This window comes from Cervus canadensis, chromosome 6, assembly GCF_019320065.1.
Source record: "Cervus canadensis isolate Bull #8, Minnesota chromosome 6, ASM1932006v1, whole genome shotgun sequence".
In the NCBI taxonomy this organism is placed as follows: domain Eukaryota; kingdom Metazoa; phylum Chordata; class Mammalia; order Artiodactyla; family Cervidae; genus Cervus; species Cervus canadensis.
Window position 1 is genome coordinate 64,864,997 of NC_057391.1, and position 144,179 is coordinate 65,009,175.

The window sequence follows — 144,179 nt, forward strand, 5'->3', positions numbered from 1 at the left end:
TTTGGTTAACTAGTAGCCTGCTTCAGACAACTCAGTTATGTAAAACTTCCAAAAGATCCAAAAATATACCTTCAAAATGTGTCTGAAATCCATCAAGTACAATTAATTTGTGCTATATCCATAATTTGTATTCACGCTTTCCACATACTGTTTCTAAGGAGTATTGTTAACCTTATTGAGATAAACATGCAGTCTTTGGGATTACAGTTAATATGATGGCTGAGAACTGTTACAGATCTGAAGGGTCTTCCCAGAAGACACTTGATATCCCCCAGGTTAAAGATTAAAATTCTGGTTCAGAATTGGGAAGTTGGTCCTGAATATTCATTGGAAGGACTGATGCTAAAGCTGAAACTCCAATACTTTGGCCACCTGATGTGAAGAACCGACTCATTGGAAAAGACCCTGATGCTGGGAAAGATTGAAGGCAGGAGGAGAAGGGGATGACAGAGGATGAGATGGTTGGATGGCATCACCGACTCGATGGACATGAGTTTGAATAGGCTCCAGGGGTTGGTTATGGACAGGGAAGCCTGGGGTGCTGCAGTCCATGGGGTCACAAGAGTCAGACACGACAGTGACTGAACTGAACTTGCAGTCCAACTATAGGAAGTCATACTTCCCAACTTAAATTTTCGAGGACTGGTATCATTTGAGTCTACCAATTATATCCATATACTAAAATGCTGTGAAGTTTTTATTTTTAAAAGAACAAAAATTCAACAGCTATACATTTATCAAATATTATTCAAATTTAAAAATCATTCCTCTGTGTTTCAAAGCCATAAAAAAATAGATGTTTTCTTTTGCCACAATAATTTCTAGTATTTTTGAAAAAAATGATTAAAAATGCATCCTTTTCTAATGTATATAATGTAAGTCAGTAACGTTAGTCTTCAAGATGTAAGAATCTTGGGATCATTTTGATTCCTTCTTCCTTGCCCTCCATATTCAATAATCAACAATATATGTCCCATTGGTTTAATCTTCCAAGTGTTTCCTGAATCCATTGCTTCCTCTGCATTCCTGTGCTACTCCCCTAGTTCAGGCCTTCACCATCCAGATTAATGCAGTAGCCTAGCTTTAGCTCTCGTCTGCCCCCTCAATCATGTCACATACTCCTATCAGCCATCTTTTCAGTGTTCATGTTCTTCACCTACTTAATTATTACTGGTTGGTTCTTTGTTATTTTTATATAAAGCCCAAACAATTTGCATAGCACTTAAGATTCTTAAGAAACTAACCTTGATCCAAATATTCCAGCTTTACTTGCTTTTTTGATAGACCACACACCCTAAGATCTGCTCATAGTGAACACACCAGGGACTCATGTACCACACTTTTGCAAGTGTGAGTCACCTCTACATGCAATGCCCTCTACCTGTTCCATTTTCTTAAATACTCTGCCTTTTAAAAGCCTAGCTGAAATCTAACCTCCTTTTGTGAAATCTTTTTGGAGGTAGAGGTAATAGAACAAAGTGGTTAAAGCACTGGCTCTGGCAACCCATGGTTATAGTTTGAATTCTGACTCTGTTACTTTCTAGAAATGTAACCTCAGTCAAGTTAGCTATCTTCGCTGTGCCTCATTTACTTCATTTGTAAAATGGGGGTAACAACAGTACTTAGCCTCCATTATATTAAGTGCAATAACAAATGAATTATTCGTAAGGTGTCTGATATGTAACAGTGAGTCACTCAGTCGTGTCCGACTCTGTGACTCCGTGTACTGTAGACCGCCAGATCCTCTGTCCATGGAATTCTCCAGACCAGAATATTGGAGTGGGTAGCCGTTTCCTTCTGCAGGGAATCTTCCCAACCCAGAGATCAAACCCAGGTCTCCTGGATTACAGGCAGATTCCTTACCATCTGAGCCACCAGGGAAGTCTGGCTGACACACAATAGGTGTTTAATAAAAGGCATTCTGTTAAGAGCCTATAGTGACATCAGAAATAGATTAGCTTAAGACATCATGTCTGAACCCAAATAAGGATATCTGAGAGCTAGATCCTCTTACAATACTACCAGCTTGCAGTGACCATATACCACTTTAAGAGCTAAGGCTTTTAAATCAGCCCAAGGACAGATGTGCATTGTGACTTTGTCACTATGTGACCTTTTCCAAGTGTTACAAAGTGCAGAGAAAAGATACTTGTGATTGTTTTTCATCATCTCTTCTGTCAGTTTTTTAAAGGTATTTCTAGTCCTATGTGGGATCATCTCATTCACTTATTTTTCATGTAACAAACATTTATTGAAATGCTGTCCTTTGTTCAGTACAGTGTTAGAAGTTAGGGATATTAAGTAAAAAGATCCTGCCCTCAAAAGTCTAGCCTACTGAGAAAGTTAAAGTATGCAGCCAATAATAGGCCAGTTTTAAGTGTTATAATGGCAGCATGAAACTAAGTGCTGTAGAAGTCCACAGCAAGCTGTTATTACATTTGTTAGCTGGTGGGGATGGTATGTAATTAAAACTATTAAAGTTACCTTTTATTAAATGCCTGAAATAGGTCACAAGTGTCTTTTCTCCACACTTTATAACATGTGCACAAGATCACATAATTAGTAAGTGCAAGGTCACGATGCACATCTCCCATTGGGCTGATTTAAAAGCCTTAGCTCTTAATCAAAGTGGTATATGGTCACTGCAAGCAGTAGTATTGTAGGAGGATCTAGTTCTCAGATATCCTCATTTGGTTCAGACATGACTTCTTCAGCTAATCTATTTCTGATATCACTATAGGCTCTTAACAGTATGCCTGCATTTGGAATTATAGAATTTTAGCTTGCTATAGCAGTGATCACAGAGCACTAACAAGGAAGCTCAGGGTTGAACAATTTGCCCAGATATAGACTCCTATTTCAAATGAAATTTAACATGTAGCAAATCCAGTCTAGATACAGACTTTCTCATATAAAACTGATCTTACTTAAATGTATTTTTATTTATCAGCTTCCACAATAATTTTATGATCATTTTCTTTTGAATTTTTTAGTAAAAATATCCTATTGGTAATTAGTCCTTAATGGTCAGATTTCTATTCTCAGAATTGGTTTCTCTGATGTACTTTATCATTAATTAACAACTACTCACAATAACAAGGACATGTATTACAGAAAAACATATGACATGATTTCAAGTTCAATTCCTTCAAAATAAATACAAGTCTCATGTTTTTGGCATAAACACTTTACCCTTCTCAATTCAGTGTTTCTAATTTGATCACTACAATAAAAGAAAATACACCAAAAATTTGTTGTTTCTGAATAAAGCAATTATGAGTAATTTTTATTTAGAATTTTTAAATCTTTACATGTTTTCTGTAATGACTGTTTTCATTCCCCCTACCTTGTTCTATGGCCAAAGCCTCAGAGGCTGAGTGAAGTGAGGAAGGCCCCCTTCTTGCATGGGGGAGGAAACACAGTATGGGTACTGGAGCTCAAATGAGGTAAAAAGGGTATCACGTAGGAGAGTGTATGTGTATGTAAATTTAAAACATGCGTGTATACACACACACAGCCCCACAGCACCATCCATTGAGGAGTGATGGCACAGACATCTCAATTATAAGCACATCTCATGTACAAATTGTAGTTTCTAAATACCAATTTCCACTAAAAAGATGAAGAAACAGCTGGTTCAAACTATGGGGCTGGCAAATACAAGATGAGTTTGGAGAAAGCTGTGTGCCCAATCTAAGAAAGTACTTAAAAATGATGACAACATGTCAAAAGGACACAGGAGCCAACTTGATGGGGAAGCCATTGACCAAATGTGAGACAATTTGAGATTCAAAATAAGCAACAGGTTATAATCCTTTGACCAGAAAACCATTAATTCAAACTGAAATTTTGATTAGGAGCAGGATATATACATAGTTTCGAACTACCTTCTCACAAAATTATTACAAAGGGAAAAAGTAACTTTACAGTAGAGAACCCTGATAGGTAGGTAGCAATGTAAGCAAGTGATTAAAATGAGTATTATCAAAAATGGTGCACTGAGATGGTGCACTACCTCACAGGCTGCAATGAGAACAGAGACTTGCTTTTGTAATATCTCTGCCAAAAAAGCACAACTGGAATCTGTTCACGAGGAAATAAATTCAAATTTAGGAACATTTTACATAACTGGCTTATAATCTACAAACGTGTCAACAGTAGCAAAAGTCAAGGAAAGACTAAGAAACCATTCCAGGGTAGAAGAAAGTAGAGACATTACAACCTAAAACACCACATGATTTTAAAGTGGATCCTTATAAATCATTATTGGGACAATCAGTGAAACTTGAAAGGGGTCTTAGGATTAGATGGGAGTAATATATCAATGTTAATTTCCTGATTTTGATAATTGTATTATGACTATATAGGAGAATTTCTTCTTGTTGTAAATACAAAAGTATTACAGGGTAATGGGGCATCATGACAGCAACTTACTCTCAAAGTGGAAAAATTTTATTTGTACAGTATTTAAAACCTTTCTGTAAGTTAGAGATTGTTTCAAAATTTTTTCCTTAAAAACCAAAAAACTAACCAATAGATTCCTATTAAAGAGTTGATAAAGGAATTCTATGAGATACGTAACCCTAAAAAACAATTTTAATTATGATGAACTCTTCTGTCCGGCTCCTGGGTCCACTGTGAACATACATGTTCTTCAAAACTGTTTTAGTTTTATGTCATTAATTCACCCAGATAATTCTTTTCACATAGGATTTTCAGAATCTTGAAGACACACACATATTCACACCCTCTTCCTGTTAGGATAGTGACATGTTCATAGGTGCTGTGAGAGAGAGAAGCTATGTGGGTTCTATTTTTTAATGGAACAAAATGTTTGTATTACTAGAAAAATAACTCCTCCCCCTTGTGGCAAAAACTGAAAATACATTCTACTGAAGAATCCTAATATAGAGGCACTTAGTATTATTCCTTATAAAGTATTTTCACATATTTTTATGTGAATCCTCTAAATAGCACACAGCATTTGCAAACAATATACTTAAGAGGTAGTGTCACAGTTTTCTTTAGTTCAGCACTGTCCAGATTCTATTTGGATAATTACTCTATAGCAAAAAGCTGAAGGTTTGATAGATTGCCACACAAAATGCCCGCGTTCAAAGAAACCAAATTTTTGTCCACAGTATAAAGGTTAAAATGACACGTAGGTCAAAGGGGTGGCCCCATTCCAAGACACCTGTCTATTTAAGACTACAGGGGAATCAAGAACGCTTCCTACCTCTCAAAATTTAATCTAAAAAATCTGAAAGTCTACTCATGAAGATTAATTCCTTGGGGTTGGTTCCATCCAATCTTCAGACTTAGTTTATTAATGTGAAGATACTCTGGGAAAAAGACATTTTCCTTCATTTAAGATTGCCAATGGTGAAAACAAAAGGAGGTAACTCATCTGAGCTATAAATAAAATTTAACTTATTTCAGATTCTTATCCCTACTCTTAATTATCTATATTTCTTCCTATTAAGTGACCAGTCACTGATAATTCTATGTTTTATTGACCTTCCAGTAATTATAAAGCAATTTAAGTGGTTTTTGAAAGTAAACTTAATTCCAGTTTCAGACTTTTAAATTAAAAGTGGCTCAGTTGGATACTGTCTCTTCAACACAGTAATATAAATATTAGTATCTCGGCTAAAATGAATTATTGACAATTTTAATACATGTTGCACAGTACATATTAATATAGAAAAATACATGTTATCAGCAGCATAATGTTGACCATGTTCTAATCCATTCCACCTGCTCAAATATTAGTGAAAATAATTATATATTTGTAATGCATCACTGCTGTCTAGCACAAATCTATGCCTTCTGAATAAATGACTTTCCTCTGAGCCTGTTTGCTGTTTGGAGTATGACTGTGATATATTCATATTTCAATTGGCTTTGTACGTACAGTGAGGCAGATAGCAACCTTCTAAACCACTTAGGAAATGAGCAAGCATGGTTAATTACTTGTCTCTCCCCTACAAAAGTGCTATTAATTATAAGAACTGAAGTTTAGCATTACCTCCCAGGTAACAATGTTCAAGTATACAGAGAAAAAAGTGTTCATTGCTTAGTCGTGTCCGACTCTTTGAGACCCCATCGACTACAACCTGTCAGGGCCCTCTGTCCATGGGATTCTCTAGGCAAGAATACTGGAGTGGGTTACCGTTTCCTTCTCCAGGGGATTTTCCCAAACCAGGGATCAAACCCAGATCTTCTACATTACAGGCAGTTTCTTCACTGTCTGAGCCACCAGGGTAAGTCCAAAAGTATACAGTGAAAGTGAAAGTTGCTCAGTCAAGTCCAACTCTTTGCAACACCACGGACTACACAGTCCATGGAATTCTCCAGGCCAGAATACTGGAGTGGGTAGTCTTTCCCTTCTCCAGGGGATATTCCCAACCCAGGGATCGAACCCAGGTCTCCCGCATTGCAGGCAGATTCTTTACCAGATGAGCCACAAAGGAAGCCCCGAAAGTATACAGGGCCTCGTTTAAAAATGTCAGTCTTGTTAAGCCCAGGGTTATCAACCTAGCTGCTTCAAATCACCAGTTAAAATTCTTATTTTCTAATGTGTCAGATTTCTCTTCTACATACACTTGAGGGTTGTTTATCCCCTTAAATTAGGAAAGAGTAAGACTGATCAGTAGTGAAAATAAAAGTTAAGAGTTAAGGCAATTTTAAAAAGATTAAATATGCAATATTTGATTGCATGAAAATGATAGCCTATTGCTAATACACTGAGTACAATTTTCTCTTATGTTTTCACTCCAGTATTAGCTATTCTAAAACTATCAATGCACTAAATGATCAACAGAACTGGCAAACTTATGACATTAAAATAGTTTGTTTCTGAAGGCAGAAATATTGATTTCTTCATATCTTTATAAAGGTGGAATTGCCATTCACTCCTATGTTACAAAATACAGCACAAAATATCTGAATTCTTTCTATTGCAAAACTTATAACTCAAGTAGCACTATGATTACACAAAATAATACTAAAGAACTTTCTGAAAGATTTCTAGTAGGCACAAACTTAATATTCAATTAAATTGCATGACCACTTATAAAATTTTAAAACCAAATTTAAAAAGTATGACCACACACTGGACACATTAAAAAAAAGTCTAACAGTAAATTAGTTATTAGCTCTGTATCTCAACTTCATAATCTAAACACTACAATGAGAACCAAATATTGGATGAAAGGAAAGATTAAGCAAAACTATTAAGCCCATCAAACTAAAGGACCTATTTAATGTTACATAAGGATAAAAGTATATAAAGCACAAAGAGAGAGAATGACTCGGGTTTCAATCTGAGCCTTTTACTTAGCTGCAGACCTTGAGCAGATCTACTTAAAACTTTTTGGGCAATGGGTATCTTCAAATGGAGATAACAGTACTCTGCTCTTAGGGCTGCTCTGAAACTAAATGAAATAACGTATACAAAGGGCTTAGCACAGAGCACAGGACTTAAGTCAATAAATGTAGCTATAATTATCTTTATTATGCATCAAAAATATTTAAAGGCTGTTTTTACTTTATGTTGAATTACTTAAAGTAACAATATGGACTGGTTCTTTTCCTCCAAAGTACACAATGTATTTCAGGACAGACTTGCTCAAGCAAAGAGAAGTACCAGAGAACTGAATACAGCTAAACTAATCAGATGAAAGCACACAATGCTTTGTATGTCAAATTCTCCACTAGAAATTATGCTTCTAGAAAATATCTCACACTTCTGAATCAATGGGCAAATAAGGGTAATACACAGAATATCTCTGCATTAAAAAAAAAAAAAAAAAAGCTAAACTCCAAAATGTGAGTTTTTGAAGTCACTAACAAATTACACACCCAGGGAACCTGACTCTCACATGCAGTTCAAGTATGCCTTAGGCAATATATAAACATGACCATCTTAACAGGTTTTCTGGCACTTCAGGAACAAAAATCTGTTTATCTAACTAGATGTATTAAATATTCATCATCATAGATGACCAAAAGGCATTTTTAAGGAAGCAGCAAATTCTCCACTTTGAATCTATCTACTAGGTGATAATTATTTTATGATGTGAAATATTTCAAGTGAAAGAGAAAAGAGATAGTCTAAACTATACCATAAATTAACTTACTTAGAAGCTCTCTTTAAAACAAGAAAGATGCTAGGGATTTGCAACAATGGTGGTACTCAAAATGAGGCTACTAATAATTGTCTTAAAATAGTCAGATAGCCAACTGTCTAAGGATGCAGCATAAGAAGTATTCATCTACTTTGGTTAGCTGTCATTTTCAATATCACCTGCATTCTGTATTTCACTTTCTGTATCATTTTATGAAAACATAATACACTCAAGATTTTTCTTGAGTATTTCTGCATATTCTAAAAATGCAGTGTTTAAGAGCATATTTTTAACTTCAAAATATTATCTAAACATTGCATGTTAGCTCATGCGAAACTGGAAAAATTATGAAGATTCTCCTCATTCAAATGTTGGCTAAAGTTACAAACCTCCATTATCACTACCTAAAATTTTACCATATGCATATGAAGACATTTTACTTATCTATCATCTCTTTTGAGTCATATACATTTTGGGCAAAATTTCATATTGTCCACTAATATGAAAACTACTTTAAAAATAAAATATAACGAATCCAAAGAATGCACTGTTTTATACAATAAATTTTTTTCTTAGAGAAATTTTTTGTTCCTAATTTTGATTATATAGTCAAGTATTTTTCTGCTTAAAAAGGAAGTGAGAAGACATATGCCATGAGAAATAAGGAACATCTTAAAAATTTAATAAAAATAATTTATAAAATTCAGTATGATGTCTTCAAAATGTAAAAATGGAGTGAAATAAAAAAACAACTGCAGGGAATTTGTTTATTGAGCAATAATGTTAACACTTCTAAATTAAGAATTCACTTATGAGTTTTCTTTGTTAGTGTCCTGTCAATGATCATAATGGAAAATATTGCACAGAACTCAAATATAAAAATAAAAATTAACAAAACAGCTAAGCAACAAATATATGCTTTATATTTTAAAAATTAATCCAAACAAAATAATTTGAAACACTTCTCTGATGTAGAAGTCTTATAATGTTCTCTCATGTTTTATTTGATATTGTTTCCCTTTTTTTTTTAAAAACAAATTGACACTGTGTACAAAGAGTTCAAATGGCCAGTAAAACTACTGCTTTAAAATTGTTGGCTTTAAGTAACAGAGGTATAATTTGAATTCACATCAGAGCTTTCTAAAATGGCAATAGTACAAGCAAGCATATGACTTTCTCTAATACCCAAAACTTGTTCTGGCTTTCCTTTGGCTAAGGAATAGAAAACTAGACAGCCTTCCAAAGCTGCCACAATTTCCTAAAATGCTTTGATAAATGTTGGCATACTTTATTTCTCTTGCTTACCTTGATAACACTGGGCTAAACAGAAAATGAAGAAAATTCAGTTAAAAGTAACTTCAACAGTAGCTAGCTCACTCTGGACCTGGAAGTTTTGGTAAAGTTGAACATTCAGAAACATATTCTTAAATGTAGTTTTCCAAAATTAGGCCAAAAAGCCTACATTAGAGGAAAAAGAAAAGCCAAAAATGAGTTAAACATTGAAGTTTATCTGTTCCTGGAAGACTAAGAACAATATAAGAGAAGTCGAACCACTACATACAGCTAAGAATGTATTCTTGCAGAGAAAATTTATAGCTAATAATTTTTTAATATTTCCACTTGATAATTAAAATTTTATAAGTGATTTATTATGTCACCATATTAAGCCAATTCAATTAACTACACTCAGTAGGAATCACGTCAGAAATGCCTTGAAAAAGATAATGACAGACACTATATATTTAAAAACTACTAGTCCTTACAAAGTTCATCTCTGGACTAGAATATAATGCTGACTATCAATTCCCAATTCCTCTTAAAATAGAAGACTACCTGCATGTTTAGCCATTCCATCTTATTCCAGTTTAGCGTTAAGGATAAAAATCTTAAAGGATTGCATTGCTACTAAACACTGGCAATAATTCTCATATGCACCATTTAGACTATACCTCACTTTCTTACTCCCCTTATAATATTAAAATAACGAATAAATATGGTTCTTTAGTTAAGATCCTCTATTTTATCTTAAGTGAAATATAAAATAAGGTAGCTTTATTAATTTCTTGCTAGGATTGGCTTAAAATCTGTTTACCAAATAAGAAATTGTAAACTTTTTTTTCCTTTTACCCAGAAAGCAGATGTATTTTGATCCACTGCTAATACCTACATAAAATGTATTTCATTTTAGTTTTCTTTATAACATTTTTTTTGGAATAGCATTACTGCTGTACCTCAGGAAAAAATTCAATCAACCAACTACAGAAATTATGCCCAATTTTTAACCTTTGAAATAGGCAAAAAATTCTCCAGGAAAACTTAAAAATAATCTAATTAACAATTACCAGTGCTAAAAGGTCACTGAAAATTGATAAATAATAAATGAATCTTGCTGTATTTTACCCATCATTAGTGCAAAACAGGATGCTGAAATTTCCCGATGGACTATGTTAAAGAACATGAACTGGAATACTTGTAACAATCTCATTTACCTTCTGACACCAACATTTTCCAGGATGAAAACAATGACATATAGCTTCACAGAGTTTGAAATTTATCTAAGTTCAGAAATGGAATTAAAATTCAACTTAAGGAAAAAAGCAAAATATTCTTGGTATTGTCCAAATTTCAAATAAATCCTCAAGGGTAAGTATGGCTGCTGTTTTTCCAAACAGTCATTTTTCAATAAAATGTTGGCTGTGTCATAAGAAACCTTCTGTGCTTTCTATCAACCAAGGCTTGCTGGAGTACAACACATTTCCCTTGTAAATTCAACCTCAGCTGAAATGTCGAGCAAGGCGGGCAGATCTATAGTCAGCACGAAGTTGTACGAAGGAGTGAAGAATGTTCTTGTCCAGATTAGCAAGTTGTTCTCCTGAGCAGACTTGCTTTAAATTATCTGGGTTTACTACCAGAAGATTGCAAAGTGCATGCAGAGTATCAAAAAGCTGTAATACCAGAGGAATCTGAGTTGAGATAAGAGAAGGAAAAAAATATTTTTAGTTTTATAATCAGTTTGTAAATTGTTCTCACTTATGTACTGTCAGGACTTAACCAGTGTTAAAGAGTTCAATGTTAGCATTTTTAAAAGCTACCAAAGTGTTAAAAACTAAAATCTTTTTGAAAAGATTCATATTGTGCCAATTTATTCAAACAGTAATAATCATTTATACTTTTGTGAAGTAGAACTAGTTATCAATAATTTACAGCTTTTTAAAATAATTTAAACATTGGATGGAAACTGATTTCCAAGAGATATACATGAAGAAAGAACATATTTTCTTGATATATGATATACAGCATTAGTTATGGGCATTAATAAGGTCATCTGGACTATGGAACTAAAATATGGCATTTTCTAAAAGCTCAAAGCAAAAATGTGTTAATACTGGAATTATGATTGGAATAACACTTTTTCATTTAGGAAATGTCAGATCTGTCTCATTACAGTATCAACTAAAGTTATAAACTTCCCACTAATGATTATGCCAGTACACATTTTTATGATCTGACTGATGTTCCTGAACTTGTTTACCAGGTTACTACTTGTGAACACATACCTTGAAGTCTTTGGCACACTTCCTATACTCAGCTACATCACAGATTGCTAACATGCCGCCCATACAGCTGTAGGAATATTGCTGAAGATGTTCATAAATAAGTCGATGAAAACGTACTCCAAGTTCCATCAAAACTGTATCCACATTCTTCCCATCCATGGAATTTTTAATCTTCTCCACTTGTTTCCTTACGTAAGCACAGACTTTAACACAGGCCTGTAAAATTTTTTCTACACTTATTACACAGTAATATGTATCAGCTTAGCTAAGAAGAAAATACATATAATTTCTCACTAATCTCTAAGTATTAAAAAAAAAAACTTGGAACATAATAAGATACATCAATGAAATGTTAATAAGAGTACGAATAAAGCAGATATTCTTACTAACATATTAAATCATTTTACTCACATTAGTATACTGAATCAAAACATTGTTTTCATCTTCTGGCTTAAAATCTGTTTTCTTTTGTTCTGCAGCCAAGATATGCTTCATTTGTCCAATCATACAATTTAACGTCCTAGAGAATTGAGAATACCATGTATTTGATCCATTTAATTTACTTTAATTTATATTATTTATACTAAATTAAAGTTATTTAATTTCATGTCACCATAAAACTATTTTACTATTGGTATACTTCAGATTTTAAAACAAGTAAATTCTAGATCTTGATAGCAAAGAGGTCTTAGTTTTACTAGCTTCCTGCTCAAAACACAGGGCAAAGACTCATTTGTCTATTACTTGATTTAAGAAAATCTTAAAGATCTTAGAAGACTGTCACTAATTCATTTCCTTCACCAAGTATATTTGGAGAATGCTTAGGAAGGGAGTAAGATAGAAGAACTTATAAGGAATAGCCAAAGTTTGGAAGAACAGGTAAAAAGAACCTGAATTTCATAGTCTAAGGATAAGCAGGAGGCTGAATAAGTGGTACTGAAGGCCCAGTTGAGAAATGAAGTATGAGTTTGTAACAGCATGAACAATGTCTGAGTTTTGTGACATTCTCCAATAGCAATGAGCCATCCAGTTATCAGAATAACAGAATCTGCATTAATCCAGAGTTTAGGATCTGTAAGATAGTTATGATCAAAGGAAATAAATTTTAGGGTAATTACGAGGGAGTAATTAAAGATATGGAACAAGCAATCTAAGCGTTAACAGTGAATAAAACAAAGATGGGAAAGGACAGATTGGTAAAAGGCAAAGATATTTAGAGCCAGAGTTCCTATAAGTAACTTATATTCATATATGTCTTCTTGAACGGAAGAGAAAGGAGAATTAAAGTAAAAATATGCCCAAACCTGGTAGCATGGGCTCTAGAATTTTAGTTCCAGTTCTACCAGCATTAACTGTATGATCTCTAGAAAACTACTTCATTTCTTTAAGCTTTCACTTCCTCATCTGTAAAATGGAAATGGTATTTCTTACTTAAATGAAATTATACAGGTAAAGATCCTTGTACTGTGCCAGTGAAAGAAAGTGAAAGTGATAATCACCAGTCATGTCCAACTCTGCGAACCATGGACTGCAGCTCTCCAGGCTCCTCTGTCCATGGGATTTCTCAGGCAAGAATACTGGAGTGGTTTGCCATTTCCTTCTCCAGGGGATCTTCCTAACCCAGGGATCAAACCTGGGTTTCCTGCATTGCAGGTGAATGAAATTATACAGGTAAAGATCCTTGTATTGTGCCAAGCATACAGCAAACGCCTGATAAAAGCTTGATAAATAGATGATTATCATCATCAACACATGCTCACTATCATCTCAAAAGACAGAATCCACCACTCCATACTATGAACAGGTAACTAACTAAAATAAACATCAAAAAATTTTTCAAATGTAGTTTTCACTCACTTAAAGTTACTTTTAGAAAATTGGTATATTAATTTAATGCATTTCAGATATAAGCCTGAAATCTTCCAGGTTACATACCATTTTTAAGGAGTCCAAAGAGAGGAAGAGGAAGAGGGAAAGGGAAGGGAGGAAGGCAGGGAGAGAGGGGAGAGAGAGGGAGGAGTGGGGACAGAGAGAGACAGAGTGTCTATAGGAGGCAGCATTTACCAAAAAAAAAGAAAGATTTTCAAACAGAATTGGTCTAAAGTTAATCTAAACCTGCTGACTTCCATAAATAATTAATCTGGAATCCAAGAAAATAAATTATTAGGATGAAATAAATATGTAAAAATAAAATCGAACATTATAGCAGGATAGTGGAATTCAAGTAGACTTTTTTCTTGTCTGAAAATAGTTTTCATGTTGTTATAATGGTGTTTTACAAATAAAAAAATGCAAGAGAAATAGTTAAAACTAAAAACTTGCCTATCAATGCCGGTATCCAATTTCATCTCCATCTGTTCAATTATTTCTTTTTTTTTCTGAAGGCATTCAGATAACTTAGGAGAAGAGCTATTGAATGTTTAAAGGGGGAATAAAAATCATATTAGTAACCTTAGAATTCTAAAAGATTTCGTAATTCCTGCTTATTGTTACATACCTAGATACACATACACACACATACATTATTTTAATTTGCTTCCAAATCCAAGAAGCATTATAAACAGTAATTATTTAGTATTCACTACGCTCAATTCATTACAACAGTCATGCTAGGAAAAATTTATCAGTTAAAAGAGGAGGATTTAGATTTATTATTTTCATCTCTGAGGAGATATCCCTTTAGAATATAAACATGATTTTGGAATTATTTGGTTTCCTTTTTAATTAAATTTCTGGTGTAATAGTAAGAAAAATAACAGCATCTTGAAACTATAGTAAATTCTATTAATGAAAATTTGTAGACTAACACTCAATCCAGTTGTATTTAGCTTTCCTATCTTAAAAAACAAAAACCAACAACTTGGTAGTCTTATTGCCTTCTGAATATTACTTAAATGTCAAATAACATCCAAAATACTAAAGAATATGCAACCTTAATAGTTATATGTGAATTCTTCACTATGTGGCATTCGGTTCAGTTCAGTCGCTCAGGCGTGTCCGACTCTGGCGCAGCACACTAGGCCTCCCTGTCCATCACCAACTCCTGGAGTTTACTCAAACTCATGCCCATCGAGTTTTTTTCATGGGGTTCTCAAGGCAAGAATACTGAAGTGGTTTGTCATTCCCTTCTCCAGTGGACCACATTCTGTCAGACCTCTCCACCATGACCCGACCGTCTTGGGAGGCCCCACACAGCATGGCTTAGTTACAACTCATTAAAAAGTAAATTTCCTCTCAAAATGTGATTCAGAGATCACAAGTAATCTATATCTTTGAGGTCATTTCTAGACTAATAATTTCTTGGTATGTCAATGTTTATAAAAAATGTCTAGAATTTTATCTTTTATATGAATTTTTTTCCTCTTTAATGATAGTACTACACATACAATTTTATAAAGCATGTTCACATACACACTACTTTACTTAATTCTCATAGGCTTCAAAAGTTCACATAAATTGACAGGAAGATATAAACCAAATCTTATTTAATATCTCATCAAAACTTGTCCTGCTGCTGCTGCTGCTAAGTCACTTCAGCCATGTCCGACTCCGTGTGATCCCACAGACGGCAGCCCACCAGGCTCCCCCGTCCCTGGGATTCCCCAGGCAAGAACACTGGAGTGGGTTGCCATTTCCTTCTCTGATGTGTGAAAGTGAAAAGTGAAAGTGAAGTTGCTCAGTCGTGTCCGACTCTTAGCGACCCCATGGACCGCAGCCTACCAGGCTCCTCCATCCATGGGATTTTTCCAGGCAAGAGTACTGGAGTGGGGTGCCATTGCCTTCTCCAAAAATTTGTCCTACTGATGGCATAAAATTTTTACTGTACACCTTTTCACTATAACAAGTGGGAACAAGCTAGAAGTCACCTTTCATACAGATTTAGGATCATGACACAGTGTTTTCAAATAAAACAAAATTAATACCACAGAAGGAAGAGAATACAGGAAGGCAAGGAAGAAGAGTTTATGTTACTTTTTAAAAATTTTCTTTAAACTTCACATCTTTGAGATAGATACTATTATTTCAATACCAGTTACCACACTACATTATTTGCAAATGGTAAATGCTAAATACTTGATGTCAAATTTCTGCTGTGAGACAGGAAGGGGAGGGAAGAAGCAGGTTACAAATGCTTATACACATCCTGAGAGCAACTAGGTGGCTTCTTATTTCACACCCTCCTGTCCTGTTAGATGTTTCAATGAACAGCTATTACTTTTAAAATTTAACATAAAGTAGAATATTATAATATTCTTTGAAATACCAATGAAAATCAGACAACTTGACTAACCTTATTAGTGGCATAAGGTGATCATTAAACTGCTTGTCAAAAAGATGAAAAATAGTATTGGCTTGGTGCACAACATCCAAAAAATAGAGATTTGCATTCTTAGAATCTGAAGAAGGAATTCCTAAAGTTGGAAGGCATGCATATGTTAGAATCATATTAAAGAAATTCATCTAGGCAACAGAAAAAAGAATGTGTTTTATATATATATATATAAAACATGCATAAAAAGAACTGCTGTTTCAATAAGTCAGCAATAATTTTTGTGGACAAAAAGAGTAAAATTAAGCTCGTTAATAACAAAGTTTTAATGCCAAAATTTTCACCATATACTCAAGTCTTCATTGTTTGCTGAGATAAATCAAAAACTAAACTTGTAAGCGAATCATCTTGAACTATACCTTCTCCTTCCCCACCCTTCTGTGCCTAAAGATTCACATGAACCATGAACACACTTCTATTAATACCATTTTTCTTATAACCAGGCCTCAGTAACTCTGATAACAGTTAAAATAACTTTCTTATTAGTTCAAATCTCCTTATTTTTTTATGCTATATCTTGTTGCCAGAGTAAGGTACTTAACATATTTCACCATGTTCTCTATCTACCATTTCCTAGAAAATATTCAAAGACTCCTCACTGTCAACAAAATAAATTCCTGATTTTCAGCATCGTATTCAAGCCACTTCACATTCTGACCACAAAACAGACAGCTAACCTCTTCAGATTTCAGTTTCCTCTTTAGCAAAAGAGGAATTCCATGATGCCTACTAACCACAGACATTTATGTTTCTAGCTAAAATTAAAAGGCATAAAGGGCCAGGAGAAATACTCAGAGAAAATGAGAAATTAAAAGTTTAATACCTAGAGTTCATTACAGAAGGATGATTTTTTTCCCCAAAGTTTTAAAACAAGGTGTTTTATTTTCCCACAAATGACAAAATCACCAACTGGCAAGAAAACTAAAGCCTCCAACACAAACTTACAAGAGAAAAAAGTAGTCAATACACCTGTACATATGAAATACTAATCCCGGCTACTGATGAAAGACATGAAAGACAATAGTTATGTATGTCTTTAAATTACTAAATTATTAAAGTTCTTAGAGAAAACTCAGTAAGTGTAGAAAAATGGGTATAAGCACACATGCCAGTAGCAGTATAGATTAGTGGGGAAAAAAATCCTTAGGAAAAGTTTATATGCACAGAAATTTAAAAAATTTGCAACACACTGATCTGGTAATTTTAGTTCCAGAATTTTATCCAGAGTAAATAATTCAGAAGAAGGAAAACACTTTGTAAGTTCTACAAAGTTCACTACAGCCGCATAGAAAATGCGTAGGAATAGAAGGCACATTCTCATCCTACCAGAAAATTTCCTAAGCCCTTCCAAATTATCAACACTGCTATTAAAATGAAGATGCTAGACTTCCATACTAAAGAACAAATCCTTACTACCATATGGAATCAAATTTGTTACTTTTTTATTATCTTCATATCTTTGAGGTAGATATTATCTCAATATAAATGACCAAATTAGGTTATTTGCAAATTGTTAATGTTAAATACTTGATGTCAAGTTTCTGCTATAAGGGGAAGGGTAGGCAAGCAGGCTACAAATGTTCATGCACATCCTGAGAGCAACTAGGTTAAAATAATAATAATAAAAAAAGCAGGGGAGGGGGAGAATAAACCACAAGGTTATTGAATTATGGGTAATTTCGCTTCAACCTTAGAAACTTTAAAGAAAGACGCTATACACAAACATTTTCCAGCATGTGCTATGTGCTTTCTAGTAGCTTCAGTTCAATTCAGTTCAGTTGCCCAGTCATGTCCAACTCTTTGTGATCCCATTGACTGCAGCCCACCAGGCTCCCCTGTCCATCACCAACTCCCGGAGCTTGCTCAAACTCGTGTCCATCAAGTCAGTGTTGCCATCCAACCATCTCATCCTCTGTCGTCCCCTTCTCCTCCTGGCTTCAATCTTTCCCACCATCACGGACATTTTCGATGAGTCAGTTCTTTGCATCTTGTGGCCAAGTATTGGAGTTTCAGCTTCAACATCAGTCCCTCCAATGAATATTCAGAGCTGATTTCTTTTAGGATTGACTGGTTGGATCTCCTTGCAGTCCAAGGGACTCTCAAGAGTCTTCTCCAACACCACGGTTCAAAAGCATCAATTCTTCAGTGCTCAGCTTTCTTTATAGTCCAACTCTCACACTGATATATGACTACTGAAAAAACCATGGTTTTGACTAGATGGATCTTTGTCGGTAAAGCAATATCTCTGCTTTTTAATATGATGTCTAGGTTGGTCATAGCTTTTCTTCCAAGGAACAAGTGTCCTTTAATTTCATGACTGCAGTCACCATCTGCAATGATTTTGGAGCCCAAGAAAATAAAGTCTGTCACTGTTTCCATTGTTCCCCCATGTATGTGCCATGAAGTGATGGGACCAGATGCCATGATCTTAGTTTTTTGAATGTTGAGTTTTAAGCCAGCTTTTTCACTTTCATCATGAGGCTCTTTAGTTTCTCTTCGTTTTCTGCCATAAGGATGGTGTCATTTGTATATCTGAGTTTATTGAGTTTTCTCTTTGCAATCCTGATTTCAGCTTCTGTTTCATCCAGCCCATCATTTCACATAATGTACTCTATATGTAAGTTGAACCAGCAAGGTGACAATATACAGCGTTGACACACTCCTTTCCCAATTTTGAACCAGTCCATTGTTTCATGTCCAGTTCTAACTGTTGCTTCTTAACCTGCATACAGATTCCTCAGGAGGCAGGTAAGGTGGTCTGGTATTCTGATCTCTTTAAGAATTTTCCAGTTTGTTGTGATCCATACAGTCAAAGGCTTTAGTGTAGTCAATGAAGCAGATGTTTTTCTGGAATTCTCTTGCTTTTTCTATGATCCAACAGATGTTGGCAATTTGATCTCTGGTTCCTCTGCCTTTTCTAAATCCAGCTTGTACATCTGGAAGTTCTCAGTTCACGTACTGTTAACGCCTTGCTTGGAGAATTTTGAGCATTACTTTGCTAGCATGTGAGATGAGTGCAACTGTGTAGTAGTTTACATTCTTTGGCATTGCCTTTCTTTGGGATTGGGATGAAAATTGACCTTTTCCAGTCCTGTGGCCTGAATTTTCCAAATTTGCTGGCATATTGAGTACAGCACTTTAACAGCATCATCTTTTAGGATCTGAACTAGCTCAGCTGGAAATCCATCATCTCCACTAGCTTTCTAGGTGCTAGACTATAATGCAATTAAGACAAATAAGATTCCTATCTACATGAACTCATATGCTATTCTCTCTGCCTAAAATACTTTCTCCAAATATTCAATTTATTCCTTCACTTCATTCAGCTGATTCATGTCTCCTCAGGGAGGCCTTCTCTGACCATCCTTTCTAAAAAAGTCCTCTTCGCCCTGAATTCCCCATTCTACCTCCCATTACTATTCTCTATTTCTTACTCAATTTTATTTTTATCCACTGTACTTACTAGTCATTTGTCAATCTTTTCCATAAGAATGTAAGTTCCTAAGAGTAAGCACTTAAGTATATGTTCAATGAGTGAGGCAAATACAAATGGATGAAAATTTTATTGTAACAAGTGCTATGAAAAAAGTTAATTCAATGATGAAATAATGAGTAAGTAGGCTGGGAGAAGTGGGTCACTTTAGCTAGGTTCATCAGCAAAAGACTCTCTAAAAATGTGGCACCTTAGTGAAGATCAGAAGGCTGAAAAGCCAGGCATAAGAAGAGCTGAAGAAAAAGAAATGGGGGTCAGGAGGCGGGGGACACCAAGTGCAAAGAACCTGAGTGAGGAAAAAGAATAAAGGCCAGAGTGGCTAGGGTAGTGAAGGGAAATGCAGATAAGATGAGGATGAATATATAAGAGGAGAGCAGATCAAAACTATGCTTTTGTAAAGAGTTTGTTGCTGTTTTCTGCCTACGTGTAATAGGAAACCACTAAAAGGTCTTAAACAAAAAAAATTTAAGACTCTTAAATTTATAACATGACTGCTACATGGAGTCAGTTATTTGGAAAGGTAAGAGACCAGTTAGGAGCAGATGGAGATCATGATGTTTAAGTCAGGTTGGCATCGATGGAGATGGAGAAAAGTAGGCGAATTTGAGTTATGTTGGACAGTATATAGACAGGATTTGCTGACAGACTGGTGTTCAGGCTTGATGAAAAGAAGAATTATGGCAACTCCTGGGTTTGGGGCTTGAGCAAATAGTAAACAGCAATGCCTTTTAGAGACATGAGAAATAATGGGAAAGGAAGAAGTGTAGATGGAAGACAGAGAGTTTCATTTTGGATACATTAAATTTGAGATGCACACAGAACAGATGAGAGAAGTCAAGGAGGCAACTGAACTAATGGGACTAGAATTTAGGGAAGAGGTCATTATTATCTTATTAATATCAGTAAATCCAAAAGGCCAAAAACAAAAGAAAAAATATCATATGAATATATTCCTTTCCAGGCTTATTGATAAGACTCATTTTCCTTTCCAAACTTTACATTACTCAACTGTCTCAAGAAGAATTGCTGTCATTTCCATTTCTGCCCCCTTGGCATTTAGTAACTTACAGCATTGTATTACACTCTGCCATACACTGCTGTGACTTCTGTAGCTTATCCTGCCCTGCTCAATGTAAGCAAAATGAGAACTGTGTCTTTGTATAGCTTTTAGCATCTGACAAATCCTTGCACTACAGGAAGTTCAAAAAGCATTTTGCTGCATTGACTGAGATGAATATATATAAAACAACAGTATGCATACAGTTTAACCAAACAGGGTCAAAGGAATTTAAGATGAAGTATAATACAAATATATATACTTACCAGCAAGTCCTGTTTCCAAGGCATAATCAATATGTTCAATACATAAAAATTCCACAAGAATGGTAAAAATTCTAAAGGCATTCCTTGGTAAATCAGAAGGATCAGAGAGCTTTAAAAAGAAAAACCAAATACATCACTCCTCAGGTTTACCTGTAAAAAAAGGCAACTTTTTTTTTTCTTTAAAGCAATCTACTTTGTATAAGACATATTGTTCTGTTTTCAAATCGTGACTTAAATCTCTTCCACCCACCCAAAATGCATTTCTCATATACATATAGTTGCAGTGCTCCATATTTGTCTACAATTCTCCCGGCTGAAATAAGATTACTGTTTTCTGACCTGGATTGCAATCCATGTTAAACGTGACAGGAAAGAAAGAAGAGGAGAGAGATCAAATAGAAAATAAAATCTAAAGTACACATTAAAGCCAAGTATGTTTTAAAGAAATACACACAAACATAACATACACATAAGTACATATAATAAATGTACTCAACTGCCATGTAAAATGCCTTTCTTAATGTCATAGTAAAAGAAGTCTGAGAGTCACCTACTGAATAAAAGCTATTCTAGTAAAACTCAGAACCAGAAAGGATTCTTCATTTTATTGGAGGGTGGGGACAGGGAAATCAATAATAGACACTATAAAATAGGTCAGGCTCAACCTCATCTTCATCACTCCCCATTGAGTGAACCCTTGAGATGTTATTTAACCCCACCAAATCTCAATTTCTTCATCTGTAAGGTAGGAATAGTAGTAATGGTAGTAATGGTACTCATATCCTAGCGCTGAGATGAAAATACATGTAAAGTGTTTTTAGCTTAGCGTCTGGCACATAAGTTCACAATAAATGTTCATTTTGATGTTGATGTTGCTGCTGCTGATTAATTACTTAGTAAATGAATCATTAGTAGTTATGCTGAGAAAATTAAATCCCTCTTAAAATGTTGGAAAATAACCTCTCAACTTCTTGTAACTGCTGCCTACATTATTAATCAATTGATTGTTGCCTATTTGTCATCTCTATTCATGCTCCCTCTGACAGTAATGCTTGTTATCTGATATATACAGCTGGGTGTTAAAAAGCGCATAACCCACTTTAAATTCTCTAAATCTCTACTGCTTATAATAATTAATTTGGTATTACTTGATTCCCTTGCTGGTCTTAATACCACCCCGACCTTTCCCCTTCTCTACCACAACTCTCACCTCCCTTCTTTGCTCAATGATGCTTTACAAATGCCATTAGCAAGCCATTTTCCACATTCCTCCTCTCTACATCCATATATTCATGTATAACTGAAAGAAGCAGCAGACTGAAAACTTTGTAAGGATATACAAGATAAAAATAACTGTTAACCAATTGGACCTAAATGACATTCATAACAACATTAGGATATATATTTTCTTTAAGTATTCATAAAATATTTACCAAGATGGATCATATTCTGGGCTAAAAAACAAGTCTCAATAAATTTAAAATGGATTCACATCACACAAAATACATCCTAACCACAACAGATTCAAACTGAAATCATTAACAGAAAGATATCTAAAAAATTCTCTAATATCTGGAAATGATATAACATACTTCTAAGCTACTCTTCGGCCAACAGAAATCAAAAGGGAAATTTAAAAATATTTTGAACTGAATGAAAATAAGCACAAGAAATAAAAATCTGTTGTATGAAGCTAAAGCAGTATCTTAAAGGGAAAGTTATAAGATTAAATCCTTATATCAGAAAATAAGAAGGGTCTCTAATCAATGATCTCAACTTTCACCTTAAAAAACTAGATAAAGAAGGTCAAATGAAGCCCAGGTAAGCAGAAGGAAAAGAAATAATAAAGAGTGGACATCCATGAAATACAAACAGGAAAATCAATGATACTGAAGCTGATTCTCCAGGGAAACCAATAAACTGATAAACCTATATCACACACAGAAGACACAAATCATCAGAAATAAATAGGTGGCATCATTATAGATTCAACAGGTTTTAAAAAGATAATAAGCTACTATATATGTAATAAATAACAAAGTCATAGTGTAAAGTACAGCAAACTATATTCAATACCTTATAATGACCTATAATGAAAAAGAATATACATATTATATATAATATTATATATATAACTGGATCACTTCGCTATACACCAGAAATTTTTTTTTATACACCAGAAATTAACACAAAACTTTAGACAATCTTTTTCAATTTAAAACACACACACACACACAAATCAACTGACCATTAAAAAAAGGATAAGGCAATAACATGAACAACTTAATCCCAATAAATTCAACAATCTGTACGAAATATACAAATCTTAAAGGACACAAACTACCAAAGCTCACTTTAAAAGAAATAGGTAACTAAAACAGTTTCATATCTACTAAAGAAGTTGAATTTGTAGTTAAAAATACTCACAAATTAAAAAAAAAAAAACCTCACAAATTTTAAAACTACAGGCACAAAAGACTTCACTAAGTTCTTCCAAATATTTAAGGAAGATATAACATTAATTTTACACAAATTCTTCTAGAAAATGAAAGAGGAAGGAATATTTTCCAACTCATTCTATGAGGCTAACATTACCTTGATACCAAAGCTACAAAGACATTAAGAGAAAAAAATATGTATAAATCAATATCCTTTGTGAACAAAAACACAAAACTTCTTAACAAAAGTTTAGTAAACCTAATCCAACAATACATAAATAGGATAATACATGATGACCAAGGCGGGGTTTACTAAAACAATGCAAGGTTAACATTTGGAAATCAACGTAATTCACAACATTAACAGAATAACAACAACAAAAAAGCATTTGACAAAGCCTAATATCATCCTTATAAAAATACCCAGAAAATTATGAATAAAAGAATTACCTTAATCTGATAAAGAGCATCTATGAAAAACAAATGGGTCTTAATCAAACAGGGTTTCTCTAGTGGCTAAGTGGTAAAGAATCTGCCTGCAATGCAAAACACGCAGGTTCCATCTCTGGTCAGGAAGACCCCCTGGAGTAGGAAATGGCAACCCACTCCAATATTCTTGCCTGGAAAATTCCATGGACAGAGAAGCCTGGTAGGCTACAGTCCATGGGACTGCAAAGAATCGGACACAACTAAGCACACGCACACACACATACGTATATGAGTGTGTCTATGTGTATATGTATGTGTGTGTACCTAGAGGTTATCATACTAAGTGAAGTAAGTCAGACAAAGACAAATATCATACAATACAGCTTATCTGTAGAATCTAAAAGAAAAAGAAGACACAAATGAACTTATTTTCAAAACAGAAAGAGACTCACAGACACAGAAAACAAACTTATGGTTACCAAAGGGAAAAAGGGGATGGGGGAGGGATAAACTATGAGGCTGGGATTAACATGTACATACAACTATGTATAAAACAGGCAACCAACAATGACCTACTGTATAGCACAGGGGGGAACTATACTCAATATTATGTAACAATCCATAAGGAAAAAATATATATACACACATAAATATATGTGCAGCTGAACTGCTATGCTGTACACCTAAAACCGAGGCTTCTCTGGTGGCTCAGACAGTAAAGCCTACCTGCAATGCAGGGGACCTGGGTTCAATCCCTGGATTGGGAAGATACCCAAGAGAAGGGAATGGCTAGCCACTCCACTATTTGTGCCTGGAAAATCCCATGGACAGAGGAGTCTGGTGGACGACAGTCCATGGGGTTACAAAGAGTCAGACGTGACAGAGCTACTAACACATACACACAGACACACACACATTCTGAAACTTACATATTATAAATCAACTATATGTCAATAAAAAAAATTTTTTAAAAAGGAAAAATCTACAGTTGGAATCATATTAATGATAAAAGGCAACACTTGAACGCAAGTTGCATGCTCTTGCCACTTATATTCAGCATTGTAGTAGAGGTTCTGACCAGTGCAACAAAGCAAGAAAACAAAATATTGAAAGGAATAAGTTAAAATTGACTTTATTGGCAGACAACATGATACTCTACACAGAAAATCCTATGGAATCTACAAGAAACATTATTAGAGTAAGTGAGTTAGGTCAGGTTGAAGGTATAAAATCCACATAATAAAAATCAACTGTATCTGAAAACTCAGTTTTGCTAAAATGTCACTTCTCCAAAAACAGAACTATAGATTCAAAGTAACTTCAGTCAAAATACCAAACTTCTTTCCCCGCAGAAACTGACAAATTGATCATGTGAATTATATGAAAACGCCTCCTATGGAAATGTTAGAGGATTTTCACTACCTGATTCAAGATTTATAGTATTAAATTCACAGAAGAAAACAGAGGCAGTATGCTCTTTGACATAAGTCTTAGCAATATTTTTCAGATCTGTCTCCTAAAGCAAAAGAGAAACAAAAGCAAAAATAAAATGGCAACAATCAAACTTAAAAGTTTAGCATAGCAAACGAAGCCATCAGCAAAACAAAAAGGCAACATACTGAATGGGAGAAGATATTTGCAAATGATACGCAAGGTAAGAGGTTATTAATATCCAGAAATATTAAAAAGTCATATAACTCAAGATTTTTTTAAAAAGATGATTAAAACTTGGGCAGAGAACCTGAACAGACATTTTTCCAAAGGTGACAGATGGCCAACAGGCAGATGAAAAGATCCTCAACATCACTAATCATCAGAGAAATGCAAATCAAAACACACACCTCATACAGAATGGCTATCAAGTCTACAAATAACAAGTGTAGACTAGGATGTAGAGAAAAGGGAACCCTAGCAAAATGTTAGTAGGAATGTAAATTGATGCAGCCACTATGAAAAACAGTATGGAGGTTCCTCAAACAACTGACAGTAGAATTATCATAAGACCCAACAATTCCATACCTGGGTACATAGCAAAAAAACAAAAACACTAATCCAAAAAGATACATTCATCCCAATGTTCACAGCAGCATTATTTACAATTGCCAAGATAGGGAAGCAACCTAAGTGCCATTAACAGATGAATGGGTAAGAATATGTGGTGTATATATACAGAATGGAGTACTACTCAGCCATAAAAAATTGAAATTTTGCCATTTGCAGCAACATGGAAGGACCTGCACAGCACTATGCTAAGTGAAATAAATCAGAGAAAGAGAAATAGTGTATGATATCACATATGTGGAACCTAAAAAATACAACAAACTAATGAATATAACAAAAAAGCAGCAGACTCATAGATACAGAGAACAAACTAGTGGTTACCACTGTGGGGGGATATGTGGATATGGTGTAGGAGACACAAACTATTGGGCTGGCTCAAGGTATTGTACAATGTGGAGAATATAGCCAATATTTTGTAGTAATTGTAAACAGAGCGTAACCTTTCAAAATCATATTAAAATTTTATGTTTTTTTTTAAAAAGAAAAAAAACTTAAAGGAAACAAATACAATAAAAGAAAATATAAAAGGAAATCTTTATGACCTTAGGTTAGGCAAGGATTCCTTATATATGATACCAAAAATACCTCCCATAACAGAAAAGTGTCAAAATTAATAACTTCTTTTCTTTGAAATACTGTTTAGATATGAAAAAGACAAACCACAGACTGAAAAAAAAATCTGCAGATTAGGTATCTGATAAATGAGTTTTTCCCTGGTGGCTCAGATGGTAAAGCATCTGCCTGCAGTGCGGGAGACCCGGGTTCGACCCCTGGGTTGGGAAGATCCCCTGGAGAAGGAAATGGCCAACCACTCCAGTACTCTTGCCTGGAAAATTCCATGGATGGAAAAGCCTGGTAGGCTATATAGTCCATGGGGTCACAAAGAGTCGGACACAACTGAGCGACGTCACTTTAAAAAAAAAACTATATATACAACTGTCAAGAAATAAGAACCCAATTTTTAAAAATGTTACTAAGGAGAAATGAAAGCATATGTCTGCATAAAGATATATACAAGAATGTTCAAAGCAGCTTCATTTTTAACAGTCAAACACTGGAGCCAATCTAAACTGCCATCAATAGGTAAGTGGATAAGCAAAACTGTGAAGAATCTGCCTTTAATCAGGAGACCACGGTTCAATCCCTGGGTCGGGAAGATCCCCAAAAGAAGAAAATGGCTACCCACTCCAGTATTCTTGCCTGGAGAATTCCATGGACAGAGAAGTCCATGGGTCACAAAGAATCGGACATGACTGAGCAACTAACACTTTCACTTCTTTTCCATGCAATAAAATACTATTCAGCAATAAAAGAACATACTAATACACACAACATGAATGAATTTCAAAACATTTATGCTGAGTTAAAGAATCCAGAAACACATGTATATACCATATTATAATCCCATTTATTAAAAATTCTAGAAAATTAATCAACTTCTTGAAAAATCCTATTTAGTTTTCAAGACTCAGTCCTGAGTCTTGACAACTTCTTTTTGACAGCTAATCTACAGTGAAGGAGGTCACAGTTGCCTGAGGACAGAAACAGAGGGAGGAGAAAAGGAAACTTTGCAGGTGACGATCTGTTCATTACTTTGATTGCACTATAGCTTCATAAATGTACACATAATTTACCGAAGTTATCAAATTGTACAGTTCAAATATATGCAGTCTACTGAATGTCAATTATATCTCGAAATTACTGTTTTTTTAAGAAAGAAAAATACACCCAAACTTCTCATTACACTACCCTGTTTTATATTCTTTAATATTTCCATCAACATCTAACAAGGTCAAGTCCAAATTTCTAAGTATGGTATACAAAGAGTTTTTGTCTACATTTTCAAATTCCTGTCTCATTACTCTCCCATATCCTTTTTCAGTTCAAGCATTTCATGCTGCATGACTGTTCTCTGTATATGTCTTTGTGCATGTAATATTCTCTTTTCCTGAAACCACCTGCCAGAATCATCCTCTTGAAGATACCCTATTTATCTTTCAAGACCCAGACCTCAAATGTCCTCTCCTTTTTGAAATCTTCCCTGAAAAATACTCATCCTCGATTCCTTAATCAGTTAGAACTGGCTGCTTCCTCTTTAGGTCTCAACAGTGTATATCTGTTGTGCTGTTCAGTCACCCAGTCCTGTTTGACTCTTTGCAACCCCATGGATTGCAGCACGCCAGGCCTCCCTGTGCCTCACCATCTCCCAAAGTTTGCCCAAGTTCATGTCCATCACATCGGTGATGCCATCCAGCCATTTCATCTCTGATGCCCTCTTTTCCTTCTGCCCTCAATCTTTTCCAGTAACAGGGACTTTTCCAATGAGTCAGCTATTCACATCAGATGATCAAAATACTGGAGCTTCAGCTTTAGCATCATTCCTTCCAACAAGTATTCAGGGTTGATTTCCCTTAAGATTGACTGGTTTGATCTCCTTACTGTCCAAGGTATTCTCAGGAGTCTTCTCCAGCACCACAGTTCGAAGGCATCAAATCTTGGTGCTCTGCCTTCTTTACAGTGCAGCTCTCCCAACGGTACATGACCACTGGGAAGACCATAGCCTTGACTATACGGACCTTTGTCAGCAGAGTATATACTGGTTGGGTCTGTCACAGCTTTCCTGCCAAGCAGCAATTGTCTTCTGATTTCATGGCTGCGGTCACCATCCACAGGGATTTCAGAGCCCAAGAAGAGGAGCTCTGCCACTGTATACACAGTGAATGGTACCTGCACTAATTCTTTATACATCTACCTCTTTTCTCACTATGCAAAAGTAATGTGTATGTTTTGTACTTAGAACCCTAATACCCAACATGGCAGGTAGTACAAAATAAACACAAAATAATGTTTGTTAAATCAGACTGCAAAGAATTAAACTGATTTTCAATTTTGTCATTATTCAGACAGAAGGTCATGATTTAGATCTAGTTACTGAGTGTGACTCAAGGGCTTCCCAGGTGGTGTCAGTGGTAAAGAACTTTCCTGCCAATACCAGAGATACAAGAGACCTAGCTTCAATCCCTGGGTTGGGAAGATCCCCTGGAGAAGGGCATGGCAACCCACTCCAGTATTCTTGCCTAGAGAATCCCTTGGACAGAGGAGCCTGGCGGGCTGCACCCCACAGGGCTGCACAGAGTTGGACACGACTAAAGTGACTAAGCACACACTGTGACTCAAACCAAGGAACATGCTGACAGCTTCAGGTCTGATGATGTGACGGTGCAGAAACATTTTAACATATTTCCAGAATTCAGGAGAGTAGAGCTATTACTGTATCAAATATAGCCATCACATACCCTGAGGTGTCATGTCTTAACATTTTTCCAAATGTACTTCAGATTTTTTTTCTTCCGTGGTGGCAGAGGCAGTCCAACATTATAAAGTGCCTTAGGTATTCCTCCCAAGACAACCACTACTCTGAAACTGTTTATCACACCCATGTTGTGTATGCTCCTGAACAAAATATTTTTACTTTTTAAAACTTTATATTGTGGTATAATGAATATATCTTTCCCCATCTTGCTCTTTCCACTAAACATTATATTTTTGAGATTTACTCATGCTGATACTTGTAACTCTAGTTTAGTCATTTAAATTGGTATATTAGCTTTTTAGTATATGAACACTGTCACTTTATCAATTCTTTCTACAGCACACTTAGTTTCTAATTTTTCACCATGACAAACAATGTAGCTTATGATGTTAGACATGTCCTGTGAACCTACAAATTCTCTAAGAAATTAACAAATTACCCTCCAACGTATACTGATTACTACTTCCATTGGCAATGTATAAGAACTTCTATTACTCCACATCCTTACCAACAGTATCAACAAAATTTTTGCCAACCTATCGAGAATTAGTATTTTCCCTGCCTTAAGTTTCATTTCCCACCAGTGAGACTAAATATCTTATTGATAACTCACATTTTCTGTATTTATGTATAGCCTTTGACTTGTTTCCTATCGATTTATATTTATATATACAGTCTATATTGATCCATCAATATAAATATATAGACCACATACATCATACAAATAAAAAATTAAGACTACCTCAACTCTCAATTTCATACTTAAGAAATATGTAGCTCAGTTTCTTCCTCTGTAGAACAGATATAACAACCTCACAGAAATGTTACAATGACTAAATGAGTTAATGCATACCTAAAGTGCTTGGAATAGTGCCTGGAACATAGTATGTGCTGTACAATTACTAACAAGTATTATTTGTTTTATAAATCTTCTGCTAGTAAAACTGGTTAAAGCCTTCTTTTCACACTCTGGCTTAATTGTTTACTTTGTTAAAGTGTGTTTGTTGAAGACATTCTAAATTTTTAATGGAGACAATTTTTCCTTTCCTTTGATCTGTTCTTAAAACATCCTTCTCTCCCTAATGCTAATGTATTTCTTTATGATCTGGTTCTAACCCTCACTTTCATATCTTGATTTAATATCTCATTGAAGAAAATTTGGTATGCTCATTTAAAATCATATTAAAACATACGTCTAAACAATTTAAAAATAATTATGTTCCCTAAACAAAAATCCTATTTTTTTATTATAATACACAGGTGTTCATAACCAGAGGGCAGAGCTACATCTTAGTATAAACAAGCAAAACTTAAAATACACAGCTATATATAAATTAAATAAATGTACAATTCTTACCCTATGACATCTTTCGAAGGCTTGTTTGGTTTCTTGCAAAAGATTAACCACCACTTCCTGGGACAGGAAAGTCTCTCCATGAGTATCGATACTTGGCCCCAGTGGTAAGTTGGTACGCTGTCTAATTCTCTCTTTCAGATCTTGAATACTAGTGCATAATAGAAACAAATGAAAAAAGAAGACTACTATACATAGATTTCAATTTCAAGTACTCTCAAACTTAGTATACATGAACTAATAAAAAGAAGAAAAATGGACCAATAGCAGGAGACCTAAAACTTTTGATTTCAATTAGTAGTTCTGTCAAGTGATGCAAGCATTAATCTCTAAATAGAAGACTGTCATATGACAAGTGAGGAGATCTGCAGTTATTATCTCTAAAGTCTCTTTTAGCTCTACAATTCTGACTCGATAGTTAGCTCTACAGTTCTGATTCAATAGCCAAAAACTCTTTGTTTGGTTTCCTTAGGAAGTAGGCTATTCGAAGTAGGTTAATATTTCAGATAATTAAATGGCCCCGCTTAAAACAAATTTTAAAATTTTAAAGCTTTTTAAATATACTAACTACCTAAGCATATTGTACATTTATTACTATTAAACATAATTTAGCTTTTCTAAATGACTAAGGGTTATTAAGAACATTTATTATAATATAGAAGGCTAGATTACTTTTGTTCCTATTAATAGAATATATAGCTCCAGACTATGAACTTTCAAAAAAAATTCTTATGGCTGTTTTTTAGCTTTTTCTTTTACTTGCTACTGCCTTTCAGATGTCACTTCTTATTCCTAATTATAATCTCCCATGATAATTATTTAATATATAACAAGCTGGGAAATAAGAAGCTGATTTAGCTGAATACATATTATATGAACCATCAACTACGATGGTTCACAAAAGTCATTTTGATTCATCCTAGAATCAACTAAATTCCATACAGGTAAGATCTAGATTACTGAGCTGCCACCAATTCTTATAGCAAATCATTTTATTTTCTTCTAGGATATGAGTAAATTCAGGTTTTAATGTATTACTTAAACAAGTTCATGTCCAAGTCCTTTAAAAAGCTCAGGGTATCAATTTGCAGGGGTTCTTGTTCTTTTTAACCATACCTGCAACAGCAGCAATAAAATAATTTACTTCCTATAATGACCTGGAATAATTAACTCAGTCTGAAAAAAGGAAAGGAGGGAGGATGGGAGGAACTCTTTATGGTACTGGTATTATGTTTCACATTTTAATAATGTTATATTAGAATATTTCAACATGTGGCTCAAAAGACAGGATTTGATGAATGGTATAAAAAAACTTAATTAAAAGAATTCTTCACAGAAAATTCTAATGACTATTAATATTTTACAAATTATTAATATCTTTAGTTTTAACTGTAACATTTAACAAAAACACTTACCCTCCTGTGCCAATGGATCTCTTTTGATGGTTTTTTGACTCATAATAGCGCTGTAGGATCATACCACTTCTGTTTTTCAAATAGCCAGTCTCTATTTCAATGTAGCTCTCCAAATAGGAAATGAAAATGGACTTGATAAGCTTAGACAAGAAAGTCTGTTTATCAGTACCTAAGTTAAACTCCATCAACTTGCTGGAAAGATTTGTGGTTCTTTTCATGGAAAAGAGGGGAAAAAGATAAATGTATATTTTAGGTATAGTAATAATATTAAGAAATACATATTTTTACAATGTGACTTTTGAAAAACTTACATTAAACCACCATTTCTTAAACCCTGGGAAGTTACTCAGGATGCAGAGAGCAACTGTATAAGGTTATATACATATTTTAAGTAGAATGTATATTACAAATAATATCATGGTTTTGAAAACTGCCATAAACTCCTAGAGACAACTGAACAAGAGAAAACAAAGGCAACCAACCAGTCTAGAAATGGCAATGATGGCAGAATGGCTTCAAGTATGCCATTCATGACATGGTACCAAGTCAAAACACTTCCTCTGTTCATTCTCTTCTCTAGACTTGCCTCTCATTTTCTGTTTCTCACCGCTGAAGACAGACTCACAATAGTGCTGCTGTTGAAACAGACTTCCTGATTATAGTTACTTTTGAAAACCCTCTTCTCAAAATGACAATGAAGAAAAGCAACAGGATTGGAAAAAAAACTCCACATAAAGCTTCTACAAAGTATAACACTGCCATTTACAAAAACACAAGACAAATTTTCACATCAGACTTAAGCCTGAAACTGTCATTTGTTAAGAATTTGTCACTCCTTTTCTCAACTTCTAAAGCTTTAACTGGAAATAAATGTAATTATTACTTGTTCTTAAAAAAAAAATTAAAGAATAATGAACTAGTTTACAATTAAGACAAAAAATATAATTCTCAAGTCTTAGTTTAAACAAGGTTTTATACTTCATTAAAGTATATTAACATAAAGCATAATATCTAATAGTTAACATGCTAAGAAAGATACTCTTATACAACACTAGTCTATACAGCCAAGTAGTTAATGCTAAAAGCTATATTGCTATCTGATAAACTGTTATTTAAAAACACCTGAATACTTCCCAATTTTCTATCTGAAGGAAAGAAAATGTGAGATATTACTATTTTCTAATAATTAAAAATATACCTTGTGTATAAATCATAGAGACTTTTGAGATACTGCTCTGCATCAGACTTCCAATATTCTTGTAACTGGTCTTTCACAAAGCTCTAAAAAGAAAAGTCAACATTCTGTTAATTAAGTAAATATTAAATTATATAGTCAATATTTTTTTCCTCTAGAGTTACTCTACATTCTTGAACTGTTCTGACTTAAAATCCAGTGGAAAAGGCAATGCAAAAGAAATAGACCAATATAAAAAAAATTAGAAAATAGTTTTTTAGTTTACTGCTTCTCATATTTACTTGTACATTTATATCAGCATTGGGATTAAGCATTAAGAATCTCAAATATCTTGTCTTTTGAAAAAAATTCCAAAAAACACTTGAAGCTATATCAATATGGTCAATTCTTTAAAGTAGCATTTCCCAAACTGTAGTCTAAGTAACACTAGTGTCTTTTGAGACACTATGAGACATTACTATAAAACTGGGAAAGGCAGTACATTACATTTCCACTTCTAGAGGATCACAGTACATATTAGTACCTTTAAAGGATATTAAAAGTCGTGTTTTTAAAACAACATTTATTTAACACTGCTGAATCCACTGGTAAACAGTTTAGGAAATGTTGCCTTAAAGTGCAGAGCTATGGAAGTAAAGGCTGTAAACAAAACGTTCAGAGTTTTTTCTTTTCATGTCAATGCCATATGATAAATTCTAGAGATCTCGTAATTCTTGTTCACATTTACTTTACTAAGGTAAAATAAGGTAAGCAATGTCAATGCTAAGTATCATTCTTAGCATTTCAAAAATGCTATCAATTGGTCGAGGTGAGAGCCCAGTGAATATTAAATTGAGGCTAATCTATCACACCTGTTACTACTACTACTGATACACACGTAATTTCAAACACATGCTCTGAAGACCGAGAGTGGCACCTTTTAATATTTTGTCTTAAAGCTTGACACTGTCACTCCTTTCCCCTATACTTAATAAGTGAATTCCTGTTCCTAAGAATACTACACAAATAAACTCAATTTTTAAAAACTTTTAAAACAGAGGGTAAAAAACACATATTGTCTTAAGAACTACTTAGTCACTGTTTAAAATTACCTGTAGTTTGATTTCAAATACATTTTGAATAAGTTTAGCCAGTACTGTTTCTGGATTGCTAAAGATATCTCCAACTTGTTTGTTCACCCGTTGACAGAGTATTGCTGCATCTTCAAATATATCGTTTCTCAAGTAAGCACCCTAAAGAGTACAGGAATTTTATATAATGAATATATAATTTAAAATGCTTTTTAAAATACAAATTAGGATAAAATAAAATCAAATGAAGTGTACTGTTACGTTACCTCCTGGCACTGCTTTATATAAACATCAACACAATGAGAATAACCCTATGAAGAAGAGAGAAATACACATCACTGTTTTGGTTAAGTTATAACAACAATAACAATGTCAATAAAAGAGGTCTTATATATAACAAAGCTATCTCTATGCCTCAATAAATGGCCAGCAGTAACAGCTACTCTCTGGTTTCTGTATTCCAACGGACACTTAAGGGCAAGCCTTCTCGCTTTTGAATTATTTCATAAAATGTTTGACTAAAAAAAACAATAAATAGAAGGGAGACAAAACGATTTTCTACATCAAACTATATAAAAATTCAGTGATAGTTTTATTATTAATAGTACTAATATTAATAATAAAAAGTATTAATAGTACTAAATATAAGATCCTAAAGACCTAGGATTTAATATCATTTCTGCAGAAACATAAAACATATACATTCAAATTATTCCAAACAATGAAAATTAACACTGTGATACACTAAAACAACAGGGCAAAATCACAGACTGTAATACACCCTGGTGGCTCAGTGGTAAAAATCTGCCTGCCAATGCAGGAGACATGGGTTCAATCCCTGGGTGGGGAAGATCCTCCAGAGAAAGAACAGCAACCCACTCTAATATTCTTGGCCTGGGAAATTCCATGGACAGAGGAGCCTGGCGGGTTATAGTCCATGGGGTCACAAAGAATCACAACTTAGTGACAAAACAACAACATACAGAATTCACATCATCTCTACATTCTTTAAGACTAATCTGCACTTTAAACTTTTTCTATGTACCTTAAAATGAAGTAAAACAGCTGCTACTTCTCTCATTCTGGAGATTTCACCTCTTCTTTGAGCACCAGTAAACTCCTGAATCAACTGGCATTCTAAATCATGGTATTTACCTAAAAACAGAAAGTCATTCAGCTACAATGAGACAAAGTACACAGGTTATTTGTAAGTATATGGTTTCTTTATAAATATAATGACTATGAATCTAGCTTTTTTTTAAAAAGAATTGTAAAAACCATGAGATTACAGGTAGTGGAGCGAAACCCTAAGGTATATAAATCTATGTTTTCAACACACACAAAAAATCTTCCCAACTGGCAAAACAGATCAGCTCTTATAGTCTGACTTCCATTTACAACTATGTGAAAAAACAGCTGGCTGGGAAAAACCTCCTGGATGTCATTTCTGAAAGCAAGAGACAGGAAGAGTAAAGAGACTTTAGAGAAAGAGTAAACATCAAACTCTTTAGATACTAGAGTTAAAATGACTTTACCGTGAACAAAGGCAGATTCAAAACCAAATTACACCTTAAGACAACATATGGTATTTGATTTACTACATTCTTGGGGCTATTACGGTACACTTTTGGCAAAACAGGTGATTTTTGAACTTCAATGAGTTCCTGAGTAGTGACTTAGAGCCTACAAATATAGTGGCTACTCAAGAAATCTGGAATGATCTGCCTGAAATACAATCTACAGAACAAGATTCAAGCTACCATGTAAGGTACTGAAGTGGTACTGAAGTGGTCATATTAGCTTTTTTTTTTTTTTTTAAAAACAGACTGGTATGTATGGATACAAAAACAATGTCTAAGATATGTTGTTAAAAACATAAGGTATCAAGCTATTTGTATAAGATGCCACCAATTTTAAAATACATGGGGACCACAGAAAAAAATTCTACATGTTATATACATGATTTATGTCCTATGCTTATATCAAGATATCCATAGAATACTATGGAAGAATACACAAGAAACAGATAATATTTAATAGCTGTTTCAAGCAAGAGGAATCAAATTCACGGATGGGATGGGAGGATGACATTGTTCCCACTCTCTTCTTTTACGATTTTCTTTCTTTTATAAAAGTAGTTTGCTCACCTATTCAAAACAGTTAAATAAATAGAACCCCACTTACTTGCAATTTTAGATTTAACTTCTGAAAATCTGCAAGATAAAAACCAATGATGAAGTTCATTATTTGTGACAAATATACCATAGTAATGTAAGATATTAATAAAAGGGAGAATGAGGATACATAGGAACTCTCCATACTAAATGTCTTCATAAAGGAAGGGAGGGAGGGGAGGGAGGAAGGGAGGTGAGAGGGAGGGTGTGACCAAGGAAGGAGGGCAAAGACAAGGCCAGAGGGGAGAGAGTACTGACAGGAAGCATGCCATTTAACAAAACTGAAACTGGGCAATTCAGATGGAGTATCTAGTTTTCACTGAGGAAATTCACACTGAATAACCAACTCCCTTTTAAAGAGGGAGGAATTCTGAACAAGACATTAATTAACTGAGCCAATCCCAACAACTGAGTTATTGTCCCTACTCATATTCATTGCCATTTTAAATTCACTTGATATTTGTCTCTTTTCCCTTCTGTTGGGATTTTTTCACATGAAGTTTCATTATTGTCACTTAAAAGAAAATAAACAATAAGTATATAAAATAAGCTATTTTAAACCTGGAAAAATAAAATAGAAGCCATAAAAAGGACCCTGCGTGTTAGGCGCCTAGCATTCAACCTCTGCAAATTCAGAAATTAAAATACCAGTTAAAATATACTAGAACTTTTTCAAATCATAAATATCAAGGGGGAATCACAACATGGAAAATTAACACTGAAAGATCTCATGTAATTAGTTTAAAGTGATAGGTGAGGGGATGGCAAAAAAGATGCCAAAGATAGATAAAGAGGATAATAATTCAAACAGCTATACAAAATTGATACGGGCTTCCCAGGTGGCTCAGTGGTAAAGAATCTGCCTGTCAAGCAGGAGATGTGGGTTTGAATGAACCCTGGGTTGGTAAAATCCCCTGGAGATGAAAATGGTAACTCGCTCCAGTATTTGTGCCTGGGAAATCCCATGGACAGAGGAGCGAGCCTGGCGGGCTATAGTCCTCAGGATCACAGAGAGCCAAACACAACTTAGCAACTGAGCACACAGACAACAAAACTGATATATCAAAGTAATGGTGGATCACAGAGTACAGAATACATGTTAGGTTATATTGATCTCTGTGAGAAAATTAAATTTGATTAGGATGTAAATTCAATTCTAAGGCTTGGGAGACAGGTTAAAACAAAACTATAAGAGAAGTATGTAACTGAGAAGTGGGAGAAGATGAGTATATGTCTGATGTTTGTATGGGTGGGAGAAAACTACCATGTACCCATTGTGAGCCATACATTTTATCCATTTAGGTAAATGGTTTAACTCTGAAATAAAAGCTTTTTTGTGGGTGACATTAAAAATCATTGCTTATGTTGGACAAGCATGAGAGTATCAATAATAGCTAAATGATTATTACTGCTAACTCTTTATGATGACACAAAGTTCAAAGTAAAATAAAATATATTTACGGGTAGGGAATTCACTTTCACTCTATGTTTGGGACATAATGGGCAAACTTTAAGTATAGTAATACATTTACATTCCACCTGTACCTAAGGATCTTCAAGTACCACAAAAGGAATAAGATACATTATCTGTTTTAAGAGAAGATATGTTTTTCCAGATATTTAAATGGGAGAACCACTATTAATAATATTTAATTAAAGAGTCTGACATTCCATGGACTAAAGGAAATCATGAAAGAATTTTCTTCTCACTGAAGTTTCTTTAAGGATGAGACTATTAATACCTGACTTAGCAACGGTCCTAAGGCCTGGCATATAAAACAGGACTTTGTAACCTTAAGGTCCCTAGGAAGGAGCCTTCAGATAGGTTAAATGGTCTAAAAGCCCAATAAATTGTATACAACAGTCTGTTTATCTGAACTTTTTAAAGGCAATTTCACAGCTTTTACCAGCTTTTCAGAGGTGTCCAAGACTCCCAAAAGCTTAAGAACTCTCATCTAGAGGAAAAAGCAACTCAAGAAACCATGTTTAATTTTTCTCCGCCCTTCTACACTGTTATCAAAGTCCAAAAAAAAAGAAAACTCAAAATGTCACTTGTCAATTTCAAAATTCTCCATCAATTTTTTTCCAAAAGAAAAAGGACTGAGATTATTTCAACATATATCATTAAATTTAGTTGCTAAGAGACCACATTTTTTCAATCAACTATTGCATATTGTATCTTTTAAATGCAGTCCTCAGTAAGTTCTTGTTGAATTAATGAGTAAAATAATACAGGTAAAAGTACAATTTTATTCCATACATTACACACCATATAACCAAATTAACTCTTGAGAAATAAACTTGCCTATCAAAAGGTAACTCTTGGGCGATTAGGTGCAACTTCTGAATGATGTCTGCTGCCTCCTTTATCTATTAAAAAATAAAAGCAATAATTTAAAAAAAAACCTTTATATGTATCAAAAATAATTTTGTATTTAAAAATAGTAATATTCTCCTATGTATGTCCACAGACCCTCACCCAAACCATTTTCTTTTAAGATACACAACAAAATCTTGTGAGCAACAGGAATACATCTGGGGTATCACCAATAACGAGTCATTGAAATATAAGCATTTGTCATTATGGTATTTAAATCTTGTGATTTTATAATTTTAAATTTTATAATTTTAAAATTATAATTTTATAATTTTAAATTTTATAATTTTACAATTTTACAGTCCCTTCTCAATGAAGCCTGCAGTTCAAGTCTACTCTGAAAAAATTCAAATAACTGACTGCCGAAAGCGAGTTTAAGTATCTTCTGAGTTTACGAACAGAGAGACAAGATTTATGAAAATAATTTAGACCATACTGGTGCAAACACCCCACTTCAGGCGAACAAAATAACAAGATGCTTGTCATTTAATGAACATATCAAGTTTTAAAACGTGTTAAGATGAAGTCTTCTGAACAGAATACAATACAAAAATGTTTGTACTTATTCAAGCTGTGTAACTAAAGGATTTAGACAAGGGGTCTAAAATTTTTTAAATGCAGAAATTTGTGCTTATTCATACTAATGTATAGAGAGTTATATATGCTAACTTTTGAAAACAAATTTCAAATAAGCATTGAGTTTAATTTTGGCACACCTTTAGTAACTGATTTTATCATTCACTTTCTTTAACACTAAGGAAAAAAAGAAAAAAAGACAGAGACTCCCACAAACGTTGACAGAAGAGCTGAGAACCTTCAAACAGACCTTTCTAAAGTGAGTACTCATGGGAAGTCTGGCAAACAACAGTGGAAAACAAGAGCAGGGCCAAATGATACTGCTGATGCCAAACAAGAGTGAATATAGGTAGCATTTCTGCTTCAGCTACTTCTCTCCTAGTCAGCATGTCACTCCAGACGCTCACTCTAATTCTGCTGCACATGAGCACAGATTAACACTGCAAGATCACTTTTCAACATGCCATTTAGTGGTACTAGCAAGGTCCGCCATTTTCTCCTCACCAATCTCCCTTCAGAAGGAACCTGCCAGGTACATGCTTTATGTTTCCATCAGGAGTTTGTTCTTGTTAAAAGATGGAAGTCCCCATTATGCAGTGTTTGCAAACTTCACTTAATATAGGAAGAAGTACAGCAGAGTAAATAACATATGATTTTATGGAATTACCAAATTATTTTACAAAAACTATTTCACACACAAGTAGTCCTTAAAGTCATCCGTCAGTTAAAATATACTCTAGGCACAGTTTTCAAAACCACAATCTAATAATTGCATATATCTGCTACTGATGTCAGCGTGAGGTGAGAGACCACCCAATGCTAACATATTAAAGATAATCAGAGCCACCAGACATTATCTACATGGAGAACATTAAGCTGTGATTCTAAAAAGAAAAACAACCAACATACTTTGTAAAGATGGAGGTAAAAGGAAATACATACTATGGACATAAAATGTTTTTTTCCCCCCAGAGAAGAAAATTAGAAGATTCTGAAAAGCAAAGATTAAAAAAAAAAAAAAAAACCAGCAAAAATGACTATGGAGCAGGAAGAAAAAGGACTAAGATGTGTTATCTTTTCCCATTCTAATTCCTCCCACAATCACACACCGACATGGGTGATTTTCCTTTTCTTTCCACTAGGAAGGTAGCTGGTACACAGTGCAGAAACTGAAACAGTCAGAAGTTTACCTAATAATTAGCAATCTAGTACCATATATGAGGTTCCTAAGTGTACTTAACTGTGACAGTACCAGGCCAAAAATAATGACTCAACAGTAACCCAAAATCTATGGGAGACATGAGAGAAAAAGAAGACAACTGTGAAAAGAGGACTAAAGTATAAGAAAAAAAGAAACAAGATGAAAGAAAATGAGATATGGGAGAGAGTGAAGCAAAGGAAAGAAAATAAGAGGAATTAGCTTAAACATTGTTAAGTCTGTACTTATTCCTCAAAAATTAGACAGCTAGTGACCAAGTGAATGAAGTAGCAAGGATATGAAGATTTGTTCATCTTTCAATAAGAATCTTAAAAATTAAGAGACAATAGTAACACCATGAACTACACAATTACTTGAGGATAACTAAAATGTTTAAAGTGTAAAGAAGATAATTTCATCATATAAAACATTATAAGCAATACAAATTGGGTTAAAATATGTGTGCAATCACTATCAACATCATCACTATTATATCAAGTTTTAGGGATCTACTCATTTGTAACCTAATATATATACATAACAAGCCTTTCATAACATGTCATAACATGTCATAACATGTCTTGTTATGTCTAGAAAGACATAACAAGATGTCTTTCTAGAATGCCACAATATTCATCATTGAATTCAGTTGAAAGTAAACTTCTTGAAAACCAGGGCCAATGTTATTTGATTCTGCATAGTTTTGGTGGCTCAGACAATAAAGAATCTGTCTGCAATGCACAAGACCTGAGTTCAATCCCTGGGCGGGGAAGATCCCCTGGAGAAGGGAATGGCTGCCCAGTTCAGTATTCTTGCCGGGAAAATTCATGGACAGAGGAGCCTGGTGGGCTACCGTGTATGGGATCACAAAGAGTTGGACATGACTGAGCGATTAACCCTTAGCATGATATGGAGAGTACTAAATACTCAGTGATGTTATTTAGAAATGAAAAAAATAAAAACAGATGGATGTGTGATTGATTGAAACATTCTATACTTAACTACTTTCAACTTGTGCCCCACAAGATCTTCCACACAAAGAAACAATACTTTGCAATAAATAGTAAAATCATTCTTTTTCATTAAAAAAAATATATGTGGCACTAGTGGTAAAGAATCTGCCTGCCCATGCAGGAAATGCAAGAGATGCAGATTTGATTCTTGGGGTGGGAAGATTCCCTGGAGAAGGAAAAGGAAACCCATTTTAGCAGTCTTATCTGGGAAATCCTGTGGACAGAGAAGTCTGGTGGGCTACAGTCCACAGGATAGCAGAAGAGCAGGATACAACTGAGAGCACACACACACACACACACACACACGTGTAATCAGTCAATTTTAAAATATTTACTTTTCTCTAGATTCTAAATGGCTGCCTTGAGCTGCATGAAATAAACAGACCAACTCGCACCAGGTAAAATATCTGCATTTTGTTTATAACAAAGCATAAATATACTCTACAATCCAACAGGTATAATCCAAGGTAACCCAAGGTATAAGACTTGAATTACACACAATTTTATATATATATAAAACAATTTTTAAAATACATATAAGTATCAATATATACTTTTATAATACATTAGAAATATGTATGTTTCATGTAGGAAACAAAACAAAAACATTCAAACAAAACAAAACTGCACCCTGAAAAAGAGTTTGGTGTTCAAGCCCTGTGTGTTTGTGTGTGTGTGAGAACCACATGAATGTATAAAAGTTAGATATTGCCAGTGTTTTACAAGTGTTTAGGTATGATTATGTTCTTGATGTTAATCTTATCAGCTCTACTTTACATTATAAATATAATTCCTGGAACTCATTATTTAAAATACTGTCTTTTCTATAGAGGAATTTTCTCTACACATAAGCATTTCTTTCAAAGATCTCTAAAAATTATAAACTCTATAAACCTATGTATTTCCTACTCACAAAACAATGTGTTTTTTAATTCAAAGTGAACTTCAATACAACTTAGCTTTTAACATTCCACTACCTGAGATGTCCCATGGAGTAAACTTGGAAAATATTCTGGAAGATTGTATTCAACATATTAATAGACAATGTTAATACTATGTCCATATACTATCCATAAGAATGTCTATTTTTTCATGCACTTTTAAATTTTTTCCCCCTTAGGGGAAGAAAAGGAGCTGAATAACCTTCTCCCAAGATTGTAGAGTAACCAATACTATACAACCTTAGACCAGGATTAAGTGACTAGTGCTATGAAAAAGATTAACATGAATAATTAATTCAGATTTTTCAATTCTTTTTGATCTGAACTATGCTTTCATTTTTATAAAAGAACTTTATTCAAGTAACAAAAACTAGAAGCTCTGAATTCCTTGCACAGAAATATACTTCAGTTTGTAGATGATTTAGAGTTATACCACCCCCTCACCCAGGGGAATATGACTATTAAATTCTGTTAATATTAAAAGTCAATTATGAAAAAAAATACTTATTAACATAGTTAACTCAATATTTCTAAACCATACACATCTCATAAACAAAATGCCAGGCAATCCAACTAAAAATCTGAATATAAATTTTGTTGGCAAGTGTATTTTTCAGAATAAAGACTTTTAATAAGTCAACTACTCAGTGATTTGAAGTCTGACTCTGGAAAGCAGCAATTGTTGTTCGTAATTAGAGCATTGTTAGTAATGTTATTATATGCTTTTATCCTTCTGACAGTGCTCACCTTTTCAGAATTTGTAAAAACATCAGATTTCAGTTCTCCATCTAGAAACTCATTGAAGTATTTCATCAGCTTCTGAGCCTCTACTGCCCGTTGTCTGGGTGTGTTTACCCCCTCCAACTGGTCTCCAAGGTGACAGACTTTGGTTGCTACATAGCTGATGTGCTCATCAAGTTCTTGGAAATGTTGGAAGGCAACCTAGGAGAAACATGCATAAGCATAAAATACAATCAGAGAACCCAGATTAACTATTAATACTATTATTATTACCAAGGGAATTTGCATTAGAAGTATTTTGAATCTATTACTTTAACTACTTAAAAATACATTATCTTATGTAAATTACTGAGTTTATTAAATATTTTATAAATATTTAAAGTCTATATATTCTAAAATCTATAAATATTTTTTATACAGGCTTAAGGGAAGGAATCTAAACATATGAAAACTGAGTAGAAATCAGCTTGCTAATCCCTAATACTAAAGAACAAACAACCCCTACAAGGCAGCAATGCTAAACAAGCTCTTCTAACTAGACTTATAAAGGTCAATTAAGTCCCACATCAGGCCCAGAATGTGAAAGAGGTTCAGAGATTCCTGATTAAGTCTAGGGCCTAAGAAGTAAGAATGGCTAAGAAGTTTGGCCTGTGTACCCCAGAATCAGCCTAATGGTCCAGTTTTACTCCAAAATGGATTGAGGAAGAGTTCTGCATCTGCTTTTCCCAGTTACACCGGCATTCTCATTAGGGTATCTGCCTCACGACTTCTGTGAAACTTCCCAGATCAGGTTTCCTCTAGGGAAAAATCTGATCCCGGCAATAGCTGGTCTGGTATTATTATTTCGCTTTATGATTAAATGAGAATGCAAATAGATACCCAAATATCCAAGCTAATCATGACTCCCTAAAAATACTGGTCTGCTGAGGTATCATTCTTAAAAATTTGCGTTGTTAAGAGAGGAAGCAAGGACCACACTGTACTGAATACCATCCCATCCTAAGAAGGGAGTACTCTGACCCCAAACCATCACTCAGTAGCAAACAAGTGCACCAAGAGTGCCTGGTAACAATCCATTAACATTTTATGACATGAGATGGGAGCAGTATAAAGAAACCTCAACAATTACTACTTGACTAAGTTGCCTCAGTTGTGTCCGACTCTGTGCGACCCCATAGACGGCAGCCTACCAGGCTCCTCCATCCATGGGATTTTCCAGGCAAGAATACTGGAGTGGGGTGCCATTGCCTTCTCCGACTATTTGACTAGACTTTTTTAAAAAAAACTTAAAACTGAAAGGATATAAATATATTAAAGTCTGTATATTCATTATTTAATTAATGGTTTACCTGATTGCTTTTCTGGAGTTCTTGTACCTTCCTGGCAAATTCCTTAGCTTCTTTCTGACACTGTTGCTCTAGTTTCTCTACTTTCCTTTGAATCCTTTCATCCATTATCTGGAGCTCCTGAATATGATTTACAAATTCTTCTAATAATCTAACAAAAGAAAATTAGAATATGTATCAATCCATCTATAATTGATCACTCGGAACTGATCAGTTCACTTATAATTGTAAATAAAGCATTAGTGAACATTCCTTGAGGTAGGGATGAACATGTTAATTTTCTCTCTAGCATCATGTTAAAGATTATCTCTGAAAGAAATGAAAGCCTCATAGGGAATCTCCAGATTAACCCCCAGAAATGAAACCAACTTTATAGAAATAGACAAAAGGGTAAAATGTACTATATAAACATAATACTGTGCATTCCGGGGTATGGTGCATTTTTGTTCCCCCCATTTACAACAATACTTAAAACAGCATACTCAACATGTTTTATTGTAGAGGTATAACCAATAATCTCTAATTTATTATTAATTGGAGAAAATATTAAATTCTCATAATGCAATAAAATCCCTTCCCCCATATCACTTAAAAGTCCTTCTCTAAAATAAAAGAAACATAAAAGGAAAAAAAAAAATCTCAAGCTTCTAATGTTTCTTCCTTTTATTGGCCAGTTGTTAACTCCCTTTTCATGAATATTGAAAGGAATTCCAACAGTCGCCTCTATTCCAGTCACAAACTTGTACTAGATTGGGTCTATGAAAAAAAAATTTTACTTCACCTTTTAGGATCAAAAGCTTCAGGTCCCCCTCTAGAGCCTCCTCCCGGGGTTCTCCATACAAGACGTTCAATATACTCATCTGCCACAAAAGGCTCCTAGTTTACAAAATAAATGTTCTTTTAAAAGTTTCACATGTCATAACTTACTACTATTTACAAAAATGAAATAGGTTATACTATGTGAGAACTGAAATTAAACTACTAATTAAATATATCTAATTATTAAAATGTACAGGCTTTTTCTATTCAAAAAGTCTTTAATAAACAAATCATTTAATGAAAATTAGGATATTAAAGAGTTTGATAAGCAGGAACAAACTAATGGAAAAGTGAGCAAAGGAAACAATTTATAGAAGAAATAAAAATGGCCAAGAACTGATTCAAACGAATTCTTTTTAATGGCTGAGTAATATAGCCCATTATACAGAGTGAAGTAAGCCAGAAAGATAAAGACCAATACAGTATACTAACACATATATATGGAATTTAGAAAGATGGTAACGATAACCCTATATGCAAAACAGAAAAAGAGGCACAGATGTACAGAACAGACTTTTGGACTCTGTGGGAGAAGGCAAGGGTGGGATGTTTCGAGAGAACAGCATCAAAACATGTATATTATCTAGGATGAAACAGATCACCAGCCCAGGTTGGATGCATGAGACAAGTGCTCGGGCCTGGTGCACTGGGAAGACCCAGAGGGATCGGGTAGAGAGGGAGGTAGGAGGGGGGATCGGGATGGGGAATACATGTAAATCCATGGCTGATTCATGTCAATGTATGACAAAAACCACTACAATATTGTAAAGTAATTAGCCTCCAACTAATAAAAAATAAATGGGAAAAACAATGGCCAAGAAACATGAAACATAAAGCTTCAATAGTAATCAAATGAGGTCAAGTTATTACTTTTTTTTTTTTTTTGGCCTCACACTGGCAACGTTTTTTCTTTTTCCTTAATTACAATATTTAAATACAATATTTCCTTAATTACAATATGCAATGCAGGAGCAGGTAAGCTGAAATTCACACTCTCACTATTGTTAGAAAAGTTAAAATGTACAATATTTTTGGAGGGCAAGAAGCAACATTTTGGTAACATCAACAGGTCCAGAAATGCTCACACCTGTTTAACCCAGTAATTCTATTTTTAAAATTCTAAGGGAAAAAGAAGATATGAACGCAAAATTTCTGTATTATGTATAATGCTGAAAAGTTACTTACATAAATATAAACAGAATCATTGAAAAGTTATAGTCAATTTATAGGATAAAAATTATGTTCCTATTAAAATCATGTAAAAAAATTTAATGAAATGAGAAAAAATGCTCACATATAATATCTAATATTAAAATAGCAAAACAAAATTTTCTAAACTTTATAGAAAAAAAGAATTAAAAAAAAAGAATATCAGAATAGAAGTCCCAATTAAGAAAATTATCATTCAAATGTTCACCATCAGCTGATAATGTGTTTTTTAGACACATAATATTAACACATGAATTTACATATTTTCCATATTACCCTATTTCATATAAATAGGTATCATATATATTGCCTCACATTTAGCATATAACTTAAACTGATAGCATTTGTTGGTGATTTCAGTTTGAATTCTTGTATCTGTAAAACTTTCCATTCTTAATCATACTTTAAAAACATATTTTCACTGATGAACATTCACTGAACAGTAAAATTTCCACGGCCAAGCAGTCTGTTAGGCTTTGGAATAAAAAGATGTATATAACACAAATGGCACCCTTCAGAAACTTACAGCATGAACAGGGAAAAAGTATAAAGAATACAGTAATAGTATGTGACAAGTAAAATTTAAAATTTGTGCACAAGCTTCAGTACTAACATTGCTGAGGGAGTTGTTAACTCAATAGGTAGTTGAGTGATGGAAACAGGATATTTCTTAATTCAGCAAACGTTTAGTAAACAACTACTCTTGTGTTGAGCACTGTGGCAGGTACTAAGAATACAGATGTGAATTCAATACAGAAGTCTCTGCAAGTTCTCACAGAAATGATCTTCTACTAAGGATATAAACCTTAAACAGTAATTACAGAAATAACTAATCACAATTGTGATAAATGTGGGGGAAAGAAATTCCTGAATGCTCTAAAAACAGCAACAGAGATGAAGGGAAGATGGAAATGAAAGAATACTGGTAAAAAGTGAGTATTGCCAACAGTCTTACTTTCTGAGAGCATGACACTTTAGCTGAGTACAGAGGAAAGAAGAAAAGTCAGCCAGAAAACAATGGAAGTTTTCCAGACCATTAGGGAAAGAGAAGATAGAGCTTAACCCATCAGAGGAAAATGGACTAGATCACAAATACCACATATGGAAGGATGTAGAGAGAAATGACAATTAAAACCCATAGATGATAACCTGTCCTTTTATCATCATCATCATCACATTAGAATTTGAGAGAATGGCTGACGAGTCTGATGTGAGAGGAGGACTGAGAGAATAAGCTTCAGTCAGAACAATAACCATCGGAAAAAGAGGAGGAACACCAACAAGAACAGCTCACATAATCATTTAACATTCACTGTGTGCAGTTAAGACCAGAGGTCCTATTTTATCCCCAGTTTATAATGAAGAAGCTGAGATTTAGAGAGGATACTTACTTGCCCAAGATAACACAAGCTGTATATGGCAGAGCTGAGATTTAAACTGCTGTTTCCACTGCTATATAACACTTAATAGTAACTTTGGGAAACTACAAATAGCTCCTTGTGCCTGAAGTTTAGGTGGTGAGAATAAGAGGTGAAGCTAAAAAGGTGAAAACATGCACATCACTGGTTCCGTCTTTTAAAATTTCTCCTTATATTCATATGGCATCAAAAATACAAGCCAATAATTTTATCAAACAATTGATAAACTGTCGCATGCCTTGTGTACATAAAATCCATGATCAACTTTCAAAATGTACATATTTTAGAAGAAAACCGTATCATTTTTTTATTGTTAATATCAGCTATTGCTAAAAAATAAACATCAAGTAGCAACAACACATAACAATATAAATAGGTTTTTAAAAAAATTTAAAGACTCTTTTTAAAAGATTCTTTTATAGTGGTCAAAATAACTGAAAAATAGCAGCCATCATAATACAGCTCTAGGAAATATAAACATCCAATATGATCAAGGCATGAAAAGCAAACAAGACAGCTAGCTACTTTTAAGAAATTCAGTTCAAACCAGATTTAAAAATGGGCAGAAGAAATGAACAGACATTTTTCCAAAGAAGACATATAGATGGCCAAAAGGCACATGAAAAGATGCTCAACATGGCTAATTTATCATCAAAAAGAACACAAGTAACAAATGATGGCCAGGATGTGAGAAAGGGAACCCTTGTACACTGTTGGTGGGAATAAAAATTGGTGCAGCCACTGTGGAAAACAGTATGGAGATCTCCCAAAAAACAAAAAATAGAACTACCATGTATGTTAGTTGCTCAGTCATGTCCAACTCTTTGCCATCCCATGGACTGTAGCCCACCAGGCTCCCCTGTCCATGGAATTCTCCAGGCAAGAATACTGGAGTGGGTTGCCTTTTCCTTCTCCAGGGGAACTTCCTGACCCAGGGATCGAACCCAGGTCTCCTGCACTGCAGGTAGATTCTTTACCATCTGAGCCACCAGGGAAGCCCAGGACTACCATATGACCTAGAAATTCCATACCTGGGTATATATCTGAAAAAACAACAACAGTAATTTGTGAAGATACATGCACCTCAATGTTGATAGTAGCATTATTTACAATTGCCAAGATATGAAAGCAACATAAGTGTCCATCAAGAGGTGAATTGATAAAGAAGGTGAAGTATATAGATACAATGAAACACTACTGAGCACATAAGAAAGGATGAAATTTTGCCATTTGCAGCCACACAGATGGACTTGAAGGGCATTATGCTGAAAGTGAAATATATCAGACAGAGAAAGACAAATACTGTACAAAATCATTTATAATGGGAATCTAAAAAATACAACAAATTAGTGAATATAACAGAAAAGCAGCAGACTCACAGGTATAGAGAACAAACTAGTCGTTACCAATGGTAGGGAAGAGGACAGTATCAGGGTGGGGTAACGGGAAGTACAAACTATTGGATGTAAAATATGCTACAAGAATGTATTAAACAACATGGGGGATATGCCAATATTTTGGAATAACTGCAAATAAGTAAATAAATTCAGTTTACCCAGGTGCTGACATGATTGATGATTAAATCATAAGGATGAGTTAGATAGTCTGCAAAGTAAATATTCTGACCCTCTAAAATACAATTTACTCATTTAGCAAACATATTTATATAATCATACCTGAGACTACCTCACTTAAGGCAAGAGTTGACATGTGTAACAAATCTTAATTTAAAAGCACAAACTGAGAAACAATGACTCAAAGGAATTTATGCTTAGAGCTACAGAGAACTTTAGAAAGTCTGACAAACACATGAAAGACTTCTAAATAAGACGGTAATGACAGCTAGTTTTTAAAAGTGTTTACTACGTGCCAAATATGTGCCTAGCACTTACAATCTTATTTAATACATACTTAACAAGTCTATGAGGTAGGTTCTATTAATATAGACTAGTTGTATGCCTGAGAAATTGTGATACATGGGGTATATTTAACCCAAGGCCACACTGGTGAGCTACAATCCATGGGGTCACAAGATTTCGTTGGAGGTCTGGGTTCCAACAGACTCAACAAATCATGATGTCAAGCAGATCCAAGAACTATTTATCGTAAGATGGAAGTAGTAACCCCAGGATCAAACATGAACAGAATCAGAAAGCAAACTGCATAAGCAGGTAGCCCATGTTTTTCACTACTATTGCACTAGCATGCTTCCCTTAATTCATATGTATGGCCTTATAGGAATCACTTAAAACCAGATGATAGAAAAGGAAAAAGCATAAGCTTGCTTCATGAAGAGGTGGCTAAGCATGTTGGTGTCAAATAAAAATGAACAGCAACTGCAATCCCAACTTCCCTCAGCAGTGGCCTTAAAACTCGGTGACAGGAAAAATATCCTCCCAAAAGGCAAAGAATGGTCATCCTCATGAGTGGTCAGAAAACTGACCTAGTTAGAATATACATGGACTCATGGATAGTGGCCAAGGACCTAGCTATCAGAGGAAAAAGGACTGGAAAAAAAGACAACAGGGAAATTTGGGGTTGACGCACATGAATGGACACATGAGACTGGGCATGAAGTATGAAGATCTTAGTATCACATGTTAACATCCACAGGGAGACATTTACTATGGAAGAAGAATAAATAGGTAGACAAGATGACTCTGCCACTCATCCCACTTCTGATTTTCCTCCAGGGTAAGAATCCTAAATGGAGTGCTAGAGGAGCTACCTGCCTCCTCCCCCCGCCAATGTATATGAAAACATGGAGCTCAGTGGCACAGGAGTGTTCTGCAGTGAACACAGATGTGTAGTCCAGATATCCCGTCAAGAAGGGTCTTGCTCTAGCCGCTAGCAGTGCTGTCAGCAGAGCATTCACCTGGCAGTATTTTCAGGGATCCTTCAGCTGCACAGAGCTGCTTCACTCAATGTCATACTTTTCCCAATGTTGTCTGTGTGTGCTCAGTTGTGTCCAACTCTTTGTGACCCCATGGACTGTCTCCTCTGTCCAAGGAATTTCCCAGGCAAGAATACTGGGACAGATTGTCATTTCCCACTCCAGGGGATCTTTCCAACAAAGGGATCATACACGGGTCTCTTGTGTCTCCTGCAGTGGCAGGCAGATTCTTTACCACTGTACCACCTGGGAAAGCCAATGTGGTCTCTATCTAATTACTAATTAAGATGGGGATATAAACGCCTGACCACTTCAGCAAATATCAGCGCAACTCTTGAGAGGTAATTTTAGTTTCAGAACTTCCCATAGCAACCATCACCACTGTCGCTGGGTCAGCACTGTACTGCTATTTCTCCTAAGACCCACTTTTGCTTATCTACCCTGTCCTTTCACATATACTCACCCCAAGGGTGGACACAGAACAACAGACGGGTTCCAAATAGGAAAAGGAGTAAGTCAAGGCTATATATTGTCACCCTGCTTTATTAACTTATATGCAGAATACATCATGAGAAACGCTGGGCTGGAAGAAGCACAAGCTCGAATCAAGATTGCCGGGAGAAATATCAATAACCTCAGATAGGCAGATGACACCACCCTTATGGCAGAAAGTGAAGAGGAACTAAAAAGCCTCTTGATAAAAGTGAAAGAGGAGAGTGAAAAAGTTGGCTTAAAGCTCAACATTCAGAAAACTAAGATCATGGCATCTGGTCCTATCACTTCATGGCAAAAAGATGGGGAAACAGTGGAAACAGTGTCAGACTTTATTTTTGGGGGCTCCAAAACCACTGCAGATAGTGACTGCAGCCATGTAATTAAAAGATGCTTACTCCTTGGAAGGAAAGTTATGAACAACCCAGACAGCATATTAAAAAGCAGAGACATTCCTCTGCCAACAAAGGTCTGTCTACTTCAAGGCTGTGGTTTTTCCAGTGGTCATGTATGGATGTGAGAGTTGGACTACGAAGAAAGCTGAGAGCCAAAAAATTGATGCTTTTGAACTGTGGTGTTGGAGAAGCATCGAGAGTCCCTTGGACTGCAAGGAGATCCAACCAGTCCATCCTAAAGGAGATCAGTCCTGGGTGTTCATTGGAAGGACTGACGCTGAAGCTGAAACTCCAATACTTTGGCCACCTCATGCGAAGAGTTGACTCATTGGAAAAGACCCTGATGCTGGGAGGGATTGGGGGCAGGAGAAGAAGGGGATGACAGAGGATGAGATGGCTGGATGGCATCACTGACTCGATGCACATGAGTCTGAGCAAAGTCCGGGAGTTGGTGATAGACAGGGAGGCCTGGTGTGCTGCGATTCATGGGGTTGCAAAGAGTCGGACACGACTGAGCAACTGAACTGAACTGAAGAGTACTTTCTAATAAATATTCTGCACACTAAACTGTCTTAAAGTCAGCTTCTCTGAGAAAACCTGCAACACTGCAGTAGTCTAGTCAAGAGATGCTAATGACTCAAATCAAAGTAGCAATGTAAGGGATACTGTCATATTGCCAGGTTCATGACCTTTTAAAGGATCTGTTCATATGGATGTGACAGTTGGACTATAAAGAAAGCTGAGCACCAAAGAATTGATGCTTTTGAACTGTGGTATTGGAGAAGACTCTTGAGAGTTCCTTGGACTGCAAGGAGATCAAACCAGTCTATCCTACAGCAAATCAGTCCTGAATATTCACTGGAAGGACTGATTCTGAAGCTGAAACTCCAACACTTTGGCCACCTGATGCGAATAACTAACTCAGTGGAAAAGACCCTGATGCTGGGAAAGATGGAAGGCAGGAGGAGAAGGGGACAACAGAGGATGAGATGGTTAGACGGCATCACCGACTCGACGGATGTGAGTTTGAGCAAGCTCCAGGAGTTGGTGACGGACAGGGAAGCCTGGTGTGCTGCAGTCCATGGGGTTGCAAAGAGTCGACCACAACTGAGTGACTGAACTGAACCGATACAGTGAGTGAACTGAATGCTAATAAACTGGCTGTGGGAAGAAATTTTAAAAGGGAATCATGATGACTCATAGAGGTTGCAACCAGAACAACTGTATGAACAGTGAGTGGTACCATTTACTGAGACTGGGAAGGAGATGGAAAAGGGAGTGGGGAAATAAGAGCTCTATTCTGCATATTATATGCTGAAGATGCCAATGTGAAATACAAATGAAAATGTAAAGCACATAGTCAGAAAAATAAGCTGTATTACAGGGAAGAAACTGGTGCTAGATATAATTTTAAAATTATTTAAAACCTCAGAACTGGATTAGGTCACCCAGGAAGAAGGGCATGCCAACATGTGGAAATAGGAAGAGGAAAGGAAACCATCAAGAGACAAAATAAGAGGGACCAGTAAAGGAGAAGGAACTATTAGAAGAGAACAGTATCCTTGAAGTGAAGTACAGGTTTTATCTTCAAAGGCAAATTATCACAAGAGTTAAAGATAAATCAGTTGCTGATTTCAAAAAAAAATGGAAGTTTTGGGGAAAAAAAAATCTTTTCTGCTTATAAAACTAAATAAATCCCAGTAACTTATTAATACTTAGCACTGCAAAGGCATTTACAATGAGAAAAAGACAGGCAAATTAACAAATTCCTCAAGACCTCTAAATGACCAACTCCTCCTAAGAGGATTCTCAAAGATACCTGTAAACAATTCCCCCCAAAATCTTCTAGAATATCATGAATCTAACAAAGGTATATCTTAATCTCTATTTTTCTATAGTAATTAAAAGCAAAATCAGCCAAAACGATCTAAGTATGTACTACAAAGCTACTATCATGTCAAATTCAACTTTGCATGCATGCTCAGTCACTTAAATTGTGACTGATTCTTTACTACCCTATACATTGTAGCTCCCCAGGCTCCTGTCCATGGGATTTCCCAGGGAAGAAAAAAGGAGTGGGTTGCCATTTCCTCTCCACAGGACCTTCAGATCCAGGGATCAAACCAGCATTTCCTGCACTGGCAGGTGGGTTCTTTACCACTAAGCCACCAGGGAAGACAAACTTTACATAATTTATTACTGTGTTTATCTGTTAAACTGATTTCATATCCTTGTAAGTTTCATATTCTTTATTACCAATTGTAATAAAAACATGGAGTTTGTGGTCATTTCTATTAAAAATTAAGACCTCAAGCCCTTGAACAGGAACATAAACTTCCTAGTTTAACACTTTCCCCTTGAGAAAATCCAACTAAATTGTCTCAAAAAGATTCAATAAAATATGTTACAGCCACCTACATACTCAAAGAACCTATAATATTTTCACTTACCTAGGTAAAAAAAAAATAAGGCTCAGAGGATTTCAGGAAGAAGTATTTCTGGGTCCTATTAAAGCAACTAACAAGTAGCTTCAGGTACTTCCTGTAGAAAGTACTTTTCTTAAATTCACTATCAAATGTGAGTCTATTAGTAGACCTGTCAAACTAATCTTTAAAACACTATTCACTTTTAGTCAGAAACTTCCCTATGCAATTTCAAAACTATGATGTTCACCCTCTTAAATCTACCCTTTTAAGTTCTTATTTTACACTACCTAACCAAATTTATTTGTACCCCAAAATGAACAGGCACACTACCACGAGCATACACTAGTCTTCTCTTCAAACTCATGTTACTTCTGCTTCCTTACCTGTGACCAAGTTACTCAATCCACAAAGATACTTGTGGGGAAAGGGTTCTTTCCCTAGATTATCTCAACTGATTTCTTCACTCTTAAACAATCCCCATGAAGCTGAAAGGGCTCCCCTTGTGGCCCACTTTGTAAAGAATCTGCCTGCAATGCAGGCGACCAGGGTTCAATTCCTGGGTCAGGAAGATCTCCTGTAGAAGGAAATGGCAATGCACTCCAGTATTCTTGCCTGGAAACTCCCATGGACCAAAGAGCCTGGCAGGGTACAGTCCATGGGGTTGCAAAGAGTTGGATCTAAGCACACAACACACGTGCACATGAGGCTTAAAAATTCAAATCCCCACACAGAATAATATTTAATGCCAGTTAACACTTCCATTTTGTCATTTGTTACTTTATACTAACATCTGTGGGAGAAGGCAATGGCAACCCACTCCAGCACTCTTGCCTGGAAAATCCCATGGATGGAGGAGCCTGGTAGGCTGCAGTCCATGGGGTTGCAAAGAGTCAGACACAACTGAGCGACTTCACTTTCACTTTCCACTTTCACGCGTTGGAGAGGAAATGGCAACCCACTCCAGTGTTCTTGCCTGGAGAATCCCAGGGATAGGGGAGCCCGGTGGGCTGCCATGTGTTGGGTTGCAGAGTCGGACACGACTGAAGCGACTTAGCAGCAGCAGCAGCAGTAACATCTCTAAGTTTCTCTCTTCTTACACTTAAGTTGAAAGCAAGGGCAGGTTTTGTCATCCATTTCTCTTACTTTCCAGCTGTGGTCAACAGAACAATGTTGAGCACATCACAAATGCACAATAAATCAAAACACTTGCTTGCCCATAGCCAAATCCCCTGCTGTTGCTAAGTTGCTTCAGTGGTGTCCAACTCTGTGTGACCCCACAGGTGGAAGCCCACCAGGCTCCCCCGTCCCTGGGATTCTCCAGGCAAGAACACTGGAGTGGGTTGCCATTTCCTTCTCCAGTGCATGAAAGTGAAAAGTGAAAGTGAAGTCGCTCAGTAGTGTGTGACTCTTAGCGACTCCTTGGACTGAAGCCTACCAGGCTCTTCCATCCATGGGATTTTCCAGGCAAGAGTACTGGAGTGGGTTGCCATTGCCTTCTCCGAATCCCCTGCTGAGGACCTTGAGAATCAAGATTTGCCCCTTATATCCAAAACCAAAAAAGGCAGGAGCACCATGCTCCACTCCAGAAATAAAAAATAGGCATTCTACGGTGCTGTAAATCTAAGACTCTACTAGAAATCAAACATGAGCTTTATGCAATTCCAGCACTGAAACTAAATGAATTTTACCCATTAGGCTTCTCCTTTTAACCACATTTGATTTTATTTTCATGAGACTACGTGTTTTGTGGTGGATTTAAATGAATTACATTTATTGAACACTGATTCTTTTGAAAAGCACTACAAATGTTTTGTTTCAGGTTAGCAAAATGGGATTCATCCTATTCAAGGAAAGGCGGAAAGAAAGCACACACAAGACAACGAAGAGGCTAAGTGATAAGCGTGCCAGGAGAGCTTTTGTTCCAGTGGTCTTTGATCCTGGTTCCTGACACAGCCCTCCTAAAATCTCGTAATCTGCTGAGTGATGAAGTTGATAGGAGTGGTTCACACAGAACTCCTAAATCTCTTGAAATCTCCTGGGAGCACCTTTGGCTCTACTGAAGCAACTCTTGGTGGGTTCCTGGGTGGGGGCTGGTCACCAGAAAAATAAAGCATGACTAGAAGCCCAGAACTTTCAGCCTCATCCTCTATACTCTGTGAAGAGGAGAAGGGTTAGAGATTGAATGAATAATTGATTCTCTACATGATGAAATCTCCATAAAAATCCCTGAAGTGTGGGGTCCAGAGAAATTCCTGGTTGTGGAGCACATCAAGTTGCTAGAAGGGTGGTACACCCAAGGAGAGAATGACAGTGCAGTACTCCTCCATATTCTGCCTCATGCACCTCTTCCCTCTGGTTGTTCCTGAGCTTTTTAATAAACCAGTAATCTAGTTACTAAATTGTTCTCCTGAGTTCTGTGAGCCGTTCTAGCAAACTACTGAACCCAAAGAGGAGGTCATGAGAACCTCCAATTTATGGCTGGTCAATCAGAAATAGAGATGACAACACTGGTATCTAAAGTGGGGGCATTTTTGTGAGACTGAGCCCTTAACTTCCAGCCCTCTGTGGGACTTAAGCTAACTCCAGGTAAACAGTATCAGAATTAGAATGAATTGCAGAAAACCCAGTCAGTGTCTGTTGCAAAACTGAATTGTGGGAAAAAAATCCCCATCCCCATACATCTGGTGTCAGAAGTGAAGCAATATTGAGAGTACTGGTAAAGTGTTGAGAGAAGAAAGGTGGTGTTTTTGTTTTTTTTTTTTTTCTTTCACTCCCTCAACTAGATTTTTAACTCAAACCATTTTTTAATTCCAGTACCTGGAAGGATTTCTGGCCTAGGGGTAGGTAAGGTAAGGAAAGCTAAATGTTTACTGAATGAATCCATTTTCTCACATACATGATACTATAATCGGTGGCCAAGTTCCATAAATATGTATTTAATAGCTAATATGGCTAAAACAAGTAGCATATCAACATCTTGAAAGTAAAGGAGTGGTCCTTACTTGTATATTTCATGTTCATTACTAACTAGTTAACTGAACAACAGAATAAGTCTTTTTGAATAAGTCTTCAGTCTGTGTAACTTAATTTGTAAATCTAAGAGACATAAATATGTTTTTATACAAATGTGTTCTTCACTATTCAAATTCTAATCTGGAAGTCAAAGAGCCATTGTCACCACAGTCAAATTACCTGACTTCAAACACTATCATTAACACATCCACATTTACAAAAAAGAAAAAAAAAATCAAATTCCTAATCCTGGTATTTAGAACCTCGACAATTAAAAGCTCCAATTACCTTACATACCACTCCTCTTCATGCATACTATACTTCATCAACTAAGATGATCTCTTCCCTTGTTTTGGGGGTCTACACTTATATGGTCTGCTTTATTGGAATGTCCTTCCACCCAGTTCCACAAACTCAAATTTAATTTATCCTTTGTATTTCATTCAAATGCCACCTTCTAATCCTTTCCCACTTCTAGAGGTAATCTTCCTATCCTTTCAACTTCTATAGCACTTTACCTAGACCTCTGACACCATTTACAACTTTATTTCAAGAGTATGTAGCTATATATCTATCTTCTCTCCCCCTATTTAACATTAAGGGCAAGTTCTATAATAAATTCAACATTTTCCAATGTTCCATGGAATTCACAAAATTAACAGTAGAAAATAAAACATTCTCATAGTCAAAGAAGTTTGGGAAATGAACTTCTTAAAATATTTAACATACCAAGGAATATTGTAAATCTCTAAGGAAACGAAGCATGCCCATATCCAAAACTTCTTCGGGCTCTGAACCAGTTGTGTTTTTTGCTTCACATCTCATAGGATTAATATGTCTATAGCAAATTCTTTGAGACATGAAGCCTCATTAACTTAGTAGGTACTCAACAGACTCTGCTTAACAAAGAATCCTCCCATAAAAGCAACTTGCCCAAGCAGAAGGGAAAACTCCAGAACAATGACAGGAGAGAAAAATACTAAGTGAGAAGGGAGTACAAAGTACTCAGCAGTGCAGTGAAAAGAGGAGAATACTTATGACAACAGAGAAAAAATTTACTATCCCAGCCACTTTTTATGTGTAGAGGACATAACACAAACCACATATGAACTCTTTTTAGAATGTCCATCCTGAGGTGATCATTTAGAAATACTGCAGACAGAACTTTTAAATCATTTCTGTCAACTGAGGAAATATCTTGTAGTTCGCTTTTGTTATATGAAGGTGTTTATGTTAAAAAGGAAGTTTCGCAGGATCAATAAGACTTTAAAAGAAACAGGGTTAACACTTAAGACATTTCACAGATTAAAAGCATAATTTTGCTTTAACTCCTTTTTCAGTGTGAAAAAATTAAGGCACAATTCAATTTACTGGTGCATGAAAGCCAGGATGCATAAAAACTAAATACCCTTGACTACATCCTAACCTGTTTTCCCTAGTTCTCCAGCTGTGACTAAGGAAGGAAAATAAGAGAAAAAAAGGCACTCCCTGACTTGTCCTACAACCTATGTTCTAAAGGCAATAGCAACAGGAAATGGCAGCAATAACTACAGTTTGGTTCTTGTTTTCTTTTTTTCCTTCTCCCTGTAAAGCAAAGAGACCAACTTTTCACTTGGTGGTGAAAACTTATTCAAGGGCAGAATCCACTATAGGGCTGAAAAGATAAATATATTTATCATCCCTATTAACATTTAATTGTAACTATTAATGTAATATGCTTTTAATTTTGATGAAGCAACAAGCTACACATGGTCAGCAAAGAGAAAGTCGCATGTGTTAAGACCCACAAGCATGTTCAATCAACGGCACTCTATAAACCCCGTGGACATAGGACTAGCTGTCTGTATCATCACTGTTAAGTATTACCTGCTCTCATAACTGAAGTCATTGCATTAACTCAGACCCTAATTTAGTTTAACTACCTTACTAAATGGCAAGACATTAGAAAGCAAAATAAACTACACATATTTCTCTACTTCCTCTCCTTCCCCCATGTGGAACAAAAATCTAATACATTTTCAAGGAAGTATATGTGGACTCATACAATCAAACATTTAAAGAAAAAAAGACAACTAGGAATTCAAAGGTTAATATCTTATGAACGGTATGACAAAGTTAACAGTTTTCTGTATATTAACAGCTAGCTGGTTCCCTATTTCATTAAAGATTTCAACTTCATAAATTAGTATCTGGCTCAGGAACACACAGTAAAAGCTTTTAGCAAAAAGAATGTCTCCCTGCTCTTGTCAATCAATAAACAAATGGCACAATTTTGGAGTTAGAGAAATTAATGCAATAAATATATGTCCCTACACTTAAATCTGAGGAAATATAATTAGTATTTCCCAATTCTTTCTAATAATTATACTCTTTCACGCACAAATTACTATTTTATTACAATTTATTATAACAATAGCATACACTATTCCTCAACAAATGCATTATCTATACAAAAGCTGACAGAAATCCAAAATATAGTTATATTAACACAAATGAAAAGTTCCCAGTTGTTACAAAAGCTGTGGCATTCAAATTTTAAGCCAAAAAAAAAAAACCACAAACCAACCCAAAATAACAAAACAAAGCCTGCAGAATCTTACACAGAAAAAAGAATCCAATTGTCACCTATGGAGAAATTATCTATTGTCAACTTAATTACTGACTTAAATATAGTCTTCTTAATTATTACCTACACTTTTGTTACTCAGTATGAAACAAGCACACACAAAAAGGGTCCATCCTTCTCTTTCCTTCACATCTCAGCTTTCATTTCTTTCACAAAAGGAGATACCCTGTTGTTAGGTGGTCCAATTAGAATTTTCCTCTTCTATTATCTCAAGCATCACAGCTTCTCACACTGGATTCCCCTTAGCTCAATTTTAAGTTTTAGAGACTGAAAACGGTCCAGAAAACACATTAGAATGTCAATGTCTCACGCGTTAAGGATTCTCTAACTAGCAGTTGAGGGGGGTTAGGTTACACTTCAACTCCTCAAGACCCGAACACAAACGTTAGTTTTAGTTTTGCCTTTCTTCAGTGGGAAAGGTTTAGTAGGCCTCTATTGTCCTAAAAAAAAGACTACAGCCTTCTCAAACGAAAGGGTAAACTGGTAAAGTGCCGCTTCCAACACTGGCTAACCGAGTCATCACTCAATCACGAGAAGCCCCCTGTCGTCCCAATCTCAAACCCCCACCCCCCCTACCCCCCCGAATATCATGCGGGGATCCAGGCGACAAGACGGAACTCGCCAGACGGGTCAGTTTCCTCTTTCCGCGCCCTAAGTCAGCCCGTCCCATCCCGAGCTCATCTTCCAAAGCCCAAACCCCGAGGCTCCCTTCCAGCCGACGCTGCTCTGCTAGGACTACTGGCTCGCACCCCTGCGCACCTCCCCACCCGGGGCCCCAAGCCACCCCTCCCCCCTCTCACGCTCCGCCTGCGCCGACACCCGAGCCACCACCCCACTCCGTCGCCTTCGCACCTTCCTTCCGTTCGGCTGCTCCCGGGCAGCGGCGAACGCCCACTCCTCTGCCCACCCACCTCGCTGCCTGCACCCCGGGCCTGCCCCTCCCTGAAGAGCCGTGGGAACCCACCTCGAAGAGCTCGGCCGTCGTGGCCATCCCGGCCGGCTGAGAGGCTCGCCTCGCACTAGATGCCGTCTCCGCTTCACATGCTGCGCCTCAGCGGCGCGGTACACAGGTCCCCGCTCGGCTCGCCAGCTCCGGCTCCCGGCCGCTGCGGGCCGCCCCGCTCCCCACAGAGCCCAGGCGGGGCGGGAGAACGGCCATGAAGCGAAGCCGCAGACGCCTGTCAGCTGCCTCCCGGCGCCGCCCGCGCCGCTCCCATTGTCACCGCCTCGTACGCCGGAAGTGGAGCTGCGCGCACCCGGGTGGCTGTTGGGAGGGGCCGGCGAGGAGGCGAGCAGCGGGCGAACTGCAGAAAGGCTCCCCGCGCGAGCGAGTGAGGAATCATGATCCTTGCGGGCCACCGTCCCGGAAGTGGGCTCGGGAGAAAGAAGGTAGTTGGTCTGATGGAGATAAGTTTATGAGGAATTGAAGTGCGGATTCACAGAACTTTTTGTGGCGTGTGTTGTCCCGGACAGACTCGAAGGTTTTAGTCACTTCACCTGAAGGAGTTAGCTTCTCTGCTGAGCCCAGTCTGTTTGCAGTGGAGCAGAAGGTGGCTCTGAAGACGCCTGAGAAAGCCCGTCTGCGCTCTGCCTCGGTGGCCACCTTAGTGATAAGCTGATGATGCCTTAGTGGCTTATCATGGCCCAGCGGGCAGTGTGGCTTATAAGCCACGAACCAGGAACTCCACTTTGTGGCATTGTCAAATTCTCCAGGTAAATGCAAATCTGTATCCTTAGGTGTGATAGATAGGATGGATGGATAGTGTAGCATAGTTTTGTGATGCTGTGCATCCCTGGTCCAACACCTGGGCAAATTACTTAACCCTTATAACATGTGTTATTAATAAGTGGAGACTGTGATACTACCTCATAGTGTTGTGAGAATTAAATGAGTTGATGCCTGGCACATTTTCTCCTGAGTAAAGTGAAGTGAAAATCGCTCAGTCGTGTCCGAGTCTTTGCGACCCCATGGACTGTAGCCCGCCAGGCCCCACTATCCATGGGATTCTCCAGGCAAGAATACTGGAGTGGGTAGCCCGTTCCCTTGTCCAGGGAATCTTCCCAACCCAGGAGTCGAACCCAGGTCTCCCGCCTTGCGGGCGGATTCTTTACCAGCTGAGCTACCAGCGAAGCTCTGCCATCTTACTAGCCTTACCACCTGCGTAAGATTGGTACAGGGGTGACCGAAGGAAAGGAAACTTTCTGAGTAGTAAATGTTTCAGATTTTTCTACTTTTGTTAATAAAAATCGTGCAAGGACATTTTAATTCATTCTTCAGGAAAGTCCTTGCTGGGCGGTATCAGACTGTTACTTTCAGCTTCTTATGTTTAATTCCTAGAAATTCTATTTACTTCTAAACTTCCTAATTGTTGAAAATTGAAAAAATACAAAAATATTAAACTGAATTCACTTTTTTTAAAATGGTGTAAGCTGATCTAGTGCCACTTATATAAAATTCGCCACGTTTTATCAAAATAACTGTGAAGAGAGTTATACATACAGTAACTCATTGTAAAATATGGACGGCATTTGAGTAACTTGTTTCACCTTTTATTCTCCGTGGTGGGCAGTTTTTGTAAACATTCATTCTTCCCTGAGAAAAGCTCTATAGTGAAGTATTAATAGCTAGCTCTGAATCTAGATTGAGGCTGATAAAGATGAGTGTATTTTAAGTGAAAAGTGGTAGGCAATGTGAATATGAATAATTCCCTCTTTCCTACCTACACTATTTCTGTTACTGGAGACATAGAGACTTGGAGTTTACCATTTTCTCAGGGATACTTGGCTTACATTTGTTGTTGTTGTAGTATCTCAGGAGGTTATTTATAATCTTTAATATGGTTCATCAACCTTTTTGGTCCATCCTTTCCAGATACTCCTGCTTAATTATATATTCCCTTTGGTATCTTTATGTCTGCCATTTGTCTACCTCATATGATTGGTGTTATGCTTTTGTGTGTTCATACATATTTAAATTATATAATTTAACAATACAGATGTCATTTCCATTTCTTAACATTTGTCAGATTTCTCAGGATAATTTTTTTTTTGGCTGCACTGGGTCTTCCTTGCTATGTGGGCTTTCTTTAGTCACAGTGAGTGGTGACTACTCTCTAGTTATGGTGCGCAGGCTTCTCGTTGTGGTAGCTTCTCTTGTTACGGAACATAGGCTTTAGTAGTTGCGACTTGCAGGTTCTAGGGCACAGTAGTTGTGGCACAAGGGCTTACTTGCTCCACAGCATGTGGGATCTTCCCAGACCAGGGATCAAACCTGTGTCCCCTGCATTGGCAGGCAGATTCTTAACCACTGGACCAGCAGGGAAGTCCTCTTGGCCCTATTTTTAAGAAATATCCAGGTTACTTTGTGTTCATCTTGGGCATCACTGTCCACCACTTCAGTGATGGAAATGGGAAAGTTCTAAATCTATAAGATTTAATCTAAATGTCTAAATTGTAGCCACTGGCCACATGTAGTTGTTGAATTTTTGAAATGTAGTTATTGTAACTAAGGAACTCAGTTTTTAATTTTGTTTCATTTTAAGTTTAAAAAGCCATGTGAGACTGGCAGCTACTATATTGGATAGTGCAGATCTAGGCCATTGTTTCTACTTGCTCTGAAGTACTCCAGGGTTTCCATCTGCCACATTTTACATATCCCCTTCTCCTGCTGATGATCTCCCAAATTGCCTCCAACTTAGCTATCAAAACCATGCTGCAGTAGATAACCTCAGTTACTTGAGACATAACTATACTGATTTTGACTACTACCAAATAATTAGCTCCTCAGAATACTTTGACCAGTCTACACTCTCACCATCACTATCTCTATTCTTTTCTAACACTTACTGCACTTTTTGCCAGTATTGGTGTAAAGAATATCTTACTTTCATTTGCATTTCTCTATGGCAGCAATGATGTTAGCCCTTGGGCTTTCCTTTTCTGTGAATTGCCTATACATATTCTTTGTTTTTTCTTTGAGATTTGCTGGCTTTTTCCTGGTAACTTGTGGGAGTTTGTTCTGTAATCTTGATATTAGTCCTATGTCGTTTTTTGCTATTACAGATACTTGATCTTAACTTATTATCATGGTCAATGAACTTTTCATTATTTTGGTTAAGCAGAAACCCTTAGTTTTGTTACATAGTAGTTAGCCCTTTAGGGGATTTGTTGTAGTCTTTCCCTACCCTTATAGCCCAAGATGTCTTCCTACATTATTTTCTCTTGACTTTGTCATTTTACTTATTATATTTAGGCCTTTAATCCATCTATGGTCTGTCTTTGGATGTGACATTAAGTAGGAATCTTACTTTGTTTTTCTCTGTACTATGGGCCAGTTTTTCTGAATCATCTTCCGAACAGTATGTATTTTCTTCATTGATATGTGGGCTGTTTTGATAGTTTGTTATGTCTTCCATTGGTTTGTCTCAGTTCTATTTGTTCTTCTGCCAGCACTATACTGTTTTTATATCTGTGGCTTTGTAGCTTATTTTTATATCTTATAGAGGTAAGATTTTTGTACTGCATACAATAACTAGTTTCTTGAAGAAGTGCTTGTTTCAGAGTTTTTTCCCACCATTCTCAGAATATTTTGGAACAAAACTGAAGATATGTTTGGGTGGACTTTTCAGCATCTCTATGAAGGCAGCAAGTTGGGTTCAGATAATTCATCTGTCACTTGTTTATCTTGTATCATTGAACAAATTAATTAGTTTTTTTTGTTTGTTTGTTTTCTGACCTCTTGGGGCTAGAGTGAAATGGGTATGTGTATTATCCACATATTTGCCAAAGGATAAAGGCCATCACTTAAGATTTGAGAATCCAAGTGATCTTTTCTCTAACTACTTTTTTCCCCACAACAAAACTTGACTTAGATTCTGGTTTAGAGATTTGCTGTCTGGATAGACAGTAACAGCACCACTCAAGTCTAGCTTAAGTGAAGTCTCTCAGTCGTATCCGACTCTTTGCGACCCCATGGACTGTAGCCTACCAGGCTCCTCAATCCATGGAATTTTCCAGGCAAGAGTACTGGAGTGGGTTGCCATTTCCTTCTCCAGGGGAATCTTCCTAACCCAGGGATCGAACCCTGGTCTCCCCCATTGCAGGCAGACACTTTACCATCTGAGCCAGCAGGGAAGCCTCAAGTCTAGCTTAGGTTGGTATTTTTCCCTATAGTTGTGGGGCCATTTAAAGTTCAAGTCCTACTTTACAAAAGGCCTAGAATAAATCTGAAAAGACAGATTGAGTCATCCAACAAAGTATTTATTGAGCACATATTGAGGTATCATAAAAGGACCCAGGGGGCTTCCCAGGAAGCACTACTGGTGAAAGAACCCACCTGCCAATGCAGGAGACTTGGGTTCGGTCCCTGGGTGGGGAAGATCCCCTGGAAGAGGGTATGGCAGTCCACTCCAGGATTCTTGCCTTGAGAATCCCATGGACAAAGGAACCTGGCGGGCTGCAGTCCGTAGGGTTGCAAAGAGTTGGACACAACTGAAGCGATTTAGCACCACACATAAGGTCCCAGACTGACTTAATTTTACAATTTCAGTCATGAAATTCTTGCACTTAGAATTTTAAGAGAACACTTAAGAGCTTAATTTTCCCTTTCCTCAATCAAGAAAACACATCAAAATGTAAATGAGTGAGGTTCACTATTACATGAATAACTGAATACATTCTCATTTTTCTTTTTTAAAATTATTTAAACACCAATTTGTCTCAGTTCTATTACTTTATCTGTTCTTGTGCCAACACCATATTTATTTATATCTGTGGCTTTGTAGCTTATTTTAACATCTTGTAGAGGTAAGGTTTTTATACTGTGTACAATTGTTTCTTGAAGAAGTTGTTCTTGTTTTCAGAGTTTTTTCCTGCCATGCTCAGAATATTTCAAAACAAAACTTCAGATATGTTTGGGTGGACATTTCAACATCTCTATGAAGGCTATAAGTTGGGTTCAGATAATTCATCTGTCACTTATTTATCCTATACTAATAAAATATTAGTAGCATTAGAGAATTAGTAGAAAAACATTTTGGCTAGGTGTGTTCTTTGCTTGTATGTTCTTTAGCCATACTTTGTTTTACAAATGAGGAAATAGACTTTGGGAAGTTAGGCAGTTTATACAAAAGCTTTGCTGTGCTTAGTCTCTCCGTCGTGTCTGACTCTGCGACCCCACGGACTATAGCCTGCCAGGCTTCTCTATCCATGGGGATTCTCCAGGCAAGAACACTTGAATGGGTTGCCATGCCTCCTCCAGGGGATCTTTGCAACTCAGGGACTGAACCAGGTCTCTCACATTGCAGTCAGATTCTTGACCGTCTAAGCCACCAAGGAAACCCTTTACAGAAACCAATAGCAAATAATTGATTTTGTTGTGGACTTCGGAGTGGAGAAATAAGGAATAGGGGAAAGTACTTTTATTTTTTTATTAAGAAAATGTGATCTAACATTTTTGTAAATGAGCAAAAAGTATCTCCTGTTTCTCCCAAACAGGGATGAATTAGTAACTTACTGTTCAGCATAGAGCTTGCAAACCATAAAAAGTTCTTCTTATTTTATTCTTTTTGTTACCTCATAGTATCTTCCAAGGCCATATAGATAAACCACTATTACTAAAATGCCCTTACATATTTTTGTAGGGGTTGGCAAGAAGACTCAGGGTTCTAATGAATGCCTAATGTGGAGGATTAAATTGAACCACTTTTTTCTATCCTGCTCTACTAAGATAGAATCAGAAAAAATATCCTGTGGTGGGGTGGGAAAAATTTATGAAGGGAATCAAAAGGTACAAACATGGCTATAAAATAAGTAAGTCATAGGGTTGTAATGTACAGCGTGGTGACTATAGTTGAATTATACTGCATTGTATATTTGGAAGTTGCTAAGACAGGAAGTCTTAAAAGTTTTCATTATAAGAAAAAAAAATGTGTAACTATATAAGGTGACAGATGTTAACTAGACTTACTGTAGTGATCGTTTTGCAACATATACAAATATCAAATCATTATGTTGCTTCCCTGAAACTAATACAATGTTATATGTAAATTATACTTCAATTGGAAAGAGAAGGAGGGAGGAAGGAAAGAGAAAGGGAAGGAAAAACAAGAAAATCTTTGCAGTCTTACCTGTAATAACAAAAGTGATGTTTCTACCAATGGGAATCCAGATAGATCATACTTCCTTAACCCAACAGAATACTGTACAGCTGTAGCTTCATGTATATTAACTTGGAAAAAAGTGAGTTTCACTGCAAAATGTATCATTGTTTTTTGAAAATGACAGTGTGTTTATGTTTTAAACATATACATGCCTTGCTTACCAAGTGGGAATCTGAATACCCAAGAGACTAGGATTTTGAATTAGAAATATTTCTATTTAAAAAATGAACTAAATTCAATTTTTAAAAAGAAAAGAAAATAGTACTTTATCATTTGAGATATATCAAGTACATAAGAGTTTAACATTAATATAATATTTTTTGGTTGTGATTTTCATGTGTCAGTGTATGTATTTGTTTGTTGTTGTGTGTTTTGTTAGTATTTGCCTTGTATTGGTTTTGGACTTCCAGTTTTTGCAGGAATTAACTATGTTTTTATTTCCATCGATGCAGACGGTATCCAACTGTTGAAAAAAGAGCTAAAGTCTTCAATGGAGCAAGTTATGTGCCTGTTCCTGAAGATGGTCCCTTCCTGAAAGCCCTGCTTTTTGAACTGAGATTGTTGGATGACGAGAAGGACTTTTTGGAGAGTCGTGATAGCTGTTCACACATCAATAAAACATCCATTTATGGACTCCCAGTAGGAAGTGAAGAACTCTGGCCAGTTGTTGCTTTTCTAAAGAATGGCATGATATATGCTTGTGTTCCACTGGTTGAACAAATGTTGTCCCCTCGTCCACCATTAATTAGCATTAGTGGAATTTCACAAGGCTTTGAACTTCTTTTTGGGGTACAGGATTTTCTTTCCTCAGGTCAAAAAAATGACACTGAGCTAAATACCAAATTGAGCCAGTTGTCTGACTTGCTTTTACAAACTTGTCCCTTTGGCACTTTGTTAGATGCCAACTTACAGAATTCGTTGGACAATATTAATTTTGCTTCTGTTACTCACCCACAAAAACAGCCAGCCTGGAAAACTGGAACATACAAAGGAAAACCACAAGTTTCTATTTCTATCACTGAAAAGGTAAACTCCATGCAATATGATAAACAAGAAATAGCAGATACATGGCAGGTCGTTGGAGTTGTCACTTGCAAGGTGAGATTTTCTCTAATACTTGTTTTATCATACCACTTAATATTTATGGAGAAAAGTAAATTTTGCTGACTTTATTTTACATCATAATGTAGCATTCTTGATTCTTACCATAAATAGCAGTCATTAGATGTTATATTCAAGTGAAATTTTATAATGTTATCTTTTTGCATGCTTTACTAAATATACTAGCTGTATGCAGTTGACCCTTGAACAGCATGAGATTGAACTGCATGGATCCACTTATATACAGATTTTTTTTTTCATTGAATATGTACTATATTCAGTCCCATACTATCTGCTATTGGCTGAATATACAGTTAAATCCATAGATGCAGAACATGGGATACAGACTGCTGACTGTAAAGTTATACATGGATTTTTGACTGCACAGAGGGTGAGCTGCATTGCTGTGTAATGAATTAACCTGTCATCACAACCAATAAACATCTACAATACTTGTAGTTTTTGTAGGTCAGGACTTTAGGATCAACTAAGCTGGGAACTCCTAGTGTGGATGTCTGTCACAGTCAAGATTTCAGCTGGGGCTGTAGTCACCTGAAGGTTTGAGTGGGACTGGAAGTTCTACTTGCAAGGTGACTCAGTCACATGGCTAGCAAGTTGGCACTGATTATTGGTAGGAGACCGCAATTCACTTCCACATGGACTTCTCAACAGTCTGCTTAAGAACATTCTCACAACTTAGTGACTTCCCTTTGATCAAACAGGCAATTGAACACGCAGCCAGCCAGCCACCTGAGGCACAAGTGAAAGCTATTCTTCTTATCACCTAGACTGAAAGGTCACATAGCATCACTTCTACCACTTTCTGTTCACCAGAAGCAGATCACTTTGTCAGTCCACATTAAAGGGAAGTGGAATAGGCTCCATCTTTTGAAACAGTAATATCAAAGAACTTGTGAAAATATTTTATATTCACCCTACTTATTTTCCATTTTTTCTAGAGAGGGTGAAATTGACAAATCTTTGACTTAATATCTGAAATCATTTTCAAGGACTCATGTTTTATTTAAACAAGTCACTAGGTTAATATAGGGTTCTCTGGTTTGAGGTTAAATAATAGGAAAAGACAATGAAAATAACAATACAGTTAGCAGTGATAAGTGCCACATTCAATAATGATCAAAAATAGAAACCCTCCAAAAAAGAAGGCTTATACATGTGTATTAATATTCTGAGGTGTCTTTTTCTGTTTTCTTCCTTTATTTTCTGAACTAATAAGCTTTTCATATATCATGTTAATGTTGAGTGAGTGAAAGTCACTCAGTCGAATCTAACTGTGATGCCATGGACTATACAGTCCATGAAATTTTCCAGGCCAGAATACTGGAGTGGGTAACCTTTTCCTTCTCCAGGGGATCTTCCCAACCCAGGGATTGAACCCAGGTCTTCTGCATTGCAGGCGGATTCTTTACCAGCTGAACCACAAGGGAAGCCCAAGAATACTGGAGTGGGTAGCCTATCCCTTCTCCAGTGGATCTTCCCAACCCTTCCCAGTCCCCGAACCGGGGACTCCTGCATTGCAGGCAGATTCTCTACCAACTGAACTATACGGGAAGCCCGTATTAATGTTGAGTAGCTATGTAAAAATCTAATAGATAAAAAGTAGATTTCAAGAACAGAGAATTAAAACCGGCCTGGCAGACAAATTGAGTCTGTATTTTTCTTTTTAACCTTGTGTGCGAGCAAAGTCACTTCAGTTGTGTCCAACTCTGACTCTTTGAGATCTTATGGACCGTAGCCCACCTGGCTCCTCTGTCCATGGGATTCTCCAAACAAGAATACTGGGATGGGTTTCCATGCCCTCTTTCAGGGGATCTTCCCGACCCAGGGGTTGTACCTGTATCTCTTACTTTCCCTGCATTGACAAATGAGTTCTTTACCACTAGCACCATGTTGGAAGTCCCTTTTAACCTTAAAGTGACCTAAAAATGTATGTGTTTGCCTTACACTCTCTTCTATTATGGTCAAAAATACATTCCAGTTATTAATTTTAATTGAAATAAGTATCGTAAATGTCTCCAACTTAAGGTGTTTGCAGATTATGTCATTCACACCTCTTAAATTTGTTGAATGCACTTCTCTCTTAAGTTCTGTAAAATAAAAGTAGGGAAATTCACTATGTGTTTTTTCATTCTGTGGTAATGAACAGGGAATATGTTATATATAATTTAATACTAATTCATATCATGGTATTTAAATAACTCTTTAGTAGACTGACCCAAGTTTTATGCTTCTGGGAATTTTGAATTGGCTCCTATTCTTGGTCTAATACAGATAGATGATCATGATGTTTAGTATAGGAATGACGGTTTGTTTACTCAAGTATAAGAGGAGCTGAGAGAGTAAGTCTCTGATCCTCTGACAGTCACTAATGACTCCAGCCTAAAGACGAGGATAGACAGAGAAGCCAGAGTTCACGGGAAAGCAGCCACATCTGTGTTACAGCCCCAAAGCAGCAGTTCATGGAAAAGTCTGTGAAAGTGCGGTGTCTGGCCACCACTGCCTTCAAGCAGAGCTGAGTGAGGTCTGTGAAGCTATCATATCTGGTTTCCATGACTTTCCTACTATAATGACTTCCCTTTCCCTTCTATCTCCTAAATCTCTCATGAGTACCTCTCATTGGCAAACTAACCCAGACCACATAGGGAAGAAGGTCCTGGGCTTCTCTGCATAACAAAGGTAGGCCACGGAGGTGACAATACAGAATATAAGGCTTCACACAACGCATGTAATGAATTGACTTTTTAAGAAGAAAAGAGCATTGTTGCTGGAGGGAATAGCACATACAAAAGCGTAGATACAAGATATGATTTATTCAGGTAAATTCAAGAACCCAGTAAGACTAGAGCATTACTTGTGGGGTAGAAAATGGTTAAAGAAATAGGTGGGAACCAAATAGCAAAAGGCTTTAAAAGTAATATAAAACTGAGGGGCAACTATTGAGAGGTTTTGACATGGGTACAATAGAATTAGAATTATCTTATTAAGATAGCTCTGGTATTGATGGAGAATCTATTGATTAGAGGAAAGTGAGTCTAGATAGACTTAGAGGGCTGTGACAGAAATATTTTTTGTAACATGAATAGAGAAAAGTAGTTTTTTAAGGATTTTAAATGGAAGCAGAGGGTTCTAGGAAAGCTCTCCTGGTCTCTGGCTTGGGTGTCTGAGAGCATAATAGAATCATCCAGAACACAAAAAGCAATGAGAATAATTCCTTGAAAGAAAAGTGAGTTAAGTTGTGAAAAGTGCCTCAGATAAACTAAGAAAAGCCTCATCCAGAAGATGACTTCTTCAAAGCTCTCGGTGATACCTGTTTGTGTTGCAGTGTGATCTAGAGGGAAGCATGCCAAATGTTACCATTAGCTTGAGTCTCCCTACCAATGGATCTCCACTTCAGGATATTCTGGTTCATCCTTGTGTGACGTCTCTTGACTCTGCCATTCTGACTTCTAGTAGCATTGATGCAATGGATGATTCTGCATTTAGTGGACCGTACAAATTTCCGCTCACTCCACCATTAGAGTCATTCAACTTATGCTACTACACTTCCCAGGTAAGCAACCTTGGAAAAGTTGGCACTTTGGTTATCCTTATATCTATGAATTGTGTTGCTAGGAAATCACCATACTTTTGGTCCAGACAAAACCTTTTCATGAATTGCTTACCAGAAGATTCAGATTGTTTCCCCTTAATCAGCTTTTTCATGACCAATTTAAGTAACTGCTGACCTGGGAGGGTGAGGGAGTGAAGATACAAGCAGGGCAGCAGGAACTGTGGGCAGGTGTCAGGGGTCAGTATGTCTAGTGCATGTTCTGTCTTGTACGTCATAGAACACCCGGAGGAGGAGAATCTGGACAAGCAAGAGTAGGAAAAAGAATGTATCACACACCTTTGTAAGGTACCTTTCTGGAAATGTAAAGAGATGGAAGAATCCCTGTCCTTAGAAGGAATGTAGCTCCATCATCTATTGTCAGAATGACTTAGAGTAACCTATTAGTCATTAAAGGCGTATGTGTATATAATGACTATATGACTATATTACTGCACAGCTCTTTCCTCAGTCACCATTGGCATTTTAGACCCATTAACTTGAGAATCATGTAAAAAATGTGTTTGTTTTGTTTCCAGGTCCCTGTTCCACCAATTTTGGGTTTTTATCAAGTGAAAGAGGAAGAAGTACAACTAAAGATAGCAGTTAATTTGAAACTTCATGAAAGTGTGAAAAATAGTTTTGAATTCTGTGAAGCTCATATACCTTTTTACAACAGGTAGGAATAAAATTACATGATGCCATCATTTCTGCCTTCCTCAGTACATTTGCACTGCCCTATAATAAAGTTGTCTTAGTTTTTACCTTATTTTTAAGATCTAAAAATTTTGTGTTATTCAAATATATGTTGATTCTGAACCAAAACATAGTCGTAAAAATAATCTCTTTGTTTTTAAATGTCACCATTTTTCTGGTTAAATTTGCTAGTAAATTATAAGCTTCAGCCAGTATAGCTTCCTCGGGGATTATTTTTCTACTGGCTTTATTTCTAGCAATTTCTCTGCACTGTACCTATATTAATAAGTTAAGCCAATGATAAAACCTGGTGAATTAAGTCAATTACAAGATTTTTCCTTACCAGTTCTACTTTTAAATTTGTTCTACAGCATAGTTCTTTTCAAAGGCTATATACTATATAGTAAAAATTCATAGTTTTAATGTTATGTCAATTCATGTGCCTGTATTAATACATTCTGTATGACTTTGTAGTCATCTTTAGAATTAATAATGAAATATATAGCATCACCAAAAAGGTTCATTGTGTTTCTCTGTTTTTTGAGATATGATACTCATTATTTATTCTGCTCTATTCTGCAAACTTAAATGCAGATCTGCTTTATGTTGTCCTTGTAATAAGTGACAGTAGCAAGATTTGACATATATCTCTTCAAACTTAAATCTGTGATTTTTTTTTTTCCCATTATCTCCATTTCTTTTTTAAAGAGGTCCCATCACACATGTGGAATACAAAGCTAGTTTTGGCCAGCTTGAAGTATTTCGAGAGAAAAGCTTATTGGTCTGGATTATTGGTAAACTAGGTTTTGTGTTTTTTTTTTCTTTCATTCATTTGCTGTAGAACCTATTTAATTTATAATAGTTGATTGGTGTATTTCTGTTTTTAGGACAGAAGTTTCCCAAATCAATGGAAATTAGTCTTTCTGGAACTATAACTTTTGGAGCCAAGAACCATGAAAAGCAGCCATTTGACCAGATTTGCATTGGAGGTACAGCATATTTAAAGGTAAATATATTTATATGGCTCACTACATTAGAGATCTTTCCTTTGTTTCTGAAGTGCATGTATCTAATTGACTTTTAATGTTTTCTAATCCTTTTGGGGGTAGGAATTCTTTTTGTCTAAGTCCTCTTCTAGATTTTAGTAAAATTCTATGTATTAATCACTTTCTATTTCACGTAATACTTAAATATTTTAAGGTGAAAGAATTATGTAAAATTTAAAACACTTCAATTTTTCTACCCAGCTCTTAAGATACCACATTTGAGATTTGTATACAAAGAATGTAAGATACAGTCTTTGCGCTCTATGGATTTTTCAGTGATGCTTGTCAGTAATTAATCAGGACTGCCTACTTTTGGACTTTCAAAAAAAGACTAAGCTCTTCCAACCAAAGTGGCCATGGAAAGCTTTGTAGTAGCAATGAACTTTAAGGAAAACTCTGAGGCCCAGATAAGCATGACTATGAAGCGTTGAAGATGGACTAACATTTGTATAGGTAAAGACATGGTTTAATCATGAGAATGAAGGATAACTAGGCATATTTAGGAACCCGTGCTAGAAACAGTAGTCACACAGAAGGCTGGAGAAGTGATTTATGTCTGGACTGTGGAAGGTTTGAATCTGGCTTTCACTGCTTGTTAGAAAATGTTATACTTTTTTTTGAGTATGGGAGTGGTCCCTTCAGAAAGTGGTGCTTTATGAGGATCAGCCTGAGATGGATGTGAAGAAGATGAGAGAGGAAAAAAGCTAGAGACAAACTTTTTTAGTATTTCAGTTGGAAGTTGACAAATAAATGATGCTGAGCTAGTTTAATGTCACAGAAAGAGAAAGAAAGGGAAAAAAAAGAACAGAGCTGTGATAAGGGTAAATCCTTTAATCTCACTAATTAAGTAGAAAGATAAGAAATAGTTTTAAGTCAAAGACGGTGTCATTAAAAAAAATTATGACTTAAACCAGGGGCTTCCCAAGTGGCTCAATGGTAAAGGATCTGTCTGGCTAGTGCAGGAGACACAAGAGACATGTGTTTGATCCCTGGGTCGAGAAGCACTCCTGGAGGAGGAAATGGCAACATACTCCAGTATTCTTGCCTGGGAAATCCCATGGACAAAAGAGCCTGGCAGGCTACAGTCTGTGAGGTCACAAAAGAGTCAGACACAACTGAGTGACTAAACAACAACAAACCAGACTTGAAGCTCCCGGAGAGCAGAGACCATGTGAATCTCATTCATTCATTATTCTATTCTGAGCATCTAGTTCAGTACCTCACACATAAATATTTGATGAATGGATAAACATACTTCGAAGAAAGTTCTATTTCTTAGAAGAAATATAGAGAAAGTTGAGAGGGAGTGGGCTTCATATCACATTGTTGCAGGTAATAGCAACTTATACCAAGGTGGGTGTCTAGTAGGGGCTAAAAAATCTAAAGTTGATTCTTAAGAGAAAGCTCAGCTGTTCTTAGGATCTAGGAGTTATCCACGGAAAAGAAATAGTTGAGGCAGTTGAAATGAATAAGGTCAGAAAAAGAGAAAATAGGAAGATTCAGGAGAATCAGTGAAGGAAAGTGAAAAGGTGGTCAGAAAGGTAGCAGGAAAATCTAAATAGAATAGTATCAAAGAAATCAAAGAAGATAGATTTCAATCTATACATAAAAGTGACTAGGGGAAATAGTTGTGAAATCAGAAGTACACTGATGGTATTTCTTCTGTATTGACTTCAACTGTGTCCAGGAGGTTTGTTTCAATGATGATTAAAAAAAATTCCCACTTCTGTATGTTTTTCAGAAAAAAAAAAAGTGGGATGTTAACTATGTTATATGTTTTTTCAAAGATACGGACTATAACTTTTCTATTCATTTTTATCACCTAACCCGTTACATAAAAAGTAACAGTGTCGTAGAAAGCATGTAATAGATATTTGTGTTCACCGAATAAATTTATTTTTACAATATCTAGTTTTGTGGAAATCTGCCTTGTCATAACTTCCAGCATCCAGAATTATGCCAAACAAGGAAGCCAGAGCCCTTTACTGTTAGATAATTTGAGTGGCAATAGGGGAAAAAATTGCTGAGGAGACCTGAAAATTATATCTGTGCATGTGATCAGTTAGTTTGACAATCAAAAGAAGAAAGATAGGAAATGAGAGAAATATTCAGGGAAAGAAAAAAGAAAAAAGTATAGGAAAACTATCAGGTTATTGCAAATTCAAAAGCTTTTAGCAGCAAAGGTAAGGAGAATCACAACAAAAGAAGGCTGGTCTGTGATAGACCTTTCATAGTTTATGTGGCTATCACTATGCCTTCAGAGAAGGTACTGTGGCCCTCTCTGTTATAGCACAATATATTAACTGGCACTTATACTAATGACACTACATGATCAATTAAATTCAGGAACTTACATTCATTGATTACATTTTAGAAAAGTTAGTTCTCCATAAGTTAAATTTTAGTTTTCTGAAAAATTAAGTAGAGCATTTTATTCCCTCCAAAACCAGATAAACTGGTGTTCCCTTTTTAGTAATTACATGCTTGTGTTTTGCTAAAAGGTGTGTAAAAGTACTATGATCTGAACTATATCACAGTCACCTAGTCTTAGAGATAGAAGAGAACATATAGAACAACAGACACCACTGGGAAGGGCCAGCAACATTTGCAGTCAGTCAGTTCTGAGTTCAGACTGCCAGTTTTACTACCTAAGTATTTCCATCTCTGAACCTTGGTTCCCTTGTTTGTGGAATACAGATAACTTGCAGTGTAGATTAGACTGTATATTAGTGATGGGCCTGGTATGTGTTAAGCACTTCATAATGGCAGCCTTACAAAGAAATGACTCTAATGCAAAAGGAAAGATTAGTGTATATGTGTCCATATATACACTTGTGTACATATGCACACATAAACAATATTATTTGTGATTTTTATTTTGTGAATTGTGTGAAATAAGTTCCTAAAATTGTGTCAAGGGAAAAAAATGTGACCATCATTTTTACCAAATAATCACCTTAACTTGGTACATTTCTCTTCTTGTTCTAGCTTCATTTTAGGATCTTAGATTACACACTCACTGGATGTTATGTTGATCAGCATTCGGTTCAAGTTTTTGCATCAGGGAAACCAAAAATAAGTACACGTAAGTTGTACAGATTCAAGCCAACTTGGGGGAATTAAAGTGGTGTTATGTTATTATTAACTAAGATAAAATTAAAATGTGAAAGAAAAGGATCAGAAAATAATCCCAATTTATAAAAATTCTGACCTAATCCATCCTGTGTTAATAGGTTATGTACATTGTCCTCTGCCTTCTATTTATAAAGTGGTCTGAATGAGCAAGGATTGACATAGAGGGCTCTAGTCTAAAGTTGAACTTGCTTTGCTCAGTTTATAATATACTCTTTGACTCTTGGGCAAGTTAGTAAACTTCTTAAAGTTTTCATTTCCTCATGTATAAATTGGAATTAGTAGTAGTATTTCTCTCAGGATTGTTATGAGGTTTAAATAAAATTTATATTGATCAAGCACTCAACATAATATTTAGCATGTAGCATGGATTCAATAAATATTAAGTATGAGTGTTAAAATTTGAAATATTTTTAGCCAGTGTCATAGTCAGTGACCATTACTTACTACCCTGCTTTACCAGAAGGAGAGCAATAGAAAGTTTCCTGCCCTTAGTGAGTTTGTTAGTTTTTATATATATATATGTGTTTCATATATATATAGTGTTTCATATATATATAAACACATACATGAAAATATAGGTAGAGGAAACAGCAATTTAATTAAAATTATTGAATTAAAACTTTAATTTGGGTCAAATACAGACATATGGCATAAAGCAAACAAGTAGTTAGAATGAGGGTAGAGTTAGCGGAACGTAAGTAGAAACCTTTTTGCCTCATATGATAAGAATAAAACTGTCATATTTAGATAAGTATATCTAAATCATCAGGGCTTCTCTGGTGATTCAGTGGTAAAGAATCTACCTGCCAATGCAGGAGATGCGGGTTCAATCCCTGGTTGCAAAAGATACCCTGGAGAAGGAAATGGCATCCCACTGTAGTATTCTTGTCTGGAAAACCACATGGACAGAGGAACCTGGTGGGCTACAGTCCATGGGGTCACAAAGAGTTGGATCCAACTTAGCAGCTGAAAAACAACAATCTTAAACTAAGGGTTAGGGTCCTTAAAGTAGGAAGGATAGGACAAGACTTTGTAATTTGAGTTTCAAAAGATTATAAAACTCCGAACTACTGAATTCTAGGCAATTACTTGTGAATGGCAGTAATAATTCTATGAGGTCTAACCAGAATAAGCCATATTCTTCACTGCCATAGGTTTTCCCTGTGCTTTCTCCTGTATCACTTTTTGTTTTGTTTTGTTTTTTAAGAAATTCATACATATGAAAGAATCTTCATAATGCTTTTTAAAAAAATTTTTATGAAGGCACAGTATAGTTGTCATTTTGGACAAACCAGAAGTATTGTCTAAATGTAAATAGACCAGTGTTTCTATGGGAAATAGTTGTCTCTTTAGATAAAATCTAAAATATTTTAAGCAATAACTATATTGTTAATATTACTAAACATAGTAATTTTCAGAGAGCATAATACAGAATGGAATGTTTCAGTAATATACCTGCTTCTTAATATATGAATGAAAGAGGTTATTTTAAATGGATAATTATAACCAATCTTTTATTTCCTTCTTTTAGTTTCAAAATATAGCTATCACTTTGTGCAGCTATGTGAGAAACTTTATTTTGCCATCATCTTGACAAGAAAATCTATATTCATAGTATACAACTTAGTTCTGATAATAGTTTAATAATGCTAATGATGGTAATTTAAATAATAATAACTAATCTGTATTGCTTACTATGTGCCAGGCTAGTTCTGAGTACGGGCTAGCTCATTAATCCTTAGAAAGCCCTCTGTAAGTGTTATCTCCATTTGATGGATGAGGCTGCTGACGGAACCGAGAGATTAGGATCACATAGCTAGTAAGTGGTGAAACGGACTCCAATCCAAGCAGTTAGTCATAGAGCCTGACCACCTAACCAACATGCTGTTGCCTCTCAGTGTTACTAGATTCTCAAACTGAAGTAACAATGAGAAAAGGCAACAAGGTAATGTATCATTGTTGTTTTTCAGTCACCCAGTGGTGTCCAACTCTTTGTGACCCCATGGACAGTAGCAGCCAGTATCCTACACTTATCCTTTTCATTATGAAGAAGATGCATGAAGAGGTATTGTAGAAAAGGCAGGATTGGATGAATAGAGATGTATAGAATAAGAATTCACATGTGTCTAGCTCCAAACGTGGAGAAGGCAATGGCAACCCACTCCAGTACTCTTGCCTGGAAAATCCCATGGACGGAGGGACCTGGTAGGCTTCAGTCCATGGGGTCGCTAAGAGTCAGACACGACTGAGCGACTTCACTTTCACTTTTCACTTTCATGCATTGGAGAAGGAAATGGCAACCCACTCCAGTGTTCTTGCCTGGAGAATCCCAGGGACGGGGGAGTCTGGTGGGCTGCCATCTATGTAGTCGCACAGAGTCGGACACGACTGAAGCGACGCAGCAGCAGCAGCAGCTCCAAACAAGCATTATCATCTCAGCTTTATGTGTCAAAAACCTTTAATTCAAAGAAGTTGTCATTTGTTCAAAACTATTAAAACAGAAACCTTAAATCTGATCAGAACTATAAGAAACCACTAAAGCAACCTTTGTAAAACATTACTAGAAAGTTGAGAATGTATTTCTGTCTATGAAACTTTGAATGCATAAAGAATAGCAAGAACAGACTCAGGACTGTGATGGAGAGGTTACAGAAGGAAACCAATAAAAATATTTTTAATGTTTTTGTAGCTGAAGTAATGGTCTATAAGAAACAGAATTTAGGGAAGATGTGAGAAAAAAATTAGGTTTAGCATGAGGGATATCAGCATAAATTTGGCATATATAGGCTAAAAGATGGATTATTCATGTATTTAATAAACCCATACTTTTAAAGTGGTAAAAGTTATAATAATGCCTTGATAAAAACTGAATTGAAATGACTGTCTCCAAGAATTTCCTTCCTTGAAATAATTGTGTTCCAAAATTTTAAATACCATGACTTTGCTTTCTCATTGAATTTTTGTTAATATAATCTTATCTTTTTTTTTAGACCGGAAGCTAATTTCTTCTGACTATTACATCTGGAATTCTAAAGCTCCTGCTCCAGTAACATATGGATCATTATTACTGTAATTGTCTCATGTTTAAATGGGATTTATACACTAGTAACAAGTTAAATCATAGTCTTTTATTTTTAATGCATATGCACATAACCTGTAATTGAAAATCATTTATTTAATTATAAATTTTTCTTGTTCAATGTTTTTAGTCTGATTTAGTTTGAAAGAACATTTTAAAAACTAATATATCCAGTTTTTTTTCCCCTTGATTTTACTTAAGTATGATTCAGAGCATAAAATCTAGTGATTCACTTTGATCTCATTTTAGACTAGTCTTGACTTTCCTTGCCATATGTGCTTCTTCCTGCCCCTGTGACAGACATAGCTAATCAATCACAGCCCTCTTTCTCCATTGGGCATTCCTGGATTTGGAATCAGGCTCCTTCTCAGTACAGAGCTGCAGGCTGCCACTGCCAATGAATTGTAGATGACGTGTAAGATAAAAAAAAACTATTTGCTCTTGCAAACCTGAGTACTAAGTGCTAGTACAATGCTTTGTAACAGAATACCAGAGAACACATTAGAAACAACTGTAAATCTCTTGAGAAAATAGCCAATGAAAATGAAGGAAAATCATTTAAATAGTAACCTGTTTTTAATAAGAACTATCCTACTGACTAATAAAGAATCTGCATAATTCTATTTACAGTGCTTATCTCTGTTCTGGAGTTACTTTTCAGGCAAACTTATTAAGCTGCAACAGTAACATCTTGTTTAGGATGTCAGTAAGCATATTAAGAGGTGTGGGATACCTTCTGAAGATGAGCATAGTGTTTTGTGATTACTGAATATCTGCAGCCAAATTTTTAAAGATAAATTTAGATATAGTACTGGTTTTTCTCTGTTTTATTATAATTCATTAATGAATGAATTCAGGTTAAAATTCAAAAGCTATTTTATGGGTGTAGAGTACCACTTAATCTTATTTCAGTTTCATGTAGCACATTGTCTTTACATCTGTCACTCTTGTTTCCTTATTGGCATGCTCTGGGTTTCTTTAGGAACCATCCAGTCATACTCTATCCTCTACCTGTTTTTACAATTATATATCACCTTCTGTTTTCATAGTAGCTTATTGTCAAGTTGGACTTTAAAGGAAAGATGAAATGCAAGAAAAGATGAAATCTCAAGATCCTCAAAACTTACTCCATGTCAAGTTTCTTTTTACAGAACAGAAGAGTTATAAAAAATATGCATCACAAATTAATCAGTTAAATTGTATCTTAGTTTCTTTTTTATGAGTCTCTTAAGGAAAAGCTTAGAAAAAGCTGCAAACTTCGTGAAAGCTATGATACTTTGAAATGAGATTGCATATTAATTTAGGGTTTGAAATATGATTTTTAAAATTAAGGTCAAAAATAAATAAATAAAATTGAGGTCAGTCCTACTCACTATAAATTCCTTTTCTGCAAAGCATTATGGCATAATGTTCTATGTTCAGAATTATCCCAAGTAATGAAAATAGAGTAAATTCCAGCCCAGGACTTTAGCTTGTTATTCTAGGCTAATCACAGATAATCAGTAGTGAAAAACTTTCCTTTTGAAAGAAGAAATCATTTCCCTTAAGTTTTTTTTAATCTGTTAAACTCAAGCAAAGTTTAACATTTCACTTATATTAATGGAGCTATTTGTACATCTTGATTGTATAAATGTTTATCCAAGTATAAAACAGGGAAGAGGCATTTCTCTAGTGAGTGGGCTGAGATTCCATATAATAAACCACTAGGTAAAACTTTATAAGCAATCGGAAAAACCAGTGAATCTTTGCTCTGACATTTCTAGAAACCTGAGGAAAATCTAAGAAGTACTGGAGAAGTATAGGGACGATGGGGAACCTGATGCCATCTGTTGCCATTCCATTCTAACATACCGCTACAGAACTTAAACTAACTCATGTTTTCATCCTGTTGAGATCAGCTGGGCACACTGTGATGCTTTTGATTTTGTCTAGAAACCTGTCACACTTCAGGATAATTTCTGAAGACAAAGTCTGTTTCCCGTTTGGTAGGTGACCTGTTTAATGTTTTCTCTGTGTCTGGGAACTCCTTAGTGTAATTAGCGACCTTTGAACTCCACAACTAATCCTGAGCTATTTTGTATTCCTTACTCATCTTTAAGGCTGGACCTTTCTTTTCTTCAGAGTCCGCTGCCACAATTAAAGAAGAAACAGCTGCATTTCAAAGGGATTCCGATTCCAGAAGCTTAATCGTGATTGACATGTTCTTATTCTAAGCTATAAGACACTCTAAGAGTCCTTTCTTGGGTTAAAACTTCAATCATTTTCTAAAAAATTATCCCACTATGGATTTTATTCATTTTCTTTGATAACTATTCTTTGCATTTTTTAACTTGAAAGATGCTGTGCATTTGCACTGAATATGAGCACCTACTTCCAGTTGAAGATTTGGATGGTGTCAGACCTACTCCAGAGGCAGAATTGCTAAATTCCCTTTTAGTGCCAAAATATGATTATGAAATCTGATGTCTATCATATGGGTGATTATTCTTCAGTGGACCCAAAATATACAAAAAGTGTTAAATTTCTGAAAATGTACTCCAGAAAAGATAGTTCATGATTTTGATAAAACTCTTCATTTCTTTATTTTTTACAAACAGTATTTTTTAAACTTTTTAAAGTCAGCAGTACCCTTACAGTGTAAGTTAGTCCCCTCACAGTGGTGGGCAATTTTTACCATTTACTTTTTAAATAATTAATTCAAATGTCAGGTTTGAAGTAAATAACCTGCCAGGAATTCTTAAATTATTTGTTTAAAAAATTTTTAATTAATCATTAGTCTTATAAAGTTAATTTATTCACACTAACTCAGTATTTCTAGTGAGTTAAAACTGTAGTTTTATACATCATATGGTTTAAAGTGTTTCAAAGCACAATTTTATACATAGAACAACTGCTAGTATTTTTCTTCTAGTTTTTATTGTTGTATTTCAGAATTCTTTATAGACATTCATGGACTCCTGCACCACCCCTGGGAGGTAGGTAGGTCGAGTTATCATCTAGAGTCTCTGCTGGGACCGCTGCCACAGCACAATGGTTGTTTCTAAGACAAAGGTCAGAAAAGGGATGTTAATAAACAGTCCTCAGGTTTAAGGGACTTTTTTAGGATTACATCTTAAATTCCAACAAATCAGATTTAGGAGTTACTGAAAGTGAAATTGATCCATCCCTCATCCAAACTTTGCAATACTTTCCTGTTCTGACATCATTTAGATAGTTAGCTGTATTATCAGATTAGAAACCATTGTACCAGCCTGCTGAAAGGAAAAGGAGGCAAAAAGCTAAACATGGGATGAATTCTGAACCTTTTAACCTGGCTGAAGTACGTTGGTCCCTGTTATGCAAATACCTTCAATCCTCTGCTAAGTTCAGTGGAAATAATTTTCTTGAATGACAGGTTTATTCAGCAAGGATTCAGCTGGTGATTAATCCCCCTTTGATCTAGGGTATTTCACTTAACTACCAGTTACCTCGTTCTGACAAAGTGCAACTGAGATTAGGGAGATCACTAGAACACTACCAGGGTGTGCATTTATTCTCCATAACCTTTTAAAGCAAGGGCCAAGAATGCAATTTATTTTCAGTATTTGAAGATGTAAAAGTCCTGCCTGCTAAGTTAGAAAGTCAATTGAATACCAAATGAAGTTTATTTCTTACGTAATAGAACAAACATTTCTTTTTACTTTGCCCAACAATGATTTTAGGAAACTTAGGCTTTGAAGTAACAAAGACTACATTCTAAGTATATCTTCTACTTTTGTTTCATATATTAGAGTGTATATACATCGGCCCTGCGATAACCCAAAAATCAAAGCTGCAGCTTAGTCTAAGAGAAGTGCTTCTATTTTATGAAACTGCACAGTTTCTCCCCATCCGCCCCCATTAAAAACTGTCATGGAATGTGGTAAATCCAATTGGGGAAAACACGTCACGATACACAATTACTCATCTTAAGACTTCTGATTTCAGAGCTTTAATTAACTTCATCCTTTCTTGAGGAAAAAGCTTATGTTCCCATCATGAATCAGATCTTTTTCATAAAGAAAGATACCATTACAAAAATACTTCAAACTCATTATTTTAAATTTATCAAAATAACTATTTTCCACAGTATTGCTTACTGTTTTACTAATTTTTCTGCCTTGTTCTTGCTTAACTGGGTATCCTTCTTCCATAACTCTCACCTTTGAAATATTCTATGAAAATATGTACAATATTTGAAGGATAAACTTGTAAGATGTTTCATGCTAGATTTCTCAAAAAATTCACTTTGTAAAACTGTTACCAATATCGGTGTCAGTGTTTACCTTGCCAGATGTCAAATTTGGAGATTTATCTCTCGAGTATATTTTGAGAACCTTAAAAGTAGAAACAATGATGAATAACAAAATTTGTTTTTAAATAGTAAATTCTTAATGACTAGTGTTATTATTATAGACAAAGCTTTTTTAAACACTTTATAGTTGTTCATTATTCTAGTATCAATTTGTAGGTTATACATTTGTATAATTTTCTTATACATCTTTTTGGCTCAGACTTTTATATTCCAATTTCTAAATAGAAACAGTGACTCAAATAAAGGCATATCTAACTTACGCTGGTGCCAAATGAGCATCTCTAATTTGAATTTGATAAGTAAACTTTCTGAATATCTTTTAATAGCAAGTTACTTAATCATGGTAAAACTGAGGATCATAAAAAATATAAGATAGAAGGCAGGATCCCTGACCATGTTGCTAAGAAACTACAATAGTATTTTTAATAATTATACAGTAAATTTTTAGTTAACATTGCAATATATTTTGAAATATGCTATCAGAGAAAGAATATATATAAAACATAGATGTTTATGTGCATGTGTTTATATAATTAGATGTTAGCGTGTCCAACTTGGAAGGTTTCCCTATGAAATAATTCATTAACGTGTCAGGAAGAAGAATATTCGAAGCCAAATATTCAAATATCTTCCATCTCACCACACTTAGTAGTAATGAAGAGAAGCATAAAATGAGTATTGCCAAAGAACTCTTGAGGTTACTCTTATAAAATGGTTAAAACTAGTATGAGTTGAAAGTTTCTCAACTATTATTATCAACAGCTGTTTTATGGATATGATAACATTATTGTCCATAAATAGGTTGGAGCAGTGGAATGCCTTACCTGTATTACTAGTTTACTGCTTTGAAAGCAGATTATTCTGAGGTCCAGATTGACTTCTCTCAGGCCTTGGCCAATCTGTGTAATTGATGGCAGTGTAGTGTTTAATATTTGATGCACAGCATTTACAGATGGACAGATGTCCTGGAATGGAAACCACCTGCTAAATTGTTTTTCCAGTAGGACATGTGAAAATTTGTATATCTTAATATTCCATTAAACATTTAAAATGAAGCTATGTTTTGTTTAAATGTCTTCTTTTTAAATGATGGTTTCTATAGAAGAAAAACAGACTGTTTAGTTAACACACTACTAATAAATAAAAATGAAAACCTCTTAAATTTTTTACTTTTTCTTTCAAGGGACTTGAGTGCCCTCTACAGGTTATGGAGATAACCAATGACTGTAATTTTTAAAAAAAAAACAAAACAAGCTCCAACCAGTTTTATTAAAAAGAAAAACTGTACACGATTTACTTTTCACCAGTTTGTTCCAGTCTTCTAATGATATCAGAATCACCTAGAAAATAAAACACAATAATTTTTCAATTCATTTAATGGTAACTGGTTATCATCAAACTAGCAATGGTTGTCTTCAAAAGTTATCACACTAGCTGTGCTGCCATTTCTCAAGGTTGATCAGATACCTAGAGTCACAGACATGTCTCACATAAGATGCAACATATAAATTGGACTTGGTTTATCACCAGCATTTATAAAACCAGACCTAGGTAAAGAACTAGGTCTGGGAACACATGCACAGTCTTAACATAGTGAACATTTGACCTGCCCTAATTATTACAAAATCAGAACAGTGAGAATATTCGCAGTGACTGTATTTTTAAACTCTGTGGGTTTTCCCTTTTAGAACCAAAGCGTGATGTGATCTATTTTATTCATATTGTTAACTTTGTTAATTTGCCAGTGATAGAAGTAAGAGTTTTTTTTTTTGGGGGGGGGGGGCTTGCCAGTTTTATAGTTTAGTGTAAAGAATATCATGTTAATACCATTGAATTTTCCAAATCACTTAGCTGGCTTTTTTTTTTTTTTTTGGTGGAACTCTTTAAATGTTAGAACTATAATAATACACATTCTCTTACAGAAAGCAGATTGGGAAAATATTCAGCTATTTTGAAATTTATTGAAAATGTGGAGAAACACTTGATTATTTCCAGTTACATTTTTAGAATATTATACATTGAAATAAATAAGCCTTTTCGAATCTGCATCATGTAAGTTTATTAAATTATATAAGTTTTATTTCTTTATCTTGTTGGTGAGTGGTGATTGGGTTCAAGCTCAAAACATAAGGCCAATTAGAATTTATTTATTTAAACAAAGTTAAGATTGAACAGATAATGCTTTGGTATTATTGTTGCATAGATCTACTAACTAGAAAGAGTATTTGTACTTAAAATGCAGAGGTTTCATATCTGAGTCACTCATTTCAAAGTACCCATACTTTCTCAACAAGTGTAACAGATTTATTTCGAAAGGATATAGGAATTCTTTTTTTATATGAAACTATAGAACTGGAGCACTGGTGGCACTTCTGATTCACTTAAAACTGCCAGGGAAACTAAATATGACGAGAGCTAGAGGAATGACTGGATCAAGTTAATAGAAATAGATCCTTTTGCAAGCTACATAATGATCCTGATCATCAACCTTGAAAAGTAAATTAGAACAAGCAAATTGCTGTTGAAAAATTCTTTCAGCACTGTGCTGTTGCTACTCAGCTAGTCATGGTTCAGCCAGAGGCAAGGAAAAAATGCACTCGGTTTTGCATTAACAAAGGAAACATTATTAAAGTGAATGTTTACATTCTGTTTATTGAAGTGTTCAAAGAATGTTTGTTGCATCTTCAAGCAACCTGCTATTGTCTGACTATTACAGTGCATGAGTGATAATAAAAATGAATCATTTGTACATTTTAGAAAAATAAGTAACATTTAACTTAAGTGTTCCTGAGCCATCTTACTTCAAAATATTCAAGTATCAAAAAAAATAAGTATCAATACTTTCTCTTTTAAAGATTTTTTGTCGCTAGGAAAAGTATCCTATTAAAAAAAAAATTCATTCACTGGAATACACATTCAAATTATTTCCAAATGCTTTATATAACTTTCCTCCCAGACTCTGCAATGCATGAGACATAATAAAATAATTTTTAAATAAAAACAGTTATGAAATTACTTAAGTGAGTGTTACTGGATATATGTGTATTAGAGAAAAAGTTTGATAATTATAAGAGCTTTTTTGAACTACCTCATAAAGACTAAGTTGAGAATTAAACAAGACATCAGTGAAAAGCAGGAATGCCAATCTCACATTTAAAAATTTAGTATTATATGTGTTGGTAAAATTGAGGAAAGCAATAATTAAAAATTCAAAATTTTAGCTTTCATTTATGGGAAATGAATAATGTGAAACACTTTTAGAAGCAGAAGTGTAGTATTTAATAGGGATCTAAGTATCATACTTTACTTGGTATCTTAGCAGATGTTACGGAATACAATTCAGTATTCTGTAATCTGATGGATTGACTCGTTTTTGAGGAACAATTTTCTTAGATTCACCAAAATAACAAGTTGTCAGTCTTCTGTATTTCAGCCTGAAATCTTTCTGTTATACTTAGCAAAGATTATTAAACCGTGCTGTAGGCTCTTGAGAACCTCTTTGTCAGATATTTTATTATTTACCATTTCCTATGGTATTTGCCGAGCAGCATATATTTTTTAAAGTCTAGAAATGATTAAAATTACTTGAGTTAAACAATATTTTATATTTAAAATATCCTAAATATTTAAAATATCCTACGGAACTTCAATCTTCGTCCATAATCTTAAAAAAAAAAAAAGTTTGAATCTAAAATAAAGCAAATGCCAAGCTTCCAACTCTGCTTTTGCTAAAGAAATCACCAGGAGAAGTGGTTAGTAAATGCTTTCTTAACTGGTTTCTTAACTGGTAGCAGCAAGAGGACTTTTTAATATAAGTGGCTTCAGGCCCATAATTAACATATTTCCCTTATACTTTAGTCATATAATTTAATGTCACATTCTATAAACATTAAATTTTATAATTTAATGTTAAAGGCCTAAACCAAAAAAAAAAAAAAGTTGCTGAGTGGGCTTCCCTGTTAGTCTAGTGGTTAAGAATTCTCCTGCCAGTGCAGGGGACATGAATACAATCTCTGGTCTGGGAAGATCCCACACGATGTAGAGCAACTAAGCCCGTGTGCTACAACTATTGAGCCCGCACGCCCTATTACTCCGGATCTACAAGAGAAGCCACTGCAAGTGGAGAGTAGCCCCTGCTCACCACAACTAGAGAAGGCCCATGCACAGCAACAAAGACCTAGCACAGCCAAAAGTAAAATAAATCTTAAAAACTGCTGAGTAATCCGGCTGAAATTGAGACATTAGTCAAGGAAAATGCATAATTAATATTATACTTTTACTGTGCTCCTATTATATGCCACTCCAGAACTAGACAAAAAGACAACAAATAGTACCTGATTTTGAATGGTACATAACTCCTGCAATGTATTAGCACTGTAATATGGAAGACTATACATTGTACAGAAGTTGTCCAAAGGGGTGTGATGGTTGAAGTTCACCAGGCATACAAAGGAAAGAGGACATCCCAGAGACAACGTCATAAACCTGGATGTCTAGTTCTCTGAAAAGAGCATCCCAGAAACCTGAGCGTCTAATATAGTAAGTATGTACATGTGCATACAAGGGAATATTTTTTCCTTCCAGATGTTCAATATTTGGATATTTAGATAGATATAAATTTCTAAGGAAAGCAATTACTATATTTAATTTCCACCTGAATGTGCAGGCATGTGAAAACATTCCTAAAGACAGATATACACTTCCACACTTTGTCTCCCCTTGCTGCCTTCCTTCCTTGCTAATAATTAAATGCATGTTCACATGTGTTCATATGAGACTTAGCTCTGCATTATCAATGAAGAAAATAAATGTATAAATAGGACTATACAGAAAATACATGTGAAGAACTGTTATATAATCTGTTGATACATTAATATACAGCATACTCAGTCAATTGATAAGCTAAATTTTTTAGTTCACATCCCATAGAACTACCATGGAACACTTTCTTAACCATGTTTCATTTGGGTATATACACATACATATACACACGAATGTGCATATGTGTGTAAGTAAAACAAAACTGCCTGCTCCAGAGCACTGCTCTTACATACTAGTTTGCAAATTTTACCCCACCTCTCATGCTAATATTTTGAACTTCTTGAGGACAATGACATTCATCTCTTCACATCTTTGTATTCCAAGTGACACTAGAAACACAAAACAAGCTTAATCTTGATTCATTAAGTGAAATGTTAAAAAATGAAGTAAAGCAGGTTGTTCTCTCACTTCACACAAATCAGTGATGTCTAGTGATTATGGTTTTATGCAAACTGTGATTCCATCCACATTCAGCACAGGTGATTTCTGCCCTGTGATTGTCATCTCTAACACTATTTGGAGGATTTATTGCTGTCCGTGACACTACCCTTCAGACACACTCTGCAGAGTTTTGGCTCAACCTGTTAAACTAGCAACAGCTGAGGTCTGCATTTACTGCCCATCCTAGGACACATTCTTTGCAATTATGCTTCAGTGAACCCTAAAGCATTTGGCACTCTCATCTTAGGAATTCTCTTCTGGAGCTCACTCTCCAATGGCTTTGTGAGCTCCCCACTATTTACCAGAGTTGATCCTGATTTTGTTCAGTATAATATGACCTGATATGCTATGATTCCCCTCACCCCATAAAGCCACAGCTTACAGTGAGTCCCATGTACTGATGAAATAGAGTTGCCTGTATTCAAGAATTCCAAGTGATTATTTTGAAAATTTCCATTTATCATAAAGGCAGAATGGTAGGAAATATACAGTCTTTGAAGTCATACGGGCCTGATTTCAAATCCCAGGCTCTGCCATTTACAAGCTGGGTGGTCTTGGATAAATTAACGTCTGAGGTCTTCACTTTTATCCAAGCTTCATAGGGTTATTGAATGATGCAAATTTCTAACTACATATGTATTCAATTAGTGTTCATTCCCTTCCATGTCAAAGATTTAAAATGGCCTTTTCATACAACTAGTTATTAGATAGTTATGCCTTCAGACTATCAAAATTTTATGTATTGTCCATTTGCCGTTGGTTTTAAATGTTCAGCTGTATATTGCATTGCAGGAATGCCTACTCCATTGCTTGAATGGGTATTTGGGATTTAATAAAATGGCTATAGAACTGAGTAGGTGTAAGTGTTTAAGTTTGCTAAAGTTGAACAATTTATCATTATTCATGGAAAGACATTTACTCAAAATTCACATATTAAAGATGACTGAACAGCCATATTCTGCCAAAAGTGGGATTGAACAAAAATAAAATTAATCCACAGGAACATTGAACAAATGCAGTACTAACCCACAAAATATTAATGGAGCTCAATTAACTTCTGGAAGGCTTTTCTTTATGTTGTCCAAGATACAGTCTGTACCATTCATAACTAATTACTACATGTAGAAGTCATTTCTTAAATTTTCTTGAAATTTTTTTCCTAAAAGTAGAAAAGTTATTTGACAGTATAATAATTTTTTTAAATGTCAGATTGATTGGTTTATTGATTTAATGAAGCATTTAAATTGTCAAATTTAGCTTCCTAGAAATCTGAAGTTTTAGATCATGGCACTTAAATCTTAGTAATGCTAAAAAGAGTTGAAAATAATTTGTTCTCTTCTCACAGGATAGTAACATTTTGCTTTGTGTTATTGCACTAGCCCTTTCGCCCAAATTAGCTTTATGAATAACGTACTCTGAGTTGCAGCTGCAGATTTCTAATACCAGTGGGCATACTCCTTCATCTTCCCTAGGCCTGAGTCTCTACCACCACGCCACGGTCTCTTGATGTCTGAACGTAGAAAAGTGAGTGATGTGTTAACATCCTCCAGGCCTGGAGGTGAGCCCCAGGAAACTCCTGCTGAAGACCACTGCCCACAGCCAAGGGGGGAGGAGCTTCCTAACTCCCTAGTCCTGCAAGGAGGCCACCCTTTGGATTCTCTGCCGGCAGTGCCTGAGAGCTTCCTGCTGCTGCTGCTAAGTCACTTCAGTGTCCGGCTCTTGTGCGACCCCATAGATAGCAGCCCACCAGGCTCCGCCATTCCTGGGATTCTCCAGGAAAGAACACTGGAGTGGGTTGCCATTTCCTTCTCCAATGCATGAATGTGAAAAGTGAAAGTGAAGTCGTTCAGTCGTGTCTGACTCTGCGACCCCATGGACTGCAGCCTACCAGGCTCCTCCATCCATGGGATTTTCCAGGCAAGAGTACTGGAGTGGTTTGCCATTGCTTTCTCCTGAGAGCTTCCTAGAGGCATCTAAACTCACATCTCTTAATAGTTATTTCTCTGTGTTTTTATCTCTAGCAAACATACTGGTTTTACATTTTTAATGGTAATATAAAGTTTCTTCCTTAAAGCTAAATTTAAAATGAATATGTATAAAGAAAAATATTGTGTAAATAAGAGTTCAGGTGTTAAATGACAGGTTGAAACTCGAATGCACAAAAGTTATCTGGGTGGGGGGGGGGCTTTTTGAAAATGAAAGATTGGATGCTCAGGGAATCTGAAACTAGGAGGACTCTTCATTGTGCTACTGAAAATGAAGAAAAAAAGTGAAAGTGTTAGTTGTTCAGTCCTGTCTCTTTGCGACCCCCTGAACTGTAGCCCACCAGGCTACTCTGTCCATGGAATTCTCCAGGCAAGAATACTAGTGTGTGTGTTCTTAGTTACTCAGTCCTGTCCGACTCTGCAACCCAATGGACTGTAGCCCGCCAGGCTCCTTTGTCCATGGGGATTCTCCAGGCAAGAATATTGAAGTGGGTTGCCATGCCTTCCTCCAGGGGATCTTCCCAACCCAGGGATGGAACCCAGGTCTCCTACATTGCAGGCAGATTCTTTACCATCTGAGCCATCAGCATAGTTTCCTAGGAAAGCCCTGGGAGGGGTTAGTAAACAGCGTGGTCAGTGGAGTATATAGTGTGGCTTTCAGGTTAGGCAGACACAGTTCAAAAGCCATCTCTTTTTTAAGGAAACCTTGGCCCCAGCGTCCTCATTTGTGAAATAGGAATCTTCATAAGAATTGTATATCAATAAAATGACACAGCTCGTATAAAGTGAACGGTACATAGGTGATGGCATACATACCCTTGACTCTCCCTCCAATAAAGATATCAACTGTGTTAACCAAGGACTTAGGAACTGGAAGTAGGTCAGTTATTATTTATAACCCAAGTATTTTTTTTTTTGTAATGTGATAGCACAATAGGAAAAAGTAAAATATTAAATTCCTATAGTAAATTTACATTTACTATAGGACGGAGAAATTTAAAGTTTGTGTTAATAGCAAAGTTAGCTTTAGATTTCCATGTAGTTAGATAACCAACCCCACTGCTTCTTCTTAAACACAAACACACGGGATCAGGGAGAGGAGGAAGTGGGGAGTGAGAGAATGAATTCATACACACACATATATATTATTGTTCCTGTAACAGATCATTTTCCTCTCTGGTAACTAGGAAGCTGAGAGCTGAAATCTTGACCTTTTTTTAAAGAGGTGCAGAATTTTTCATATATATTTTTGTCATCTTTGTATTGAATCATTTTACTATTCTAACTTTACTTTCCCTTTGCCTCAATTTCTCTATCATTTTATCCTACTATATCATATTGTACTACCCTAGCGTTTATATGGGTCTTTACTAATATACTGTTATATCCTTTACTTTTAATTTCTTCAAATCATTTTTGGAATGAGGCTGAGAATAATTATATATGCAAAAGGGTGTCATTGATCCACCACTGATAATGTTCCTGGCAAAATTTAAGAGAAAAGGATTGGAGAAAATTTAATGTGATTCTGAAACTGATTATGTCAGACAGTTTCCTGGTGACTTCTAACATGAAGTATTTCACTTGCTCAAACACAGCTAACTTAGTTATGCCACCTGTCATTGTTTTACATCAAAAGCCATTAGAATCCATTTGGCTATCTTTTAAAAATGGGACTTGCATCATCAATAACACACCAGTTCCAAGTATTCAAATATATACATATTGTCTTTTAGATTAGTCTTCTCTATAGGTGATTCTAATGAAGCTATCAGAAAGAGAAAAATATTTGGAGGAATTTCTTTGCAAAAGCCTTCAAAGCTAATTTAAAAGCGGCAGACGGAAAATGGACCTTATGATTGTTGCTTTGTATTAAATACAAAAATCATTTTATCTGGCTTAATCAATCATCTTATAGTCATGGGGCTTAAATTTAAGAAATCAAATATTTGGAAGAACATGCCACATGGTTTAAAGGCTATTCACGAAAAAAAAGGAATTCTCAGGAAAATCTGGCACAAAGACAGAATCATGGAGTAAGTGTATAGTTAACCAAAGACTACTTTGAAGCTCAATGGCAAATTCTAGTGTGTTTGTTTTTAAACGAGTCTCAGTAATAAGCACACCCTGTACAGCGTAATCCTGTCTACTTCTAGCAAGCCAAAATATTTTCACTATCAGGGTTTATTTGGGTTCTGTTTGTATAAAGCATAAAGATAAATTTTTAAAATAAAAATAATAATTTGGGGGTCTTTCATAGCAAAGTTCTATTTTGACAGGAAAATTACAGCAATTGTACCTGTAGTATAAAGGACTGGGACTGCTTAAAATGAAAGAAAAATAAAAAAGAGTATTTGTGCATGTGTTTTCATATTCTAATGTGGCTACTCTATCAAGAGAAACTAAAAATTATGTTTGATAGGTCATTCTCATTTTTTATGACAAGCTTTTGACTACTTGTATTTAAGGTTAAATATTTCCTGACATTTTTACTTCAATTATTTTTAGCTATTCACCCACAAATGCAGGAAGGCTGACATAATTACCCCCTTTTAATTCACAAAAGACGTGTATTTACCTATTTGCTATAAGGCTTTTCAAGCTAGCATGCTGTTACTGTGACAAGACTACTTTGAACACACAGTAGGTAAAATCATATTGTATATTGCACAGCAACCCCAATAGCTGAATGTTAATTTAACCAGTAAAGACAAAGTAATTACAATAATAAGAATTCTTATCTTTTGATGGTGTTGAAAATGGAACTCAAATTGTTATATAGCCCATTGGCTTAGTAATCACTAGAAAAATTAACCAAAGGACAAAGTATTACTTGCAAAGTTACTATTTGTTACTAGAGATGCTAGTAGAAGATCTCAGTGTAATGTCAGGTGTGAATATTTGTGGCATATCTGGAATATTTAATATATGGAGTGGATCATTTTTTAACACTTCTCACAAATGACAAATTTATTTTCTGCAAGATCAAAGGGACAAGAATGATGGCCAAAAAAAGGGTGCAGATAGTAAAAATTGTCTCTCATTGAATATATATGTACATATGTGTGTATCTCATATATGTATCTATATGCCATGTATATATTAATAATCATAAAATACAAAATGAAATATTTATTACAGAATAGATTAAAATGTCCTTACTTTTAAATTTCATTAATGTATTTTTAAAGGGGGTCGAATTTATACCTACTTACCAGTCTGATACACAAATAATAACATTACAGTAATTGATAAGTGAATTTTAATTATTTATAATTTTAATATAAAACCAAAATATATTTAAAAAGGTACAGTTGAGACAACTAAATCTTACCACTGATGTAACATTCTATTTTCTCAGTATTCTTATTTTAAAACAAATATTAACATGAAAATATTATTCTAATTAGTAGAAGATTTGATGTTTGAAACAAAATTTACGCTTCTCAAACATGATACCATTCCTCAGAGTTAGCATGCTGTCCTACTATTGTAATAGAAGCTGCCCAGAAAGACTGAATCGAAGCAACTAAGGTTCTATTTCTTCATCTTTCTAGTCACTGTGCGAAACTATTAATTTCAAAAAAATTACTGCTTAAACACAGGATTATGTAGTGCTGCAAAGCTTAGACAGAGAACTGCTTTTGAAGGAAGCTTCAGCAATCCTCAATTGTTACTACTCTGGAAAAGGAATGGCCGCAGCCAGCTCCACATGTGGGGCCAACAGTGTAATCAAGAATTGTCCAAATTAATTTACATGCAGGGTACAATGTTTATTAAAAGATAAGTTATCAAAATGTGCTCATTTAAAACTTCAATATAGTCTATTTCAACTCAACAATAACCACAGCAAGTTTTTGGTTTGAATTGACTAATTCAGCCTTCACCTGAGAATGTCAAAGCAGCCCACCTGAGGACCTTTAAGACGTGCCCTGGGTCCTGCCACACTCTCTCTGCCCACACCCTGACTCGACTTCTCCTCATGGACCCTTCCCGTGGGTCATGTACCTCCCGCAGGACCTGTGAGTAATAAGCTTCTCTATTTCACTGGTGGTTTTCACTGAACCCCTCATGGCTCACCATCTGACACCCCAGGCCCCTGCTTAACAAATGTTAGCTAAGTCATAACAATAGGTAAATATGGAGTCTGTTAATAGCGATAAATTCTTCAAAATTAAAACAAGGGGGTAGGAGGACTTCTCTGGTGGTCTAGTGGCTAAGACTTTGCACTCCCATTGCAGAGGGCCTGGGTTCAAGCCCTGGTCAGGGGCCTATATCCTTCATGCTGCAACTTAAGAGTTCATATGCCACAACTGAAGATGCCCCAACGAAGATCAAAGATCCCTGAGTGCTGCAACTAAGACCCAGTGCATTCAAAGAAATTAATTAAAATAAATAATTTTTTTTTTAAAAAAAGGGAAGGAAGAAGGATGCAGAGGTCCAGGGCTATAATGTTTACAACATAATGCACAATGGCCACAGAAACTGAGGGTGCTGGTGGCAGGGACAAGAGTGAGCCTTCTGGTAATTGGGAAAAGAGCAGCAAGTATTGTGAAAAGCAGCAGCCACACGATTCAGGAAAGGAAGTCATCACGCTGGTCACAAGGGCTGCTCAAGGTGTCATTGAGAAGTACTTTTTCTCAAACTCAGTACCTTGATACAAACTAAATGATTTGAAAACAATTGTGATAATGTCACCAAACACCTTAAGCCTAATTGCAGTCACAAACTAACTTCTGAAATAGGAGCAAAGTCCACAGACACAAAAGATAGTGATGCTTGAAACACCCTCCTAGGCAGTATTATTTTTCAATAAGGTACAGTCTGCTACAGGACTCGCCCTATTTCTTTTCAACTTTCTCTCAATAACTATTATTGAAAGTCAGAGTTTGGAAATTTGTAATCCAGGAGGCCACTCTGAGGGTATTTCTAGGGTTTAAACTGAGAAGTTGCCCAATTCCTGGATGTGTCAAATCCAGGCAAGGGTGGGGAGAAAGGGTTATGGGTTGAACCAGTCCTGACCCAGAGTTGCTGAGGCTGACCAGTACACTGCAGGACTCAGGGTGTAAATCAGAAATAGGCATACCCTGGTCAAAGCCAGCTTCAAGGAAGAGGAGTTAGCCTTCGTCTAAGATGGGCTTTGTCCTACTCAGAGATGCCTCTTTGCAACACAGATGTGTGGACATTTTTCAACAGCGACTCTGTGGGGCAGTAAGAAGCACAGCAGCTGTGGACCGGTGTGATCAAGGTCAGTATTCTGCTTCTTTGGGTAGAGCGGGTGGACCATGCAAAAGTCCCTTGTATTCTGAATAATCAGGTTTTGTGGGGGGAGGCATTATTTGCCTCTATTTATCCATGTCTTTTGGGGCTTCCCAGGTGGCACAGTGGTAAAGAATCCACCTGCCAATGCAGGAGACACAGGTTTAATCCCTGGGTCTGGAAGATCCCCTGGAGCAGGAAATGGAAACCCACTCCCGTGTTCTTGCCTGAAAAATTCCATGGACAGAGAGGTACATGGGGTTGCAAAGAGTTGGACACAACTGAAGACATTCATATTTTTATGAATAGCTTATAGAGCAGTTCAGTCACAACTCCAGATTGCAAAAATATCCTTTTCTTCTCCTTAAATTGAGATGAAACCAAGTGAACTGTTCACTCTCTACCACCCAAGTTATGTTTAACTTTTTGTCTCTAGTAGGAAATTTTCAGTATTCATTACCACACAAATATTTACTCTTACCATCCCCAAATGCATAATGTTTAGGCTGACTTTGAACATGTGTGTGTGTGTGTTAGTCACTCAGTCATGTCCAACTCTCTGTGACCCCATGGACTGCAGCCCGCCAGGCTCCCCAGTCCATGGAATTCTCCAGGCAGAAACATTGGAGTGGGTTGCCATTTCCTTCTCCAATGTGAATTTTAGTAGTAGTAGTTTAGTCGCTAAGTCGTGTCTGACTCTTGCGACCCCACAGACCGTACCCTGCCAGGTTCCTCTGTCCATGGGATTCTCCAGGCAAGAATACTGGAGAGGGTTGCCATTTCCTTCTCCAGATTTTGAACATAGATAATAACAAATAACATTTGTTAAGCACTTGAAAGAAAGTGCATATTGCTCAGTCGTATCCAACTCTTTGGGACCCCATGTACTATACAGTCCATGGAATTCTCCAGGCCGCAAACTGGAGTGGGTAGCCTTTCCATTACCCTGGGGATCTTCTCAACCCAGGGATTGAACCCAGGTCTCCCGCATTGCAGGGTGATTCTTTACCAGCTAAGTCACAAGGGAAGCCCAAGAATACTGGAGTGGGTAGCCTATCCCTTCTCTAGGGGACCTTCCTGACCCAGGAATCAAACCCAGGTCTCCTGCATTGCAGGCAGATTCTTTACCAATTGAGCTATCAGGGAAGCCTCTGTTAAGCACTTACCGTTGATTAATTCCTAGGCATTTTCTCTTTTAATCCTCCCAATAACCTATAGAGGTTTGGTAGCTCCATCTTGCAGAGCAGGGAAACTGGTGAGGTTAAGTGTGGACCAGTCAGAGCATAGCGCAGCCAGTCTTGGAAGCACTCTCTCTCTCATACAATGCCTTCCAGGAGGCAGATCTGATTTCTTTGGCAGTTGTAATCAAAAACCTCATATCTCTCCCCCCCCCCACCCCCACCCTTATGGTCTTCTTAGCAGAGATAACAAGAGAGCTAAATTATTCGCAGTGAATCAATCCATCTTTTCTCTAATTTGGGTTGGTGTGAATGAATGTTTCCCTGCTCGGATCTCTCCTAACCTTCCCTTTTACAAAGGACACCTTTCAGTTGATGTGCATTCTCCAGCAAGCCTGCCAATAATACTTGGTAGTCATCTCTGAACTAAACTTTCATCCTGACTCCCTCTGTTTCCACAAGCAAAATGACTCACTCAGATTTCATAGGCAAGAGGTAAGAAAACTGTAAATATGATTCTTTAAATATCTCCTTTGGGTTCAGGAAATGCACTTTGTCGGGGCTAATTGTCAGAAAGTTTAATTGTTACCCTGCATCTCCAGCGTCCCTCGTGGAGCACCACAGGTGCTAATAGTGAGAAAATTTGACTGTGCCTCTGCTGTGCTCTCTTCATTAAGCTAATGGAACATTTTCCTCCCATTTTCTCCCTAGGGAAGCTGTAGGAGTACAACCTTATAATTGTTGCTCTTAACTGTAATTGGGGGTAGTAGGAGTATATATAATCATATTGTCTTTCCTATGTGGTGGTAGTTTATTTATGACCTATTGATAATAGGTCCTAGCCAGCAGCAGAAAACTGTATTACATTAGCATTCCCTCCTAGGAGAGTGACTGCTAAATAAAGACTATTATTAACCAGAAACAGCACATGCTAGGGATGGTCCATCATACCAAATATAAACTTCATTACTGCAAAGATTGGCTCCTCTGGATGTCACGGGTGTTTTTTTTTTTTTTTTACTAAAATTAGTGGAGAGCTCACTTTACTTCTTTTTAGATATGTGACTAAGCTTCATTAGTCTTTTGGAGAGGTTCCCAAAGGCTACTGCCTACCTTCTTCAAAGTGATGGGGAGTTTTGTTTGGTCACTAAAGTCCTTGGAGCATAATGCACCTGGAGAAAAACTCAACATTTAGCAACTGCGAACCCAATACAGTATTCTTGCCTGGAGAATCCCACGGACAGAGGAGCCTGGTGGGGTCGCAAAGAGCCAGACACAACTGAAGTGACTTAGCATGCACCCACCCACCCCGATTCATTAGTGCACTGCACTAGTCTGGGGCCAGCAGGACCCTCCCCGAAAGAGGGATGCCAAAATGCCTTGGGAACTTGTTGACCCAAATACAAATGAGGAGTTCTGCTGAGGCACCAACTCTGTATTGCTACATCGTGACCTCTTACAACATACTTTGATGAAATAGCCTTTTGACTATTTTTTACAAGTTGTAGCATTCCTCAGGACATTGAACATTCTCCACAATCTGTGTGCTGCATTTGGTCTTCCTTAAAGAGTAACTAAAGAGAACTTGCATGCTTACCATTTGCTGTTTAAAATAGTTCCATTCAAGGACTGCCCTTTACTTTTGAATAGAAAGTATTTTCTAAGGTCAGTACACAGAGCTCATAAATGTATAAAATTAGGTGGCGTCCATGAGAACATAGCATTGTGTATTCTGCCTCTACAAAGATACCAAACATCTAAGAATTTATTGCTGGACAGAATACATAGTCAAATACCTGAATTATTAAAATTTACAAACGGCCAGTAGGCATTGGTCAAATATCTGTTATGTGGAAACACAATGCTAAGAATCATCACAGATATTGTTTCATTCTATACAGCTATAGCAGGCAGAATTTTTACCTCCAAAGATGTCTTTATTCTAATCCCTGAATTCTGTAGTGTGTTACCTTCTATGGCAAAAGTGAAAGAAGTGTTAGTCGCTCAGTCATGTCTGACTCTTTTCAATCCTATTGACAGTAGTCTGCTAGGCCCCTCTGTCCATGGAATTCTCTAGGCAAGAATCCTGGAGTGGGTAGTTGTTCCCTTCTTCAGGGGATCTTCTTGACCCAGGAATCGAATCTGGGTCTCCTGCATTGCAGGCAGATTCTTTATTTACCATCTGAGACACCAGAGAAGCCTTATATGGCAAAAGGGAACTTACAGATGTGATTGAGTTAAGGATCATGATACGGGAAGATTATCCTGGATTATCCAGTGGGCCACTGTAATCACAAAGATCATTGTAAGAGGGAGGCAGGAGGTCAGCATCAGAAAAGAAAATATGAGCACAGAAGCAGAAGCTAGAGGGATGTAGCCATGAGCTAAGGAATGTGGGTAGCCTGTAGAAGCTAGAAAAAGCAGGAAAATGGATTATCCCTCTAGAGACTCCAGAAAGAATACAGCCCTGTTGACTCATTTTGGACTCTGACTGCCAGAACTGTAGATAATAAGTTTTTGTTGTTTTAAGCCACTAGGTTGGTAGTAATTTGTTATAGCAGCAATAGGGCACAAATACAACCCCCAATAGCTTTGCAAAACAAACTAATCTCCATTTTACAGATGAGCAAACTCACATTTAAAGGACTTCAAGAGGCTTAGTTCACCCTGCTTCCTCTCACAATGCAGAGTGTGTAGCTATTTTTAAGTATAGCAGCTTTCTCTCTTAAAGCAATGAACTCTCCTAATGAGCTGCGAAAGCTGCAAGATGCATGAGTCAGGTAACTCACTCACTGAACACCCACACTTTTGTCATCAACCATGAGGTTAGATGATTTCTTAATGAGCTTAGCTGAGTTTTTTATTCTCTAAAATTATGGCAGTTATGAAGATTAATTCAGCAGTTATGGAGTCAGAGCTTCTTGCATTACTCCTTCCTTTGGCAAACATCTTCCTTTGTCTCATCATTTAAGTTTGGACTTGGAAAACTATTTATATCAGGAATGAATCAATAGCAAGTGAGGGGAAGGGACCTGTTGTGTTTTCTAGTTTTGTTAGAGCACCTTTAATCAGGTAGGGTCTTAGAGAAGGATATCATGTTACAGTTTAAAGTTTATAACCTGCAGAAACAGCAAACTTTTATATGATTAATTGTCATTTTCCAAGTCCCTAGCATCTTGCGGATCCCTAAGTTCTGCAGTAAGTCTAGATAGGAAGGCTTGAGCCACAGGGATTTGGATTTATTTTGGTGCTAAGCGTATTTGGCTCTTTAGTAAAGAATTTATCTGCAATGCAAAAGACACAGGAGACATAGTTCGAATCCTGGGTCAGGAAGATCTCCTGGAGAAGGAAATGGCAACCCACTCCAGTATTCTTGCTTGAAAAATCCCCAGGACAGAGGCACCTGGCAGGCTTCAGTCCAAAGGATTGCAAAATCCTTTGCAATCAGACACAACTGAGCATACACACACTCTGGCTTTGCCCATTATCACAACATTGGGTGAATATTCCTCCCCTTCCTATGTGGTACAAGTGAGAGCATCCTCACCTTCCCATGTGACCTGGGCCTGGGCAGTTGGAGTATTCTATATCCTGACCACAAGGACTGGTTCAGGGATCAAGAAGGATATGTAACCAAGATGTTCTAGACTTCTCTGTCAGAGAAGGAAAGATGTTTTCTCTTCTTCTTTGGCAAGCTCTCAGAATAATATAAGCCTGTGACTCATGCATCTTGTGGCCATTTTTCCTTAACCTTGAGGGTCAGACATCTATTGCAAGGGAGAATACAGCCAACACCCAGGAGCTGAGAACTGAAAGAGAACAAAAACAAGAAAGTTCTGATTCCTCCAGCCATGTCTTACCCTTGTCCTTGGACTCTTCCAGTACATGAACTGACAAGACACATTTTTTAAAACTTAAGTTAGTAGAATATGGATTTCTGATTAAAATACAATATATTTTAAATTTCACTTGTCAGAAAGGTGATAGTCTACCTGAAGAAAAAGGTATATAACAAAAGCCTCCTTTTCAGACTGTCCCATCTGCCCAGTTTCCACTCTATACGTTCACAGTTGTTTTTAATTTTTTATGTAACCTTACAGATTTACTTCATGCTTATACAAGCAACTATAAAATATATCTGTTTTTCTCTATTTTAACACAAAAAGTATTATATTAGATATTGTTCTCTACTTTGCATTTCACCTAACAATGTATCTTGTCAGTCTTTTCCTATCAAAGGTGAGGGACTTTCTCCATTCCTTTATGAGGCTAGCTACTACTATAGGATCCATTTTGATCAGAAGGACCTTGGAAAAGCAGGTTGGTTTTGAGGAATGGGGTCAACTCTATATGAGAAAATAGTGTAGCTCCTTGGCAAGGAGTGTACAGGATTTTAAGTCCATTTTTCCTATCTTCTCTTTTTCACATCTTAACAAGCTTACTATTCCCCAAAAATTAACATCAAATTTCAGGGTTACCCTGGTGGCTCAGCTGGTAAAGAATCCGCCCACAATGCGGGAGACCTGGGTTCAATCCCTGGGTTGGAAAGATCCCCTGGAGAAGGGAACGGCTGCCCACTCCAGTATTCTGGCCTGGAGAATTCCTGTATCGTCCACGGGGTCGCAAAGAGACGGACACGACTGAGTGACTTTCACTCAGGTTTACAGTTGCCATGAGAATTTTGAATGATCCTATATAATCTTGAAAAATGAACCCAAAGCAAATAGAAGACTGCAACTCAATTTGGCTCACAAATATATTTTCTTTGAACAGTATTTCAAAAAGATTTTTAACTGCCTAGTAATATTTAAAAGTTTTTAATCGTGCTATCTCATAGTAATATTTTAGCATTTCATTTTTTATATTTCATTGTTCAATGTGAATTTATGACTATTTTACACTGTGGGTCATACATCTAATACTACCTTATTTATTTGGCTGCCCACATTGTTCCAGGTTTGTCTGATAGTAAGTTTTTCCAGGTTGGCTTTTATTTCTCTTTAACTTGCCTCATTTTTTTTTTGTTTCTTTCTTTTTGTATTTTGAGCACTTCCTCACTAGCTGGCACTACAGGATACTCCTGGTTCATCTTGAATATTTTTTGCCTCAGTCCTATAATTAGCCATTTCCCCAAGGAACCTGGTTCCTTTTACTAGAGAATGTCACATACCCCTAATTTATTGCTGTTCTCCACCCCACTGTCAACTTAAGAGCTATTTGAATACCAGGGAAAGAGAAAGATACTGATAATTTTCCTCAGGATTAATGTAAACTTTACTTTAACATCTGACTCTAGCTTCTTACAAGATGAAGACTGTATTAGTTGTCCCTTATCTTAGAAAAACAGTACTAGAAATTGGAATTTTCAGTCTTAACCTTGTACCCTTAGAAGTATTACTTAACTAACATTTTACAATCCATCTGAAGAATGCTAAACAGGTATTCCAAGAATTAGATCCAGTGATATTAAGTATTTTAAGAGCAGGAGGCCCACAAGTATATAAGATAGTTAACATTCTTAGTCTTTGCATTTTTATTAGGAATAGCTAACAGATTTTATAAATCCCATACTCTGAGTTATTCAGTGTGTGCATAGGTAGTGTCATTTTTTCCAACTTAGGGGGAAAAAAAGATGTTTTTACCCTACACATAAAATGAATAACCAACACTACAACTAAAAAAATTACTTCAGAAAGGGGCAGTTAAATTAGTCTGAAACCTATACTATGTAAATGTAAATGCAAAGTTAATTATATTTTTTTCCAAACAACTACATTTGTACTTACAGATACAAGGCTCAACTCAACTGTCTGTGTCAAATGACATAATCTGGTTATTAGACTTATGATGGGATTTAAACATTTTAATGAAAGGGGAAAAAATATTCTTTTGTTTAAGTTAAGTTTTACAATTCAAAGGATTTGTTCCTTTGGGTCTCAAAGTTCCTCTTTTCAACATTAGAGAGCCTTGAAGGTAGTATCTTGGCTTCAAAGGCTTTTGCTTTTGAATCTAACTTTTACTTTGAAACTAACCAAAAAGAAACTAAGTATATCAGAGCCATACTTAATCCCCTAGGAGTCAGCATTGCATCAAGTTTATTAAAATTAAAGACTTTTTTTTTTTCTCCTCCTGAAATAGGCATCTGGTAATAAAAGGCAAATCAGCTGGGTTAGGATAAAACAGGCAATGTTTTTCCTTCACTAGTTCATTTGGAAAAGTCGCTTTGCTAATTGAGAAAAAGTTAATGAATTTTACTTGAATTAAAATAGAGGTGATTGCTTCATGGCAACAGTGTGCTCATTTGAGAAAGTCATTACATTTATGTATTGTGTTTTCATGTAAATACTTTTGCCAAAATGTATTAGCAAGGAATATAATATTATGGTTCATGGTTCATGTAGTATCTGAAAAGAATAATTGTATAACTAATCAGTGAAAACAAAGTAAATGTTCCTCTTGGGTTTGTATAATAAAAATGGAATTAAAATTATTCAGGCTCAAAAATGCAAATATAATGCATCTCTACTAGCAGGGAAATAAAAATTTAAAGGCAAAACCTGTATGTTAAGACCAGTGTTTCCATTTCTCTGAAAGTCTTAGTTTGATTCTAGAACTGATCTCATCAAAATTCACTTTATGCATTCTATAAAGTAATCAAATACTTCACTGTTTTAAAAACAATAAAATTATCATTCCTTCTCCTGAACAAGCTCACTGATATTCAGAACACATTCTGGGGAAAATTAATGCTAATCAGTGCAGTGGCAGCAACCAAAATACCACTTTAATGTATTAAACAGTAATATAAGATTAAATTCACACTAAACTCAAGAGCAAATAACCAATATCAATTTAAACAGATTAAATCCTGGGAAAGGGCAAAGGTGAGCAATGATTTGAAGAGATAACCAAATTCTGTTGAGAACAATAGGTCTTGTATTAGACAACAGCAACCCCTACCGGAAGCTTGAGGCTGCCTGGGCAGGCATTCATCGGGGCTATAAGAGACCATGTGCAAGTAGAATGGATTTGTGAAGATGCTCAGACCTCTACTGGCAGGTGGAGCCGCCATGAAATTCATGTGCATTAGTCCTCAGATCAATTATTTCTTTCTAATATTGTGTAATCATAATCGTAATTTCATCACCTAGAATTTATAATGAGGAAGAAATTGACTCAGAATGTTTTATTTTAAAGTACCTTTTTTTTTTTTAAAGAAATCTAAATTTCTGTGATAAATACTCTACATGAAAAATCAATATCTGCTTAGGCAAAGATTTTTAATTAGGTTTTCTTGGAATTCCCCCGCTGTGTTCCAGCCCTTAGTAGAGAATTTTTAGAGGGTGCTTTGATTTGACACCCCAACAAGCATGCACTGTGTATATATCTGTATACAAAATATACATACACACTCTCACACACACATACTCTCTCTTACACACACACACACCCATATATACCAACAGTGTGTTATTTATGGTTCAAAGTGGAACTGAGAGAAGCCCGGCTAAGATGGAAAGTCTGATGGAAAGTCTTCACCATCAACTTGACCTCTTTGGTTCAGGTTTATGACTTTTTTATGCTAATCTCTAGGTGAGTAAGCATTCTTAACAATCACTTACAAGAAGGAATATGGGACTTCTCTGGTGGTCTAGGAGTTAGGAATCCGCCTGCCAACACAGTGGACATAGGTTCGATCCCTAGTCCGGGAAGATCCCACATGCTGTGGAGCAGCTAAGCCCATGCCCCACAGCTACTGAGCCCACGCTCTAGAGCCTGTGAGCTGCAACTACTGAAGCCCATGAGCCTACTGTCTGTGCTCTGCAATGAGAGAAGCCATCCCAATGAGAAGCCCATGCACTGCAAGGAAAAAATAGCCCTTCTCGCAGCAACTAGAGAAAGCCTGTGCAGAGCAGCGTAGCCAAAAATAAAAACAAAAAGAAATTTTTAAAAAGAATATGAAAAGTTTTGAGAAATGGTACAAAGCAATAATTTGACAAACAGATTAGCCATCTATAAAGCATACTCTTTAAAATTGCTGCAAAATGCCCAACAGTATTTTGAATTCAGCAATTCCAATAAATCAAAAGTTTAAATTGGGTTTTGTCATATAATTGAAAGAAATCTCCTCCAGGCTGACTTGCTAAACATGTTTAACTATCACAAGCAGTAAGTACAGTTATCAGAGAAATAAGCTGAAGAAAAAGCAAGAGTGATCATTTTAACAGATGAGGGCAGAGTCAGAGGGAGGATGAAAGAAAGAAGGAAGCAGAAGCAAGCGCTGAAACTAGGCCTGACTTGAAAAGAAGCCTGAATTACTGTGGAAAATGAGCAGAGAAACAAAGCTTTGCTTGACTTTCTGGACACCCATCTCACCACGTCCAGCACCAGCTGCTTTAGTTTCATGAGAGAAAAAAAAAGAAAGTGAAGTCACTCAGTCACGTCCGACTCTTTGCAACCCCATGGAATGTAGCCTACCAGGCTCCTCCGTCCATGGGATTTTCCAGGCAAGAATACTGGAGTGGGTTACCGTTTCCTTCTTCAGGAGATCTTTCCGACTGAGGGATTGAACCAGGGTCTCCTGCATTATAGGCAGACGCTTTACCATCTGAGCCACCAGGGAAGTTTCATAACTAATTTACAAATGGTTTTTATGAAAACCTACCAGGGAGGCCCAATACCCAACCAAGAAGATCCTATCCCAGAGTCCATGTTCATGTTCCCGGTCAGAGAGGAGAAGCTGATTTTATTTCCTTCAAAAAAGATTTTTGGGGACCATGCCACAAGGTATGTGGGATCTAGGGATTAGACCCACGACCCCTGCATAGCAAGCATGGAGTCTTAACCACTGGACCATCAGGGAAGTTCCCCCTTCCTGGAATTTTTGAAGTACTTGGAGGAGACTGGGGGTAGCCGAGTTGGAAAGCACTTTGTTTAACCCTCCTGCCTGAAATACAGAGTAATGTGATTTAAGAAAGGAGCCAGATAATTTCTGGGAGTTGTCTGTAGGTGAGAGTGTTGATTTCCTGAGGCTAGAAGCACTCAACACATTCCTGTCAGAAACAAAATTGGAAGTATTTGAGATTACAGGTGCTTGAGGGAGGCAGCTTAGTAGTTGGAAGAGCACCCTGGGTCAGGACAGAAAAGCTCAAGATCCTGCACCAGCTGTGTGCCTTTGAGTGTCCAAACCTCTCTGTGCCTTATTTTCCTCATCTTTAAAATTAAAGACATTGACTATTTTTCCAGCTTTGGTAGCAAAAGAAATTTTAATGAGGATACAGGATTCAGACAAAACATGATCTAGCAGAGCTTCACAAAACCATCATTGTTCAAGAAAAGAAGGTGTCCACAGAATCCACGAACTAAAGTTAATGATGCATATTCCCTGGATTCACTCATTTATTTATTCTTTAATAGTTTTTTTTAAGGATCTAGTATGTGTCAGACTCCAAAGAGGAAATAGAATATAAATTTGCGTATAATTAAGTCTCTTCCCTCAAAGAACTTGCAACTCAGTGGGGAAGGAAGACAAATTTGTTTTCACAACACAGAACAGTGAGTCCTCTGCTAGCCTATGCCACAACTTTAAGAGTGTTTGGAAGATCTCAATCAAGGAGCCAAGGGTGAAAATGATGGTCACAAAGAAAAGGTCACAAAGGATGCCCGGAGCCGCAACACCCAAATTCCCCCTTAAGCCCTGAACAGAAGTTAGCCACGAAGGAAAAAAGAGGGGTGCCTTTTAGGCAAAGTGAACAGCCTTTGAACTCAAGGCTGGAGCAAGGAGAAAACGCAGGAGGTTCAGCGAATCACAAGCAGGGATGTGGCCAGAGAAGGGGCTGCAGAGAGAGAAGGAGTGTGCTGGAGGAAAAAGCTTCTTCTACCCAAGGTGAGAACAGGGGTGGGAATACGACAGTATAGATTGGGGTTTTTTAAGACTGGTGGCAAGAAGACCAGTTAAGAGCTTGTGATAAAGTTCTGTACTAAGGCCTTAGCAGTGGAACAAGAGAGAAGGGGAAAAAATTGCAAATGTTTATAAGGTAGAGTTAGCAGGTTTTGGGGATTGACTGTTCTTGAGGGTGAAGGGAGCAGATGTCTAGCTTGGATGGCTGGTGTCACTGACAGCAATGGAGCATGGAGATCAGTTTGGGTGGGGACATGAGGAATCTTGTCTGGGCCTTGGGTTAATGAGGCATTCAGATGGAGATATCTCTAGGGGTTCTAGAGGAATAGAGCCAGAGGTATTGATTTGGGAGTCATCTGGACTGTTGTTCCAGAATCATATCCTCACAGCTCAGTGCCCAGTGGAACTCTATTTTCCTGTCTACTACCTACTTCACCAACCAAGTACTGAAAAGTCCTGTGGATGAATTCTACAGGCTTTGATGATACGCCCAAACCTGTGGGGAAGAGGGTGGGTTTCTGTGATTTGCAGGCTCTACTAGGCTTACTGATCCCCTGGAGAAGGCAATGGCAACCCACTCCAGTACTCTTGCCTGGAAAATCCCATGGATGGAGGAGCCTGGTAGGCTCCTCTGTCCATAGGGTCGCAAAGAGTCAGACAGGACTGAGCGACTTCACTTTCACTTTTCACTAGGCTTACTGGAAGGATTGTTTACTTACTAGAAGGGTTGTTTCCTAAAGGATGTAAGAGGGCTGCACAAAGCAGCAAATGTCCCCAACTTCCCTCTATCCATCATTCATTCAGTTCAGTTTAGTTCATTACCTTCTGATAAGAATTCATCCTCACGACGTCATCCTGAAAATGTATACTTCTGTAACTCTTCCACATCAGAAATTCCATGTTCCCATCACAGCCTTCTCTCACCCCGCATCTGTCTCCATCAACCCCAATCTCATACTTGCACTAAACCTAATTTTCAAGTTCATCTAGAACTCTAGTCTGCAGACCCTGCCCATTTTTCCCTTATAGCATCGTCCTCCCAGGTCTCCTTCCTTCTCCTTCCAGTCTGGACCATATAGGTCATCAGTTTTGGTTATTGCGGGCTCATATAGGATCACGGGAGACTCACAGAAGACACTGAGCAGCCTGAGGATGGGCCGTGACTGTCCTGAATTATCTTCTGGACTCAGACCTGAGTATTCACATACTCCTTGATGTGTCCTCCCCCAAACCCCTAGTTCAGATGATACTCAGCTTATGGGTCCACACTACCTTGTATAACTCCAAACCAAATTGTTTTGAAGTGTTTTAAAGTGAGATTGCACTCTTGACCAAATCCTTTCCTCCGAGGAAGTTCAGAAGATGCCAGTAAAAGTTACCATACTTTTTAAATGGCAGCTTCTCTATGCCGCTAGAGAAATCCACAGTTCCTGGACATTATGAGTTACTCCATGTATTTTTTTCATTAAATAATAAATATCCGTCAAGCATATATTGCAAGATATATCCATAGCCTTTAAATTTTTTATTCTATAACCATTTTAATAAATAGACTAAACCCTTTTTATTCTGTCTGCCAAAATGCCCAACCTCCAGGGGTCGTTGATAAATATATTGATAAAGAAAAATAAGGTTACCCAGTTACCTAGAGTTAAATAGTGATACCCACAATAAATGAACAGCCATCTGAGAAAGTAAACTAAGACTTTGTCTGTAAATATGTGACTTAAATTCCCACAATGAGGGAATGAGGAGTTCCCACAATTCTAATTAAGAATATCTGAAACTTACATTTAGAAAGGGTAAACTAATATAGTGAATTATATGGTATTGAAATTGGAGATAGGCTGTATGAACTGTCCAGGAAAAAGAGTGACCTCTCTGAATAACAAGACTACATATATCTCATCTAATTCTGTTCATTAGTGAACTTCTGATTTTCTTTTGGGGAGTTGTTTGACTATAAAAGGGGAAGATCTGGTTGTACAGATGGAAATGCACCGTATTCGTAGCAGTTATAGTTCTCATTGTCAATTAAAATTTTGGTGTTAATTTCACCATCTCTACTGTGAGTTCAGTTATGTGAGTTGGCATCTCCAAATCCTGCTTGCTTAGGCAATTGCAGGTTCTGCAAAATATCAGGTTTGAAAGCCTTAGAAAAGCTTGCATAAATGCCACTTTTTGGGACCCGCTTGCAGCAGGCTTGTTAATCCCTCCAGCCATACTCTTGAACAGAATCCCCACTACTGCCTTCTATGTTAGTCAAAGGAACCCCAGTTGATAAGCCAACAAATAATTATTGACCACACTAAACTTGTGTGGTTGTTAGTGAAAATGATAATTCTTATTTGTTGAATGTCCACAATATGTCACAAGTAGCTGTAGGTAACTTTTATATATCAATATGCTCAGTCATGTCCTACTCTTTGCAATCCCATGGACTGTAGCCTGTCCAGCCCCTCTGTCCGTGGAATTTCTAGGCAAGAATACTGGAATAGATTGTCCCTTCCTTCTCCAGGGTATCTTCCCAACCCAGGGATTGAAGCTAGATCTCCTGCTTTGGCAGGCAGATGCTTTACCACTGCACCACTTGGAAAGCCCGTAGGTAATTTATGGAGGTATACAAAAAAGCTAAATTTTCCCCTTGAAACCTAATTTATAACAGTGTGCTATGAACTGGATATTTGTATTCCTCCAAAATTCAAATGATGAAACCCTAATTCTCAGCATTTGGAAGTGAGGCCTTTGGGAGGTGATTAGGTCATGAGGCTGGGGTTCTCATGAATGGTATTAATGCCCTTATAAGAAGAGGCAAGAGAGTTTGCCCACTCTTCCTGTCCACTCTGTGCCATATGGAGATACAATCAGAATGTGGCTGTCTGCAAACCAAGGAGACACTACCAGCTCTCATCTGACACTGAATCTGCTAGCACTTTGATCTTGGACTTCCTAACCTCCAGAACTGTGAGAAATAGTAAATATTTGTTGTATAAACCACCAGCCTACAGTAATTTGTTGTAGCAGCCCAAGCTAAGATGCTGAAAAACTAGAATTAACCCAAATATTCACCATACAATAATAAAGTACAATCCCATTTGGCAAAAACCCACAAATGAAAAGACTAAAGAACTACTCATGAAAACATGAACAGCCAGAATCAGGTGCTTTTTTATTATTATTAATCTGATTTTTTTTCTTTTATTTATTTAAATTTTTTCTACAACAAACATGTTTTATAATGGAGATGTTTTCATTCACTGCTAATTCACAAAAGGAAACTTTAATATTATTGTGTAAGTATTCAGAATGTTTTTAGATCTTATTATTTCAGAGGAATGTCAGATTTCTTATAAAGGTTGTATTGAAATTGTAGACGAAATACAGATAGACTGTCTTTTTGGTTTACTGAAGAGTTAATTTGTCATTTTCTTGCTCATAGTTGGTTCCTCATTCAAAACAAAACCATTACAGCAGCATCAGCCTAATTTTGCTTCATTACCATAGCAACATAATAGTGACAGAAGCACACAGCTCCTTCCTTCCCTCTTAAACATGTGCTCTGTTACTGTTGCTCTTTTACCTACTTTCATTCATCACCTTTCTCTTCCATGCAATTTTCTTCACCTTTTTTGATACATTGGCTTCCTTCCGCCTCACCAAATTTATGTGTGGCAAAGAGTGTATGTGACTAATCAAAAAGGCCCTAAATTCTAAATGCCAATTTGTTTGCTCTGATTTCACTCTTCAGGGATCCTCCTGGACAACCACAAGTAAGGAATAGTTATATTTTCCCTGGGAAGTTAATCTGATTCAAACTCCTGAATACAGATAATTTCAATATTCAGACTTAATTTAAATTAGCCCATAGGTAGAGGAGAGAAGACATATTGAGGAAGTTGTTAGTAGTAACTGGGTTTAATTGGACTTTGTTCCATCCCGTTTTCTCAACTCCTCCCACATAAATACAAAATAAATTCACTATTGATTCTGGCAGTTGAGAAGAGATGGGACTATGTAACAGGAGCCATCACAGACAAGCATTTCAGTTGCACTTAAAATATAATCAAGGACATGGATACTGTTGTACTCTATGCAGAGAGTATACAGGTGACCTGGCTACCAAGTTTACTCTGGGCACCCCTTTTCCCACACCCTTTCTTCCTTCCTATGAGTTCTGACTGCTCTCAGATATCTGCCCTCTTCCTGGAAGCCATGTCCTTCCAGAGGGGATAGTACTCACTCCAAAGCCTAGATAGTGAGTCTTGATTGATACGAGTTAATTATGATGGCAACACTCTTTTGTCAGGATTGGCCTACGCATGGGCAAGCAATGTTCTTTTTGGCCAATAAGACTTAAGGGGAAGTCTGAGACTTCCCTGGTGGTCCAGTGGTTAAGACTCCGTGCTTCCACTATACAGCACAAGTTCAATCCTTGATCAGGGAACTAAGATCCTGAATGCTGCATGCTGTGACCAAAAAAATAAATAATAATAATAAAAAGCCCTAAGGGGAAGTTGCTGGTGGCTCTGAGAAAGGTTGCTGAGAGGTAGCAGAATGTGGCAATGAATTTTCCACTTAGTCCATAGGCAAAACAGGCATGCATAATAAAGCAATGCGTATGTAAATATCTGAACTATTTATAAACTTCAAACATAGTCAACTGAAGATTATCAGAATTTTAAAAAATTTATCTTTGACCTGACACAGTTTACAGGGCCAAGTAACAAAAAGTTAGCTTTTTCTCTAATGTAAATATAATGGGAAGACCGGAAAATATTCACAAATAAATAAAAACTGAAAGAGAATTTCAGGCACAAATAAGTACTGAAAAAGAATGGAACTGTTAAAAAAAAACCTTTACCAATGCATTCATGCTGACAGCACCATCATAAAGTGGCTGAAATGTTTGTTGTCATCAAGAAATTGTGAATCAATGAAAAGCCAAGTAGGCACATAGAAAGAGCTTCACTGCACTGCACTAAGAAGACAGCCTAGGGTCCTGTGGGGAGAAGTAGGGCCGAAGGGCAGGGAGTCCAGAGGAGCCTGCTCTCAGGAATGCAGAGTGGTCACCTAGAGAAACGGCATCTCCCTTATAACCCCACTGTGCTTTTCTGCCACACATCAAACACCGGATGGACAAGCAGCTTCAGAAAACACTGTCTGCTTGCCTCCTAAACGAGAGGACAGTGTGCGGAAGGTACTATTTTAGAGCCTTGTACTTTCATGTGAGAAGGGCTTGTAAGACAGCAGGAGCTCAGATAGGGGTTACGTGTTGCAAAAATGTCCAGAAACATCAAACGTTACTCTCTCTGCAGAAAGGTAGGCTCCAGCTTTAGTTGCTGATTCTTTGGTTCAAGCTGAGTCCAGCAATACGCAAAGAACTGACAAAAGCCAGCAAAGGACTGGCAGTCACCATGGGGTACTACAAACCAGTGCTGGCTAACTCTGGACATTGTTCCTTATCTGTGGAAGAGAAGCACCTGAATTCAGCTGAAGCTTGGCCACGTCTCCTCCTGTGGGCCTTTGGAAAAACTTTCCACGGCAAGAAGACGGGACTCTGGTCACAGAAGTTCCTTGTTTCTGAATATTTGAATGCTTATTCATATGGAGATTTTATTCCTCAGGCTTCACTGATTTTAAGTTGAGCCTCTTTTTTTTTTAATGAACTATAAAATGAGGCATGACACAACTGTTGAAAATAATTTCTTTTTCAATAGCTGAACACAAGTGCAGTCTCCTTTTTCTGGAGGCATATGGAATTAGCCACATGCTTCTAATATTAGCATGTATATCTCTCACATAACCCTTTGACAACCCAAACTAATCTCTCTTTCAATTATCCATTTACTGTTTACTATAATACTAATCATCACAGACCACTCTTTTGAGTGTCTTCTGCCAGTCGTCATGGTATATCAACTTTTAAAATATCGTTGTTTTCTTCAATAAGAGGTAAAAAGAAAAAGCATTTTCTTTCATCTAATATTATGGATGCCAAGCATAATAAGATATTTATGAATCTTAAGAACTGTCTGCCCACAGCATTCATTTCTTCAATGAACATTTCTTAAATGTGTATAAAACTTCCTATTACATAAGAAAGAATTACCCATTATGCTTTCCATTTTATAGAAAAGGAAATAAAAGCCAGTTGCGTGATTTCTGCATACCTTTACCATGCAGTGGGAACATGAGAAACTCTAGGAATAGCACCCATTAAATTATTTAATTGCTATTACATTGTCATTTATCAGTGTAGAAACAATATTGAGAAATGTGCATGTTTCAAACCTCTATAGAATGCAATTTTGGGGGAAAAAAAAGACACTTCTTTCACCACTTCTTCTTTTGGATTTTCTCCTGTGTCAACTCTAAGCTAGGAGCACTGAACATTGTGTGATTCTGAGCATCTCTGAGACAGGTTCTCCCTGAGCAGGAGATGTCCAAGGGTGGGTGAAGCCCTCAGCACACTGAAAAAGCAGACACTAAGACAACCGGTCTGTCAAGTTAGGCTTTCTTTTCCTATTTGTAGTCATGTGGTTGGAAGATCTTTCAGGTCAAGCATCTGCCCACTTCCACACAAGAACATGGTTTCTTCTATGTTCACAAAACACCCTCTTCAAAAGCTGACCTTCAAATATCCTTGAAGGTAGAAAGACAAACAAACCTGCTATTGTTCCCGTAGATGACATGAGGCACCTCCCAATGTTTGGTCTAATCTGTAAATACCCTGTAGCAGGTGGAAACAGTCAATAGAATTCCCACAAGAGTCATTTTCTCATTTGAACAAGATGGAAATGCACTGGATTATGTGTAAATATCATCTGTGACTGTAGCACATAGATAGTAAAGAAGTTTATAATACGGTGACGACTAGCCTTGCAACGATTACTATCTTTTAAAATTTACCCTGTAGCCTGCTCTCACAACTTGTTAAGACAGTATGAATGGCCAAAAACAGATACCTCATAGTAGATCCAATAATCCACATATATTTTAGCAAGTCATTCACAGAATCCAATTTAAAACGATAAAGCAGGCCAAAATGCCACTGTGATTGTTTTTTCATGATCAGTCACACAGTTCCTCAGTATGAACGGTGACAGTCATCATGAGACATGCAAAAGGCACCAGTGATAGTGATGGAAGCAAAAGGTTTGACAAGATACAAGCCAACATTTGCCACAAATAATTTCCATGGAAATTCACAGTTGGATAATTCCTACACAAGGTGACATCAAGAATAAGGTAGTAAATAATCTGGTTTCTGAGTACAACTAAACAATGAAACATATAGAGAATGCATAAATCTTAAACAAGTATTATAGTACTGAAGAGATTATAAGTTCCCCTAATTTATACAGTCATACCAGTCCATAGACTCAACACAGTTGTCTGAAGAGTCTATAAAGCAATAATTTTGGAGAAGTAACTGATACAACTGTCCCAATGAAACATACAAATATAATTAAGATGTTAGTTTTGGAAGAGGAAAAGTTAAATGAAGAGGCAAAAAATAAGACAAGTAATCATCTTGGTAATCTGGTTTCATGTAGACTGGTGACTTATTTTAATGACAACTCAGCAGGTAGTATCTTAAGGCTATTTCTATGCTGACAATAGATACCTATTAAGTACATACTGTTATGTATAGCTGTTTATAGCTATTTATAGCATTTATAGCTGTTTCTATCAAAGGAGTAGTTGTAATAAAAACATGAAAATATAGAATATAGTATTTCTGTTGTCCTAAAAGAAATCAGAGCAAATAAATGCAGCCTTTATCATATAGCAAAGACAACTGATTTTTAAAAGTATTTATTTATTTATTCAGCTGTATCAGGTCTTAGCTGCAGCACAGGCTTCTCTCTAATCAGAGTCTGGGCTAAGTTGGCCAGACTTACCATGTGAGATCTTAGTTCCCCAACTAGGGATCAAACCCTCATTGGAAGGTGAATTCTTAACCACTGGACCACCAAGGCAGTACCAAACACAATTGATTTTAAACTTGATTCCTTACTGAATCTTTATTATCTCTGCTCCATGTTATGTTCTGAGTGAAAGGTACAAATTAGGAAGTATAGAAAACAGCCTGAGTAGTACAATACATCTTGCAGCAAAACAATATGATCTGTGTTACAATACAAGGAAGAATAGTTACCAAGGAAGACCCTGAGTGGTCCTTTTCAATGGGAAAAGGAAAGAAAACATGAAAGAATTGTGATCATGAGAATAAAGATTTTCCTGAGGTAGCATTTTTCCAGAGGATAAAACAAGGGAAAGTAGAGGCAGAGAGATAGCAGTTAATCAAAGGAGCAACATCTGAAAAACAATGGTTAAAAAAACCTATTAAAAGAGTTTGTGGATATTTGGTTGGCATTTCTTCAGGGGAAAGAAAATTTTAATTACGTACATATGTATAAGGTATAAAAAAATCATTATTTAAAAATTGAGAGTAAAATATTTAATATAGTAAATGTGAAAGCACTTTGATAAATAAAAAGAACTGGATAACTGCAAAGTGTTATTTTGCATTCTGTGGTATTTTCCATGACATTTTGCATTCATCAAAATGCTTGTCCTGCTATTATTAATAATTATCAACAACAATGTGATGCTGTAGGTTATTGACAATAATGTTTGAATGAATGCTTATCTTTGACGTTAAAGTCTATAAATTTAGTTCTGTTAGAATTATTGAATAAGAAATTTTTTCTTTGTATATGCTTAATTACGTACTTATTTTCAGTTTTCCTTCAGAAGGAGTATTAATTTCATTTTGAAAAAATTGCTTTTGGTTGCTCCATAAAATGAAACTTTATGACCATGATTTTTAAAGTATTATAGGAATGTTATCTAATTAGCCTAATTTATTATATCTTTAGGAGAGTGAATATAGGGTAATTTTTCACTATTTACCTAAAAATGATACTCCAGCTGAAGCAAAGGAACTAGTTGGTGGAGATGGTCATCTGGAAGTTCAGAATTTTAAAATTCAGTTAACCAATTAAAAAACCCCACTGCTTGGTTTACTTGATAAAGAGACAATACTGTTTTGCTTTCAAAGTCAGCCTCAACATCATAATATATCTTACCTCTATGAGACTCTATGGTTTCTTCATCTTGCCACTATATCAAGAAATTAAAAGTGTAAGAAGGATATTATATATTAATATATCTTTTCTCACTTTGACTGCCAGCTGAGCTCCTGTCTCATAATTTTTTTAATTTATGAAAATGTAGAGACTTTAGTATACAATATCAACACAATTGCACATGCTTTTACTTCCAGGTGAGAAATAAGATAGCATTGCTGAGAAAATTATTAGAAATTTGAACTATACCTCAGTTGTGATCATCTTAAAATCAATATACTTCTATTTTTTAACAATTTTATTTATTTATTTTACTTTTGGCTGTGTTGGGTATTTGCTGTTGCTTGGGATTTCGTCTAGTTGCGGAGAGTGGAAGACACACAGGCTCAGTAGTTGTGGCACGCATGCTTAGTTGCCCTGCAATAGGAGGGCTCCGCCTGGATCAGGGATCAAACCCATGTCTTGTGCATTGGCAGACAGAATCTTTATCACTGAGCCACCAGAGAAGCCCTCAATATTCTTTTATTGGAACAAACAGAAGCAAAATTCATTTAGATAGTACCCTAGCAATTCAGGATACATTATAACTCAACTGTGAATTTATTAGATCATTTGGACAAACTGTTTCAACAACTTTCACTTCTGCTTCTTGTAAGTATAATAAGCATTATCATCTTTGCAGGATGATGTGACTTTGAAGAACTTGTTTTTAGAAAAACTTTCCAGATTCTCCCATTCAAGTCAGAATTTCCTAGACAAGAATACTGGAGTGGGTTGCCATTTCCTCCTCCAGGGGATCTTCCTGGCCCAGGGATTGAACCTGCGTCTTCTGCATTGTAAGCAGGTTCTTTACCACTGAGCCGTCTAGGAAACCATAATAAAAGAGGAAAACTGTTATTTACAAAAGTAGTATCTGTCAAGAGGCAAGTTTTCATCTCAAATATTTGAAAATATGCCCTTATTCCTATATGGGTAGCATTTACATACAACTTCAGAGGAACACAATACTTCATGAAATAAAATCCAGAATAGGCTTTTAAAAATAATAAAAACTTGAGAAATAAAGCAGATGAATTTATTTAATTGCCTGAATCCTGAGGACTCTTTTATTCATTCCACATAGTGTCTAAAACATGCCGATGCCATAGATCCCTTTGCTGATCTTGTTTTGAATTTCGAAAGTGAAAAACACACCCAAGAAGCAAAATTGAGTTTAGAACTAGCTACTGCGAGAGCCGAGGACATGACTGGTCATATTAAAACAGCTGCTGCTTCCACCCATGCGTGCAGGCCACCCTGCCACCCCTCACAGCACCCAGTTGTCCCAGGGCTGATATTTCCGTGGCTATCATCTACTACGTCTCTGCCTGCAGGCTTATTAGACAAAAACCTTCTGCTGTTTCTGAATAAAAGAGTGCTTGCGAAGCCACATAATTATCTTCTGTGGCTTCAATCTCTGAACATTTGATCACTAGGTAAAACAGCCATTTACCTGTTTCATAAATATTCTTTTTTTCAATTTTATTTCTAATGCTTTTTCATATTATTGGATATGCTATCCTTCTACAAAGTACATCCTATTTCCAGTAACTTTTGTCTAATTCTGCCTTAAACCTCCGCTAACATGATCACCTGTTTGTAACTAGCCATTCCTTTTTTTTTTTCCTTTGAGACAGATGAACCACCATGAAGATACACAGCTGGCTAAAAGTACACCATCAGGTGATCATACCACAGTTAGAAACTGCTGAGAAATACCAGAGGTTAAAAGGAAATTCTGCCTTTCAGACCTAGTAACGTAAGAACTGTCTTAGAATAGCACAGAATTAGCAGATTTTAAGCTTCAGGAAGATGTATTCCGAATCACTGACCTTGGGGAGCTTATGAAACTTACCACAATAACTTGGTCTTTCAGTTCTGCCTGGTGTGTCCCTAAGAAAGGAAATTAGCTACAGTTTAGGTCTGGGACTAAAAGAGATTTGTAGATTCACAATGGTTTCCTTGTGTCTAGTAGCTTTAAGAGGTAAGTTTTCTTTTGTTTCAAAGATTATTATGAGTATTCAGCAATATAATTTATTACAAAAATCAGATTGTTTAAAAAGTGCAACATGCAGTTTTTTGATCATTGAAGTACTTTTATAAAATTAAAATAATTCTTTTTAATACTATGAGTGGAAAAACTAATGATTTTTAATTTTTACTTTCAACTATTCATATTGTGTTAATTTAAACTGTGTCGTCTTTATTTTTGTGTATGGTTAGAAAGTGTTCTAGTTTCATTCTTTTACAAGTGGTTGACCAGTTTTCCCAGCATCACTTGTTAAAGAGGTTGTCTTTTAAAAAAAAAAATAAACTCAAAATGGATTAAAGATCTAAATGTAAGACCAGAAACTACAAAACTCCTAGAGAACATAGGCAAAACACTCTCTGACATAAATCACAGCAGGATCCTCTATGACCCACCTCCCAGAATATTGGAAATAAAAGCAAAAATAAACAAATGAGACCTAATTAAACTCAAAAGCTTTTGCACAACAAAGGAAACTATAAGCAAGGTGAAAAGACAGCCCGCAGATTGGGAGAAAATAATAGCAAATGAAGCAACAGACAAAGGATTTATCTCAAAAATATACAAGCAACTCCTGAAGCTCAATTCCAGAAAAATAAATGACCCAATCAAAAAATGGGCCAAAGAACTAAACAGACATTTCTCCAAAGAAGACATACAGATGGCTAACAAACACATGAAAAGATGCTCCACATCACTCATTATCAGAGAAATGCAAATCAAAACCACAATGAGGTACCATTACACGCCAGTCAGGATGGCTGCTATCCAAAAGTCTACAAGCAATAAATGCTGGAGAGGGTGTGGAGAAAAGGGAACCCTCTTACACTGTTGGTGGGGAATGCAAACTAGTACAGCCGCTATGGAGAACAGTGTGGAGATTTCTTAAAAAACTGGAAATAGAACTGCCATATGACCCAGCAATCCCACTCCTGGGCATACACACCGAGGAAACCAGATCTGAAAGAGACACGTGTACCCCAGTGTTCATCGCAGCACTGTTTATAATAGCCAGGACATGGAAGCAACCTAGATGCCCATCAGCAGATGAATGGATAAGGAAGCTGTGGTACATATACACAATGGAATATTACTCAGCCGTTAAAAAGAATTCATTTGAATCAGTTCTAATGAGATGGATGAAACTGGAGCCTATTATACAGAGTGAAGTAAGCCAGAAAGATAAAGACCAATACAGTATACTAACGCATATATATGGAATTTGAAAGATGGTAATGATAACCCTATATGCAAAACAGAAAAAGGGACACAGATGTTCAGAACAGACTTTTGGACTCTGTGAGAGAAGGCGAGGGTGGGATGTTTCAAGAGAACAGCATCGAAACATTTATATTATCTAGGGTGAAACAGATCACCAGCCCAGGTTGGATGCATGAGACAAGTGCTTGGGTCTGGTGCACTTGGAAGACCCAGAGGGATCAGGTAGAGAGGGAGGTGGGAGGGCGGATCGGGATGGGGAATACGTGTAAATCCATGGCTGATTCATGTCAATGTATGGCAAAAACCACTACAATATTGTAAAGTAATTAGCCTCCAACTAATAAAAATAAATGGAAAAATAAATAAATAAATAAACTGTGTCATTTTAAACTGTATAATTGCCATGCTCCTAACAGGCAATTTTATATCACAGAGAATGACATTTCCAATTTGCAATAAGTAGATTCCTTTCTTGGATCCAGAGTCACATACCATTTATAAAAATGTGTAAAAAAGATTTTTTTTTTTAGTTGTGTTGAACTATGTGCATTGACATTAATAGTATTAGAAGGTGAGTAATAAATTTTCCTCACTTATGCACTATTCTCTTAATATTTCTGGAGAACAAAACTAGTTATATGGGGACGGGTGATAGTAAGACAGGTGCCTGAAATTTCAATTATCAAAAATGAATTATGACAGTAACCCTGCAGCCACTTCCAGAAAACAAACAACACCCTTGTCTTCGAGCCACCTCACTGTCTTGAGTTGCCTGGCATGCTAGTTTTCTTACTGTTTATTTAAGGTGCTGTAATGAAGGGTATAAGGGAATCCCTGGGGCTCAGCGGTAAAGGACCACCTTCAGTGCAGGAGACGCGGGTTCAACCCCTGAGCCAGAAAGATCCCCAGGAGAAAGAAATGGCTACCCATTCCAGTATTCACGCCTGGGAAATGCCATGGACAGAGGAGCCTGGCGGGCTACAGTTTATGGGGTGGCAAGAGTTGGACACGACTTAGCGATTAAACCACCACCACTGAAATCCTGTACAAGCCTCTTTGTCCTTCCTTATCTTCCCCTTTTTTTTTTATTTTTGAGAGTTGTGAGTTAAGTTTTATTTGGGGCAAAATGAGGACTGCAGACTGGGAGGCAGCATCTCAGATAGCTCTGAGAGACTGCTCCAAGGCAGCAGTAGGGGAAAGGCAACATATAAGGTTTTGGTGAAGAGGGAGTTCGATGTCATGAAGCACTCATTTTACAAAAGGTTTTTGTTAGTCGTGAGGATCTGATGTCACCATGAAGAGATTTAGTGCTTCTCTAAATATGAGGAGATGCAAGGATAGAGATCATAAAATCTGTTCCTAAAAACACCCAACTATCTAAAGACCTGTCCAGCAGATTCCCTGGAGCACAGAGTGCCTCACTCCACACTGACCTCCCTCAGGGGTTGTTGAAGGTCAGCAGCTATAGCAGCATGAGGTTCAATCTCCGTAGAGGCAGATGGCAAATGCCTTTGTTGTTCAGTCATTGGCAGTGCTCTTGGTAAGTGCCAATTTGTAGTTGACACGGCCCTTGTGGTCATAAATCTGACCATACTTTGGAGGGCTTTTCATGACCATTTTGTCCAACGTTGCTGGGAAGGCTCATTCCCAGTTCTTTTTGTTTTTTTTTTAATTAATTTATTTATTTTAATTGGAGGCTAACTACTTTACAATATTGTAGTGGTTTTTGCCATACATTGACATGAGTCAGCCATGGGTGTACATGTGTCCCCCATCCTGAACCCCCCTCCCACCTCCCTCCACATCCCATCCCTCAGGTCATCCCAGTGCACGAGCCCTGAGGCTCATGCATCAACCTGGACTGGCGATCTATTTCACACATGGTAATATACATGTTTCAATGCTATTCTTTTAAATCATCCCACCCTCGCCTTCTCCCACAGAGTCCAAAAGTCTGTTCTTTACATCTGTGTCTCTTTTGATGTCTCACATATAGGGTCATTGTTACCATCTTTCTAAATTCCATATATATGCGTTAATATACTGTTTTGGTGTTTTTCTTTCTGACTTACTTCACTCTGTATAATAGGCTCCAGTTTCATCCACCTCATTAGAATGGATTCAAATGCATTCTTTTTAATAGCTGAGTAATATTCCATTGTGTATATGTACCACAGTTTTCTTATCCATTCATCTGCTGATGGACATCTAGGTTGCTCTCAGCAATCCCACTGCTGGGCAAACACACTGAGAAAAACAGAATTGAAAGAGATACATGTACCCCAATGATCATCATCACAGCACTGTTACAATAGCTAGGACATGGAAGCAACCCAGATGTCTTTATCTTTTGAAGTAAAATGCTGACTCAAGAGTTAATGATTGGGAAATGTGAAGATGTAGAAACAAAGACTAGCTGTTGGGCTAAGGAACTGGTAACAATTTAGACTATAATTCTGTCACATAACAGAATCATCAAACTCCCAGTATTGAGAGATACAGATAAAGGCCTGACACACATTCCTAAGTTGTTTTTACAGGAAGCAGAGCCTCTCCAGGTGAAAACTTCAGACCACAAACACACAGACCCTAAACTGGTTGAAACCTGAAGGGTGATGATGCTTGAAACTTCACCTTGATGCTAAGCAATCCAAGAACTGTCCACAAGCTGACCCTGCTCCTTGAACACTATAAAACTCCTCATTACCCCCACTATGGTGGGTCACATGGTTTTCAGGGAATTACCTCCACTGTGACCCCCTTTGCCTGGCAAAGCAATAAAAGCTACTCTTTTCTACTTCACCCAAAACTCTGTCTCTGTGTTTCTATTTGGCACCAGAAAATAGAGGCCAGGATTTTGGCAACACCACCACCAATGTACCTCCTTACTGGGGGTCTAATTCACCGATACTCAGAACTTCAAGTCAGAAAATTAGTTGGTAAGTGACTCAGTGTCACTTTCCAAACTCAAACATTCTCCAGCATATTAATTTTTCTTTGAAGACAGGTGGAGTTCTAGCATTCACATCCTTTAAAACACTCCATAAATCTCACAGTATTAAGGTGACAAGTGACTCAACTAAAAGTGTACCACAATCTTGATAGTTCAAGAGGGACTGCTAGTGTAGTTACTGTTTCTTCCTTCAAGTTTCCTGAAGGGGAGAAACGTATTTACTGATGTGCTTGTGGGACTCTCTAAGATACTCACAAATTCACTCTGTTATTGAGTGCTTATCATATACCAGACAGTATATGAAGCTCTAGGATTTATAGTGGTGAACTAAATACAACAAGCCAGACACCGAAAGCCACACAGTGTATGATTTCCTTTATATCTCATTTAGTTCTTACAACAACCCTGTAAGAGAGATGTTGTTAATTCACATATTACAAGTAAAATTGTACTATCTAAATATTTTCACTCACATAAAAATATTAAAAATTGAGTCATTTTACTGTGTATTTAAAAAGGAAATCTAGTAAGTATATTTTTCTATGATGAAAGAAAATTTGGATTTTTTTCTTCCCCTATTGAAATCTGATAATCGTTTCTTTCATTCTATTTTCTTTTTCCTTTGGTTGGTTTTGGCTGCACGAGTTTTTCTTGGCTGTGCGAGAGCAATCTCTGTGTTGCAGGGAGGAGGATGGGGATGGTGGCTTCCCTTGCAGCACGTAGGCTCAGTAGTGGTGCATGGGCTTAGTTGCCCCGAGGAATGTGGACTTTTCCTGGACCAGGGATCGAACCCACATCCCCTGTACTGGCAGGCAGATTCTTAACCACTGGACCACCTGGGAAGTCCTCCTTTATTCTCAAACAATGATGATGTGTGGTTCTAACTTTTGACAAACTCACAAATGAAATCATAACAATAAAAAGGCAGATTATGCAAGTACAAAGTGGGCAAAGGATTTGGATAGACATCTCTCCAAAGAAGATATACAAAGAGCCAATAAGCACATGAAAAGATGCTCATTATCATCAGTCATCAGGGATATGAAAATCAAAACCATAAAGAGATATTGCTTTCTACCCACTCAGTTCAGTTCAGTTGCTCAGTTGTGTCCGACTCTTTGCGACCCCATGAATCACAGCACGCCAGGCCTCCCTGTCTATCACCAACTCCCGGAGTTTACCCAAACTCATGTCCATCGAGTCGGTGATGCCATCCAGCCATCTCATCCTCTGTCGTCCCTTTCTCCTCCTGCCCCCAACCCCTCCCAGCATCAGGGTCTTTTCCAGTGAGTCAACTCTTCCCATGAGGTGGCCAAAGTACTGGAGTTTCAGCTTCAGCATCAGTCCTTCCAATGAATACCCAGGACTCATCTCCTTTAGGATGGACTGGTTGGATCTCCTTGCAGTCCAAGGGACTCTCAAGAGTCTTCTCCAACACCACAGTTCAAAAGCATCAATTTTTCGGTGCTCAGCTTTCTTCACAGTCCAACTTTCACATCCATACATGACCACTGGAAAAACCATAGCCTTGACCAGACGGACCTTTGTTGGCAAAGTAATGTCTCTGCTTTTTAATATGCTATCTAGGTTGGTCATAACTTTCCTTCCAAGGAGTGTCTTTTAATTTCATGGCTGCAATCACCATCTGCAGTGACTTTGGAGCCCAAAAAATTAAAGTCTGACACTGTTTCCACTGTTTCCCCATCTATTTTCCATGAGGTGATGGGACTAGATGCCATGATCTTAGTTTTCTGAATGTTAAGCTTTAAGCCAACTTTTTCACTCTCCTCTTTCACTTTCATCAAGAGGCTTTTTAGTTCCTCTTCACTTTCTGCCATAAGGGTGGTGTCATCTGCCTATCTGAGGTTATTGATATTTCTCCCGGCAATCTTGATTCGAGCTTGTGCTTCTTCCAGCCCAGTGTTTCTCATGATGTACTCTGCATATAAGTCAAATAAGCAGGGTGGCAATATACAGCCTTAACGTGCTCCTTTTCCTATTGGGAACCAGTCTGTTGTTCTATGTCCAGTTCTAACTGTTGCTTCCTGATCTGCATACAGGTTTCTCAAGAGGCAGGTCAGGTGGTCTGGTGTTCCCATCTCTTTCAGAATTTTCCACAGTTTATTGTGATCCACACAGTCAAATGCTTTGGCCTAGTCAATAAAGCAGAAATAGATTTTTTTTTCTGGAATTCTCTTGCTTTTAGGAGAGCTTTAATCAAAAAAGACAATCAACAATTGTTGACAAGAATGTGGAGAACTTGGGAATATAAATGTAAAATGGTGCAGGTGCTGTGGAAAACAGCTTAGCAGTTCCTCAAAAAGTTAAACAAAAAATTGCCATACTACTTCTAGATTTATTCTCCAAAGAACTAAAAACAGATACTCAGATAAATACTTGTACTTGAATATTCATAGCAGCACTTTTCACATAGCCAAGAGACAGAAACTATCCAACTGTCCATCAGTTGATGAGTGGATAAACAAAATACGGTATATTCATCCATGCAATGAAATTTAGCTATAAAAAGCAATGCAGTGTTGATACTCCTACAACATGGATAAACTTTGAAAATATTAAGCCAAGTAAATTAAGCCAGATACCAAAGGCCACATATTATATGATTCCATTTGTGTGAAATGTCCAAAATAGGCAAATCTGTAGAGACAGAAAGCAGATTATTGGTTGCCAGCAGCTGAGGGAGAGGGAGAACTCCTAGTGGGCATGGGATTTCTTTTGAGGGGGATGAAAATGTATTAGAACTAGATAGTGATAATAGTGTACAACTTTAAATATTTGAAAAGCTACTAAACTGTATGTATTAAAAGAGAGGACTTTATAGTATATGAATTTTATGTTAATTTTTTAAAAAGATTTAAAGTGAGCTGGATCATTGTCTATTATAAATCTTAAGAATGCAGTTCTTGTTCCTCTTTACCCTAGAACATATCATATATGTTAACACATAACATATGTGTTAACATATGTCTGGCCTCAGTGTAATAAGTGTAATAGCACATGTAGCTTCATACTTCCTCAGTTTGTTTTAGAAATTATTTCACAGTGAAGTTTGAAGTTTTGAAGAAAGGCAGCAAAAGGCAGGGATTTGACTGTGCATCAGCCTATGGTTTGAGCTTTAGATTACTTGGGAAAAAAAGCAACTCCTAATATATAACATCTCAGGTCTAGGTTCTTTATATTTTGTACTCCAGTTTTTACAGACATAAACTGGGTTAACTTTTTGAAAAAGAATTTCCTTTGGAGATGTGTAAATATATTAAGAATAATTTTATCCAAGTCAGATGATAAATGCCTTGCCATTTCAGTTCTAGTAAAAAAAAAATGTGTGTATGTATTTGTGTGTGTATGTATGTGCACAATAGAGAGAATTCAAATATCGTCTTGTTCCACTGGGCTTCCAGTGAGACTTAAGCAAAATATTAGATCAGTGTCCCAATTCTTAATATGCTTTGCAGAATCTAGTCCTATGTGAAAAGAATTTTAAAGGGGATGATATTTTCATATTACTTCATTAGTAGATAACAAGTTATCTTTGACTAATAAAAAGTTTTCTGGTCCACAGAAAGTGAGGAATTGGGTTGGAATGAGTTAATTAATTAAAAATTAAATAGGCGAGGAATTAATTGGCTGGGATCTGATAAACTTACCAGTTCTTTAACTAGCATCACTTTGTACCAAAAATATCCTTGTCTTTATGCTCTAGAATCCTCAGAATCATTTCCACCTTTCTGCTCTAACTCAGATCAGTTAAAGTGAAATTCAGAAATTTTATGGGCAACTTTTGTCTTTTATTGACCCATGGACCTAAAACAGTCCATGTAGGAATCAGGAATTAGAACTGCAAGAAGAGACTTGTAAGAATCTTCTGTTAAGAAATTTGAAGCCAAGTATAGCTCTCCCAGGAGATATGTGTGCTTTGGGAAATAAGCTATCGAAATAATAACTTTTCATTCTGAACCCAAAGTGAGATGCTTCATTCTTACCTTCCCATACAAAAAGTAAGCAGGAATGTTTGAATTATAATTATATTCTCTTCTTTGCAAACTTGTGGTCCTCTTGAAACTCAATGGCTATATACTAAGAAAAATGTTCAATACAAAAATAAACCAAACTCAGCATTTAGTATATAATCCCTGGTCCCTTTCCTCCTATACTTAAAAAAATTCTTTTAGTGCATCTATTCATGATTTTCAAAGACATTTCCATTGGCTATGAACTTGGGCAAATAAGATTCACACTTTCAGGAATCATTAAAAGGACAATATTTATCATTAGCTAGGTTCAATGCAACATTGATTGTTAAAACATTTTTGAATATTTATTCAACTGATAAGATAAAATATACAAACTTTCAAATTTGAATAGTATAACTTTAATAGGAATGCATGATAGACTTTAAAATAAGGTAATACTGAATAACTTAGTAGATGTACAAATGACAGAAGAAAGTTTAGAAAGATAGGATGAATTTTAAAGATATAGAACCTCCTGGAGATAAAAGAGTAAGATTGGGACTGGTTTGAGTATAGTTATGCTCAGTAGCAAAAGAATGAAATAGATCTATTATTCTATTACTCCAAGACATTGTGATAATACAGAAAATAGAATTATACAAGTTCTTAATACTCAAGGAAAAACAAACCCGTCCAAGGGATAGGACAATTTGGGGCAGTTGATAATCTTCCTATACTTTTCAAAGCCACTAGAGTGACTAAACACAATAGTGATGCAGATAACTACTCTGAACACAAAAGCGTAATGAGTTGGGGTTTGCTCTTTGTTTTGCCAGGTTTCAAACTTCTTAAGGTCCTGAGTCCTAAACCCTGAGGAAAAGGTGAGAATATCCCGATAGCTCTGGGGATGATACTCACCATAATACTTAGACTGAGTTAACAAATGCAAGACACATGAGTGAGAACGCCCTCCCTTGTGACCCACATCTCTACCTGATCATGACCCTATGTCTCAGATTTGTCCACAGAACCCTTTTCAACAAACAGTACTATGGTAATTCTCCTACATATGAACAAGTTCCTTTCCGAGAATGTGTTCCATAAATCTAGTTTGTTCACAAGTCCAATAAAGTTAGCCTAGGTAACCAACTAATACAATTGGCTATATAGTACTGTACTGTAATAGTTTATAATACTTTTCACACAAATAATACAATAAACAAATAAAACAGTAAACACAAAAATAAAGAAAATATTTTTAATCTTACAGTATAGTACCTCAAAAAGTACAGTAGTGCAGTAGAACAACTGGTATACAGGAGAGATCATTGAGTGAACAGGCAAGAAGAGTTACTGACTGGAGGAAGGAAGGGAAGTGGGAGGTGGTAGAGCTGAAGGATAATCAGCAACAGAAAACAATGGGCAAGCTGTAATTCACTCACACCTAACATTGATGGAATACGTTTGCATCTCTGAAACTATGCAACTCGAAGGTTCATATGTAGAGGACTTACTGTATAGGCAACAACTAATTTTCAGCTGGACCGGCTTCAAGAGAACAAGCTCATTCACCATAGTACAGTTGTCAAGGGTGCTCAATGAGGGCTGGGGTGGCGACTCATTAAGAAAGGAGAGAGCAGGGGCAAAAGAAGGGGAAGTCCTAGAGTGCTAAAGAATGCCACATTGCATAAGAACAAAGAGTTTATCAAATCTAATTGCTCTCTCTTTTATAGATAGAAACATTGATGCCATTATATGGCTTCTGCAGATGGCACAATGGTAAAGAATCTGCCTGCCAATTCAAGAGATGCAAGAAACTCAGGTTTAATCCCTGGATTGAGAAGATCCCCTGCAGGGGGAAATGGCAACCCACTCCAGTATTCTTGCCAGGGAAATCCCATGGAGAGAGGAGACTGGCGGGCTATAGTCCATGGAGTCACAAAGAGTCAGACACAACTAGCATGCACACACGCATAGCTTCTGCAAAACTATAAGTGATCTTTTTTTAAAAAAGGCACACTAGACTTGAAATGAGGAGTGGGGATGATATTTCTGCTTTATCTCAACTAACCACTCTGGTTTGCCTGCCATATTCCTTTGAGTTTTTTATATATATTCATTATATACTTAAATTTGTGTACATTCCTGATAACAAAATCAATTAATTCTTATTTTGAAAATTCCACTGTTAGTAAAATATACAAAGAAGAAAATAAGTAAAGAACCTCCATAACACCTCTAGTAGGGAGACAACCACTCTTAGTGATTTTGTATCCACTTCTCCATAGTCTTCATGCATATTTAGTTTTATCTTTTTAACAACTATATAGTAGTCTATGTCTGAATGCATCACACTGTATTTAACCAGCCCCGTTACTGATGGTCTTGGAGTTGGGGACGGTGGTATTTCATTCTAAACAGTGCTTAGTGAACATCCTAGTACATGTGTTTCTGTGTGCTTATGCAAAAATTTCTGTAAGGGAAACCCCTAGAGGTAAAATTGCAAGAACAGAGAGTATAAACATTTAAAATTTTAATAAAAAGTGCTAAATTGACCTTCAAATATGTTGTATCAATTTTTACTCTTTCGGTGTATTAGACTGCCTGTTTCTCACTTGTTTTTAAAGGAATGATGAGAGGAAATTATTTAAAATTAGATTCATTTGGTCTTAAACTATAGTACTTAATAGGAAAAAAAAACACAACTCCAAAGAAAACAGTATCAGAGTTGCCAGTTGTCAGGGTAAGTAGATATCACAAATGTGGCTTGTTGGACATTTAATTGATTTTTGAGACTCCTCACCATTATCAGAATGGAAATATAGGACAGTACTTATCTGACTTCACATTAAAGAAGTGAGATAACAGGAAAAAGTGAAGATTTCTTATTATTAGTGCTTTTTTTTGGTTCATCTTCAGTTCCAATATTTTGTCTCAAAGTGTGAGGGCACAGTACTGAGAATAATTTAACATAAATTAGGTTCCTAAAAGTGATAACCTATTTTCTTCACAGAATTCCTATGTTTGAAAAAACCCAAAATAAATTTGGGTGGAAAAAAATACTTGCTTTTTAAAAATCACTTCTTGTTTAGTTTAAACACTTACAGCATTGCCTACCTTTATGTGATATTTGTATTGCTTAATACAAAAGGAACTGTAAAGAAGTATAGCTTAATAGACATCACGCTTATTAATAGCAATTACCAGTAACTACTAGCATCTCTGAGTACTAACTCAGGCACCATGTTAAGTGCATTACATGAATTATCTCATTTAATCCTTATTATAACCCTGCGAGGTAAGTATGATTATCATCCCCCAGATCCAATCCACAAATCTTTTCCCCTGATAAAAGACTTTAAGCATATTCACAAATACAGGTGCTTTAGATAGTCATTTGTAATGTTGAAAAGCACCTTAAATCTCAACTTCCTCCCATAGCTCACATCTCCTCTTAAAGGGGATACTAATTGATTATACCTTTGCTTTTCCTACCTTGGGTATTGTAAGGATTAAACATTAACACAAAAATAGGACATGTAATCTGTTCTGGATTTACTTGACAATGAAAGGGATTCAGAATTTCAAACATGCCAATGGATCATCTCAGCTGGAGTGAGCTGAAGAGGTTGGAACCTTGTCAGGAGGGTAGCCCTGATTCTCTTCTTTAATGCCCAGGTGGGTATAACATGGCTCTCCTCTTCTGAAGTTTTCTCTGCACAGAAGTTCTTAACAAGCCCTAAACAAGCAACAGGGATAGATTCTTGGTGCTCATGGATAAGCCATGAGGACAATTTACCTCATTGATGAATTTCTGTTGGACACTTGAGGGTTGCATTACGAGAGCTAAAGAGAAGAAAGACCCAATGTAGAGTAAAACCCAAACTACATTTGAAGAGAAAGGGATCTATAGAGAAAAAGAACCTTGCAAATCTTAGTAGGTACACGCTGGGCAGAGCATGGGCAAAAACTTTTGAGATTTGTAGAAGAAAAATGGCATTACTGAGACAAAGCAAAAGAAGAGAGAAATTGACTGAATGTACAAAGGGAATTAACATTCATTCCACTTCAGTCCAAAAGTATATCATGTTTGTACTGAAATATTAATTCTGAACAATACTTCATCTGTACCCTAGTCTGTTTGTAACAAAGGTGGTGTCCCTGGGGCATTTTGAAGTAGTCTCAGAAAATGAGCAGTTGGAGGGAAGATGATAATGAAGCAGCCTTGATGTCATTTGATCAAAAGTAGTGAAAGAGATGGAGAGATGGTGAGTCACCTGTGTAACAAATCCTAAAGGAAAGAACATCAGGTAATACTGGCATAATCTTTGGTGTTTAATGCAGAACCAAATTAGACTCCATCTCCCAGACTGTCATCCTCCCTTCATCTGCACTTCCATAGTTAATTAAACTCAGTTCCTAAATGAAATGTTAGCTATATCCAGTCATGATTTTATCTGAGAAGATTCAGCAAGACAAAAATATCCTAAAATGAATTTCTGGGCTTTAGGTTTCAAAGTACTCTCTCCTTCTGGACCCTTAATTGTTTTCTGTCAAACTGGGAAGTTAATCTGGAATGTTTTCAGGATATTCAAGTTTTTGCAAGCTTTATACCTAAAGCAGATTCACAGCTGTGCAGAGAACAACCTTTGAAGTTACCATGCTTTGCTAGTATCTCAAATATTTTTCTTTGATCTGAAGGTACCCTTTTTCCTAGGAAACTTTCTTATGATTACTTACTATATTTTCTGTCACCAAGTGTTTTCATTCTATAATGTCCATATTTCTTATGAACCAAGGGTGACAAATATACACAAATATTTTGCCAGTTGTGTTGCCTTTGGTAATATAAAGGTAAGAGAAACAGTATCACTGGAGCTATGTGATATAAATTCTCATTTTAATGAATTTTGATTAGATAGTAATTTTATATTTTCTTTTTATTTTTATCTTGTGGTATTTCAATAAGAAATATGGAATCATTTGTAAACATTATGTAAAATGAGAAAGAGGCAGAAAAAAATCAATATCTTGATGAATTTCATTTTTAATTTGTTATAGGACTGGGTTTCAAAAAGCTTTTTATTGAAATGTTTAATAAATAATATATATTTAACATCTAATGAAATAGCTAATAATAGTGCATGTGCATGAGTGTTAAGTTGCTTCAGTCATGTCTGACTCTGTGCAACCCTATGAACTGTACTTATGAAATGTGATGGAGAAAGAGAGAAAAGTCAAGGGGAGAAAAGAAAAAAAAGAAAATTTAACAAGGGGGAAGTAATAGTAAAAGTGAAAAGAACCAAAATCAAGGAAGAACCTGAAAGGAAAAGAAGACAGAAGTAGATAAAAGAAATAAAAGGAGGCAGAAGGAAAAAGGGAGTGAACATGACAAGGTTATTCTCTGCAGATTTTAGTGCTATGGCTGCTCCTGAACTTTAAAATATCCATGTGTGCTTGTAAGTAGCTTCAGTCATGTCCAATTCTGTGCGTAGTCTGCCAGGTTCCTTTGTCCGTGGGATTCTCCAGGCAAGAACACTGGAGTGGGTTGCCATGACCTCCTCCAGGGTATCTTCCCAACCCTGGGATCAAACCCATGTCTCTTATGTCTCCTGCTTTGGCCAATGGGTTCTTTACCACTAGCGTGACCTGGGAAGCCAATACTTCATTAAATTAGTGTCTTTATTTCATGAGTACACACAATACTAAAAAAGAGTGATCCTGAATGCTTTTCTTTCCCGTTATTTATTTTCTGCTTTTTAAAGTATCTTTATTTCTCCATGTTCTTAAATACAAGGATAATGCAGTGTGGTTATTATTTCTGGCTTAAAGAAGCATTGATTGTGTAGATTTTCCCACACTGATATTTGCTGTTAAGGTATTCATATATTTGTTTATTCTAAAAGATAATTGAATAGCTTAGGGGATACTTCAGCTCCCACCACGAAAGGTGCTAAAGATATTGAATAAATGAATAAACTGCCTACAAAAGCCATTTCTGTATTAAAGTCAAATTACTCTCTGAAAAACTGGTATCTAATTCTTCCAGAGGGCAATGAATACATTTGAGGTTGGAATCTGTAACACTGCATTAAGACAATGTATAATAATCAAGAGTCACTAATCTTGACACAAACATTTTTAGCTTAGTTTTTGTCTTGAATTCAGCTTTACTACCAGGATCGCCCGGTCACAGTCATTATAAATGCTATGCTATCAGTTCGAACTCAGCCTACTGCGTTCACTTTGTCTATCTGGGCAATTCTTTTTGGTCTCCAGCACACCTTCAGCATACACATCGGCTACAGTGTGTACAGACAGATGCATAGCAGAATGGTCTGACACAGCATGGAGAACAAAACAAGTATTAGCACTGGGGTTTGGATCAAATTTAAGTTGCCTTTTCAAGGTTTCCTCCTTGTTAGACGGTAGCCTTCTGAATTCCGGCCAGCTACTCGCAACACTGGGCATTGAGGCTAACCCACGCTCAGGATTAAAAAGTTCCACTCTTCTTGTTCACTACCTGTGTGTTGGCACTTTGTGTTATATTTCAACAACAGAAGTAGCTAGGGATCACGCCAATTGGCTACATGACTTTGAAAGTCAATTGCAGAGAAAGGTGAAGCCAAGTACAGCCTTCTCTGTAGAGAAGAGCCAAGAAGATTCTAAATATATTTGAGGATCTCAAGAGAAACAGCTGCAAATAGGAACACTACTTAGTAACTGGGAATGGCTGACACTTTATATGTACCCAGCTCCTTTTCTCCATGGAGCAGAAAACAAGACACTTTGAAATGTGCAACCGCCCTGCTCCTGAGTACCAGGGTACCTTTCATCTATTTCTGGTGACTTTTATTTTCTTTTGTTGTTGGATCCTCTACATAATTGCAAGCATATCGCAGGCAAGCACAATGGTAAACAGTGGGTGGACGCTTCCTCCTCAAATGCAGACAATATCTGCCTGGCTGGCACAGCTTAATTCAGCCATTAACCCACTTTTATATGCTCTTTTATATGCTAATGGTGCAAAAAAAACTTTTAAGAACTTAAAGAAGACGTTTTTCAAATTTCATTTTCTGGTCCAAGATGTTTTGGTGAGTCACTCTGAAAATGCTAGGTAAAAAGCAGAAAGAAAGGCCTTCCAAAGAGTCGTAAACAACCCTGGGGCCTCTTTCAGAATAACCTTTGTCAGAGTGCAATACTGCCACTCATAAAGCAACCCCATCAGATGAAATATATGAGTATATTTTGAGCAATTTTCTGATGGGGCTAGGAGATCACTCTGGATTGCGGGAATGTTCAAATCACAAGCAAGCAGTCCTTTTCTGGGGCCCTAGAGTGAGTGCAGGTGCCCTAACCCACTGTCTTTACAAGTTCATCCTTTACTCTCTGACCTCTCTGAGGCGTCCCTGATAGCTCAGCTGGTAAAGAATCCACCTGTCATGCAGGAGACGCCTGTTTGTTTGTTTGTTTTGGTGCTGTTTCCCCCCCCCCCCAATTATTTTTATTAGTTGGAGGCTAATTACTTTACAATATTGCAGTGGTTTTTGCCATACGTTGACATGAATCAGCCATGGATTTACATATGTTCCCCATCCTGAGCCCCCCTCCCAACTCCCTCCCCATCCCATCCCTCTGGGTCTTCCCAGTGCACCAGGCCCGAGCACTTGTCTCATGCATCCAACCTGGACTGGCGATCTGTTTCACACTTGATAATATACATGTTTCGATGCTGTTCTCTCAGATAATCCCACCCTCGCCTTCTCCCATAGAGTCGAAAAGTCTGTTCTATACATCTGTGTCTCTTTTCCTGTCTTGCATATAGGGTTATCATTACCATCTTTCTAAATTCCATATATATGCATTAGTATACTGTATTGGTGTTTTTCTTTCTGGCTTACTTCACTCTGTATAATGGGCTCCAGTTTTATCCATCTCATTAGAACTGATTCAAATGAATTCTTCTTAATGGCTGAGTAATATTCCATGGTGTATATGTACCACAGCTTCCTTATCCATTTGTCTGCTGATGGGCATCTAGGTTGCTTCCATGTCCTGGCTATTATAAACAGCGCTGCGATGAACACTGGGGTGCACGTGTCTCTTTCAGATCTGGTTTCCTCGGTGTGTATGCCCAGAAGTGGGATTGCTGGGTCATACGGCAGTTCTATTTCCAGTGTTTTAAGGAAAGGAGACGCCTGTTTGATTGCTGGGTCAGGAAGATCACTGGAGAAGGGATAGGCTACCCCCTCCCATATTCTGGCCTGGAGAATTCCATGGACTGTATAGTCCATGGGGTCGCAAAGAGTGGGACACCACTGAGTGACTTTCACTGTCCCTTCCTCTGAGGCAGCCGCAGCGGCCCCCTCTCCGGCCGTCCCGCCTTCACCAATTCCCCAGTTAATTCACTCTCTGCACAGCTACAGCACAGTCTCCTTAAGGCCATGACTGAACTGGGCACTCTCTGGTTGAAAGCTTCAGTGGTTGCCCATCCCCTGGAATGGACATAAGACTTTCTCCCAGAGTTTGCTTACCTTCTCCCACAATTTTCTTACATGCTCTCAAAAAACTGGACAAAGTACTTGATGTTTTCTGGACATGCCCTGTGTATCCTACTGACAAGTTTCTATCCATTTGATTCTCTTCTCCTAGGATACCCACCCTTCACCAACTGCCCCCTACTTCTCCTCTGTTGAGAATACCTGTGAATGTGATCTTATTTGGAAATAGGGTCTTCGCAGATGATCAATTTAAATTAAGACGAGGTCATGAGGGTGTGTCCTAAACCAAAATGACTGTTTTCCTTATAAAAAAGGAAGTATGGATACAGACACAGATAGGTACAGGGGAAGACAATGTGAAGATAGAAAGGTGACAGCAAAGGCAGAGATTGGATTGATGCAGCCACGAGCCAAGCAACACCAAGGATCGCTGGCCACCATCAGAAGCTAGGAAGAGGCAAGGAAGGATTCTATCCCAGGTTTCAGAGGCAGCATGGGTCTGCCAACAGCTTAATTTTAGATATCTAGTCTCCAGAACTGTGAGAAATAAATTTATGCTATTTTATTTTATTTTTCGGCCGTGCTGCTTTACAGGATCTAGTTCCCCACCTTGGGATTGAACCCATGCCCTTGGCAGTGAAAGTGTGAAGTCCTAACCATGGGACCACCAGGGAATTCCCAAATTTTTGCTGTTTTAAAGCGCTCGGTTTGTGGTACTTTATTACAGCAGCTATAGGAAGCCAATACATTTATCCTTCCAAGCCCAGTTCACAGGCTACTTACTTCATTAGACCTTCCTTGACTTCAGTCTCTCAAAGTAATCTCTTGTGCTCTCCTGCGGTTTCCTCACAATATTATTTTAAGAGCATGTCTCTCTGTCTACATTTTCTGTATTAAATTGGGAGCTCCCTGAAATAACCCTCTATCCATTTATTCACTTAATTTTGTGTCTCCACCAGGTCTCCACCTCTACATTTGGAAAGTTTCCCTTAGATGTTTATTGAACTAAGTGGAATGGAATCTATGTTTTTAAAGATAACAATGACAAACAACTTATAAGAAACTATTTTTAGATAATGTTTTATTATCACCTGTTAACTCTATTTCTGGAAGAGCTCTTGGAAAAAAAAATACAATAGAAAAATGAGGACTAGATAGTAACAGGTAATTCTCAGAATAAAATATAAAAAACATAAAAAACTTGGAAAGATATCACATTACTCCTAATTAAAGGATCACCAGTTAAAACAAGTTACTGTTTTCCACCAATCGGATAAGTAAAAGACCGAAGTTTGATAATATACTATGTTGGCATGGATTTAACAAAACCTGAATTCTCATACATGATTAGTGAGGCTACAAATTAGTACAATCTTTGAGAGTAATTTGAACAAATTACTGTTCATCCATAAAATAGATTATTAAGTAGTCCAGAGTAAGAATGGAGTGGAACTACATGAGATGGTAGGAAATGATCTCTAATACATATTACCATGAGAAAGTAAATAAAAATACACCATGCTAAATATAGGGTGCTTCTATTTCTCTATAAGAATGTATATTGTTGTTCAGTCACTAAGTATTGTCCAACTCTTTGCAACCCCATGGAATGTAGCACGCCAGGCTTCTGTCCTTAATCGCCCAGAGTTTGCTCAATCTCACGTCTATTGAGTCAGTGATGCTATTCAACCATCTCATAAGGATGTACAGATACATACATATGCTTATGTGTCATCTGATGATTTTTGTAATGGTATGTAAGAAACCAACAGTTGTATTTGTCTTTGGGAAAAAAGACTGGAAGTCTCAGCGGAAAATCACTTTATACTCTTTTGGTACTATTGTAAGGTTTATTAGTATAATTATTTTCAATTTTAAACATTTTCTTAGAAATACTCTAGAGTATTAAGTATATACATAAAATACCTCAGGATTAAAACTTTTTCCTCTATGCACAAGTTAAAATTTTTAAAAAAATAAATATGTACATAAAATACTATTTGGTGATATTAGAGTCATTTTGCTTAAATAAATGATTCATCTAACATGATTTAATTAACTTTAACTTTATACCTGTTAAAATTTATAATTTGGAAGTGCACATAAGTACCTATTTTAGAATCAGACATTCAAAATGTTTCACAATTTTATTACAAAAGCAAAACATAATTACTAAAAAAATTAGAAAATAAAGACAAAAATAAATATTCTTATTTCTACCAGCCAAACAGCAAGGTAACAATTTGATGAGTATCTATCCAGAATTTATTCTATACTAAAATATATTTTGAACTGTGGTGTTGGAGACGACTCTTGAGAATCCCTTGAACTGCAGGGAGATCCAACCAATCCATCCTAAAGGAGATCATTCCTGGGTGTTCATTGGAAGGACTGATGTTGAAGCTGAAACTCCAATACTTTGGCCACCTGATGCGAAGAACTGAATCATTTGAAAAGACCTTGATACTGGGAAAGACTGAGGGCAGGAGGAGAAGGGGATGACAGGGGATGAGATGGTTGGATGGCATCACCAACTCAATGGACATGGGTTTGGGTGGACTCTCGGAGTTGATGACGGACAGGGAGGCCTGGCGTGCTGCAGTTCATGGGGTCTCAAAGAGTCGGACACAACTGAGTGACTGAACTGAACTGAACTGAAAATATATATAGAGAACAGACTTATACATGATTACATGTCTTAGGACAGGCTCATGTATTGTACCAACAATGTATTACAGTCTATGATGTACATCTTTGGACCATATTCCACCAACTGAAGATAATAAATACTTCTCAGTTGAATAAATAATACTGAACAAGCATTTATTGAGCATTTATTTTGTGCCAAGCATTGTGTTACATTCTGAGGCTACAAAGATTAGGCAGACACAGTTCCTGGCCTAAACACCTTGCAGTGAGACACAGGAGACAGATATAAACAAGATCATTTTTTCCACTTTGGATCTTTTCCAAGGTTTGTATTTATCTCATGGATGAAAAAAGAAGAGGCAATATTTACAAATCAAATATAAGTAATAATCTGTTTTTCCGTAATATTTTAAGAAATAAATGAGTAAATGGGACCGAATTAAACTTAAAATTAAATTTTAACTTAATTAAAATTAAACTAAACATCAAAGACAGTATTGACAAAATGATAAGACAACCAACTGAATAGGAGAAAATATTTGCAAATGATATGACTGACAAGGGGTTAATATCCAACATTTATAAACATCTCATACAACTCAGCTTCAAGAAAAAAATAAACAAGTCCAATTAAAATGTGGGCAGAAGAAATGAATAGATATTTTCCAAAGAGGATATGCAGATGGCCAATAGGCACATGAAAAGATGTTCAACATTGCTGATCATCAGGGAAATGCAACTCAAAGCCACAATGAGATATCACCTCACACCTTTTAGAATGGCTATCATCAGAAAGAACACAAATAGCAAATGTTGGCCAGAATGTAGAAAAAAGGGAATCTTCGTACCCTGTTGGTGAGTATGTAAATTGGTACAGCCACTATAGAGAACAGTATGGAGGTTTCTCAAAAAAAAAAACAACAACTAAAAACAGAGCTACCATATGACCCAGCAGTTCCACTCCCCAGTATATATCCAAAAAAACCAAACCCACTAATTCCTAAAGATACATGTACCTCAAGTTCATAGCAGCATTATTTACAATTGTCAAGATATGGAAGCAACCTAAGTGTCCATCAACAGATGAATGGATAAAGAAGATGTGGTACTAAATAGAATGGAATACCACTCAGCCACAAAAAAGAATTAAAATTTTGCTATTTACGGCAACATGGATGGACTTGGACATTATGCTAAGCGAAATAAGACAGAGAAAACCAAATATTGTATGATGTCACTTATATGTGAAATGTCAAATCACAACAAACTAGTGACTGTAGCCAAAAAGAAACAGACTAACAGATAAAGAGAACAAATTAGTGGTTACAAGTGGGGAGAGAGAAGGGGGAGGGGAATGAGGGAATTGAGAGGTACAAACTATTAGGTATAAAACAAGCTACAAGTATATATTGAACAGCATGAGGAATATAGCCAATATTTTATACAACTATAAATGGAGTATAACCTTTAAAATTATGAATCACTATATTGTACACCTGTAACTTATATAATATTATAAAGCAATTATATATCAATCAAAAAATAAATAAAAGCAGAAATAACTTTATTGTTAAAGTAAGAAAAAAAGAAATGAGTAAAACACCAAATTGTAGAATATTGCCTTTTGTTTGTATTCATAACATATTTTATTTATTATGCTATTTATTTCATGTGTATGTATTAGATTTACCTCTAATACTGATTATATCAGAAGAGAGGTATTGTCTGCAATGGGGCAGAGTGGGAAACTTTCTTATTTATTTTCAATTTGCTTTTCTTGTTGAATTTTTATATGAAAATTTTTTATTTGATAATTTTATATAAAAATATCTAAATAATCTCCATTATTTCAAGAATAGGAGTGTATTTTCTTAGGATCCTTTTAAATCATAAAGTAAGTTCTTTAAGAGACTTAACTGATTTTGAAATTCATAAAATCGATAAATTTAAACAAGTTTGCCCTGTTCCCAACACATAGCACAGTAAGCGTGCTTGTGGTGATTAAAATATTTCTGCAAGACAAAGTAGGTGTTAGAAGAAGGTTTGTCATACATTTCCAATAATTTTGTAAAAAGTGTTCTCTCAAACTGAAGGGACCATCTTCAGTCCTGTAGTTTCTTTGTGGACTTTATCCTATTCCAGGCTTTGTCTTTAGATCAACCAGAGCCCATGTCCTTCCTAAGGAGCACAAATTAGATGCAAAGCTGCAATCTACCTGATAGTGTAGACATACTAAGGACAGAAGTCTCAATAGAATGGTTAGGTAGGAAGTTAGGCATGAGCAACAAGAGGCGGCCTAGCCAAAATGGATGCAAGCTGATCTTTAAACCCCATCCCAGACACACCCGGGAGAAGTCACAGAAGAAATAACCACAGAGACCTTTTCAACTCCTGCACATGTGCCCTAGGGACACAGTGAATGCAAACTAACCACAGGGGCTTCTCCAACTGGCACACGCGCACTTGATGCACAGTCGTGTCCTCTAGTAACCTTAGGCAGCTAGGAGCCCATTAAGGCTTTATAAATATTCTATATATATATATAACATCTGATTATAACAGACTAAATTATGGGAAAGACATGTGCAATATAGCTTGTTGCTATATACCTTGCAACTGTCAATCGGCCTTGAGGATATGCCTATTTGCATTCCCTTTTCTGATTGGTGGTGGGCACAAGCCCTATTTTGCACATGGCAAAAGCAAGAGGAGGAGCTGGAACATATAAAAAGGGGAGCCAAGAGTGATGGTTGCCACTTCTCTGGGGTCAGCCTGCTCGCACGTCTTGGGAGTGTACTATCTATTTAATAAAACATCTGTCTGCTTGAGCTGTAACTGAGTTGTAACCAGTCTGTTGTTTTGAATCCTTGCTATGATGGGACAGGAGCCGAGAAACCCTGCCTGAGATGTAATTAGTCCATCATTCCAAATCTTTGTTATGACAAAACAAGAACCAAGGGAGAGAAATAAACCCACCTGACAGAATCATACAAAATTATTATACTGTCATCAGCATGATCCTCTCATACTGCCCTTGTAACCCGTATTTTTACAGGCTAATGATGGTTACATCAAACCCTCAATATAAGTAGGACACCAAAATAGTGAATGCAATCCAAGAATCAATAATAATGATGATAATGAAGAATCCGCCTGCAAGGTGGGAGACCTGGGTTCAATCCCTGGGATGGAAAGATCCTCTGGAGAAGGGAATAGCTACCCACTCCAGTGTTCTGGCCTGAAGAATTCCATGGACTATACTGTCGATGGGGTTGCAAAGAGTCGGACATGACTGAGAGACTTTCACTTTCAATGATAATAGCAATATTGTTTACATGCAAAAAATACTGTGGGTGACAGAATAAAACAACTATAAGGTAGCTAATAGGGGTGAAAAAAAGCTATGGTTTTTCCAGTAGTCATGTATGGATGTGAAAGTTGGACTACAAAGAAAGCTGAGCACCGAAGAATTGATGCTTTTGAACTGTGGTGTTGAAGACTCTTGAGAGTCCCTTGGACTGCAGGCAGATCAAACCAGTCAATCCTAAAGGATATCAGTCCTGAATATTCATTGGAAGGACTGATGCTGAAGGTGAAACTCCAATAGTTTGGCCACCTGATGCAAAGAACTGACTCATTGGAAAAGACTCTGATGCTGGGAAAGATTGAAGGCAGGAGGAAAAGGGGACAACAGAGGATGAGATGGTTGGATGGCATCACCAAGTCTATGGACATGAGTTGAGCAAGCTCTGGGAGTTGGTGATGGACAGGGAAGCCCAGCGTGCTGCAGTCCATGGGGTCACAAAGAGGTGAACATGACTGAGCAACTGAACTGAACTGAACTGAATAGGAATGAAAAGATTGAGTGCTGAAAGAGAAAATTAAGAAAGGATTTTTTAAAGTGTTTTAGCATTATAACAGAAACAGTACTGACAGACAAAACATCAGGTGTTTCATGGTGACAGAACCTGGACAGATGACAGTATTTTCCCTTCACATTTCACATAGTCTCTGGTTTTGCTTTGTTTTTGCATTTTTTTTTTATTATGGTAAGACATACATTATGTAAAATTTACCATTAACTGTATAAGTGGCATTAACTATATTCACAATATTGTGTAATTATCAACATTACCCATTTCCAGAACTTTTTCATTACATAACATAACTGTGTACTCATTAAATTCTTCCCATTCATACTCCCCTCAGCCCCTGGAAACGTACAGTCTACTTTCTCTATGAGCTTGGCTATTCTAGGAAACTCATATAATTGGAATTATACAATACTTTTCCTTCTGTGTCTGGCTTATTTCACTTAGCATAATGTCTTTGAGATTCATTCATGTTGTTTCCATGTGTCAGAACTTTATTTCTTTTTTAAGGCTGAATAATATTCCCTTGTATGTATGTATACCATACTTTGTTTATCCATTTATCTGTTGATAGATATTCGGGTTGTTCCTATGCTGCAGCTTTTATAAATAATGTTGCTATGAATTTTCATACCATGCTGCTGCTAAGTCACTTCAGTCGTGTCTGACTCTGTGCAACCCCATAGACGGCAGCCCACCAGGCCCCTCAGTCCCTGGGATTCTCGGGGCAAGAACACTGGAGTGGGTTGCCATTTCCTTCTCCAATGCATGAAAGTGAAAAGGGAAAGTGAAGTTGCTCAGTCATGTCTGACTCTTAACGACCCCATGGACGGCAGCCTACCAAGCTCCTCCATCCATGTGATTTTCCAGGCAAGAGTACTGGAGTGGGTTACCATTGCCTTCTCCATGACTGGATGGCTATTTCCTGCTACTTCTGAGGCATGGAATTTTGATAAGAGCATACATTAACTTTGGAATGGCTTATTTTGTTTTTGCCTTGAGTGTTCATACTGTGGCACTAAAGAACACAAAAATTCAGATGCTTGGACCAATAACATTAATACATAGTGAAAGACAAGTCTCTGAGCCTGAAAGAATTCTTTATTTTCATACAACTTGATTTGCAGTATTGAAACATTTAAAGAAAGAAAGTGTCAACAGTTGGAAATGGCTTGTATGAAGGCATAGAAAAAGCATAAGGTGAAGATGCAATTTGAAGTTGGAGACCCTTGATAAGCAAACTGTAAATTACAAATCTATGGAACAGATATATCCATTGTGGAGACAGTCACAGCAAATTATTACAGTAAGATAACACATATTTAACTAAATTAACAAAAGGCCAAATTGTAAACTTTAAAAAACTCTTTCCTCATGATCTACTTGAGAAGCATACCCCGTCATGGGCTCTATAACTCTGAAGGCTTTTTTACTCAGAATTTTTGATTTAATAATAAGTTGTACATTTATTTGTTTCTTCTTTTTATCCCTTAAGATCAATGAGAATGGGGATTGTGTTTATCTTTCACACAATGCTTGCTATATTTATACACCAGTTTCTTATAAATTTGGTTGGCCTGCTCCACTCAGACCAGAACCTAAAAGTTAAATGCTAGAACTTGGAAAGTTAAAACTATAGACTTCAGGCAATTCACCAATTTACCTTATAACAAAGTCAGCCTTTCCTGGAAAATCTTTCCAGCACACTGGGAGCCACTCATACCCCAATAGTACTCAGAACTGCTCAAGTATCACAAGGATATGATAGAAATTTTCATTGGTATTCCAAAATGATCTCAGAAATGTACACAAGCACTTAAATTACTAAAATCATTTCTTCCTACAAAGATATTGCAAGATTTTAACCACTCTGAAGTGGTACCTAAAATATAAATGGAATAATGCAAAGCACAAGTATAACATTGTTAATAATTTCATAATGACTCATTTATGTTTCTACTTGGATTTTTCAAACAATGTAGAAACCATGATAATGGGGATGAGAAAGTCGCCCAGAGAACAAACAGAATCATGGGGAATCCCTTGCCTGTTCTCAGAATGGAGCAATGGCAACTGTAGGAATAGACCTGGTATGTCTTGGGTTTCCAATTTCAGGGTTTTTTACCCCTGCAAAAAATACTTCCTAAATATGAAAGGGATCTAAGTGAACTACCCTCCACTGCAAGTCATGATACATATGGCAGAAATAAGCTTTATTATGCAACTCCTATAAGTAGCTGTGTATCTTCTTTGCCCTCTTGGTAAGCCCATATCCTAACACTATTGTTCAAATAATACTCATCAGTTCAGATTCTGTCAATACTAGACCACAAGGACTCCT

General features: G+C 36.6%; 2 protein-coding genes and 1 non-coding gene across 4 annotated transcripts; 1 reads left to right on the forward strand and 2 right to left on the reverse strand.

The window, feature by feature from the left end:
- Positions 1–7,485: 7,485 nt before the first annotated feature.
- Positions 7,486–60,867, reverse strand: EXOC5 (exocyst complex component 5). Of its 2 annotated transcripts, none has more exons than XM_043472175.1 (18): positions 60,728–60,867; positions 45,255–45,349; positions 44,477–44,624; positions 43,134–43,328; positions 38,587–38,651; positions 36,292–36,320; positions 35,153–35,262; positions 34,374–34,418; positions 34,129–34,269; positions 33,041–33,123; positions 31,843–32,052; positions 30,431–30,578; positions 20,833–20,941; positions 15,978–16,098; positions 14,009–14,095; positions 12,098–12,206; positions 11,687–11,902; positions 7,486–11,092 (listed from the first exon to the last, which is right to left on the reverse strand). In XM_043472175.1, the coding sequence occupies exons 1-18, from the start codon at positions 60,752–60,754 to the stop codon at positions 10,904–10,906; spliced, it is 2,127 nt and encodes a 708-aa protein (XP_043328110.1). In that variant the 5' UTR covers positions 60,755–60,867; the 3' UTR covers positions 7,486–10,903. The 2 variants fall into 2 exon arrangements, with proteins under 2 accessions (XP_043328110.1, XP_043328111.1); XM_043472176.1 differs by lacking the exon at positions 60,728–60,867 and adding an exon at positions 47,893–48,038.
- A 150-nt stretch (positions 60,868–61,017) lies between these two features.
- AP5M1 (adaptor related protein complex 5 subunit mu 1) lies at positions 61,018–84,979 on the forward strand. Its single transcript, XM_043472178.1, has 8 exons — positions 61,018–61,476; positions 67,376–68,021; positions 71,368–71,595; positions 72,171–72,310; positions 73,036–73,121; positions 73,215–73,333; positions 76,362–76,458; positions 79,499–84,979. Exons 1-8 carry the CDS (start codon positions 61,403–61,405, stop codon positions 79,579–79,581), a joined length of 1,473 nt encoding a protein of 490 aa, XP_043328113.1. The 5' UTR covers positions 61,018–61,402; the 3' UTR covers positions 79,582–84,979.
- Positions 84,980–85,438: 459 nt separating this feature from the next.
- On the reverse strand, positions 85,439–85,570 carry LOC122444446. The gene has a single exon (XR_006270279.1). It is a non-coding gene; the product is annotated as a small nucleolar RNA SNORA72 (small nucleolar RNA).
- Between the last annotated feature and the right edge of the window lie 58,609 nt (positions 85,571–144,179).

Coding starts and splice junctions, on each gene's coding strand:
- EXOC5 (XM_043472175.1), bottom strand. CDS start 60,754: ATGGCCACGACGGCCGAGCTCTTCGAG. Junction 34,270..34,373: donor ATATAAAGCAGTGCCAGGAG/GTAACGTAACAG, acceptor TGTACTCTTTAG/GGTGCTTACTTGAGAAACGA. Junction 14,096..15,977: donor CACCTTATGCCACTAATAAG/GTTAGTCAAGTT, acceptor AACATTCAATAG/CTCTTCTCCTAAGTTATCTG.
- AP5M1 (XM_043472178.1), top strand. CDS start 61,403: ATGGCCCAGCGGGCAGTGTGGCTTATAAGCCACGAACCAGGAACTCCA. Junction 71,596..72,170: donor TATGCTACTACACTTCCCAG/GTAAGCAACCTT, acceptor TTTTGTTTCCAG/GTCCCTGTTCCACCAATTTT. Junction 76,459..79,498: donor GAAACCAAAAATAAGTACAC/GTAAGTTGTACA, acceptor CTTTTTTTTTAG/ACCGGAAGCTAATTTCTTCT.